Source organism: Ranitomeya imitator, chromosome 4, assembly GCF_032444005.1.
Source record: "Ranitomeya imitator isolate aRanImi1 chromosome 4, aRanImi1.pri, whole genome shotgun sequence".
In the NCBI taxonomy this organism is placed as follows: domain Eukaryota; kingdom Metazoa; phylum Chordata; class Amphibia; order Anura; family Dendrobatidae; genus Ranitomeya; species Ranitomeya imitator.
The window spans coordinates 31,809,544-31,953,722 of record NC_091285.1 but is presented as its reverse complement, the minus strand read 5'-3'; the positions used below and the strand labels follow the sequence as shown (position 1 = coordinate 31,953,722).

Genomic DNA, 144,179 nt, shown 5'->3' with positions numbered 1-144,179 from the left:
CAACAATAACACCACAACAAAACAAAAAACCAAACTAGTGTAGAAGTGAAAAATTAAAATTAGAATACCTGTGCTGTTATAGGCTGATTATAGACTGATTATAAGAGTAACAATATCTCGAATGAGACTGATATATATATATTCTGACATATATTGTGTGCTAGAGATGTACTCTGAGAGGGAAGAGAAAAAAAAAAAAAAAAAAAAACACCTCTCACAAAATATATATTTGTGATACTGAAAAAAATAATAACAATAGTACAGGGAGATACTAAATAGATACCTCCAAAAATAGTGGATACACAAGCAGGAGATCCCTGCTATGTAATAAGGCAGTATCACTCGAGTACCGGACACCACAAAAAGAGTCTCCCAACAGATGGCCACAAATAGATGGTCACAAATACTAGCCACTGAAGGTATAAATCTTAATGACGTATCTTCAACATTCCTTTAAGACATGATATATGATACAGAGTCTTTTATTGACTTAATTTAGTTATAATGAGCGTCACCATCAAGCAGAGCTCTGCGCATAGAGTGTTAGATATGCTCTAGTAGCTCATTGAGGAACGCACCTGATAGTGAATTGTCTCTTATCAACCTATGATCAATAGTGCTGTAATAAGAACAACCGTAGAGAATTATAGATGTAATTCTGATAACCTCATGACATAACTGCTAGAAAGATCAGGTTGATATTATTCTTATGTCTCTAAACATCAATAAGACACGTCTTAAAATACAATAACTCTCATCAACCTTAATTCAGTGGTGTCACGTATTTAGATGGATAAAGAGAGTAGATATGCCTGTACATATTCAGTGACCTAATGGTATCGCCGCCGAACAGGGCATAGGCATATGAGAAAATATAATAACCATACTCTCAAAGCTCATTTTAGAACGTCCTTTAGTAAGTAGTGACAATTATTAAATCAAGGCAAATCCCTGAGATAGACAGTTCCAGGTTACTTAATGACCACATAAGCATGTCACTACAAAGGAAGCCGTTCTTGTCAGAATACAAAATATAGCAAAGGAATAAAAAAACGCCAGAAATACATTAAGCGTTGTACTCATGTGCAATATAAGTAAACAGGAGTAAACACTCCATCAGCCTCGCAGCATACAGGTATTGATGAAAAATCACTTATCTCATAGAGACAGATGTCTCATCCCTACGCGTTTCGCCCCACATGTTTTGTTGTGGTGTTATTGTTGGTGGTGGCTTTTTCTTAGGGATTCCTTTTTTAGGGACTTCAGGGTCAGTCGTCGTTGAGTGGGGGCGCCATATCGTTTCCCAGGGTGCCAACCTCCGCTGTCAGGAAGGGAATTTTCCTAGGGATAGGCACATCTATCTTCCCTAGTCTCTTCCTGTGCATATATATATATATTTTTTCTGGCTATATAGACCAGAGACCCTGTTTTTCCATAGGATCCCCCTTTCTGGTCTATTTGATATTTTCTATATATTTTTAATTATTATATTAAAATTCGAGGAAAAAAGGTTTAAGCATAATAACAGACGTGGATTCTTTACTGTAAGAGCAGTGAGACTATGGAACTCTCTGCCGTATGATGTTGTAATGAGTGATTCATTACTTAAATTTAAGAGGGGACTGGATACCTTTCTGGAGAAGTATAATGTTACAGGGTATATACACTAGATTCCTTGATAGGGCGTTGATCCAGGGAACTAGTCTGATTGCCGTATGTGGAGTCGGGAAAGAATTTTTTTCCCCAATGTGGAGCTTACTCTTGCCACATGGGTTTTTTTTGCCTTCCTCTGGATCAACATGTTAGGGCATGTAGGTTAGGCTATGGGTTGAACTAGATGGACTTATAGTCTTCCTTCAACCTTAATAACTATGTAAGTTATTGTTATTATTGTTCTTTTACCCTGCCCACAATTTAACCATTGTACTGTTGCATTCCTTGTTTTACCCTTTATGAAACTGCGTGGAGTATCCTACTGTTGATGAAAAGCCAGATAATCCTTGCTCTGTTTCCTGCCTGTCACTGCATCCCGCAACCTGCTCACACAGGCAAGGTGCAGCCACCTGAGCCAGCCTTAAAAGGTCTAGGGTGACGACAGGAGAGAGATTTGACTGCTGAGGAAGGAAGGCGCATGGGCCACCCCTAGCTCCCCAGACAGGGGAGTGACATTAATCAATTTTGGTGCTGACAGGAAAGCATGGTCAAGGACCAAGTACGAAGGCAGGTAGTGACAGGCAAAGGGATGATCAGATGCGGAGTCAAGGGCTAGCGAGGGATAAGGATCACTATGAACTAATGATAGCAAGGTATCCGAGGAACAAGAGAGGCGCGTGCTCAGAGACGAACCCGGGATCACAAGAACCAGGCAGACAATGCGGAAGAGCAAATGCAAAGATGAGGAGGAGTAGTGATGAGCGAGTGTACTCGTTGTTGGGTTTTCCCGAGCAGGCTCGGGTGACCTCCTAGTATTTATGACTGTTCAGAGATTTAGTTTTCATCAAGGCAGTTGAATAATTTACAGCTGCTAGCCAGGCAAGTACATGTGGGGGTTGCCTGGTTGCTAGGGAATCCCCACATGTAATCAAGCTGGCTAGTAGCTGTAAATCATTCAGCTGAGGTGATGAAAACTAAATATCCGAGCAGTCATAAATACTTGTGTCTATAACAGATATAACAACGCTGAGTAACAAACGGTCAGGACTGAGTTGTAAATGCTGAAGAGGACTTGTCATTTGCCATAAATAGATCATTTTCTGATGTAAGTGCCGGGGTTCCCCTGAATCCGGTGTTTATCTTTTCTTTCTTCACCTCTCCTTTCTGGAAATATGGTCCTCTCTTCCCTGTTTATAAATCTTGACCTTTTTTTGGCAAATGGGTATGTCTTTGGAAGTCTTCTTTAGGATGACACCCAGTTAGATATTTTTGTTACTTGTCTAAATTTTTGTGTACTTTAGAGCATTTAAACACAGTTATGAAAAATGATGATTTTAGTGGCTTATTTCAATGAAAAAGTGTGAATTGGCTGCAAAGTCACAGACTTGCCAAGCGTTAATTTAATCCTTTCTTGAGGTTTTACACTTGGAAAGCATCTCTCCTCTATTATCTGAGGGCCCAAACAATTCCTAGGTTATAGCAGCAGTTCTTTCCTCCTCCAACAGCGATCAGTGATTGACATAAGAGCTGATATGTCCCCTATGAGCTATACAGCGCCTTCAGTACTGCATAATAGCTGCCACCAGGGATGTCTGGCATCTCCTTCAACCTTGGATCTCCGTTAATTAGCAGCAAGGGGATTGAGGGTAAACAGGGTTTGGTGTTATTGTGATTTGTGCCGCATATCCTGAGCCCTATAGCGAACAGTAGCATGGCATGAGCATTGGGATGTGTGTAATAACTGTTCGATATCTGGGTATGAAGGGGTGCTAAGGTTGCGGTTGCATCTAGATCCTTTAGGAGCCCAAATTCCTCTATGCTACATAAGAGGACATCAGTATTACTAATAGCACTCGGGATGTGCTTGATTCATAGTTTAATAGCACCTTATTACAAGGGTTATATGGTCTACAAAGGCAGTCAGTCTGTTAGGCTCAAAAGCTGAGGTGGATCCTCCAAGCTCAAGGTCTGGGTGAGCACATGGGCCATGGACATCGGTACAGCAAACAGGTGAGGCATGCAGAACACGGATAGTTGGGATACTGGACACCACAGAAGAGATGCTGGAAGCCATAGGCAGGAAATGTCCAGTAGACCATGGACAGGCAGCTGGGATGTTGGAAACCGCAGGCAGGCAGAAGAAGTCAAGAATACCATGGACAGGCAGCTAAGATGTGGAAAACCGCAGGCAGGCAGGAGATGTCCAGGATACCAAGACAGGCAGCTGGGTTGCTGGAAACCGCAGGCAGGAGAAATCCAGGATAGCACAGACAGGCAGCTGGGATGCAGGAAATCACAAGCAGGTGGGGACGTCCAGGAGACCACAGACAGGCAGCTGAGATGCTGCGGGAGATCGCAGGCAGGTGACAGACGTCCAGGAGACTGCAGATTAGGTCAAGTTGCTTAGATAAATGCAGAGTTTTAGAAGCACTGAATCTTAATACCAAGACATAGGTGTGTGTCTTGCTGAGCCTTATATAGATGGACAGTTGCTCACATGGGATCACACAGGCCATCTGCGAAGCCTGACATGGAGCACAACAGACTAGCGGACTGAGGTGAGGGAAGCAAAGTACGGATTCGGGAATAGGTACGTAATGCAGCCACTTTTATTGGGAGTGTAAAGTTGCCCATTCACAAAAAAAAGTGATTTGAACCCACTTATTTTGTCTGGACAAAATGGCTACCAAGTGTGGATGGGGTTGGTGCCGACTTTTCCCCAAAAGTGATTTTGGTGGCAAAGAAAAATTAAGTGTGTTAAATATCAAAGTCTGAACTTTTTCGTTCTCAGGGGAGAAGAGGCGCCATCAGAGGTGTCTGGCAGGAGCTTATACTCCTCTGCCTATTGGGGACACGTACATACTCAGCTATTGTGCATAACTTTTTGGCATGTTCCACTGCTTTGTTGCCATAGACAATAACAATTGATGTACAGTAATCTGCAAAAGTCTGAGCAGGTGTTGATAAAAAGCTGGAAAATAGTTTATTTTTATCAATTAACAAAATGCAAAGTGAATAAACACAGAGGGCTACATAGAAATCATGGGACCCCATAACAGAAGTCCCAATAGTGCCCCTTCCCCACAAAAATGAAGGAAAAAAATTACTGCAGGGGAGCATATCTCACAACTTTGCAGGCTTAACAAAGTCTATTTCCTCTAATTGAAGCCCCTTAGTGTTCCCACGCATTAAGATACCTCTTTCATTGCTCCTACTAAGTATGATGCCCACAAAAGTGCCCCTCGAACACAATATGATATCCCCATAGTGAACTTCTACTGTTGTGAATTCTGTAGTCAAGCTCCCTCCTGTGGTCATGAGTGGTACTGCGGCTGGTTCTGTCCATGAGCTTCCTTTGGTGGATGTGAGTGGGGCTGCGGCTTCTGAGTTTCCTTTCTCAGGTGACGAGGTTAAGTCGTTAGGTGCTGCTCTATTTAACTCCACCTAGTTCTTTGTTCCTGGCCTCCAGTCAATGTTCCAGTATTGGTCTTGCTCTCTCCTGGATCGTTCTTGTGGCCTGTCTGCCCTGCATAAGCTAAGTTTTGCTTGTGTTACTTTTGTTTGCTATTTTTTCTGTCCAGCTTGCTATATTGGTTTGTCTTGCTTGCTGGAAGCTCTGGGACGCAGAGGAAGCACCTCCGTACCGTTAGTCGGTGCGGAGGGTCTTTTTGCGCCCTCTGCGTGGTTGTTTGTAGGTTTTTGTGCTGACCGCAAAGCTATCTTTCCTATCCTCGGTCTATTCAGTAAGTCGGGCCTCACTTTGCTAAAATCTATTTCATCTCTGTGTTTGTATTTTCATCTTTACTCACAGTCATTATATGTGGGGGGCTGCCTTTTCCTTTGGGGAATTTCTCTGAGGCAAGGTAGGCTTATTTTTCTATCTTCAGGGCTAGCTAGTTTCTCAGGCTGTGCCCGAGGCGCCTAGGTCTGGTCAGGAGCGCTCCACGGCTACCTCTAGTGTGGTGTGATAGGATTAGGGATTGCGGTCAGCAGAGTTCCCACGTCTCAGAGCTCGTCCTATGTGATTAGCAACTATCAGGTCATTTCTGTGCTCGTATTCACCAGGTCCATTGTGGTTCTGAATCACCAGTTCATAACAGTACTGGAGGCCCAAAGTACTAATGCTTCTCAATAGAGAGAAAAGAGAAGTTCTGAGACCATTTTTTTTTCTTTGCACTGTGTTTTGTCTTTCTTTTCCCCTTTACATCAGGGTGGTTCAGAACACAGGTGTAGACATGGACATTCAGGGTCTGTCCTCTTTGATGGATAATCTCGCTATAAGTGTACAGAACATTCAAGATTTGGTGGTTCAGAATCCTATGTTAGAACCTAAAATTCCTATTCCTGAGTTATTTTCTGGAGATAGAGCTAAGTTTCTGAATTTCAAAAATAATTGTAAACTATTTCTGGCTTTGAAACCCCGCTCCTCTGGTGACCCAGTTCAACAAGTAAAGATCATTATTTCTTTATTACGTGGCGATCCTCAAGACTGGGCATTTTCCCTTGCGCCAGGAGATCCTGCATTATGTGATATTGATGCTTTTTTTCTGGCGCTCGGGTTGCTTTATGATGAACCTAATTCAGTGGAACAGGCAGAGAAGATCTTGCTGGCTCTGTGTCAGGGTCAGGATGAGGTAGAGATATATTGTCAGAAGTTTAGGAAGTGGTCTGTGCTCACTCAATGGAATGAATGTGCTCTGGCAACAATTTTCAGAAGGGGTCTCTCTGAAGCCCTTAAGGATGTCATGGTGGGATTTCCTATGCCTGCTGGTCTGAATGAGTCTATGTCTTTGGCCATTCAGATCGATCGACGCTTACATGAGCGTAAAACTGTGCACCATTTGGCGGTATTATCTGAGCATAAACCTGAGCCTATGCAATGTAATAGGACTTTGACCAGAGCTGAACGGCTAGAACACAGACGTCAGAATGGGCTATGTTTTTACTGTGGTGATTCCACTCATGCTATCTCCGATTGTCATAAGCGCACTAAGTGGTTCGCTAGGTCTGCCACCATTGGTACGGTACAGTCGAAATTTCTTTTGTCCGTTACTTTGATCTGCTCTTTGTCATCCTATTTTGTCATGGCATTTGTGGATTCAGGCGCTGCCCTGAATTTGATGGACTTGGAGTTTGCTAGGCGCTGTGGGTTTTTCTTGGAGCCCTTACAGCATCCTATTCCATTGAGAGGAATTGATTCTACGCCTTTGGCCAAGAATAAGCCTCATTATTGGACCCAACTGACCATGTGCAGGGCTCCTGCGCATCAGGAGGATATTCGCTTTTTGGTGTTGCAGAATCTGCATGATGTGGTCGTGTTGGGGTTGCCATGGCTACAAGTCCATAACCCAGTATTGAATTGGAAATCTATGTCTGTGTCCAGCTGGGGTTGTCAGGGGGTACATGGTGATGTTCCATTTCTGTCTATTTCATCATCCACCCCTTCTGAGGTCCCAGAGTTCTTGTCAGATTACCGGGATGTATTTGATGAGCCCAAGTCCAATGCCCTACCTCCGCATAGGGATTGTGATTGTGCTATCGATTTGATTCCTGGTAGTAAGTTTCCTAAAGGTCGACTGTTTAATTTGTCTGTACCTGAGCACGCCGCTATGCGGAGTTACGTAAAGGAATCCTTGGAGAAGGGTCATATTCGCCCGTCGTCGCCATTGGGGGCAAGGTTCTTTTTTGTGGCCAAGAAGGATGGTTCGTTGAGACCTTGTATTGATTACCGCCTTCTAAATAAAATCACAGTCAAATTTCAGTACCCCTTGCCGCTGCTGTCTGATTTGTTTGCTCGGATTAAGGGGGCTAGTTGGTTCACCAAGATAGATCTTCGTGGTGCGTATAATCTTGTGCGTATTAAACAGGGCGATGAATGGAAAACAGCATTTAATACGCCCGAGGGCCATTTTGAGTACCTGGTTATGCCATTCGGGCTTTCCAATGCTCCATCAGTATTTCAGTCCTTTATGCATGACATCTTCCGAGAGTACCTGGATAAATTCCTGATTGTATACTTGGATGATATTTTGGTCTTCTCGGATGATTGGGAGTCGCACGTGAAGCAGGTTAGAATGGTGTTCCAGGTCCTGCGTGCGAATTCTTTGTTTGTGAAGGGGTCAAAGTGTCTCTTTGGTGTTCAGAAGGTTTCATTTTTGGGTTTCATTTTTTCCCCTCTACTATCGAGATGGACCCTGTCAAGGTTCGGGCCATTTATGATTGGACTCAGCCGACATCTCTGAAGAGTCTGCAAAAGTTCCTGGGCTTTGCTAATTTTTATCGTCGCTTCATCAATAATTTTTCTAGTATTGCTAAACCGTTGACTGATTTAACCAAGAAGGGTGCTGATGTGGTCAATTGGTCTTCTGCTGCTGTGGAAGCTTTTCAGGAGTTGAAGCGTCGTTTTTCTTCTGCCCCTGTGTTGTGCCAGCCAGATGTTTCGCTCCCGTTCCAGGTCGAGGTGGATGCTTCTGAAATTGGAGCAGGGGCTGTTTTGTCGCAAAGAAGTTCTGATGGCTCGGTGATGAAACCATGTGCCTTTTCCAGGAAGTTTTCGCCTGCTGAGCGTAATTATGATGTTGGCAATCGAGAGTTGCTGGCCATGAAGTGGGCATTCGAGGAGTGGCATCATTGGCTTGAAGGAGCTAAGCATCGCGTGGTGGTCTTGACTGATCACAAGAACTTGACTTATCTCGAGTCTGCCAAACGGTTGAATCCTAGACAGGCTTGCTGGTCGCTGTTTTTCTCCCGTTTTGACTTTGTGATTTCGTACCTTCCGGGCTCTAAAAATGTGAAGGCGGATGCCCTGTCTAGGAGTTTTGTGCCCGACTCTCCGGGTTTGCCTGAGCCGGCGGGTATTCTCAAAGAGGGGGTAATTTTGTCTGCCATCTCCCCTGATTTGTGGCGGGTGCTGCAAAAATTTCAGGCTAATAGACCTGACCGTTGCCCAACGGAGAAACTGTTTGTCCCTGATAAATGGACGAGTAGAGTTATCTCTGAGGTTCATTGTTTGGTGTTGGCTGGTCATCCTGGAATCTTTGGTACCAGAGATTTGGTGGCTAGATCCTTTTGGTGGCCGTCTCTGTCGCGGGATGTGTGTTCGTTTGTGCAGTCCTGTGGGATTTGTGCTCGGGCTAAGCCCTGCTGTTCTCGTGCCAGTGGGTTGCTTTTGCCCTTGCCGGTCCCGAAGAGGCCCTGGACACATATCTCTATGGATTTTATTTCGGATCTCCCCATCTCTCAAAAGATGTTGGTCATTTGGGTGGTTTGTGATCGCTTCTCTAAGATGGTCCATTTGGTACCCTTGTCCTCCTCTGATTTGGTGCCATTGTTTTTCCAGCATGTGGTTCAATTACATGGCATTCCGGAGAACATCGTTTCTGACAGAGGTTCCCAGTTTGTTTCGAGGTTTTGGCGAGCCTTTTGTGCTAGGATGGGCATTGATTTGTCTTTTTCCTCGGCTTTCCATCCTCAGACAAATGGCCAAACTGAACGAACCAATCAGACTTTGGAAACATATCTGAGATGTTTTGTTTCTGCTGATCAGGATGATTGGGTGTCCTTTTTGCCTTTGGCTGAGTTCGCCCTTAATAATCGGGCCAGCTCGGCTACTTTGGTTTCGCCGTTTTTCTGCAATTCTGGTTTCCATCCTTGTTTCTCTTCAGGGCAGGTTGAGTCTTCGGACTGTCCTGGTGTGGATACTGTGGTGGACAGGTTGCAGCAGATTTGGACTCATGTAGTGGACAATTTGACATTGTCCCAGGAGAAGGCTCAACGTTTCGCTAACCGCAGGCGCTGTGTGGGTCCCCGACTTCGTGTTGGGGATTTGGTTTTGTTGTCATCTCGTTATATTCCTATGAAAGTTTCCTCTCCTAAGTTTAAGCCTCGTTTCGTTGGTCCGTATAGGATTTCTGAGGTTCTTAATCCTGTGTCTTTTCGTTTGACCCTTCCAGCTTCTTTTTCCATCCATAATGTATTCCATAGGTCATTGTTGCGGAGATACGTGGCACCTGTGGTTCCATCCGTTGATCCTCCTGCCCCGGTCTTGGTTGAGGGGGAGTTGGAGTATATAGTGGAGAAGATTTTGGATTCTCGTGTTTCGAGACGGAAACTCCAGTACCTGGTTAAGTGGAAGGGTTATGGTCAGGAAGATAATTCTTGGGTCTTTGCCTCTGATGTTCATGCTGCCGATCTGGTTCGTGCCTTTCATTTGGCTCATCCTGGTCGGCCTGGGGGCTCTGGTGAGGGTTCGGTGACCCCTCCTCAAGCGGGGGTACTGTTGTGAATTCTGTGGTCAAGCTCCCTCCTGTGGTCATGAGTGGTACTGCGGCTGGTTCTGTCCATGAGCTTCCTTTGGTGGATGTGAGTGGGGCTGCGGCTTCTGAGTTTTCTTCCTCAGGTGACGAGGTTAAGTCGTTTGGTGCTGCTCTATTTAACTCCACCTAGTTCTTTGTTCCTGGCCTCCAGTCAATGTTCCAGTATTGGTCTTGCTCTCTCCTGGATCGTTCTTGTGGCCTGTCTGCCCTGCATAAGCTAAGTTTTGCTTGTGTTACTTTTGTTTGCTATTTTTTCTGTCCAGCTTGCTATATTGGTTTGTCTTGCTTGCTGGAAGCTCTGGGACGCAGAGGAAGCACCTCCGTACCATTAGTCGGTGCGGAGGGTCTTTTTGTGCCCTCTGCGTGGTTGTTTGTAGGTTTTTGTGCTGACCACAAAGCTATCTTTCCTATCCTCGGTCTATTCAGTAAGTCGGGCCTCACTTTCCTAAAATCTATTTCATCTCTGTGTTTGTATTTTCATCTTTACTCACAGTCATTATATGTGGGGGGCTGCCTTTTCCTTTGGGGAATTTCTCTGAGGCAAGGTAGGCTTATTTTTCTATCTTCAGGGCTAGCTAGTTTCTCAGGCTGTGCCCGAGGCGCCCAGGTCTGGTCAGGAGCGCTCCACGGCTACTTCTAGTGTGGTGTGATAGGATTAGGGATTGCGGTCAGCAGAGTTCCCACGTCTCAGAGCTCGTCCTATGTGATTAGCAACTATCAGGTCATTTTCTGTGCTCGTATTCACCAGGTCCATTGTGGTTCTGAATCACCAGTTCATAACATTCTACACAGCATCCTCCAGACACAGTTTGATGACCCTACATTACCCCCACCCTGCAAATTATGATACCCCCGCAGTGACTCCAACACAGTATGATGACGCATTTCGATCCGAAGATCTTTGAGGAAGATCTTCAGATCGAAACGCGTCGCCATACGTCTCTCTTGCCTCAGGGGCATATACCGGAGGGAGCACAGTCATTTGCGTGTATTTTAACTTATTGGATTTCATTAAAATTGTTTCGTTTTAAGGAGCTGGAACTCAAACCTCTTTTTTTTTACCTTTGGAGTCTTCTCGTGTCACAGCAGCGGAGTTCCGAGCACCTGCGGTGGTTACTGGTGAGCTGGCTTATTACTTTTTTCTAATCCAAATAGTATAACAGATCTCACATAGCCCTCCAAAAAGTATAAAGGCCCCCACATAACTCTCCAAACAGTATAATGGTCCCCACATAGCCCTCCACATAGTATAATGGCCCCACATAGCTCTCCAAACAGTATAATGGCCCCCACATAGCCATCCACATAGGATAATGGCCCCACATAGCTCTCCAAACAGTATAATGGCCCCCACATAGCCCTCCACATAGTATAATAGCCCTCCAATTAGTATAAAGGCCCTTACACCCTTCCACACAGTCTGACAACCCCAACACAACCTTCCACATTGTATATTTGCTCGCACACAGTATAATCGACCCATTAGCCCTCCAAAGAGTATATTGGCCCCCACAAAGCCATCTCAACACTCTAATGGACTACACGTAGCCCTCCAAATAGTATAATAGATCCCACATATTCTTCCAAACATTATAAAGGCCTCTACATAGCCCTCCAAACAGTATAATGGCCCCCACTTAACCCTCAACATAGTATAATGGCCCCCACATAGCCCTCCAAATAGTATAATGGCCCACACCTGTTATGTTTGCTAATGACAGGTGTTATGAAGGCAATCCAGAAACACAGTGTGCTTAGCGATCAGAGCGCACACAGTGATCTGACAAATACCCAAAAATACAAGAACGAGCTCTGAGACGTGGAAACTCTGTAGACTGCAAACCTGATCCTATCCTAAACACAACTAAAAGCGGCTGTGGATTGCGCCTAACAACTACCTAGGCAACTCGGCACAGCCTAAGAAACTAGCTAGCCTGAAGATAGAAAAATAGGCCTGACTTGCCCCAGAGAAATTCCCCAAAGGAAAAGGCAGCCCCCCACATATAATGACTGTGAGTAAGATGAAAAGACAAAACGTAGGGATGAAATGGATTCAGCAAAGTGGGGCCCGATATTCTAGGACAGAGCGAGGACAGTAAAGCGAACTTTGCAGTCTACAAAAAACCCTAAAGCAAAACCACGCAAAGGGGGCAAAAAAAAACCACCGTGCCGAACTAACGGCACGGCGGTACACCCTTTGCGTCTCAGAGCTTCCAGCAAAACAAAAGACAAGCTGGACAGAAAAAAAGCAACAAAAAAGCAAAAAGCACTTAGCTATACAGAGCAGCAGGTCACAGGAACAATCAGGAGAAGCTCAGATCCAACACTGAAACATTGACAAGGAGCAAGGATAGCAGCATCAGGCGGAGTTAAGTAATGAAGCAGTTAACGAGCTTACCAGAACACCTGAGGGAGGAAGCTCAGAAGCCGCAGTACCACTTGTGACCACAGGAGTGAATTCAGCCACAGAATTCACAACAGTACCCCCCCCTTGAGGAGGGGTCACCGAACCCTCACCAGAGCCCCCAGGCCGACCAGGATGAGCCACATGAAAGGCACGAACAAGATCTGGAGCATGGACATCAGAGGCAAATACCCAGGAATTATCTTCCTGAGCATAACCCTTCCGTTTAACCAGATACTGGAGTTTCCGTCTAGAAACACGAGAATCCAAAATCTTCTCCACAATATACTCCAATTCCCCCTCCACCAAAACCGGGGCAGGAGGCTCAACAGATGGAACCATAGGTGCCACGTATCTCCGCAACAACGACCTATGGAATACATTATGTATGGAAAAGGAGTCTGGGAGGGTCAAACGAAAAGACACAGGATTGAGAACCTCAGAAATCCTATACGGACCAATAAAACGAGGTTTAAATTTAGGAGAGGAAACCTTCATAGGAATATGACGAGAAGATAACCAAACCAGATCCCCAACACGAAGTCGGGGACCCACACGGCGTCTGCGATTAGCGAAAAGTTGAGCTTTCTCCTGGGACAAGATCAAATTGTCCACTACCTGAGTCCAGATCTGCTGCAACCTATCCACCACAGAATCCACACCAGGACAGTCCGAAGACTCAACCTGTCCTGAAGAGAAACGAGGATGGAACCCAGAATTGCAAAAAAATGGAGAAACCAAGGTAGCCGAGCTGGCCCGATTATTAAGGGCGAACTCAGCCAACGGCAAAAAGGACACCCAATCATCCTGGTCTGCAGAAACAAAACATCTCAGATATGTTTCCAAGGTTTGATTGGTTCGTTCGGTCTGGCCATTAGTCTGAGGATGGAAAGCCGAGGAAAAGGATAGGTCAATGCCCATCCTACCACAAAAGGCTCGCCAAAACCTTGAAACAAACTGGGAACCTCTGTCAGAAACAATATTCTCAGGAATGCCATGCAACCGAACCACATGCTGAAAGAACAAAGGTACCAAATCAGAGGAGGAAGGCAATTTAGCCAAGGGCACCAGATGGACCATTTTAGAAAAGCGATCACAGACCACCCAAATGACTGACATCTTTTGAGAAACGGGAAGGTCAGAAATGAAATCCATCGAAATATGTGTCCAAGGCCTCTTTGGGACCGGCAAGGGCAAAAGCAACCCACTGGCACGAGAACAGCAGGGCTTAGCCCTAGCACAAATCCCACAGGACTGCACAAAAGTACGTACATCCCGTGACAGAGATGGCCACCAGAAGGATCTAGCCACTAACTCTCTGGTACCAAAGATTCCAGGATGACCAGCCAACACCGAACAATGAAGTTCAGAGATAAGTTTATTAGTCCACCTATCGGGGACGAACAGTTTCTCTGCTGGACAACGATCAGGTTTATTCGCCTGAAATTTTTGCAGCACCCGCCGCAAATCAGGGGAGATGGCAGACACAATGACTCCTTCCTTGAGGATACCCGCTGGCTCAGATAAACCCGGAGAGTCGGGCACAAAACTCCTAGACAGAGCATCCGCCTTCACATTTTTAGAGCCCAGAAGGTACGAAATCACAAAGTCGAAGCGGGCAAAAAATAACGACCAACGGGCCTGTCTAGGATTCAAGCGCTTGGCAGACTCGAGATAAGTCAAGTTCTTATGATCAGTCAATACCACCACGCGATGCTTAGCTCCTTCAAGCCAATGACGCCACTCCTCGAATGCCCACTTCATGGCCAGCAACTCTCGATTGCCCACATCATAATTACGCTCAGCGGGCGAAAACTTCCTGGAAAAGAAAGCACATGGTTTCATCACTGAGCAATCAGAACCTCTCTGTGACAAAACCGCCCCTGCTCCAATCTCAGAAGCATCAACCTCGACCTGGAACGGAAGAGAAACATCTGGCTGACACAACACAGGGGCAGAACAAAAACGACGCTTCAACTCCTGAAAAGCTTCCACAGCAGCAGAAGACCAATTAACCAAATCAGCACCCTTCTTGGTCAAATCGGTCAATGGTTTGGCAATGCTAGAAAAATTACAGATGAAGCGACGATAAAAATTAGCAAAGCCCAGGAACTTTTGCAGACTTTTCAGAGATGTCGGCTGAATCCAATCCTGGATGGCTTGGACCTTAACTGGATCCATCTCGATAGTAGAAGGGGTAAAGATGAACCCCAAAAATGAAACTTTCTGCACACCTAAGAGACACTTTGATCCCTTCACAAACAAAGAGTTAGCACGCAGGACCTGAAAAACCATTCTGACCTGCTTCACATGAGACTCCCAATCATCTGAGAAGATCAAAATGTCATCCAAGTAAACAATCAGGAATTTATCCAGATACTCACGGAAGATGTCATGCATAAAAGACTGAAACACAGATGGAGCATTGGCAAGTCCGAACGGCATCACTAGATACTCAAAATGACCCTCGGGCGTATTGAATGCAGTTTTCCATTCATCTCCTTGCCTGATTCTCACCAGATTATACGCACCACGAAGATCTATCTTAGTGAACCAACTAGCCCCCTTAATCCGAGCAAACAAGTCAGATAACAATGGCAAGGGATACTGAAATTTAACAGTGATCTTATTAAGAAGGCGGTAATCAATACACGGTCTCAGCGAACCATCCTTCTTGGCTACAAAGAAGAACCCTGCTCCCAGTGGTGATGACGATGGGCGAATATGTCCCTTCTCCAGGGATTCCTTCACATAACTGCGCATAGCGGCGTGTTCGGGCACGGATAAATTAAATAATCGACCTTTAGGGAATTTACTACCAGGAATCAAATTGATAACACAATCACAATCCCTATGTGGAGGTAGAGCATCGGACTTGGGCTCTTCAAATACATCCTGATAATCAGACAAGAACTCTGGGACCTCAGAAGGGGTGGATGACGAAATCGACAAAAATGGAACATCACCATGTACCCCCTGACAACCCCAGCTGGATACCGACATGGAATTCCAATCCAATACTGGATTATGGGTTTGTAGCCATGGCAACCCCAACACGACCACATCATGCAGATTATGCAACACCAGAAAGCGAATAATTTCCTGATGTGCAGGAGCCATGCACATGGTCAGCTGGGCCCAGTATTGAGGTTTATTCTTGGCCAAAGGTGTAGCATCAATTCCTCTCAATGGAATAGGACACCGCAAAGGCTCCAAGAAAAACCCACAACGTTTAGCATAATCCAAATCCATCAGATTCAGGGCAGCGCCCGAATCCACAAACGCCATGACAGAAAACGACGACAAAGAGCATATCAAGGTAATGGACAGAAGGAATTTGGACTGTACAGTACCAATGACGGCAGACCTAGCGGACCGCTTAGTGCGCTTAGGACAATCAGAAATAGCATGAGTGGAATCACCACAGTAGAAACACAGACCATTCAGACGTCTGTATTCCTGCCGTTCAACTCTAGTCATAGTCCTATCGCACTGCATAGGCTCAGGTTTAACCTCAGGCAGTACCACCAAATGGTGCACAGATTTACGCTCGCGCAGGCGTCGACCGATCTGAATGGCCAAAGACAAAGACTCATTCAAACCAGCAGGCATAGGAAATCCCACCATGACATCCTTAAGAGCCTCAGAGAGACCCTTTCTGAACAAAGCTGCCAGCGCAGATTCATTCCACTGAGTGAGTACTGACCATTTCCTAAATTTCTGACAATATACTTCTATATCATCCTGACCCTGGCACAAAGCCAGCAAATTTTTCTCAGCCTGATCCACTGAATTAGGCTCATCGTACAGCAATCCGAGCGCCAGGAAAAACGCATCGACACTACTCAATGCAGGGTCTTCTGGCGCAAGAGAAAATGCCCAGTCTTGAGGGTCGCCGCGCAAAAAAGAAATAATAATCAAAACCTGTTGAATAGGATTACCAGAAGAATGAGGTTTCAAGGCCAGAAATAGCTTACAATTATTTTTGAAACTTAGAAACTTAGTTCTATCTCCAAAAAACAAATCAGGAATAGGAATTCTTGGTTCTAACATAGATTTCTGATCAATAGTATCTTGAATTTTTTGTACATTTATAACAAGATTATCCATTGAAGAGCACAGACCCTGAATATCCATGTTCACACCTGTGTCCAGAATCACCCAAATGTCTAGGGGGAAAAAAAAGTGAACACAGAGCAGAAAAAAAAATGATGTCAGAACTTTTTCTTTCCCTCTATTGAGAATCATTAGTTTGGCTCCTTGTACTGTTATGTTTGCTAATGACAGGTGTTATGAAGGCAATCCAGAAACACAGTGTGCTTAGCGATCAGAGCGCACACAGTGATCTGACAAATACCCAAAAATACAAGAACGAGCTCTGAGACGTGGAAACTCTGTAGACTGCAACTAAAAGCGGCTGTGGATTGCGCCTAACAACTACCTAGGCAACTCGGCACAGCCTAAGAAACTAGCTAGCCTGAAGATAGAAAAATAGGCCTGACTTGCCCCAGAGAAATTCCCCAAAGGAAAAGGCAGCCCCCCACATATAATGACTGTGAGTAAGATGAAAAGACAAAACGTAGGGATGAAATAGATTCAGCAAAGTGGGGCCCGATATTCTAGGACAGAGCGAGGACAGTAAAGCGAACTTTGCAGTCTACAAAAAACCCTAAAGCAAAACCACGCAAAGGGGGCAAAAAAAACCCACCGTGCCGAACTAACGGCACGGCGGTACACCCTTTGCGTCTCAGAGCTTCCAGCAAAACAAAAGACAAGCTGGACAGAAAAAAAGCAACAAAAAAGCAAAAAGCACTTAGCTATACAGAGCAGTAGGTCACAGGAACAATCAGGAGAAGCTCAGATCCAACACTGAAACATTGACAAGGAGCAAGGATAGCAGCATCAGGCGGAGTTAAGTAATGAAGCAGTTAACGAGCTCACCAGAACACCTGAGGGAGGAAGCTCAGAAGCCGCAGTACCACTTGTGACCACAGGAGTGAATTCAGCCACAGAATTCACAACACACACCTAGCCCTGAAAACTGTAGAATGACCCCCACATATCCCCCCACTTAGTATAATGGCCCTCACATAGCCCTCCAAATAGTATAATGGCCCACACATAGCCCTGAAAACTGTAGAATGGCCCCCACATAGCCCTGGAAACTGTATAATGGCCCCACATGACCTTGCAAACTGTATAATTGTACCCACATAGCCATTCAAACTATATTTGCCCTGTAAACTGTATAATGGCCCCCACATAGACCTGAAACCCTATAATGGGCCCTACAAAGCCCTCCTAACGGTTTTAGGGTCCCCACATAACCCTGTAAACTGTATATTGGCCTCCACATGGCCCGACAAACTATAATGAGCCTTACGTAGCCATGCAAACTGTTTAAGGGCCCCCACACAGCCATGTAAATTGTATAATGGGCCCCACATAGCCCTGCAAACTGAGGTCCTCTACATAGCCCTCCAATTAGTATAATAGCCCACATGTAGCCTTGCAACCTGTATAATTTCTCCCACTTTGCCCTGCAAACCATATAAAGGCCCCCATATAGCCCTGCAAACTGTATAGTAGCCCCATATAACCCTGCCAACTGTATAATGGTCTCCATATAATCTTGTAAAGTGTATAATGGCTACCATGTAGCCCTGCAAATTGTATAATGGCCCGCATATACACATAGCCCTGCAAACTGTATGATAGCCCTATATAGCCCTGTAAACTGTATAAAGGCCTCCATACTGTATATCACTTCAAACTGTATAATGGCTACCATATAGCCCTGAAAACTATATAATGACCCCCCCATATAGCCCTGTAAACTGTATAATGGCCCCCATATAGCCTTGCAATTTCTTTCAGAGCCCCCACACAGCCCTGCAAACAGTATTTATGCCCACAATGATTTCCAAAAATAAATTAATAAAAATATCTCTCTTCCCTCTGCTGCTTCATTCTCCTCAATGTGTGGTCTACAGCTTTGTAACTGCTTGGCAGAGCGTGCATGGTGTAATAACATAATCGCGCTGAGATGTCAAAGCTGCCTCTTCCATCATTGCTTTCAACTTTATCGCCATGCAGGATGTTGATACAGGTTAGGCGGTGGTCCAGAGCCGGAGCTGGCATCGGGCTCCCTCGGCTCAAGGGCCCATAGGAGCTGCGTGATCTGACTGCCGCTATTAGTGGTACGCCACTTAATGAAGAAGAGAGATCCAAATCGAATCAGTATTTGGTGACCACCCTTTGACGTCATCAGGTCTTCTCGGTACTTGTCACTTGAACACAATTTTTGAAGGAACTCAGCAGGAGGTTGTTCCAAACATCTTGGAAAACTAACCACAGATCTTCAGTGTATGAGGCTTGTGCAGATCCTTCTGCCTCGTCATGTGATCCCAGACTAGAAGATGATGATCTCAGGGCTTTGTGAGGCTGGATCATCACAGATTATAACTTACAGGAATCAGTTCTCTTCTTTACACTGAAGATAGTTCTTAGTGACATTAGCCTAATGGCTGGTGTCTTTGTCCTGTTGAAGAATAAATTTGAAGCCAATCAGACTCCTTCCTGATGGTATTACATGATGGATATTATCTGCCTGGAGTTCTCAACATTGAAGACACCATTATTCCTGACCAAATCCCCAATTCCATTTGCCGAAATGCAGCCCCAACTTTGCAAGGTATCTCCACCACGCTTCATTGTTCCTACAGACATTCATTATTGTGCCGCTCTCCAGCCCTTGAACAAACAAACTGCCTCCTGTTACAGGAAAATACTTCATGTTATGACTCCTCTGTCTAGACCATCTGCCTGCTACATTTTTTTCTCCACCCCAGTTCTTATGTTTATGTATAGTCGAGTAAATTGGCCTTATTTCCATGCGTAAGGAATAGATCTGGCCAGAGTTCTCCAAACCAGTGGCTGTAGCTGGGTACTACTGGTTGATGCCAGTTCTGAACTGATGGTACTGCTGGATAGCTACTGATATTGAAGTGATGTAAGCATCTTTCGTCTGCTGCACTAAGTTTCCTTGGTTGACCACTGTGTCTACAGTTCTCAACATTGGTAATTTAAGGCAGATACTTATCCATCATGTAATACCATCAGAGAGGCGTCTGATTAGCTCCAAATTTATTCTGGAGCAGAACAATGACCACCCCCCCAATATACATTGTCATTAATAACTATTGGCGTTAAGAATAACCGGAAGTCCTGGAAGTGATGATCCGGCCACACAGATCCCTTGATCTCAACATCATTGAGTCTGTTTGGGATTACATGAAGATGTAAAGTGATCGAGAATGGCTGTCTCATTACACCCTGGCATTGACAGGAAAATCATGTCCTGGTCCCAATGTGCTGTCAAGTGTGGGGTGCATCACACTCACGTGTAGGCCGCAACCTCTGCTGCTTCCAGGACTCCATCTTTCGGAGTCACCGCACATAACTCAATGGGCACACAGTTCATATTAACCAACAAAAAGTTACTGGACAGTTCAAGTTCATCAGATTGTGACACGCAGTATTGGGCACAACACTTCTTAGAGTACGTTTCCTTAGCACAGTACGTTTCCAGCATTACTATACTTTCCTCCTAGACTATTCCTACGTTGGATATTCCTGAGAGCCCCAGGTATTTCCTGTCCAGTCCCACAGTGAACACGGGATCCATCACCTTGTCTTCTCAAGGTTCCGCATACATTGTTCCCTGTACGCCATAGCATAAAGCACTTCTAGTACCTATTCCGTGCCTTGAGCTACGGACGTTGCAGGAATGTCCGCAAGTGATTCTAGGATTCTACAGTTGTGGCCAAAAGTATTGACACTCCTGCAATTCTGTCAGATAATACTCAGTTTTTTCCTGAAAATGATTGCAAACACAAATTCTTTGTTATTATTATCTTCATTTAATTTGTCTTAAATGAAAAAACACAAAAAGAATTGTCCTAAAGCCAAATTGGATATAATTCCACACCAAACATAAAAAGGGGGTGGACAAAAGTATTGGCACTGTTCGAAAAATCCTGTGATGCTTCTGTAATTTGTGTAATTAACAGCACCTGTAACTTACCTGTGGCACCTAACAGGTGTTGGCAATAACTAAATCACACTTGAAGCCAGTTGACATGGATTAAAGTTGAATCAACCTCTCTCCTGTGTCCTTGTGTGCACCATATTGAGCATGGAGAAAAGAAAGAAGACCAAAGAACTGTCTGAGGACTTGAGAAACCAAATTGTGAGGAAGCATGAGCAATCTCAAGGCTACAAGTCCATCTCCAAAGACCTGAATGTTCCTGTGTCTGCCGTGCGCAGTGTCATCAAGAAGTGTAAAGCCCATGGCACTGTGGCTAACCTCCCTAGATGTGGACGGAAAAGAAAAATTGACAAGAGATTTCAACGCAAGATTGTGCGGATGTTGGATAAAGAACCTCGACTAACATCCAAACCAGTTCAAGCTGCCCTGCAGTCCGAGGGTACAACAGTGTCAACCCGTACTATCCGTCGACGTCTGAATGAAAAGGGACTGTATGGTAGGAGACCCAGGAAGACACCACTTCTTACCCCGAGACATAAAAAAGCCAGGCTGGAGTTTGCCAAAACTTACCTGAAAAAGCCTAAAACGTTTTGGAAGAATGTTCTCTGGTTAGATGAGACAAAAGTAGAGCTTTTTGGGCAAAGGCATCAACATAGAGTTTACAGGAGAAAAAAAGAGGCATTCAAAGAAAAGAACACGGTCCCTACAGTCAAACATGGCGGAGGTTCCCTGATGTTTTGGGGTTGCTTTGCTGCCTCTGGCACTGGACTGCTTGACCGTGTGCATGGCATTATGAAGTCTGAAGACTACCAACAAATTTTGTAGCATAATGTAGGGCCCAGTGTGAGAAAGCTGGGTCTCCCTCAGAGGTCATAGGTCTTCCAGCAGGACAATGACCCAAAACACACTTCAAAAAGCACTAGAAAATGGTTTGAGAAAAAGCGCTGGAGACTTCTAAGGTGGCCAGCAATGAGTCCAGACCTGAATCCCATAGAACACCTGTGGAGAGATCTAAAAATGGCAGTTTGGAGAAGGCGCCCTTCAAATATCAGGGACCTGGAGCAGTTTGCCAAAGAAGAATGGTCTAAAATTCCAGCAGAACATTGTAAGAAACTCATTGATGGTTACCGGAAGCGGTTGGTAACAGTTATTTTGGCTAAAGGTTGTGCAACCAAGTATTAGGCCGAGGGTGCCAATACTTTTGTCTGGCCCATTTTTGGAGTTTTGTGTGAAATGATCAATGTTTTGCTTCATTCTAACATAGTAACATAGTAACATAGTTAGTAAGGCCGAAAAAAGACATTTGTCCATCCAGTTCAGCCTATATTCCGTCATTATAAATCCCCAGATCTACGTCCTTTTACAGAACCTAATAATTGTATGATACAATATTGTTCTGCTCCAGGAAGACATCCAGGCCTCTCTTGAACCCCTCGACTGAGTTCGCCATCACCACCTCCTCAGGCAAGCAATTCCAGATTCTCACTGCCCTAACAGTAAAGAATCCTCTTCTATGTTGGTGGAAAAACCTTCTCTCCTCCAGACGCAAAGAATGCCCCCTTGTGCCCGTCACCTTCCTTGGTATAAACAGATCCTCAGCGAGATATTTGTATTGTCCCCTTATATACTTATACATGGTTATTAGATCGCCCCTCAGTCGTCTTTTTTCTAGACTAAATAATCCTAATTTCGCTAATCTATCTGGGTATTGTAGTTCTCCCATCCCCTTTATTAATTTTGTTGCCCTCCTTTGTACTCTCTCTAGTTCCATTATATCCTTCCTGAGCACCGGTGCCCAAAACTGGACACAGTACTCCATGTGCGGTCTAACTAGGGATTTGTACAGAGGCAGTATAATGCTCTCATCATGTGTATCCAGACCTCTTTTAATGCACCCCATGATCCTGTTTGCCTTGGCAGCTGCTGCCTGGCACTGGCTGCTCCAGGTAAGTTTATCATTAACTAGGATCCCCAAGTCCTTCTCCCTGTCAGATTTACCCAGTGGTTTCCCGTTCAGTGTGTAATGGTGATATTGATTCCTTCTTCCCATGTGTATAACCTTACATTTATCATTGTTAAACCTCATCTGCCACCTTTCAGCCCAAGTTTCCAACTTATCCAGATCCATCTGTAGCAGAATACTATCTTCTCTTGTATTAACTGCTTTACATAGTTTTGTATCATCTGCAAATATCGATATTTTACTGTGTAAACCTTCTACCAGATCATTAATGAATATGTTGAAGAGAACAGGTCCCAATACTGACCCCTGCGGTACCCCACTGGTCACAGCGACCCAGTTAGAGACTATACCATTTATAACCACCCTCTGCTTTCTATCACTAAGCCAGTTACTAACCCATTTACACACATTTTCCCCCAGACCAAGCATTCTCATTTTGTGTACCAACCTCTTGTGCGGCACGGTATCAAACGCTTTGGAAAAATCGAGATATACCACGTCCAATGACTCACCGTGGTCCAGTCTATAGCTTACCTCTTCATAAAAACTGATTAGATTGGTTTGACAGGAGCGATTTCTCATAAACCCATGCTGATATGGAGTTAAACCGTTATTGTCATTGAGATAATCCAGAATAACATCCCTCAGAAACCCTTCAAATATTTTACCAACAATAGAGGTTAGACTTACTGGCCTATAATTTCCAGGTTCACTTTTAGAGCCCTTTTTGAATATTGGCACCACATTTGCTATGCGCCAGTCCTGCGGAACAGACCCTGTCGCTATAGAGTCCCTAAAAATAAGAAATAATGGTTTATCTATTACATTACTTAGTTCCCTTAGTACTCGTGGGTGTATGCCATCCGGACCCGGAGATTTATCTATTTTAATCTTATTTAGCCGGTTTCGCACCTCTTCTTGGGTTAGATTGGTGACCCTTAATATAGGGTTTTCATTGTTTCTTGGGATTTCACCTAGCATTTCATTTTCCACCGTGAATACCGTGGAGAAGAAGGTGTTTAATATGTTAGCTTTTTCCTCGTCATCTACAACCATTCTTTCCTCACTATTTTTTAAGGGGCCTACATTTTCAGTTTTTATTCTTTTACTATTGATATAGTTGAAGAACAGTTTGGGATTAGTTTTACTCTCCTTAGCAATGTGCTTCTCTGTTTCCTTTTTGGCAGCTTTAATTAGTTTTTTAGATAAAGTATTTTTCTCCCTATAGTTTTTTAGAGCTTCAATGGTGCCATCCTGCTTTAGTAGTGCAAATGCTTTCTTTTTACTGTTAATTGCCCGTCTTACTTCTTTGTTTAGCCACATTGGGTTTTTCCTATTTCTAGTCCTTTTATTCCCACAAGGTATAAACCGCTTACACTGCCTATTTAGGATGTTCTTAAACATATCCCATTTATTATCTGTATTCTCATTTCTGAGGATATTGTCCCAGTCTACCAGATTAAGGGCATCTCTAAGCTGGTCAAACTTTGCCTTCCTAAAGTTCAGTGTTTTTGTGACTCCCTGACAAGTCCCCCTAGTGAAAGACAGGTGAAACTGTACAATATTGTGGTCGCTATTTCCTAGATGCCCAACCACCTGCAGATTTGTTATTCTGTCAGGTCTATTAGATAGTATTAGGTCTAAAAGTGCTGCTCCTCTGGTTGGATTCTCTTTTGTGTTTTTCATTTAAGACAAATTAAATGAAGAAAATAATACCAAAGAATTTGTGTTTGCAATCATTTTCAAGAAGAAAATGAGTATTATCTGACAGAATTGCAGGGGTGTCAATACTTTTGGCCACAACTGTAGTAAGGCCTCTCATTGGGATGAACAATATATCCTTGCTGTCACTAGCAGCCAACTGCACTTAAACTTGACCTTGTTTATTCAGGTAAATACCACCTTCCTGAAGAAGAGGTTACAAAAAACCTTGAAACGTGTAGAATAAACCACTGACAAACTTTAATAACTTTCTGGAATCTCATCATTTGGGCAGCGCTCACGAAATCCACATATTTCTTTGCAGATTTCAATACATTACACAATATATACAACAGGTGCCTAACAATATATACATGACACGATTGGTGACTTCAAGGGTAGGAACGCGATAGTACAGTCCACCACTCTTACGAAGAGACAGAGGGATTCGCTAAGTCTCATACTCAGTAGATCAGTGGTCAGTTCTCCAAAATGTTTGCAACAGCCTCCAGCAGGGCTGCTTAAAAACTGTGTACAATTAATTGATGCTTTTATGCTGCTTAACCCCTTTCCGACATTTGCTGTGTATACAGTATGCGTCATGGTTGGGAAGTACTGAGAAAGAGAACCGTCACCGTGCACACCACTATATAAGGTGCCAGGGTAGGCTCCAACACCTAGTACTTCCCGACCGATGAAGTATACAGTGAGGGAAATAAGTATTTGATCCCTTGATAATTTTGTAAGTTTGCCCACTGACAAAGACATGAACAGTCTATAATTTTAAGGGTAGGTTAATTTTAACATTGAGAGATAGAATATCAAAAACAAAAGAGCTGACACTCTACATGAGAGAGGACCCTGCCCATAAGAGCTGACACTCTACAGGAGAGAGGACACTGCACATAAGAGCTGACACTCTACAGGAGAGAGGACCCTGCACATAAGAGCTGACACTCTACAGGAGAGAGGACCCTGCACATAAGAGCTGACACTCTACAGGAGAGAGGACCCTGCACATAAGAGCTGACACTCTACAGGAGAGAGGACCCTGCCCATAAGAGCTGACACTACAGGAGAGAGGACCCTGCACATAAGGGCTGACACTCTACAGGAGAGAGGACTCTGCCCATAAGAGCTGACACTCTACAGGAGAGAGGACTCTGCCCATAAGAGCTGACACTCTACAGGAGAGAGGTCCCTGCACATAAGAGCTCACACTCCACAGGAGAGAGAACCCGGCACATAAGAGCTGACACTCTACAGGAGAGAGGACCCTGCACATAAGAGCTGACACTCTACAGGAGAGATGACCCTGCACATAAGAGCTGACACTCTACAGGAGAGAGGTCCCTGCAAGTAAGAGCTCACACTCTACAGGAGAGAGGACCCTGAACATAAGAGCTGACACTCTACAGGAGAGAGGACCCGGCACATAAGAGCTGACACTCTACTCGAGAGAGGACCCTGCACATAAGAGCTGACTCTCTACAGGAGAGAGGACCCTGAACATAAGAGCTGACACTCTACAGGAAAGAGGACCCTGCACATAAGAGCTGATACTCTACAGGAGAGAGGATCCTGCACATAAGAGCTGACACTCTACAGGAGAGAGGACCCTGCACATAAAAGCTGACACTCTACAGGAGAGAGGACCCATCACATAAGAGCTGACACTCTACAGGAGAGAGGACCCTGTACATAAGAGCTGACACTACAGGAGAGAGGACCCTGCACATAAGAGCTGACACTCTACAGGAGAGAGGACCCTGCACATAAGAGCTGACAGACTACAGGAGAGAGGACCCTGCACCTAAGAGCTGACACTCTACAGGAGAGAGGACCCTGCACATAAGAACTGACACTCTACAGGAGAGAGGATCCTGCACATAAGAGCTGACTCTACAGGAGAGAGGACCCTGCACATAAGAGCTGACACTCTACAGGAGAGAGGACCCTGCCCATAAGAGCTGACACTATACAGGAGAGAGGACCCTGCACATAAGAGCTGACTCTACAGGAGAGAGGACCCTGCACATAAGAGCTGACACTCTACAGGAGAGAGGACCCTGCCCATAAGAGCTGACACTCTACAGGAGAGAGGACCCTGCCCATAAGAGCTGACACTATACAGGAGAGAGGACCCTGCACATAAGAGCTGACTCTACAGGAGAGAGGACCCTGCACATAAGAGCTGACACTCTACAGGAGAGAGGACCCTGCACATAAGAGCTGACACTCTACAGGAGAGAGGACCCTGCCCATAAGAGCTGACACTCTACAGGAGAGAGGATCCTGCACATAAGAGCTGACTCTACAGGAGAGAGGACCCTGCACATAAGAGCTGACACTCTACAAGAGAGAGGACCCTGCACATAAGAGCTGACACTCTACAGGAGAGAGGACCCTGCACATAAGAGCTGACACTCTACATGAGAGAGGACCCTGCACATAAGAGCTGACACTCTACAGGAGAGAGGACCCTGCACATAAGAGCTGACACTCTACAGGAGAAAGGACCCTGCACATAAGAGCTGACATTCTACAGGAGAGATGACCCTGCTCATAAGAGCTGACACTCTACAGGAGAGAGGACCCTCTACAGGAGAGAGGACCCTGCACATAAGAGCTGACACTCTACAGGAGAAAGGACCCTGCACATAAGAGCTGACATTCTACAGGAGAGATGACCCTGCTCATAAGAGCTGACACTCTACAGGAGAGAGGACCCTCTACAGGAGAGAGGACCCTGCACATAAGAGCTGACTCTCTACCAGAGAAAGGATCCTGCACATAAGAGCTGACACTCTACAGGAGAAAGGACCCTGCACATAAGAGCTGACACTCTACAGGAGAGAGGACCCTGCACATAAGAGCTGACAATCTACAGGAGAGAGGACCCTGCACATAAGAGCTGACACTCTACAGGAGTGAGGACCCTGCACATAAGAGCTGACACTCTACAGGAGAGAGGACCCTGCACATAAGAGCTGACACTCCACAGGAGAGAGAACCCGGCACATAAGAGCTGACACTCTACAGGAGAGATGACCCTGCACATAAGAGCTGACACTCTACAGGAGAGAGGTCCCTGCAAATAAGAGCTGACACTCTACAGGAGAGAGGACCCGGCACATAAGAGCTGACACTCTACTCGAGAGAGGACCCTGCACATAAGAGCTGACTCTCTACAGGAGAGAGGACCCTGAACATAAGAGCTGACACTCTACAGGAAAGAGGACCCTGCACATAAGAGCTGATACTCTACAGGAGAGAGGATCCTGCACATAAGAGCTGACACTCTACAGGAGAGAGGACCCTGCACATAAAAGCTGACACTCTACAGGAGAGAGGACCCATCACATAAGAGCTGACACTCTACAGGAGAGAGGACCCTGTACATAAGAGCTGACACTACAGGAGAGAGGACCCTGCACATAAGAGCTGACACTCTACAGGAGAGAGGACCCTGCACATAAGAGCTGACAGTCTACAGGAGAGAGGACCCTGCACCTAAGAGCTTACACTCTACAGGAGAGAGGACCCTGCACATAAGAACTGACACTCTACAGGAGAGAGGATCCTGCACATAAGAGCTGACTCTACAGGAGAGAGGACCCTGCACATAAGAGCTGACACTCTACAGGAGAGAGGACCCTGCCCATAAGAGCTGACACTCTACAAGAGAGAGGACCCTGCACATAAGAGCTGACACTCTACAGGAGAGAGGACCCTGCACATAAGAGCTGACACTCTACATGAGAGAGGACCCTGCACATAAGAGCTGACACTCTACAGGAGGGAGGACCCTGCACATAAGAGCTGACACTCTACAGGAGAAAGGACCCTGCACATAAGAGCTGACATTCTACAGGAGAGATGACCCTGCTCATAAGAGCTGAGACTCTACAGGAGAGAGGACCCTGCACATAAGAGCTGACACTCTACAGGAGAGAGGACCCTGCACATAAGAGCTGACACTCTACAGGAGAGAGGACCCTGCACATAAGAGCTGACACTCTACAGGAGAGAGGACCCTGCCCATAAGAGCTGACACTACAGGAGAGAGGACCCTGCACATAAGGGCTGACACTCTACAGGAGAGAGGACTCTGCCCATAAGAGCTGACACTCTACAGGAGAGAGGACTCTGCCCATAAGAGCTGACACTTTACAGGAGAGAGGTCCCTGCACATAAGAGCTCACACTCCACAGGAGAGAGAACCCGGCACATAAGAGCTGACACTCTACAGGAGAGAGGACCCTGCACATAAGAGCTGACACTCTACAGGAGAGATGACCCTGCACATAAGAGCTGACACTCTACAGGAGAGAGGTCCCTGCAAATAAGAGCTGACACTCTACAGGAGAGAGGACCCTGCACATAAGAGCTGACACTCTACAGGAGAGAGGACCCTGAACATAAGAGCTGACACTCTACAGGAGAGAGGACCCCGCACATAAGAGCTGACACTCTACTCGAGAGAGGACCCTGCACATAAGAGCTGACTCTCTACAGGAGAGAGGACCCTGAACATAAGAGCTGACACTCTACAGGAAAGAGGACCCTGCACATAAGAGCTGATACTCTACAGGAGAGAGGATCCTGCACATAAGAGCTGACACTCTACAGGAGAGAGGACCCTGCACATAAAAGCTGACACTCTACAGGAGAGAGGACCCATCACATAAGAGCTGACACTCTACAGGAGAGAGGACCCTGTACATAAGAGCTGACACTACAGGAGAGAGGACCCTGCACATAAGAGCTGACACTCTACAGGAGAGAGGACCCTGCACATAAGAGCTGACAGTCTACAGGAGAGAGGACCCTGCACCTAAGAGCTGACACTCTACAGGAGAGAGGACCCTGCACATAAGAACTGACACTCTACAGGAGAGAGGATCCTGCACATAAGAGCTGACTCTACAGGAGAGAGGACCCTGCACATAAGAGCTGACACTCTACAGGAGAGAGGACCCTGCCCATAAGAGCTGACACTCTACAAGAGAGAGGACCCTGCACATAAGAGCTGACACTCTACAGGAGAGAGGACCCTGCACATAAGAGCTGACACTCTACATGAGAGAGGACCCTGCACATAAGAGCTGACACTCTACAGGAGAGAGGACCCTGCACATAAGAGCTGACACTCTACAGGAGAAAGGACCCTGCACATAAGAGCTGATATTCTACAGGAGAGATGACCCTGCTCATAAGAGCTGACACTCTACAGGAGAGAGGACCCTCTACAGGAGAGAGGACCCTGCACATAAGAGCTGACTCTCTACCGGAGAAAGGATCCTGCACATAAGAGCTGACACTCTACAGGAGAAAGGACCCTGCACATAAGAGCTGACACTCTACAGGAGAGAGGACCCTGCACATAAGAGCTGACAATCTACAGGAGAGAGGACCCTGCACATAAGAGCTGACTCTCTACCGGAGAAAGGATCCTGCACATAAGAGCTGACACTCTACAGGAGAAAGGACCCTGCACATAAGAGCTGATACTCTACAGGAGAGAGGATCCTGCACATAAGAGCTGACACTCTACAGGAGAGAGGACCCTGCACATAAAAGCTGACACTCTACAGGAGAGAGGACCCATCACATAAGAGCTGACACTCTACAGGAGAGAGGACCCTGTACATAAGAGCTGACACTACAGGAGAGAGGACCCTGCACATAAGAGCTGACACTCTACAGGAGAGAGGACCCTGCACATAAGAGCTGACAGACTACAGGAGAGAGGACCCTGCACCTAAGAGCTGACACTCTACAGGAGAGAGGACCCTGCACATAAGAACTGACACTCTACAGGAGAGAGGATCCTGCACATAAGAGCTGACTCTACAGGAGAGAGGACCCTGCACATAAGAGCTGACACTCTACAGGAGAGAGGACCCTGCCCATAAGAGCTGACACTATACAGGAGAGAGGACCCTGCACATAAGAGCTGACTCTACAGGAGAGAGGACCCTGCACATAAGAGCTGACACTCTACAGGAGAGAGGACCCTGCCCATAAGAGCTGACACTCTACAGGAGAGAGGACCCTGCCCATAAGAGCTGACACTATACAGGAGAGAGGACCCTGCACATAAGAGCTGACTCTACAGGAGAGAGGACCCTGCACATAAGAGCTGACACTCTACAGGAGAGAGGACCCTGCACATAAGAGCTGACACTCTACAGGAGAGAGGACCCTGCCCATAAGAGCTGACACTCTACAGGAGAGAGGATCCTGCACATAAGAGCTGACTCTACAGGAGAGAGGACCCTGCACATAAGAGCTGACACTCTACAAGAGAGAGGACCCTGCACATAAGAGCTGACACTCTACAGGAGAGAGGACCCTGCACATAAGAGCTGACACTCTACATGAGAGAGGACCCTGCACATAAGAGCTGACACTCTACAGGAGAGAGGACCCTGCACATAAGAGCTGACACTCTACAGGAGAAAGGACCCTGCACATAAGAGCTGACATTCTACAGGAGAGATGACCCTGCTCATAAGAGCTGACACTCTACAGGAGAGAGGACCCTCTACAGGAGAGAGGACCCTGCACATAAGAGCTGACACTCTACAGGAGAAAGGACCCTGCACATAAGAGCTGACATTCTACAGGAGAGATGACCCTGCTCATAAGAGCTGACACTCTACAGGAGAGAGGACCCTCTACAGGAGAGAGGACCCTGCACATAAGAGCTGACTCTCTACCAGAGAAAGGATCCTGCACATAAGAGCTGACACTCTACAGGAGAAAGGACCCTGCACATAAGAGCTGACACTCTACAGGAGAGAGGACCCTGCACATAAGAGCTGACAATCTACAGGAGAGAGGACCCTGCACATAAGAGCTGACACTCTACAGGAGTGAGGACCCTGCACATAAGAGCTGACACTCTACAGGAGAGAGGACCCTGCACATAAGAGCTGACACTCCACAGGAGAGAGAACCCGGCACATAAGAGCTGACACTCTACAGGAGAGATGACCCTGCACATAAGAGCTGACACTCTACAGGAGAGAGGTCCCTGCAAATAAGAGCTGACACTCTACAGGAGAGAGGACCCGGCACATAAGAGCTGACACTCTACTCGAGAGAGGACCCTGCACATAAGAGCTGACTCTCTACAGGAGAGAGGACCCTGAACATAAGAGCTGACACTCTACAGGAAAGAGGACCCTGCACATAAGAGCTGATACTCTACAGGAGAGAGGATCCTGCACATAAGAGCTGACACTCTACAGGAGAGAGGACCCTGCACATAAAAGCTGACACTCTACAGGAGAGAGGACCCATCACATAAGAGCTGACACTCTACAGGAGAGAGGACCCTGTACATAAGAGCTGACACTACAGGAGAGAGGACCCTGCACATAAGAGCTGACACTCTACAGGAGAGAGGACCCTGCACATAAGAGCTGACAGTCTACAGGAGAGAGGACCCTGCACCTAAGAGCTTACACTCTACAGGAGAGAGGACCCTGCACATAAGAACTGACACTCTACAGGAGAGAGGATCCTGCACATAAGAGCTGACTCTACAGGAGAGAGGACCCTGCACATAAGAGCTGACACTCTACAGGAGAGAGGACCCTGCCCATAAGAGCTGACACTCTACAAGAGAGAGGACCCTGCACATAAGAGCTGACACTCTACAGGAGAGAGGACCCTGCACATAAGAGCTGACACTCTACATGAGAGAGGACCCTGCACATAAGAGCTGACACTCTACAGGAGGGAGGACCCTGCACATAAGAGCTGACACTCTACAGGAGAAAGGACCCTGCACATAAGAGCTGACATTCTACAGGAGAGATGACCCTGCTCATAAGAGCTGAGACTCTACAGGAGAGAGGACCCTGCACATAAGAGCTGACACTCTACAGGAGAGAGGACCCTGCACATAAGAGCTGACACTCTACAGGAGAGAGGACCCTGCACATAAGAGCTGACACTCTACAGGAGAGAGGACCCTGCCCATAAGAGCTGACACTACAGGAGAGAGGACCCTGCACATAAGGGCTGACACTCTACAGGAGAGAGGACTCTGCCCATAAGAGCTGACACTCTACAGGAGAGAGGACTCTGCCCATAAGAGCTGACACTTTACAGGAGAGAGGTCCCTGCACATAAGAGCTCACACTCCACAGGAGAGAGAACCCGGCACATAAGAGCTGACACTCTACAGGAGAGAGGACCCTGCACATAAGAGCTGACACTCTACAGGAGAGATGACCCTGCACATAAGAGCTGACACTCTACAGGAGAGAGGTCCCTGCAAATAAGAGCTGACACTCTACAGGAGAGAGGACCCTGCACATAAGAGCTGACACTCTACAGGAGAGAGGACCCTGAACATAAGAGCTGACACTCTACAGGAGAGAGGACCCCGCACATAAGAGCTGACACTCTACTCGAGAGAGGACCCTGCACATAAGAGCTGACTCTCTACAGGAGAGAGGACCCTGAACATAAGAGCTGACACTCTACAGGAAAGAGGACCCTGCACATAAGAGCTGATACTCTACAGGAGAGAGGATCCTGCACATAAGAGCTGACACTCTACAGGAGAGAGGACCCTGCACATAAAAGCTGACACTCTACAGGAGAGAGGACCCATCACATAAGAGCTGACACTCTACAGGAGAGAGGACCCTGTACATAAGAGCTGACACTACAGGAGAGAGGACCCTGCACATAAGAGCTGACACTCTACAGGAGAGAGGACCCTGCACATAAGAGCTGACAGTCTACAGGAGAGAGGACCCTGCACCTAAGAGCTGACACTCTACAGGAGAGAGGACCCTGCACATAAGAACTGACACTCTACAGGAGAGAGGATCCTGCACATAAGAGCTGACTCTACAGGAGAGAGGACCCTGCACATAAGAGCTGACACTCTACAGGAGAGAGGACCCTGCCCATAAGAGCTGACACTCTACAAAAGAGAGGACCCTGCACATAAGAGCTGACACTCTACAGGAGAGAGGACCCTGCACATAAGAGCTGACACTCTACATGAGAGAGGACCCTGCACATAAGAGCTGACACTCTACAGGAGAGAGGACCCTGCACATAAGAGCTGACACTCTACAGGAGAAAGGACCCTGCACATAAGAGCTGATATTCTACAGGAGAGATGACCCTGCTCATAAGAGCTGACACTCTACAGGAGAGAGGACCCTCTACAGGAGAGAGGACCCTGCACATAAGAGCTGACTCTCTACCGGAGAAAGGATCCTGCACATAAGAGCTGACACTCTACAGGAGAAAGGACCCTGCACATAAGAGCTGACACTCTACAGGAGAGAGGACCCTGCACATAAGAGCTGACAATCTACAGGAGAGAGGACCCTGCACATAAGAGCTGACTCTCTTCCGGAGAAAGGATCCTGCACATAAGAGCTGACACTCTACAGGAGAAAGGACCCTGCACATAAGAGCTGATACTCTACAGGAGAGAGGATCCTGCACATAAGAGCTGACACTCTACAGGAGAGAGGACCCTGCACATAAAAGCTGACACTCTACAGGAGAGAGGACCCATCACATAAGAACTGACACTCTACAGGAGAGAGGACCCTGTACATAAGAGCTGACACTACAGGAGAGAGGACCCTGCACATAAGAGCTGACACTCTACAGGAGAGAGGACCCTGCACATAAGAGCTGACAGTCTACAGGAGAGAGGACCCTGCACCTAAGAGCTGACACTCTACAGGAGAGAGGACCCTGCACATAAGAACTGACACTCTACAGGAGAGAGGATCCTGCACATAAGAGCTGACTCTACAGGAGAGAGGACCCTGCACATAAGAGCTGACACTCTACAGGAGAGAGGACCCTGCCCATAAGAGCTGACACTCTACAAGAGAGAGGACCCTGCACATAAGAGCTGACACTCTACAGGAGAGAGGACCCTGCACAGAAGAGCTGACACTCTACATGAGAGAGGACCCTGCACATAAGAGCTGACACTCTACAGGAGAGAGGACCCTGCACATAAGAGCTGACACTCTACAGGAGAAAGGACCCTGCACATAAGAGCTGATATTCTACAGGAGAGATGACCCTGCTCATAAGAGCTGACACTCTACAGGAGAGAGGACCCTCTACAGGAGAGAGGACCCTGCACATAAGAGCTGACTCTCTACCGGAGAAAGGATCCTGCACATAAGAGCTGACACTCTACAGGAGAAAGGACCCTGCACATAAGAGCTGACACTCTACAGGAGAGAGGACCCTGCACATAAGAGCTGACAATCTACAGGAGAGAGGACCCTGCACATAAGAGCTGACTCTCTACCGGAGAAAGGATCCTGCACATAAGAGCTGACACTCTACAGGAGAAAGGACCCTGCACATAAGAGCTGATACTCTACAGGAGAGAGGATCCTGCACATAAGAGCTGACACTCTACAGGAGAGAGGACCCTGCACATAAAAGCTGACACTCTACAGGAGAGAGGACCCATCACATAAGAGCTGACACTCTACAGGAGAGAGGACCCTGTACATAAGAGCTGACACTACAGGAGAGAGGACCCTGCACATAAGAGCTGACACTCTACAGGAGAGAGGACCCTGCACATAAGAGCTGACAGTCTACAGGAGAGAGGACCCTGCACCTAAGAGCTGACACTCTACAGGAGAGAGGACCCTGCACATAAGAACTGACACTCTACAGGAGAGAGGATCCTGCACATAAGAGCTGACTCTACAGGAGAGAGGACCCTGCACATAAGAGCTGACACTCTACAGGAGAGAGGACCCTGCCCATAAGAGCTGACACTCTACAAGAGAGAGGACCCTGCACATAAGAGCTGACACTCTACAGGAGAGAGGACCCTGCACATAAGAGCTGACACTCTACATGAGAGAGGACCCTGCACATAAGAGCTGACACTCTACAGGAGAGAGGACCCTGCACATAAGAGCTGACACTCTACAGGAGAAAGGACCCTGCACATAAGAGCTGACATTCTACAGGAGAGATGACCCTGCTCATAAGAGCTGACACTCTACAGGAGAGAGGACCCTCTACAGGAGAGAGGACCCTGCACATAAGAGCTGACTCTCTACCGGAGAAAGGATCCTGCACATAAGAGCTGACACTCTACAGGAGAAAGGACCCTGCACATAAGAGCTGACACTCTACAGGAGAGAGGACCCTGCACATAAGAGCTGACAATCTACAGGAGAGAGGACCCTGCACATAAGAGCTGACACTCTACAGGAGTGAGGACCCTGCACATAAGAGCTGACACTCTACAGGAGAGAGGACCCTGCACATAAGAGCTGACACTCCACAGGAGAGAGAACCCGGCACATAAGAGCTGACACTCTACAGGAGAGATGACCCTGCACATAAGAGCTGACACTCTACAGGAGAGAGGTCCCTGCAAATTAGAGCTGACACTCTACAGGAGAGAGGACCCTGAACATAAGAGCTGACACTCTACAGGAGAGAGGACCCGGCACATAAGAGCTGACACTCTACTCGAGAGAGGACCCTGCACATAAGAGCTGACTCTCTACAGGAGAGAGGACCCTGAACATAAGAGCTGACACTCTACAGGAAAGAGGACCCTGCACATAAGAGCTGATACTCTACAGGAGAGAGGATCCTGCACATAAGAGCTGACACTCTACAGGAGAGAGGACCCTGCACATAAAAGCTGACACTCTACAGGAGAGAGGACCCATCACATAAGAGCTGACACTCTACAGGAGAGAGGACCCTGTACATAAGAGCTGACACTACAGGAGAGAGGACCCTGCACATAAGAGCTGACACTCTACAGGAGAGAGGACCCTGCACATAAGAGCTGACAGTCTACAGGAGAGAGGACCCTGCACCTAAGAGCTGACACTCTACAGGAGAGAGGACCCTGCACATAAGAACTGACACTCTACAGGAGAGAGGATCCTGCACATAAGAGCTGACTCTACAGGAGAGAGGACCCTGCACATAAGAGCTGACACTCTACAGGAGAGAGGACCCTGCCCATAAGAGCTGACACTATACAGGAGAGATGACCCTGCTCATAAGAGCTGACACTCTACAGGAGAGAGGACCCTGCACATAAGAGCTGACTCTCTACCGGAGAAAGGATCCTGCACATAAGAGCTGACACTCTACAGGAGAAAGGACCCTGCACATAAGAGCTGACACTCTACAGGAGAGAGGACCCTGCACATAAGAGCTGACACTCTACAGGAGAGAGGACCCTGCACACAGGGCCGTATTTAGAGTTTCTGCTGCCCTAAGCACTTTTAGTGCTGCCTTTCCCTTTGGTGAGTATGACACTATCGGCAGTGACTTTGCCATAAATCGCTGATGTGAAAGTCGCCTTTTGCATTAGATCCGGCAGTTTTTCTGCATCTGCTGCGTAACGGATCACTTACGGCAACACTGCGTTCGGCCTCATTCATTCCCTATGGGACTTGTGGACATGTGCGGCTCTTGCGGTTTTGCCGCGATCCGGCAAATGCTGTACTTGCAGCAATGGATGTGCCGCACATGTCTGCAAATAGACATCACTACCTGTCCCTGCACCTTGCTAACTCATCCCTCTCTGACCTAAAACTACACTATAAAGCTTTACAAAAACTATTTATTAACTGACATATTCTTATGATAATGAGGGCTCCAGGCTACGGCGTAGACAGGGACGGGCAGTCTCCGGGTCTCCATTCTCTCGCTGTGCACACCCTCAGTCCCTGCCTCACTGCCTGTGCACAGACCTCCCTCCACCGCTTGCAGTAGCATACCGGCAGAGGTGTATGTCGGTTTTCTTGCACCCGGGGCAAGAATTCATTTTGGCGCCCCCCCCAGCACACATACGATTTTCACACTTAGTCATGTGCCCACGAGCTCCTCTCCCTAACACTCTCAATGTTCAGTGAAAAACAGAGAGAAGCAGAAGAGAAGCTCGTTGTCACAGGACCTTAAGTGTGAAAGTCGCATGTGAGTGAAGTGTCCATGTGACGACTACTGGAACCTGCAGAGCTGAATCCTGACATCGCAGCTTCTGAATTCTCACAACGAATGCACTGCACACTTTTAGGATTCTCCCTTGCCGGTGGACAGTCATGTCAGCACAAGCATGTGATTTGTGTACTTCTGACCACATTCCGACTAGATGTTCCCGGCCTCGCTCAGTTCATTTTCATTGAGTGAGGCCACACGTCTAGTCAGCACATGACTGCATGTATGTAAATCGCCGGCACGAGAGAATCCTGACAGCGTGCAGTGCGCACTGTGAGAATTCAGATCTCTGCAGTCACAAAGAATGACTGCAGACTTATCACAAACCTGGACATCCCCTTTAATGCTCCTAATATAAATAAAAACATGAGAGTTAGTTAGTATCACAAATAACATTTACATCCAGGTACCTGATAGATGATGTCACCTCTGGAGCCGTTCTCCTTCTTTTCTTCATCTTGTCCAGACCCCATGATGAGTTTTCTCATCCACAGCCGTCTCTGCAGACTTCCATCGTCTCCGCTCTTTTGCAGAAAATCTCCACATGATGCCCTTAAAGATACAAGTGTCATTATAATGCTCCTGAATGAAAAATTGCCCCTCACTATATTGTCTGCACAAAACATGACCCCCACACTGTCCCTCTTATGGTACATGCTCTTTACACTGACCTCTCCTTTCCATATCGGCCCCCTCTCCACACTGTCCACTCACACTGTGTCCCCCCTATAGGGCCCAGTATTTATACTGTACTCTCTCATCACACTCCCCCTCCTTGGTATAATGTCCGCTCCTGGCTGTGCCCTTACACTGTCCCCCATGCTACGCCTCCACTACTCAGTTTATATTCTGTGCCCACTCACTTTTCTCCCCCCATACTGTCTCCTCTCACATCCCTCCTGTTCACCACTGTCTCCTCACATATTTACCCCCTTTGCTTTCTATTCTGCCTGTGCACCTGACTCCCCATACTGTGTCTGCACACCTCCCATCACCCTTACTCCCCGTACTCTGTCCACATACATTTTTCAAATCGCTACTCATACTGTGCCCGCATACATTCCCCCGTTCGCTCCCCATACTGTCTGCACCCATCCCCCGTACTGTTTCCTCATACATGCCCCCCATTGCCCATACATGCCCCCATTCCCCAGTACTGTTTCCTCATACATGCCCCCATTCCCCATACTGTTTCCTCATACATGCCACCCATTGCCTAGTACTGATTCCTCATACATGCCCCCCATTCCCCCATACTGTTTCCTCATACATGCCCCCAGTTGCCTAGTACTGTTTCCTCATACATGCCCCCCATTCCCCAGTACTGTTTCCTCATACATGCCCCCCATTCCCCCATACTGTTTCCCCATCTCCCCCTTTGCTCTTCATTTTGTGTCCTCAAATATCCCCCACACATTATATCCCCCATCCCCACTCCAATTCTCCCCACACATAATAAATCCCCCATCCCCACTCAAATTGTCCCCACACACAATAAATCCCTCCATCACCACTCCAATTGTCCCCACACATAATAAATCCCCTCATCCCCACTCAAATTGTTCCCCCCTCCCATCTTATATGAATGGCTCAGCTTCCCCCCTCCCATCTTGTATGAATGGCTCAGCTTCTCCCCCCCCTTGTATGAATGGCTCAGATCTCCCCCTTGTATGAATGGCTCAGCTTCCCCCCCCCCCTTGTATGAATGGCTCAGATCTCCCCCTTGTATGAATGGCTCAGCTTCCCCCTCTTGTATGAATGGCTCAGCTCTCCCCCTTGTATGAATGGCTCAGCTTTCCTCCCCCTTGTATGAATGGCTCAGCTTTCCTCCCCTTGTATGAATGGCTCAGCTTTCCTCCCCTTGTATGAATGGCTCAGCTTTCCTCCCCCTTGTATGAATGGCCCAGCTTCCCCCCCCCCCTTGTATGAATGGCTCAGATCTCCCCCTTGTATGAATGGCTCAGCTTCCCCCTCTTGTATGAATGGCTCAGCTCTCCCCCTTGTATGAATGGCTCAGCTTTCCTCCCCCTTGTATGAATGGCTCAGCTTTCCTCCCCTTGTATGAATGGCTCAGCTTTCCTCCCCCTTGTATGAATGACTCAGCTTTCCTCCCCCTTGTATGAATGGCTCAGCTTTCCTCCCCCTTGTATGAATGGCTCAGCTTTCCTCCCCCTTGTATGAATGGCTCAGCTTTCCTCCCCCTTGTATGAATGGCTTAGCTTTCCTCCCCCTTGTATGAATGGCCCAGCTTCCCCCCTTGTATGAATGGCTCTGCTTCCCCCCTTGTAGGAATGGCTCAGTTTCCTCCCCCTTGTATGAATGGCTCAGCTTTCCCCGGCTCCAGCGTACGCAGGGATGTACGCTGTTTGCAGATGCCTCCGCATGCGCCGTTTGAACACTGCGCCGACCGCAACAAAATGCAACATGTTGCGTTCAGCGCAGATTGGCGCAGCGTCCAATAGGTGCATGCGGAGGCATCCACATACAGCGTATGCCCCTGCGTAGCCAATGATAAAGATAGGTGCACAGGGCACCGCAGGACGCAAGGAGGCATAGGCAGAGCATAGGCGTGGTTTCATGGAGGAAGAAGGGAGGAAGTACGCTGCCATCCGCAGCACTCCCATATGCTAGTGTGAAACCAGGCTTACACTATAGTATAAACCAGCCTGAATTTCCGACCCACAAGTAGTACTTCAGGGCATCTATTGCCAATTGGTTGCCAAACACTCTTTCTCCACAAATGAGTAGTTCCTCTCACACATGGACAGCTTCTGGCTTTGGTACATCACGGGGTGATCCTATACGTTAATCGTCTGCAACAAGACCACACCCAGCCCGACATCCGATGCATCCGTCTGGACCACAAACTCCTTGGAGAAGTCTGGTGACACCAACAGAGGACCAGTTTCAGTTCCTGGCACTCTGCTTCAGTTTCCGGGGACCACTTAGCCATAGCTGACTTTGTACCTTTTAGGAGGTCCACCAGAGGGGCTGCTTTCAGGGCGAAGTTAGGGGCAAACCTTCAACAATAGCCCTTGATGCCCAGGAACGCTCTGACTTGCTTTTTTGAGACAGGTTTTGGCCAACTTTGCATTGTCTCTACCTTATTTATTCGGGGTTTGATCTCGCCCCTGCCTATAACATAGCTGATGTACGTGGCTTCCTCCAACCCGATGGCACATTTCTTCGAGTTAATGGTAAAGCCTGCCTTCCTTTCAATGAGCTCATCTACGTGTAGCATTGGATAGGTGTCAGACTTTGAAACTTTAAGGTACCGTCACACTGAACGATATCGCTAGCGATCCGTGATGTTGCAGCGTCCTGGCTAGCGATATCGTTCAGTTTGACAGGCAGCAGCGATCTGGATCCTGCTGTGCCATCATTGGTCGGAGCAGAAAGTCCAGCACTTTATTTCGTCGCTGGACCTCCCGCAGACATCGCTGAATCGGCGTGTGTGACGCCGATTCAGCGATGTCTTCACTGGTAACCAGGGTAAACATCGGGTTACCAAGCACAGGGCCGTGCTTAGTAACCCGATGTTTACCCTGGTTACCAGCGTAAACGTAAAAAAAACAAACACTACATACTTACATTCCGGTGTCTGTCCCCCGGCGCTGTGCTTTCCTGCACTGGCTGTGAGCGCCGGACAGCCGTAAAGCACAGCGGTGACGTCACCGCTCTGCTTTACGGCTGGCCGGCGCTGACAGTGCAGGAAAGCACAGCGCCGGAGGACAGACACCGGAATGTAAGTATGTAGTGTTTGTTTTTTTTACGTTTACGCTGGTAACCAGGGTAAACATCGGGTTACTAAGCGCGGCCCTGCGCTTAGTAACCCGATGTTTACCCTGGTTACCAGGGGACCGGTATCGTTGGTCGCTGGAGAGCTGTCTGTGTGACAGCTCTCCAGCGACCACACAGCGACGCTGCAGCGATCGGGATCGTTGCCTAGATCACTACAGCATCGCTTAATGTGACGGTACCTTTAGTCCAATTTCTGTAATCTTTACAAAACTGCCATTCTCCATCTGGCTTTGGTATCAACACTATGGGACTGCACCACCCACTCTTGGACTCTTCAATGACTCCCAGGTTTAGCACCCATTTCACGTCCTTCGAGGTCACCTCTTGCCAGCCTTCTGAGATCTGATAGGGCTTCAATTTGACTCGCACACGAGGGCCTGTGAGAATCTCATGTTCTATGACTTGAGTGAGACTTGGTAACTCCAAGAATGGGTCTCTGTTCTGGTGCAACAACTCCCAGCAATGTTGATTTTGGGAACGCGACAAAGATTCCACCACCTTAACGTCTTTCACTGTAACTTCAGACTTGACCATCAGACAAAAAGCTTCCACGCGTTCAGTGTCCTGACAAGGTTTAATCAGGTTGACATAGTAAACCTGGTAGGGCTTCCTTTTACCTGGTTGGTGAACTTTATTGTTGACCTCATCATCTTTTTCTACCACTTCATAGGACTCTTGCCACTTGGTCAGGAACTTGCAACCAACCATGGGCACGAGCACAAGTAAACGATCCCCAGGGTTGAGCTGTCTCATTCTGGCCAGATGATTATACACCCTTGACTGCACCACTTCTGCCTTGAGGAGGTGGCCCTTCACAATGTGCATCACATTGGAAATCCACTCTTGCATCTGGGCCACATGCTCTAACATGCTTCTGTAGAGTGTGGCCTTATTTTCCCAGGACTCTTTTGCCAGATCCAGGAATCCACAAGGATGTCAAAAGATGTAGCGCCGATGTCTCTGCATGCTGCCCCTCTTCCCCGGCAGAGACGCCAGCTTACTCACTTCCTCCTTGTCTGCTGATACCCGGGGTACTCCCATGGCATGTGCAGATCCCTGGGCACTGTGCTTAGGGCATGTGCACGCTCCCTCTTTCTTAAAGGGGCCACATTTGGCTTCCTAAAGTGTCCCGAGCTAATAGCTGGGGACACCGACTAATTAAAGCATCTCCTCCAGCATGGAGGTGCCTGACCAACGTATGTGGCACTGGCATCTTCACCATTAGGAGTTACCTGGGGAGGAGGGACAGCTAGGGCACCCCTAGCTTTAGGGATCGGGAAGAAGCCCCTAGCCTTGTGATATGAAACTACAGATACGTGGATCTCTCGGAAGTGGTTCAGACGCCTTTTTTGGGCCTTTGGATGCCCCACAGATTGGCCTCCCTTTGGGAAATCTAGTAAGTGACGTTTAACCCCCAGGACTTCCCAGGGAACTTTCAGCTGTCAGGTATTTCTCCATGAGGCTCACCAGGTCATCAGTATTCTGGGGATCTCCCTGGGCAACTCCGCATTGAACCAGCCTCGGCAGAGAATGTATGTATCAGTCCATCACCACACTTTCTACCATCCGCCTGTGGGAAGAATTCTCCATCTGCAGCCATTTTTGCACCAGGTGCAAGAGATCAAACATCCGTTTGTCCCTGTGATAGCCTCAATGATGCACCAGCTGTGCCCGGACTGCTAGGGTTACACCCAGACGAACCAAAATCTATACTTTCAGCTTGCCATAGTCCTTGGCATCCTGAAGGGTCGGGTCATAATATGCCTTCTGCGGTGCCTCAGTCCAATATGGCACCAGAGCCTTGACCCACTGTTTCGGAGGCAATTTCTCTCGGTCTGCCACCCTTCTCAAACAAAGTTAGGAATGCCTCAATGTCGTCATCTGGAGTCATCTTCTGCAACGCTCCTCTTACCTTCTTCCTCACCTGGGACTCGTCATTACAGTTTGAGGGAGGAGCGGTTTCCCTGGCCCGGACCGTCTTTGCCAAGAGTGTCATCTGCTGCTGCTGTTGCTGCAGATGGATCTGTTGCTGCTGCAGCTGGAACTGTTGCAGTTTTTTGGTGCCTGCTTCTCTGGGTCATACATCACCTCAGTGACAAGTACCTCCCTGACAGGATCTGTCAAGCTGCCACCGTACACTATCCAAAAACTCACAAGTTCAATGGATGCAAGAATTGTGAAGGTGATATCAAAGAAGGTTTCCTATGTTAACATGTACGGTAACTTAGCCTGTTAAAATTGCTGGCATGGGCCCCCAGAACCTGTTTAAAAGCTTGTAATGACTAGGCAGTGTATAGCTGAACTGTGTTTATTGCAGGCTGCTGATAAATCAGTGATGTAAAACTGCAAATGCCGCTTTGTTGATGCTTATGGCAAAGGTTTATCTTGCAGCCCTTATATAAGTGTGGATGCACTAGTGACTAATGAACAAATTATGTTCTTGTCATGAGCAGCTCTGCCTATTTTAATACATCCAATTATTTTATTGGCCTTGTCTGCAGCTTCCTGACATTGGTCACTAAAGTTGAGTTTCCCATCCATTAATACGTCTAAAACAGTTTTACCCAATGTTTTACCATCTAATACATACATTTATACATTTTATTTCCTCTGCCCAGGTACATACTGTAACTTTACATTTAAATACATTAAATGCCAACAGCCATTTCTCAGCCCAAGCCGCCAGCTTACATAAATCCTACTGTAATATTAAATTATCCTCATATGTGTTGATTACCGGACAGAATTTACCATTATCTGCAAAGGATTTTTCACCAAGTTTTTCATGTTGAACTGGACACATGATGTAATAGAGGCTGCAGAGCAATATAATATAATATAATATGGGTTTTTTTTTTGCCTCTCTCATCAAAGTATTGGGCACATAATGAGTTAACGTTTGTTAAGACAAAGTGGTGTTATTAGATACTCAGGGAAAAAAATACATTCCCCCCCCCCCCCCAGTGAAAAACATCTAAGAACTCCCACTTGGACTTAATTAAAGTTAACTGACTAGGTGCAAAGTACTTTGATTGCTAATACAATATTTCCTCAATGGAGTGGAGGAATTATGGGAAAACAAAAAAGTTATATTCCGCTCTGCGGCCACTATTATATTGTGTGTCTAGCTGAACAAAAAAAAATATGGTGAAAGGTGCACTTTAAAATTTTACTCTGCATGCCCTCTACAAAGTAATTAATAAATGTTACAAAGAAGAGGGCCCAATTCTGACCCCTGTGGTACCCCACTATTAATGCATACCCAATCAGTTTGTGTTCCATTAATAACCACCCTCTGTTTCCTATAATTGAGCCAGCTGTTACCCCAATGACATGTATTTCACCTAGCCTGATTGCTCTTATTTTGTATACCAGCCTTTTAATTGCAATGTGTCAAACAACTTAGTAAAGAGGACATTCTTGGTCTTGGAATGGTTAAGGCTGGAACTTACCTCCTCACCAAAGATGACCAGATTAATTGACAGGACCGATCCCACAGAAACCCATATTGATATTTTGTCGTGAGGCTATCCTTATTGAGATACTCCAGGATAGCATCTCTTACTAAACCCTCAAGGATTTTACCTACAGTAGAGGTTAAACTCACCAACCTATAATTTCCAGACTCAGTTAGTGACTCCCCTCTCTTGAAAGGAATATCCCACATATATATCTCAGTTAGTTCCCCTGATGATTCTCCCCTATGGGAGAGGAAACGCGTAGGGAAGGTTACATTATCTTGGTGGGTACAATATACTAGACTGACTTGGAGACTGCCCTTGTCAGGGCGGGAGCTACACAGGGGCACGACTGGGGTAGTATAGAATTTCTCCCCCCCTACCCCTAAGAATACTATTGGATGCTCCCGCAAAGAAAAGGACTATTTGGTGAGACAAAACCATTTTTTAATAGAGCACTGGTTATATGAGCACGTTTTTGCACTTTATCACAAGCTGCGCCATTATCCATTTGATATTTTAAACGTTGTCTTTTAAAAGTTACGTTTTAGGTTTATGTATATATATTAGTTGTTCTCCTAGCTTACTTGCCTACTGTTTTTTGAGGACCTCTAGGGGTATCATATCTGGATACACCCTATACGTGGCTTATACCAATTACCACCCACTAGCCTCATTCCCCTTAAGAAGCCAGAAATGGTGAAACATGTCAGGAAGGCAGCTGGTCATATATTTTAAAAGCAGCAGTTTGTAGAGGCAATTACAAGCATTAATAGTGGTCCTCGGCCACATCATGGAAAAAGATATATGAATGAATAATAAGCAAATAAATCCAGAGGACTTCATATTAGCTGTGGTGTTCTCTGGTGGAAACAATAGGCTTGAGCTATTTGTACCAAATCTGCTGTATCAGCATAACATTGCAGTGGACTGCTCTTAGCACAAAATACTTGGCAGTGCTCGATCCCACACAGCTAGTGGGTGGCAATTGGTACAATTGTCCTTAAATAAGAGAGATGTTTCCTGATAAAACTTTTTAATGGCTCCACAAAGGGACCACAAGATGGAATCCTACTATTAAGGTACCGTTACACTAAACGATTTACCAACGATCATGACCAGCGATACAACCTGGCCGTGATCGTTGGTAAGTCGTTGTGTGGTCGCTGGGGAGCTGTCACACAGACAGCTCTCTCCAGCGACCAACGATCAGGGGAACAACTTCGGCATCGTTGAAACTGTCTTCAACGATGCCGAAGTCCCCGGGTAACCATCGGGTTACTAAGTGCAGGGCCGCGCTTAGTAACCCGATATTTACCCTGGTTGCCATTGTAAAAGTAAAAAAAACAAAACACTACATACTCACATTCCGATGTCTGTCACGTCCCCCGGCGTTAGCTTCCCGCACTGACTGTCAGCGCCGGCCGTAAAGCAGAGCAGTGACGTTGGAGCGCCCCCAGACACAGGGCCACGAGTTCTCGATACCGGGCCCCTCAGTCTCTGTATTGGGGTCGTCACGGTGGCTAGACCCGGTCCATGATGCGTGGTGCGAGGCGCGATGAATAACAAGGACACAGGGTTGCAGTCTCTTTACCTCTTTACTGAAGGCTTTGGGATCCGTAATCCAGAGCACTGCTACAGGGCTGGCTGAGACCGGCCGGTCCGAAGGGACATCCAGAGTTTCCTTTGCAGGTGGAAATCAGTGCCTACCCACTAGCGCCTGTGTGTTGTAGTCCTTCCCTGCTGAGCACCACGGGATAGTCCTCACAACTGTTGTGTCTGTGTTCGTTGTTCTTTCTCTCTCTCTTCGTCCCCCAGATGATATGGTTAGGACGCACCCGTATGAAGGGGTAGGCCTGGAGTTATTCTAGGACCCTAGAGACGCCCCTCTCCCACAGTTGCCTCCCTTGTCTGCTTAGGTGATTTAGGTGAGACAGCCAACCTATAATTAACTGTCCTGCCGTGTTGAAGTAATGCGTAAAGTCTCTTACTTTCTCGGTGCTCCGGCCACCGCTATGCGCCTCAGTAGGATGTTGCCTCGGTCTCACGGCACGACTCCTTCTGGCTCTATCTCCTTTACACTGTGATCCCGCTTCTCACTTCTCCACAATCAACTTTGCTTTGTGTCCTTTCTTAGAATACCGCCGCAAGGTAGTGCAGGCGCGGCTCCGTAACGATCTGTTCTCTTTCTAGACCGCTGTCAGGATCCCACCCCTGACAGGTCCTCTCTTGAACTCTCCCGGGCTCTCTCTGTCTAACTTCCTGTCCAACCCCCAGTTTTACCAGAGTGTGAAGAGTGGCCTACTAGATAGAACCACCGCCCCTGGTGGCCGGAGTGTGAAGTGTCATGTGTGTGTTTGTGATACCTGGTCAGAACTCCTTTAGTGCCATCAAACGTACCATCACTCCCCTTAGCGGCAGAGTGTCATACTGCAATGACCAGATCTCTGGGGCGCTGCACTGTCACCGCTGTGCTCTGCTTTACGGCCCCCCCGGCGCTGACACAGTGCAGGGACGCCGGCGGGGGACGTGACAGACATATGAATGTGAGTATGCAATTTTTTTTTTTTACTTTTACAATAGTAACCAGGGTAAATATCGGGTTACTAAGCGCGGCCCTGCACTTAGTAACCCGATATTTACCCTGGTTACAGGTGAACACATCGCTAGATCGGCGTCACACACGCCGATCCAGCGATGACAGCGGGTGATCAGCGACCAAAAAAGGTCCTGATCATTCCCCAGCGACCAACGATCTCCCAGCAGGGGCCTGATCGTTGGTCGCTGTCACACATAAAGATATCGTTAGTGGGATTGTTGCTATGTCACAAAAAGCGTGACGTTGCAACGATATCCTTAATGATATCGTTATGTGTGAAGGTACCTTTAGTTTAGGACAATTGCTTAGACACTATGATTTTAAACAGCACTCTTTAATAAACAAATTGAAATAAAAATGTTATATTTTAGTTTCATAGAATCTTTAGGGTTTATTTCTTTCGGCAACTTGTAAATAATCCTATAATAATTCTTCTGAACAGTTGAGCAGTTACCATACAAGCCTTATTTGTGTACAATTTTAAGGCTGTGTGCACACGTTGCAGATTTTTCGTGTTTTTTCATGTTTTTTCGCTATAAAAACGCGAAAAACGCATACATTTTGCATCCCATCATTTAGAATGCATTCCGCAATTTTCATGCACATGATGCGTTTTTTTCCGCGAAAAAAAAACACATCGCGGTAAAAAACGCAGCATGTTCATTCATTTTGCGGATTTTTTTTGCAGATTTCCCACTATATTATTGCATTGGGACCCTCCGGAAAAATCCACCAAAAAAAACGCACTAAAAGCGCGAGAAAAACGCATGCGGATTTCTTGCAGAAAATGTCCGGTTTTCTGCTTCAATTCTGCATACCCTTGGCAGGAAAAACATATGCTGATTTAGGCGCGTTTTTACCACGTTTTTACCGCGTTTTCCATGAGTTTTTCAAGCGTTTTAGAAGCGGATTACAAGCAAATTTTTAATACATGTCTATGGGTGCGGAATTGCCGCGATTCCACAAAAATAATGAACATGCTGCGTTTTTTTACCGCAATGCGTTTCCACGGCGGAAAAAAAATGCAGCATGGGCACATCATTTGCAGAATGCATAAGAAATTAATGAGATGCTGTTTGTAAGCGTTTTTTAAGCATTTCTGAGTCGCCCCCAGGGCAGTGGGGTACTCGGTACCGGGTCCGGTCACAAGGGGGGGATGTCACGGTGGCTGCAACCCGGTCCGTGGCCCTGGACCTCAACGTTAAAGGGGAAAATGTTCAAAGTTTGTCATGACGCCATCTGTGGAGTTCGGTCAGTAGTTGGACCGACACTGCATTAAAGGTGTCCCCTGGGGAATGTTGCGGCAGCACAGATGTTCTACTTCCCACAGGTGAAGCTGGGTCCCCAGGGGTCCTATGGTGTGTGGTGAGGGTTCCCTTCTCCAGAAGAGGTCTGTGAGCCTTTCCAACTAGCGCCATTAAAGGTGAGATCCCTGCTGCCTGAAGCTTCCGACAGGGTCCTCTAGTTTCCCCCTGTCCTGGGACAGGTACCTGCACGATGGGCAGCTTGAGCCTTTTTACAGGGACTCTAACATGCCCCGGGCTCCTCAGGTGCTGCTGCATCTCAGGCCTGGTGTGGACAGGTAACGTGTAGTGTCGTACCCTCCGGTTCTGCTCTTGTCCTAGACTCCCACAAAAGCCTTGGGCTCCCGGTTCCCGGCTACTGCGCTTCAGCTCTAAGGGTGCCCTACCACAGTTCCCCTCTGAGCTCTGTTCCTCTCCTGTGCTCCTTCACTTCCGGCTACTCCACATTTAACAACCCTTCCGTCTCTCTCGCCTTCCAGAGGCTGCAGCTCCCTCGTGGCTGCCAGGCCTCTCTGTCTGCACTCAGTTCCAGACTTCCTTCTACTTCTGTGTCTTTCCCAGACTAAACTCGCTCCTCCTCCAGGTCAGGATACATAAAGCCTAGGGAAGCTCCCCTGAATCAGGTATTGAGCTCCCCCTCCTGGCCTGCATTCAGAATGTGTTGCATGTGTGTGCCTTACCTGGTGAAGAGAACTCCATTGCCTCCGAGCATGATATCACCCTCCCCAAAGGAAAAGCAACATCACTGCAGCAACCGGTCACCTGGGGTGCTGCATTTCCGCCACGGAAACTCGCGGCAAAAATACTTAAAAATGCAACGTGGGCACATAGCCTTATAATAAGCAATCACTTCTTCCATTATTGGGAGGTTGTGAGTGGTTGTCTCATCAGTATGTTGCACCTCTGTTGCCTTCACCTTTATCAAGGGAGGGTTTCTGTCTCCAGTTAGTGTATTAATTCATGTGACCTCGGAAGGAAACATTGCCCTTTCTATTGCAATGTTAATTTTTGACGTTTTTGTGGATTTTTAATTCCATTTTATGTGGCTTTATTTTGAATCTCGAGTCACACTTAAGCCAAATCACACTTAGAACAAACCACTCGCAGACTCAGAATTTAGGCAAAGCTCAGCCGCGCACAGAGATGTTTGCTGTGAGGTTCTGGATTCTTATTTTGAAAGCATGTCTGCACTGTAAGCTGTGCTGGAGTTTGCTTTAGACTGCAAAGAATATGTGATATGTTGCAGATCCGTGAGGGGCCAACCAGCAGGACCCCCACCAATCCCAACGAGGTCCTGAAATGACCCTCGGAATGAAGCACCACCACTCCATTTACTCTCTACGCCAGTGTTCCTCAACTCCGGTCCTCAAGAGCCACCAACAGGTCATGTTTTCAGGATTTCCTTAGTATTTCACAGGTGATAGAATTATTGCCCGTGAATGTGATGCAATTATCACCTGGGCAATACTAAGGAAATCCTGAAAACATGACCTGTTGGTGGTTCTTGAGGACCAGAGTTGGGAAACACTGCTCTACGTGATTGCCGGAGATAGCTGTTGGTCTCGTCCACCTCTGACAGTGAGCGATGGTGTGCATGATGGACCGTCGCTGCATTTCACTGCAGAACCCAGTCCTAAGGATTAGTTGGGGTCCTGGCAGTAAGACCTCCCCCAGGGATTAGCAAGTTATCACACACCAGAATGTTGTATCTATAACTGATCCTGGGAAAAACCAGTCCCCCGTATCATAATGTGATAAAGTCAAATGAAAAAAAAAAAAATAAATCCTGAATGCCAAAATATACCTGACCCTTGAAGGGTTAAGACTATTTTTAAATTGGGGGGTGGGGTGGAGGAAATGTTTATTTTTTATATATATTCCAACTGTGTTATTGCAAGACATGAGGGATGATGATGATGATGGGGACGGGTGGTCTGCACTGCAGCAGGGAAACACAGTCTGGTGTCGCGGATGCGCCGTCTCTTGCAGCCAGTGATGGGGAACTAACAGGCTGAGGTGGAAATGGCTCTGATCTACACAGACTTCGTGCAGCCGCAGTGATGAGATTACAGCGGCTCGGGCTCAAAAAATCATCCTTGATGCCACCCTTCTGCTGCCTCACACACCGGTACCCGAATATCCAAGAAAGGATCTGCTCTCCTGACAACAGGGGCGATTACAGCTAAAAATAGAACGATGCGGAGAATGGTCAGACCACCGAATCATAGCCCAATTATCTCCCTGTTATAATTACAAAAGCTCGCTCCCGGTGATTACATGATGGACGGCGGACGAGGCCTCGTTTACTCTCATTGTACGATAAAGGAATTCTTACATTGTAGAGCACAAACCACATCGAGTTGATTTGGGACCTCGAGGATGGGGTTAAAAAATTCTGGCTCCATCTCGTTAATTATAATATAAAGATGGGACTCAATCAGTTCATGTAGAAGAAGGCAATGGACGGTAGGGGCGTCCTGGAAAGGGTGACTCCGTGGCTGCATGCAAGACCAGCCTTACGTGGGTTTTTCGGCTCCTACGTTGTGTCGTACAATGCTCAAAATATAAAACAGCGTGCAAAAAAACACAAAAGAGGCAAAATGTAGGCTCAGGAATGTATGAGATCAACTGTTCCAGCTCTGTGTGCCGAATCACCAGTGATGTCCCCTTCAGTAGTAATAGGTTCAAAATTCTGTGCTAGTTAAAAAAAGGTTCTTGACCCCCCAAATTTTTTTCAAACAAACAAAGAAAATCGGTCTCTTTTTTTCACATCATTGCCTGGGTTCTCCTGCAATCCCAATCCCAAGCCACTCTTTGCTGTCTGGTTACATGTCTGGGCGGCCACCACCGGCCCATTCTGTGCATACTGTTCCCAGCACTGAATTCAGGATTCCCGATTGCTGGCAATGTGCTCATTTTATTGCAGTCGTTACAGTGCTAGGCAGAATTTCCACCAAGATTTTTATTCTCATCCGCAAAAAAAATAACAATTTTGATCAGTGTGCCCAATCTGATTTACATCTGGCTTCGGTCCGTGTGAGCATCTTTACTCCTATGAATAATAAACCTGATGGAGGCATCTCCTGGTTCTCCTACCAGTCAGACAAATCGGTCAACCCACGGATGTAACACGTCATGATGGTCATGATGTCTGGTTTTTTTTGTGTGGAAACAATCATGCAAATTGGACCAGACTCGGACGCATCTCCATTTCTTTATTGTGTTAACGTGAAAAAAGCCATAGACGACAGTTTTACAGTACCAGTCATAATGTGTAAGGAGGCACTGTGTGGTTATTATATGTAGCGGGCATCATAATTTACAGGGGACACACGGTTAGGGCATATATTGTGGGAACTATGCGGCAGGGGCACTGTACAAGGATCATAATGTGCGTGAGGGCATCTTTGTGACAAAAAAACATTTTGGATGTGCATCATATTGAGCATGGGCCTTAATTGGGGTGTAAAATTGTGTGGGTACACTAAAGGGCTTCACTAGACTGGACAAGGTGCAGCTTAGCTGGCTGCGTGCTCCCCAATTTGTGTCATTTAATGTTGTAAGGCAGTGTTCCCCAACTCCGGTCCTCAAGAGCCACCAACAGGTCATGTTTTGAGGATTTCCTTAGTATTGCACAGGTGATTGAATGCTTGCCTGTCCAGGTGATGCAATTATCACCTGTACAACACTAAGGAAATCCTCAAAACATGACCTGTTGGTGGCTCTTGAGGACCGGAGTTGGGGAACACTGTTGCAAGGTATGTCTCTGTTACTTGCTCCATATATGCATACAACGGGACCTTTGCTATAGATGTCTGATCCTGAGCCTCAAATTCTGATACCTGTCTGTTCCTGGGCTTCTTTAAGCTCTATTTTTCTCTGATAACTCTGGTGTCTGTCTGAACCTGAAATTTTGCTGCTAATACTTTGCACTGTGGCCAGTAGGCCATAACTCCTCTTCTCGTGGTTCCACTCTTACTGCTCTAATATCTGTGCTCTGTATTGACCTTCCCACACGCTCTCCGCACACATGATCTCTGTACACTCACACATGGTCTCCGCACACATGATCTCTGTACACTCACACATGGTCTTCGCACACATGATCTCTGTACACTCACACATGGTCTCCGCACACATGATCTCTGTACACTCACACATGGTCTCCGCACACATGATCTCTGTACACTCACACATGGTCTCCGCACACATGATCTCTGTACACTCACACATGGTCTTCACACACATGATCTCTGTACACTCACACATGGTCTCCGCACACATGATCTCTGTACACTCACACATGGTCTCCGCACACATGATCACTGTACACTCACACATGGTCTTCGCACACATGATCTCTGTACACTCACACATGGTCTCCGCACACATGATCTCTGTACACTCACACATGGTCTCCGCACACATGATCTCTGTACACTCACACATGGTCTCCGCACACATGATCTCTGTACACTCACACATGGTCTTCACACACATGATCTCTGTACACTCACACATGGTCTCCGCACACATGATCTCTGTACACTCACACATGGTCTCCGCACACATGATCTCTGTACACTCACACATGGTCTCCGCACACATGATCTCTATACACTCACACATGGTCTCCGCACACATGATCTCTGTACACTCACACATGGGCTCCGCACACATGATCTCTGTACACTCACACATGGTCTCCGCACACATGATCTCTGTACACTCACACATGGGCTCCGCACACATGATCTCTATACACTCACACATGGTCTCCACACACATGATCTCTGTACACTCACACATGGTCTCCGCACACATGATCTCTGTACACTCACACATGGTCTTCACGCACATGATCTCTGTACACTCACACATGGTCTCCGCACACATGATCTCTATACACTCACACATGGTCTCCGCACACATGATCTCTGTACACTCACACATGGGCTCCGCACACATGATCTCTGTACACTCACACATGGTCTCCGCACACATGATCTCTGTACACTCACACATGGGCTCCGCACACATGATCTCTATACACTCACACATGGTCTTCACACACATGATCTCTGTACACTCACACATGGTCTCCGAACACATGATCTCTGTACACTCACACATGGTCTCCACACACATGATCTCTGTACACTCACACATGGTCTCCGCACACATGATCTCTGTACACTCACACACGGTGTCCGCACACATGATCTCTGTACACTCACACACGGTCTCCGAACACATGATCTCTGTACACTCACACATGGTCTCCGCACACATGATCTCTGTACACTCACACATGGTCTCCACACACATGATCTCTGTACACTCACACATGGTCTCCGCACACATGATCTCTGTACACTCACACACGGTGTCCGCACACATGATCTCTGTACACTCACACACGGTGTCCGCACACATGATCTCTGTACACTCACACATGGTCTCCGCACACATGATCTCTGTACACTCACACATGGTCTCCGCACACATGATCTCTGTACACTCACACACGGTGTCCGCACACATGATCTCTGTACACTCACACATGGTCTCCGCACACACAAGTACATACAGGCACAATTCTGCACGCACTTCTGCCCTGGTCTTGGCTGGATGTTACAGCTGATTTTTATGCCGGCCACTAGCACGCCGTCTAACTGTCGCCCTACTCACCATGTGTTTCGCCCTGCTCCACCCTCCATTTCTTGCCTGAACTTCGGTTCTAGTAGCTCAGTCTCTAGCTTCTTGTATTGGCATATTCTTGTTTTGCCTCACCTGTTATCGACCCTGCCTGCCTTCTTGTATATCTTGATCTCTTCGCTCCTGATCTCAACTACGAATTCTGATCCTGGGCTTCCTGCCTCGACCTCGGACCTTCTGACTATGCTTTTGTCTCGCCCTCCTGTACCCCGTACCTGAATCTCTGATCCTCTGGTCAGATGCTGCAGTCACGGGGTCTGTCGTGGAGTGGTACATGGTGTCAATCGGCTGCCCATCCCATCCTCACCATCAAAGGCTCTAGTGTAAACACTTAGTCATATTCCATCATTGCCTGCGGCTTGTTAAATTTGACTCACAGCAATCAGCTGATCACTGGCTGCACTAATATGCCCAATATTTGGCGTCTCTACGTAAGAAGACAGTGCTGATAATAAGGATAGGTGATATTTTATTAAACATAAGTAACGGCCGATAGGGGACAGATTCTGAGCACGGATGGTTAGTTTAGACTTGTTCTAATTTTCTGGTTACTTTTACAACTCTGTAAACTGAACTATTTCTCGAAATTAACATTTGTTTGAAAAACAATTCTGCATGTTATACCCAGGTCCAAAAAGTTCCTCCATCAAGTTTTTCTTTCTGTGGCTCAAAGAAACTTCTGGACGTTGAGCAATCTTTTCGTTCTCGTTGCCGATCTCAATTTCTGGCAGTGAAAATTCTACTTGACTAAGAGCTGAGTCGCACTGAAGCTTTAAACTTTTGCAGTTTTGGGCCTTATATAAGCTAGGGATTGGCCCAATTGCCGGGAGGCCTTGGTGGAGGTTCTCTGTGGCGGCAGTGAATACGTAGCGTCTACTGATCATCGGGAGCAAAGGCCTCGTGTGGCTGGTCTCAACGCTCATCACCGTGCCAACTTTATCTTTGTTACGCAAATTTTCTGGATGGTTCTTCTCATAAGTTCTTGCGTCCCCCAGTCCCAAGTCTTCCTCCATTAACAGCTGGTTTAGCCATTCTGTTGAGTGTTCTCTGTCTTGCACTTTGGACTTGTGTCCATCTATGTCCACTAGAGCATTACTTTTCTCGTCCTGCAAAACGTCAAGTGTCGGGGCCTCTAAAATAAAAAATACAAAAATCTAGTGAAAGTAAGAGGCAAAAATGTCTGCTTCCCAATAAAATCCTAAAAATCATTTCATACAAACTCTGAAAGTGTAAAATGCCACTCACCCCGGTTCCTTTAATAGACACCTAATGGCAAGTGACTGCCTCCAGTCAAGCCCAAATGGGGCGATCCTTTGGACCTGTGGATCCATTATTGTATGAGAAATCAGGCCCAGCATACAGAGATTTCACAAAAATGGCTGCCCCTTTCAGCGGGCCTCTCTCCATTGTGAAAAAATGAGCAAAAACCCTGCTGTAACTAAGTAAAAAGCAAAAGGTGCATCTAAACAACACAGAGTTTTTAGTAATACTGTTTTTGATCAAAAATAGCACAAAAGCCGTCCCACCACGACAAGGTAACTCTGACCAGGACAGTCCTACACTGTCTAATATTAAAAACCTTACCATGTGTCAATGTTGACCTCAGCGTGAATAAGGGCAGACAAAAAGGACTGGGCCCAACCAGTGGACACCAGTCTGGGGGAGCCTTATCTACAATCTCCAGCTCAGAAAAAGGGAAGCCACACCCCGGCTTGCACAGAATGCAATAATAAAAAATAAAAAAACACAAAAATTGAGCTTGACTTAAGTTGGTACACATGCAGCACATAAACGCATGTTCACATTGGCCATAAAACATATAAAACCTACAAGAGAAAAAATGGGCAAAAACCCTGCTGTAACTAAGTAAATAAAAAGCAAGAGTGCATTTAAATAACACAGCGTTTTTAGAAATATTGTTTTTGATCAAAAATAATACAAAAGCCATCCCACCACGACAAGGTAATTCTAATTGGGACAGTTCTACACTGTTTATTATTTAAACCTTACCATGTGTCAATGTTGACCTCAGTGTGAATAAGGGCAGACAAAAAGGACTGGGCCCAACCAGTAGAACACCAGTCCATTTTGCCCTTATTCACACTGAGGTCAACATTGACACATGGTAAGGTTTTTAATATTAGACAGTGTAGGACTGTACCGATCAGAGTTACCTTGTCGTGGTGGGATGGCTTTTGTGCTATTTTTGATCAACTCTGTGTTATTTAGATACACGTTTTGCTTTTTACTTAGTTACAGCAGGGTTTTTGATAATTTTTTCTATTATAGGTTTTATATGTTTTATGGCCAATGTGAACATGTGCTTAGGTGCTGCATGTATACCAACTTAAGTCAAGCTCAATGTTTGAGTTTTCTCTCTCCATTGTGGCCTATGGTGGCTGGAGAAACCGCTGAGCCGGTTTGCTATTGCATTGATCTGCCATAAGTTTCTTTGTTTCTTTAAAAGGGAAAGTGTCAACAGAAAATTGCCTATTTTTTAAATCAGGTTTTTATGTTAAATGCACCTTTGTTAGTGTTGATTTTTTTTTTCTAGTTCTCATATCATAAAAACATGAAATAACTAAAAAAGTCAAATATTGCAATTTTCACACTGGCTGCTAGGCCTAATTCTGTCTATATAGCTTTCAACAGGCAGCAGGTGTTGAAACAGTCAGGTCTGGAACCTGTTCTGCTCCCAGAGTTAGGGACCGTCCTGACTGGGGTACACCTTGTCACGGTGGGATGGCATTTACACTCTTTTGATCCGAATACTGTCAACTAAGTACCATATGGTGAGCTGGGACATCATCTATAGTGAATAGAGGATCCTGTGTTATCTAGATGTATATAGAGGTGTTATCAGTCATCATACAGGAGGAGGAGGAGGAGGAGGTGAGCTGTGACATCACCCTACTGTGTGTGGTGGATCCTGTGTTATCTACTGTATATAGAGATGTTATCAGTCATTGTACAGGAGGATGAGGAGGTGAGCTGTGACATCGCCTATTGTGAATGATGGATCCAGTGTTATCTACTGTATATAGATGTGTTATCAGTCATTGTACAGAAGGAGGAGGTGAGCTGTAACATCACCTATTGTGAATGATGGATCCTGTGTTATCTACTGTATATAGATGTGTTATCAGTCATTGTACAGGAGGAGGACGTGAGCTGTGACATCAACTATTGTGTATGGTGGATCCTGTGTTATCTACTGTATATAGAGGTGTTATCAGTCATTGTACAGGAGGATGAGGAGGTGAGCTGTGACATCGCCTATTGTGAATGATGGATCCTGTGTTATCTACTGTATATAGATGTGTTATCAGTCATTGTACAGAAGGAGGAGGTGAGCTGTAACATCACCTATTGTGAATGGTGGATCCTGTGTTATCTACTGTATATAGAGATGTCATTGTACAGGAGGAGGAGGTGAGCTGTGATATCACCTATTGTGAATGGTAGATCCAGTGTTATCTACTGTATATAGAGGTGTTATCAGTCATTGTACAGGAGGAGAAGGTGAGCTGTGACAATCACCTATTGTGAATGATGGATCCTGTGTTATCTACTGTATATAGAGGTGTTATCAGTCATTGAACAGGAGGAGGAGGTGGTGAGCTGTGACAATCACCTACTGTGAATGGTGGATCCTGTGTTATCTACTGTATATAGATGTGATATCAGTCATTGTACAGGAGGAGGAGGTGAGCTGTAATATCACCTATTGTGAATGGTGGATCCTGTGTTATCTACTGTATATAGAGGTGTTATCAGTCATTGTACAGGAGGAGGAGGTGAGCTGTGACATCACCTATTGTCAATGGTGGATCCTCTGTTATCTACTGTATATAGAGGTGTTATCAGTCATTGTACAGGAGGAGGAGGTGAGCTGTGATATCACCTATTGTGAATGGTAGATCCAGTGTTATCTACTGTATATAGAGGTGTTATCAGTCATTGTACAGGAGGAGAAGGTGAGCTGTGACAATCACCTATTGTGAATGGTGGATGCTGTGTTATCTACTGTATATAGAGGTGTTATCAGTCATTGTACAGGAGGAGGAGGAGGTGAGCTGTGACAATCACCTATTGTGAATGGTTGATCCTGTATTATCTACTGTATATAGAGGTGTTATCAGTCATTGTACAGGAGGAGGAGGTGAGCTGTAATATCACCTATTGTGAATGGTGGATCCTGTGTTATCTACTGTATATAGAGGGGTTATCAGTCATTGTACAGGAGGAGGAGGTGAGCTGTGACATCACCTATTGTGAATGGTGGATCCTGTGTTATCTTCTGTATATAGAGGTGTTATCAGTCATTGCACAGGGGGAAGGAGGTGAGCTGTGACATCACCTATTGTGAATGGTGGATCCTGTGTTATCTACTGTATATAGAGGGGTTATCAGTCATTGTACAGGAGGAGGAGGTGAGCTGTGACGTCACCTATTGTGAATGGTGGATCCTGTGTTATCTACTGTATATAGATGTGATATCAGTCATTGTACAGGAGGAGGAGGTGAGCTGTGACATCACCTATTGTGAATGGTGGATGCTGTGTTATCTACTGTATATAGAGGTGTTATCAGTCATTGTACAGGAGGAGGAGGAGGTGAGCTGTGACAATCACCTATTGTGAATGGTTGATGCTGTGTTATCTACTGTATATAGATGTGATATCAGTCATTGTACAGGAGGAGGAGGTGAGCTGTAATATCACCTATTGTGAATGGTGGATCCTGTGTTATCTACTGTATATAGAGGGGTTATCAGTCATTGTACAGGAGGAGGAGGTGAGCTGTGACATCACCTATTGTGAATTGTGGATCCTGTGTTATCTACTGTATATAGAGGTGTTATCAGTCATTGTACAGGGGGAAGGAGGTGAGCTGTGACATCACCTACTGTGAATGGTGGATCCTGTGTTATCTACTGTATATAGAGGGGTTATCAGTCATTGTACAGGAGGAGGAGGTGAGCTGTGACGTCACCTATTGTGAATGGTGGATCCTGTGTTATCTACTGTATATAGATGTGATATCAGTCATTGTACAGGAGGAGGAGGTGAGCTGTGACATCACCTATTGTGAATGGTGGATGCTGTGTTATCTACTGTATATAGATGTGATATCAGTCATTGTACAGGAGGAGGAGGTGAGCTGTAATATCACCTATTGTGAATGGTGGATCCTGTGTTATCTACTGTATATAGAGGGGTTATCAGTCATTGTACAGGAGGAGGAGGTGAGCTGTAATATCACCTATTGTGAATGGTGGATCCTGTGTTATCTACTGTATATAGAGGTGTTATCAGTCATTGTACAGGAGGAGGAGGAGGTGAGCTGTGACAATCACCTATTGTGAATGGTGGATCCTGTGTTATCTACTGTATATAGAGGGGTTATCAGTCATTGTACAGGAGGAGGAGGTGAGCTGTGACGTCACCTATTGTGAATGGTGGATCCTGTGTTATCTACTGTATATAGATGTGATATCAGTCATTGTACAGGAGGAGGAGGTGAGCTGTGACATCACCTATTGTGAATGGTGGATGCTGTGTTATCTACTGTATATAGATGTGATATCAGTCATTGTACAGGAGGAGGAGGTGAGCTGTAATATCACCTATTGTGAATGGTGGATCCTGTGTTATCTACTGTATATAGAGGGGTTATCAGTCATTGTACAGGAGGAGGAGGTGAGCTGTGACATCACCTATTGTGAATTGTGGATCCTGTGTTATCTACTGTATATAGAGGTGTTATCAGTCATTGTACAGGGGGAAGGAGGTGAGCTGTGACATCACCTACTGTGAATGGTGGATCCTGTGTTATCTACTGTATATAGAGGGGTTATCAGTCATTGTACAGGAGGAGGAGGTGAGCTGTGACGTCACCTATTGTGAATGGTGGATCCTGTGTTATCTACTGTATATAGATGTGATATCAGTCATTGTACAGGAGGAGGAGGTGAGCTGTAATATCACCTATTGTGAATGGTGGATCCTGTGTTATCTACTGTATATAGAGGTGTTATCAGTCATTGTACAGGAGGAGGAGGAGGTGAGCTGTGACAATCACCTATTGTGAATGGTGGATCCTGTGTTATCTACTGTATATAGATGTGATATCAGTCATTGTACAGGAGGAGGAGGTGAGCTGTGACATCATCCATTGTGAATGGTGGATCCTGTGTTATCTACTGTATATAGAGGGGTTATCAGTCATTGTAATCTTGCCTATAATGAGACTATTGAAAAGCCTTGTGTGAATCCAGTTTTAGACCTGTTTAGCCCTGTGTGAAAATTGAAAAACATCTGATTTGTATTAAAAATATAAATAGTGTTATGAAAACATTTCTGACGACACATTTCCTTAAATTCTTCAGTCAGTATTGTCTTTTTGGCATCTTGTACAAAAACTCAGCAGGGAAGATCATATGAGGCAAAAGATATAAAGATTAAAAATGGTATTTATCAAAATCTTATTTTCAAAGTGCCTTTAAAAGGAATCTGTCACCAGGTTTTTGCCACTCAATCTAAGACCAACATAATGTAGAGATAGAGACCCTGATTCCAGTCATTTGTAACTTACCGGGCTACTTGTTGTAGTTTTGAAAAAAGCACAGTTTTATCATCAGGAGATTATCACTAGAGGACTAGTAAACCGCTGCCAAGTAGCCCTCCATAGTCACGAGCTATGTATAACCCTGCCCCTATCACTGATTGGCAGCTTTATGCCTATGCACAGTGCACACAAAAGCTGCCATACAATGGTGTGGGTGGGATTACACAGAGCTCAGCATTCAGAGAACTGCCGGATCTTCAGGAGATAAAAATGATTTTTATTAAAACTTCTGGAAGCAGCCCATTAAGTGACATATCACTGGAATCAGGGTCTCTGCCCCTACATTGTACAGCTCTCAGATGGTGAAAGATTCACTTAAAGATGTGGCCTTAAAAGGGTTTTCTAGGATTTACCATGCCATCAATGTGTGCTCGGTGCACTACCACAAGCAATTAGTGAAATGTCTGTATTACTAACTGAAATACTTTTCTCCTTTTCACAACCGTACCCAGCACAGCGCCATCCATGTGCTTCAGGATGTAATGAGTACTACTGCGCACAATCAACACATCACCCCAAAAAGTTACACAACCTCCTCATTATATTGTTTGGGTGCCAGGACTAAGACCCCCTTCAAAATCACATTGATGACCCAGACTAAGGCCGCGATTAGACCAGCCGATAACCCCCAGCGACGTTCGTTATTAGGTGGTTATTTAATAGCCCATTTACAGAGGCCGACCGCGCTCATGATGTGCACAGAACAATCAGTAATATATCAGAAATCAGTGGGGAAAATAAGTGTTTGATACACTGCAGATTTTGCAAGTTTTCCCACCTACAAAGAATGAAGAGGTCTGTAATTTTTATCGTAAGTACACTTCACCTGTGAGAGACAGAATCTAAAAATAAAACCAGAAAATCACATTGTAGGATTTTTACATAATTAATTTGCATTTTATTGCATGTAATAAGTATTTGATCACCGACCAACCAGCAGGAATTCTGACTCTCACAGACCTGTTAGTTTTTCTGTAAGAAGCCTCCTACTCTGCACTTATTACCTGTATAAAAGACACTTGTTCACACAATTACACTCCAACCTCTCCACCATGGCCAAGACCAAAGAGCTATCTAAGGACACCAGGGACAAAATTGTAGATCTGCACAATGGGCTACAGGACAATAGGCAAAAGCTTCGTGAGCAGGCAACAACTGTTGTCACAATTATTAGAAAATGGAAGAAACGCAAGATGACTGTCAATCTTCTTCGGTCTGGAGCTCCATGCAAGATCTCGCCTCGTGGGGTAAGGATGATTCTGAGAAAGGTTAGGAATCAGCCCCGAACTGCACAGAAGGACCTGGTCAATGACCTGAAGAGAGCACAGCCTCAAAAATTACTGTTAGTAACATACTATGCTTTCATAGATTAAACTCCTGCAGGGCACACAAGGTTCCCCAGCTCACACCAGCTCATGTCCAGGCCTGTTTGAAGTTCACCAATGACCATCTGGATGATCCAGAGGAGACATGAGAGAAGGTCATGTGGCGAGATGAGACGAAAATAGAACTTTTTGGTATCATCTTCACTCACCGTGTTTGGAGGAAGAAGGAGGATGAGTACAACCTCAATAACACAGTCCCAACTGTGAAGCATGGTGGGGAAATAACATACTTTGGGGGTGCTTTTCTGAAAAGGGGACAGACGACTCCACCACATTGAAGGGAGGATGGATGGGGTCATATATCGCAAGATTTTGGCTAACAGCCTCCTTTCCTCAGTAAGAGCATTAAAGATGGGTCGTGGCTGGGTCTTCCAGCATGACAATGACCACAATCAGCGCAACTTAGGAGGGTCTCCGTAAGAAGCATTCCAAGGTCCTGAATTGGCCTAGCAAGTCTCCAGACCTGAACCCAATACAAAATCTTTGGATGGAGAAGAAACTCAGTGTTACCCAGTGACAGCCCCGAAACCTGTAAGATCTGGAGAAGATCTGTATGAAGGAGGGGGCCAAAATCCCTGCTGCAGTGTGAACAACCCTGGTCAAGAACTGTTGGAAATGTCTGACCACAGAGGTCAGACGTTTCCTACAGTTCTGCAAACAAAGGTTTCTGTACCAATACTAAGTTCTGTTTTTCTATTTATTTATTTTTTTTATATATTTTTATTTTTTATTTTTTTTCTATTGTATCAAATACTTATTTCATGCAATAAAATGTAAACTAATTATGTAAAAATCATACAATGTGATTATCTTTTTTTTTTCTTTTTTTTCTTTTTAGATTCTGTCTCTCACAGGTGAAGTGTGCCTGGGATAAAAATGACAGACCTCTCCATTCTTTGTAGGTGGGAAAACATGAAAAATCCTCAGTGTATCAAATACTTATTTTCCCCACTGTAGATTGTTCTGTGCGCACGGGCTATCATTGTTCTCGGCAGCACAAACCCTAATTACCCAGGACGATGTGCTGCTGAGAGCGATGACTTTAGCAAACTTAAAAATCATTTCACAGGACGAGCTAGCGTTCTCCTCATTTCATCGACTGAGCAACAGCCTGTCTACACTGAAAGAATATTGGGAAAACAATCGGGAATTGTTAAATAACAATTTGGGATTTTTTTTCTTCGTGCTGTCCCTCAATTGTTCCTCCTGGAAATATACACAAAGTTAATTGCTAACTGGGTGTCACACTTTTTCTAGTCGATGGGACATTTCTTTCCACAGTCTGACATTATCGGTATTACGGCACAACCGGCAGTTCTAAGAAAAGATCCAGAACTGGTATTTCAGGTGGAACAAAGTATTCACTAAAACAGAGACGAGAACCTGGCGTTCCCCTGTAGGCGCCATTGATGGTCGGATCTGGAGAGGAGGAGGCCGGGCTTTCCTCTGACACTCACCTTCGCCGCCCATCTGAGAATTACTGTCTTCCTCTCTTGCGCTCTCGTTTCCTGACTCAGAGCTCTGCAACAATATTCACGTTTGATACGACATAAACAGAAAGGTCTGCGGCTAAGATGGAAAACCATATAATGTAGTTATCACCAGTGACATTAGCTTTTCACATTGCCCTAAAGACCCTCGATAATGTGAAACCTTTAAAGGGGTATTCTGGTCAAAAAAATATTCATGGCATAAATCGCAGCTCGGATTAGTGTCATGAAAGTGAATGGAGAGATCACACACAGCTACAGCCTCTGCACCAGGCGGGATGGATAGACTGTAGCTCCAGTCCGATGGCTATCTACATGGTTGACTTCATGGGAAATCCAAATAACGGTCCGTGTTCTTATCATATCCATTGTCAATGGCTGTAAGTTAAGTAATAAGATCCATAGAAGTCTGGAGACCCACGGGCCATCTATCACTGGAAGTAGAAGACCCGCAGGTCGCTACCTGGAAGTTATATTTTTTTTAAAGACAGTACAGGCTCTTTTGAGACATCATAGACCACCATTCCCCCAGGAAGATGACTTCCAGAGACTTGTGAATGCCGGAGAGACCAGACCCTTTGGATTTCATGTCCCAAATAAAAAGACTTTGTTGCTTTCTTTTTCTGTAGGACAGAAATGTAATTCAGAGTCAGAATTTAAGAGATCATTGAGCCAGATGTGAACGGCATAAATGATCACTGGGCGTCAAGTTGCTCCCAAAATGTCTCCGGGTTTTGAGTACCAGATTGGTGGCTAACAATTCCCTAGTCAGTGACAGAATAGTTTTTCTCATCAGGATTGGAAATTTTCTGGAAAAAAAGAGGTCAGAGCTTTCCCAAAGGCTTTTTTTTTGTGTGATTACAGCTCTGATTCCCACCGATGAAGCATTTTCAGGGTGAATTGACAGCAGGAATCAGAACCTGGGCTGAAGCAAATTCCTTCTTTAGTTATTTTGAAAGCCTCCAGGGCCTTAGTGGGTCATTCTGAGATTCTTTAGGATTGCTCCCGTTGTAAGTCAAGGGGAGAAGTGGTGGGTGAACTGTGAATAGTAAATTGCAAAATTCTAGAAAAGACCGGGTTTGCAATAAAACCACAGAAACAACGTAACACCAAAACACATCACAAGAATATGCCATATCTTTTATACCCCTCATTCCCTCGTTTCGTAAAATCAGGGAGCAGATTTGGGGTTCGAAAAATCAGGCTCAGATTCAGGGTTCACAAGGAAACACAGGGTTCAATTTCAATCTCTGTATACATAATTGGGTTTAGAGTGCAGCAAAGATCCAGAGACGGAGCTAATGCAGAGCAGCTAAAGTAATGGCAGAAAGTGAGCACCGTGTGGGGCTGAAACACGTACGGAGCACTACACCTTGGGGTGAGGATATCTCACTACAATAGGCAAAAGAAGAGGAATTTGTTCAGGTACTTTATTACACAGTGGTTGAGGAAACCACAGAAAGGCCACGTTTACAAGTTCAGTATTTGGTCAGTATTTTGCATCAGTATTTGTAAGCCAAAACCAGGAGTGGAACAATCAGAAGAGAGGTGTAATACAAACATATGCACCACTTCTGTATTTATCTCCCACTCCTGTTTTTTGCAGCACCCCAGAGTCCTGTTCATTGCAGTAATGTCATTCTTCCACCAGGGGGAGTGATGTTACGTCTGATGGCACCAAAGGAGTTCACCCTACCAGGTATCACAAAACACACTTCACACTCCAGTCCACCAGGGGGAGCAAAGGTTCTATCAGGCCACTCCTCACATAGGGTAAAACTGGTGGGTTGGATAGAAAGTTAGTCAGAGTCAGAAGGCAGAAGCTGAGAGAAGACAGAGTTGGAAGGAGAAGCTGAGTGGAGGGAGAAGGAGTAAGAAGGAGATACCTGTCAGGCAGACAGAGGGAAAAGTAGGAACATCAGAGGCTCAGCAAGAGAGAAGGACACGGAGCTGCGCCTGCCCCACGTGCGGCAGCATCCTAAGAAAGGACACAAAGAGAATTGTGTTGTAGGGAGTGAGACATGAAGTTACGGCAAAAGGAGAACAAAAACCAGAAGGAGTCCTGTCCTGGGAGAGGCTGCCTCTTTCTGGAGTGCGGACCGGTGGCCGGAACACCGAGGGAGCAATAGTCTCTACGCTTTACTTTAGAGACCGGCAGGACAGTCAATTCCAAGTTGGCTGCCCGACCTAAATACCTAAGAAGACATAGGTGGCAAATTGTGGGGGTCGGGGCATCTCCAGGGTCCCTGTAAACAAGCCTCAGGCCACCCGTCATATGGGTTTGTCCTATCCATACCAACTGGGGGACAGAGAGGAAGACTTAACATCTACAAGAGTTGTGAGGACCTTACTGAGTTGCTCAGCAGGGAGGTACTGCAACACACGGCGCTAGTAGGAAGGCTACTGATTTCCACCTGGATAAGGGGACTCTGGAAGTGTCATCAGACCGGCTGGACTCTGCCTACCCTGTAATCCTGTACTCTGGACTGCGGATGCTAAAGCCTTCAGTAAAGGTAAAGAGACTGCAACCTTTGTGTCCTCGTTATTAACTGCGCCTCACACCATCACCATCTACACCTCTGGGAAGCCCTGGGGATACACTTCACCTGTGGGAAGGTATACCATCTAGCTGCCATCACATCACCCCAGCGGACCCCTAAGCAGTGTCGGTCACCCTGACCGAATACCACAGGTGGCGTCACGAACCTTATTCCATACGAACTCTGCCTTTTAAATGGGCGCCCCTCATAGGGCCACGGTCCAGGTCGGGCCACTGTGACATTCTCGCTGAAGGAACTGGAGGACCCAGGAGCGAGTACCCCATTGCCCTTACGTGGGGGCGATCCATTTTGGCTTACAAATACTGATGTAAAATACTGACCAAATACTGCTAGTGTGAATGTGGCCAAGAAGTCGTCTACAAATTTCAGAAAACCAGCAGTATGAAAAGGTAAGGCCAGGTTCTTGTAACAGCCACCTTGTGGCCTGAATGTTGTCTTTCACTCATCATACTTTGCATATGATCAGACTGCAGGTTCCCCTTGGATTACATTTTGGGAGCAATCCTAGCCCTATAGAAACGATCAAACAGCTCAGATATTTATTCTTGACACTTTTAAGTCCACAGTAGTGAATACAGAGTCATAGACCTTGATTAATCAAACTTTTTAAAGCAGAGTTCTGGTGTACAAACCTTTGAAAAGTTGCAAACTTTTTGTACAACGTGAGGCTTTCACGTGAGGTTTCACACCATCTATGCCAAGCGTCAACGGGGCGTAATGAACCCACTTGTCAAATTCATGACGAGCGGAGGTGTTCCTTACATCCCTGACTTCGCGAACCACTTCATGCCGCGCGCCGTAAGGTAGGATACTATTGCAAGAGAGCTTGGCTGAGTAGATTACACAAGAAGGAAAACACACAGCAAGTCAGCAGGATCTAGGAGCAACATGGCAGATGTGACAACCTACATGGTGAGCTGCAGCATGTGCTACATGTTCACAGACCGACCAGAAGAAGAATCAAATTTCACCTGTCAGAAGTGTAGACTAGTGGCCCTTTTAGAAGAAAAGGTGCGGGGTCTGGAAGAAAGAATAGCAACTTTGAAACTCATCAAAGAGAATGAAGACTTTCTAGACAGAACAGAAGCATCTCTACTGGTCACAGAAGGTGAAAAAAGTGTCAGAGAACCTCCAAAAGCAGATGAGTGGAAGCATGTGACCAAAAGAAGCAAGAAGACCATGGAGAAATCACCAACCACACAACTGAAGAACCGATATCAAATCTTTGTAGAGGATGAAGATGGCACACCTAAGGATGAAGCAATACCAGCAAGCAAAAAAGAAAAGGGCACACAGCAACAAGTGACAGCAAAAAGTACAGCCAAGAAGCAACGAAGAGTGGTGGTGGTGGGAGACTCACTACTGAGAGGCACAGAAGCAGCCATCTGCAGACCGGACATAACTGCAAGAGAAGTATGCTGCCTTCCAGGTGCGATGATCAAGGATGTGACCGATAGGATACCAAAGCTCTTCAGCTCCAAGGACGTCCACCCATTTCTTCTGATACATGTTGGCACCAATGACACGGCAAGGAAGGACCTACCGACAATCTGCAAAGACTTTGAAGAGTTGGGGAAGAAAGTAAAGGAACTGGATGCACAGGTAGTTTTTTCTTCTATCCTTCCAGTAGACGGGCATGGCACCAGGAGATGGAACAGGATCCTTGATGCAAACAACTGGCTAAGACGATGGTGCAGACAACAAGGATTCGGATTCCTGGACCACGGTGTGAATTACTGGTACGATGGACTCCTCGCCAGAGATGGACTACACCTCAACAAACCTGGGAAACACACATTCGCCAGAAGACTCGCTACACTCATCAGGAGGGCGTTAAACTAGAAGAAGAGGGGACGGGAAGAAAAACATTAGACTTGAACAAAGAAGACCCAGGAAAACATACTCAGATGGGAGGTAAGAACATTTCTAAAACAATCCACAGCGAGGAGATTGGAACAAAACAAAATCCTCTAAACTGCATGCTCGCAAACGCCAGAAGCCTGACAAACAAGATGGAAGAACTAGAAGCAGAAATATCTACAGGTAACTTTGACATAGTGGGAATAACCGAGACATGGTTAGATGAAAGCTATGACTGGGCAGTTAACTTACAGGGTTACAGTCTGTTTAGAAAGGATCGTAAAAATCGGAGAGGAGGAGGGGTTTGTCTCTATGTAAAGTCTTGCCTAAAGTCCACTTTAAGGGAGGATATTAGCGAAGGAAATGAGGATGTCGAGTCCATATGGGTCGAAATTCATGGAGGGAAAAATGGTAACAAAATTCTCATTGGGGTCTGTTACAAACCCCCAAATATAACAGAAACCATGGAAAGTCTACTTCTAAAGCACATAGATGAAGCTGCAACCCATAATGAGGTCCTGGTTATGGGGGACTTTAACTACCCGGATATTAACTGGGAAACAGAAACCTGTGAAACCCATAAAGGCAACAGGTTTCTGCTAATAACCAAGAAAAATTATCTTTCACAATTGGTGCAGAATCCAACCAGAGGAGCAGCACTTTTAGACCTAATACTATCTAATAGACCTGACAGAATAACAAATCTGCAGGTGGTCGGGCATCTAGGAAATAGCGACCACAATATTGTACAGTTTCACCTGTCTTTCACTAGGGGGACTTGTCAGGGAGTCACAAAAACACTGAACTTTAGGAAGGCAAAGTTTGACCAGCTTAGAGATGCCCTTAATCTGGTAGACTGGGACAATATCCTCAGAAATAAGAATACAGATAATAAATGGGAAATGTTTAAGAACATCCTAAATAGGCAGTGTAAGCGGTTTATACCTTGTGGGAATAAAAGGACTAGAAATAGGAAAAACCCAATGTGGCTTAACAAAGAAGTAAGACAGGCAATTAACAGTAAAAAGAAAGCATTTGCACTACTAAAGCAGGATGGCACCATTGAAGCTCTAAAAAACTATAGGGAGAAAAATACTTTATCTAAAAAACTAATTAAAGCTGCCAAAAAGGAAACAGAGAAGCACATTGCTAAGGAGAGTAAAACTAATCCCAAACTGTTCTTCAACTATATCAATAGTAAAAGAATAAAAACTGAAAATGTAGGCCCCTTAAAAAATAGTGAGGAAAGAATGGTTGTAGATGACGAGGAAAAAGCTAACATATTAAACACCTTCTTCTCCACGGTATTCACGGTGGAAAATGAAATGCTAGGTGAAATCCCAAGAAACAATGAAAACCCTATATTAAGGGTCACCAATCTAACCCAAGAAGAGGTGCAAAATCGGCTAAATAAGATTAAAATAGATAAATCTCCGGGTCCGGATGGCATACACCCACGAGTACTAAGGGAACTAAGTAATGTAATAGATAAACCATTATTTCTTATTTTTAGGGACTCTATAGCGACAGGATCTGTCCCGCAGGACTGGCGCATAGCAAATGTGGTGCCAATATTCAAAAAGGGCTCTAAAAGTGAACCTGGAAATTATAGGCCAGTAAGTCTAACCTCTATTGTTGGTAAAATATTTGAAGGGTTTCTGAGGGATGTTATTCTGGATTATCTCAATGAGAATAACTGTTTAACTCCATATCAGCATGGGTTTATGAGAAATCGCTCCTGTCAAACCAATCTAATCAGTTTTTATGAAGAGGTAAGCTATAGGCTGGACCACGGTGAGTCATTGGACGTGGTATATCTCGATTTTTCCAAAGCGTTTGATACCGTGCCGCACAAGAGGTTGGTACACAAAATGAGAATGCTTGGTCTGGGGGAAAATGTGTGTAAATGGGTTAGTAACTGGCTTAGTGATAGAAAGCAGAGGGTGGTTATAAATGGTATAGTCTATAACTGGGTCGCTGTGACCAGTGGGGTACCGCAGGGGTCAGTATTGGGACCTGTTCTCTTCAACATATTCATTAATGATCTGGTAGAAGGTTTACACAGTAAAATATCGATATTTGCAGATGATACAAAACTATGTAAAGCAGTTAATACAAGAGAAGATAGTATTCTGCTACAGATGGATCTGGATAAGTTGGAAACTTGGGCTGAAAGGTGGCAGATGAGGTTTAACAATGATAAATGTAAGGTTATACACATGGGAAGAAGGAATCAATATCACCATTACACACTGAATGGGAAACCACTGGGTAAATCTGACAGGGAGAAGGACTTGGGGATCCTAGTTAATGATAAACTTACCTGGAGCAGCCAGTGCCAGGCAGCAGCTGCCAAGGCAAACAGGATCATGGGGTGCATTAAAAGAGGTCTGGATACACATGATGAGAGCATTATACTGCCTCTGTACAAATCCCTAGTTAGACCGCACATGGAGTACTGTGTCCAGTTTTGGGCACCGGTGCTCATGAAGGATATAATGGAACTAGAGAGAGTACAAAGGAGGGCAACAAAATTAATAAAGGGGATGGGAGAACTACAATACCCAGATAGATTAGCGAAATTAGGATTATTTAGTCTAGAAAAAAGATGACTGAGAGGCGATCTAATAACCATGTATAAGTATATAAGGGGACAATACAAATATCTCGCTGAGGATCTGTTTATACCAAGGAAGGTGACGGGCACAAGGGGGCATTCTTTGCGTCTGGAGGAGAGAAGGTTTTTCCACCAACATAGAAGAGGATTCTTTACTGTTAGGGCAGTGAGAATCTGGAATTGCTTGCCTGAGGAGGTGGTGATGGCGAACTCAGTCGAGGGGTTCAAGAGAGGCCTGGATGTCTTCCTGGAGCAGAACAATATTGTATCATACAATTATTAGGTTCTGTAGAAGGACGTAGATCTGGGGATTTATTATGATGGAATATAGGCTGAACTGGATGGACAAATGTCTTTTTTCGGCCTTACTAACTATGTTACTATGTTACTATGTTACTATGCCTTGCGCTTTTTAATACATCAGGCACCTCGCACTCCACTCTTCACCCTGATCAGGACCAGCATGAAAAAAGTCTTGGTGAATCGAGGCCTAACATTTATCCTCCAGATACTCCTCACTGGATAGAAGAAAGAAGGTAACAGACATGGGACACACACAACCACGAGAAGAAGCGCCAGACGAGAGGTTAATGACATGACGGTTATCCACAAATCTTTAGATGACGTAAAATTACATTTTCTCTTCATTACAAGCAACTACAGAAGTCAATGGATTGGTCACCAGGTGGCACCTCACCATTACTGGAGGATATGTACAATCGCTAGAGCAAAATTCCCAGTGAAATTAGATGCTCTTTGACCCTGACCTGGTTCTCATTTCTAAAAATGACTTGGCTTGGGCTAAACTTAAGTTATAGTCAACCCTGGGAGCCCCCGGTGTTCACCCTTCACCCACCTCCACTGTGAGATCTGTGAAGTATAGTCAGACAAGCTGAGGTCAGGGCAGGTGCAGTTCTAACAATATGGTTCACCATTACTGGAGGATATGTACAATCGCTAGAGCAAGATTCGCAGTGAAATGAGATGCTCTTTGACCCTGACCTGGTTCTCATTTCTAAAAATGACTTAGCTTGGGCTAAACTGAGGTTATAGTCAACCATGGGAGCCCCTGGTGTTCACCCTTCACCCACCACCACTGTGAGATCTCTGAAGTATAGTCAGACAAGCTGAGGTCAGGGCAGGAGCAGTTCTAACAATATGGTTTGTTCATGCAGAAGATCAAAGTTGGCGACGTTCACTCTAAGTTGGAGGAAAGGTTAGGGCAGGCGACAGACAAAAATCACGATTGGAAAATGGAAGTCAACACTGAATCTTTGCAGATCACAGAACTTTAAATGCTTGTTGCTCAGAAAACGAGCATTGCGGAGGGTCCCTCTAGTGTTCTGGGTGTATTTCTATTTCACAGTTAAAATCTAGAAAGATTTCCATAAAAGCTGAAACTAACATTTTCACTGATTGATTATGGAATTTCAAGGCATTTCAAGTGATTTTACGTGGGTGATTAGAAAAGAAATGTCCAAGGTCTGTGCAGCCTATGTGTATTGATGTTTCTCCAAAAACCAGCAAGCAGAGATTTTGAAAACGGTAAGAAATTAAGGGATATATATATTACATCTAATCTGCAGAATATTTCATTATAATGTTATGTTCTTGGTATGTTATTTACTTTGTCTTGGAGATCTGCGTATTCGTCATTTTCGTGGGAATCCGGTTGTTTTGGTGTAAATGCCTCGCTCTCAGTCTGCGTGCTCCTAGTGAAAGTAAACCCTGCAAAACCAAATGTTACCAGTCAGTGATTCTGTACAAAGTGCCAGCGGCAGTGCTCCAGAGCTGTACTCCAGAGCTGTACTGCAGAGCTGTGCTCCAGAGCTGTGCTCCAGTGCTCCAGAGCTGTACTCCAGTGCTCCAGAGCTCTACTCCAGAGCTGTACACCAGAGCTATGCTCCAGTGCTGTACTCCAGAGCTGTGCTCCAGTGCTGTACTCCAGAGCTGTGCTCCAGTGCTTCAGAGCTGTACTCCAGAGCTCTACTCCAGAGCTGTACTCCAGTGCTCCAGAGCTCTACTCCAGAGCTGTACTCCAGTGCTCCAGAGCTGTACTCCAGAGCTGTGCTCCAGTGCTGTACTCCAGAGCTGTGCTCCAGTGCTTCAGAGCTGTACTACAGTGCTGTACTCCAGAGCTGTACTCCAGAGCTCCAGAGCTGTACTCCAGAGCTGTACTCCAGTGCTCCAGTGCTGTACTCCAGAGCTGTACTCCAGTGCTGTACTCCAGAGCTGTACTCCAGTGCTCCAGAGCTGTACTCCAGAGCAGTGCTTCAGTGCTGTACTCCAGAACTGTACTCCAGAGCTGTACTCCAGAGCTGTGCTCCAGTGCTCCAGAGCTCTACTCCAGTGCTGTACTCCAGAGCTGTACTGCAGTGCTCCAGAGCTGTACTCCAGAGCTTTACTCCAGAGCTCCAGAGCTGTGCTCCAGTGCTCCAGAGCTGTATTCCAGTGCTCCAGAGTTGTACTCCAGAGCTGTGCTCCAGTGCGCTAAAGCTGTACTCCAGTGCTGTGTGTCGGAGCTGTACTTCCTCCTCTAAGAGAGAACAGTGCTGTAAGTTAGAAAGCAGAACCTTCTGGCCATGGTAGATCCGAGCATACAGAAACCATTCCTCATGTCTTTCTTGTGCTGCCCCTGTCACCTCATGAATGTTGGGGTATGTTTACACTATGAATTTTTTTACATGGATTTTGGAGCTGATTTTTCTCCAGAATCCACATCAAAAACAGCTTCCATTACTCTTTGAACAAGTTTCCTATTGATTTATAGGGCAAAGCCACATTGATGGTTAGTGTATCTCTGATGTAGTTTTAAAATCTGTGCCTTGCAAAAAAGAAGTGACAAGACAACTATTTGTAGTTGATAAAGAAGTCAAAAGGTTGCAAAAAAAACGCTTTAAAAAAATGTGAGAATTGAAAACCGCATTAAAAAAGTACATGGATTTCAGTTGAAGCCCATTATGGATTTTATCTCCTGAAGATCACGGATCGTAAATGGGGTCCGCCAACAATCGAATACGAATGGTATTTGGTCCTGATCCAACCGGCAAGGAAAGCCTTAGCTCCGATGATGCCCATTGCAATTCATTCAGTGGCACCACCCCATCAGGATCACTAGCGCCCCCTTTCTGTAGTGACACGCAATACACCCTGTGTGACCGCCCCGATGACTATCTAAGGTTGGAAATGTTGGATTCCTTTTCCAGGGCGACATGCCAGCCACATAAATGCAGAGGTGTTATGTATAAGTGAGCGGATCCGAGGGTCGATGGCATCACTCCATCTGTGTGATGATGTCTCTCCAATAGTTGGAGCAATCTCCATACTTTGTATATTGCTCCTATACTGTCTGTTTTATTGGGGGTGTGTAATAGTGCTGGCGCCCATGATTGTAAAGATGACAGCTGCCAGCCACCTCGGACCACCGCAGAGTCAGATCAACCTGTCGGATGCAGATCGGACCCTGTGACATCCCCCCATAAACTATCTGAGGCGCCTGGGGGTCCCTCTCATATACACGGAGTGCCTACAGGTCTGTAACACGGACCCATTGCCAGAAACAGTGCAAACAGGGCCTGAGCATTCATAACTCGCACCTACCTCCATGACCACCCAGGCCACCATACTTCCATATGTTTCTGGGCATTCGATGGGCATAGATGTTTTTTATGTGGAGCTCTCTCTCTTTCTCCTTAAAATAAAGGAAAATATTAATTAAAAGTTACCATATGTTTCATTATGATATATTCCTATATTATATGGTGGGATAATGGGACTTCATGCACTGACCTGGCAGTGAGCCGGAGGTGGGCTTCTGAGTGTACATATCACATCATGGGTGGATGGATGGATATTAATATTATTATACTATTATAAGGAGGCACAATGGGGGCATTATTTTAAGGAGGGACATTATTAAAGGAGGCACAATGGAGACATTATTATTAAAAGGAGGCATAATGGGAGCATTATTATAAGGAGGCACAGTGGGGGAATTATATGGAGGCACAATGGGGGCATTATTATATGGTGACACTATGGGGGGCATTATTATAAGGAGGCACAGTGAGAAGCATTATTATGTTTAGGCACAATGGGGGCATTATTATAAAGAGGCACAATGGGGCATTATTATAAGGCACAGTGAGGGCATTATTACAAGGAGGCACAATGGGGGTATTATTATAAAGAGGCACAATCGGGGCATTATCATATGGAGGCACAAAGGGGGCATTATTATAAGGAGGAACAATGGAGGCATTATTATAAGGAGGCACAATGGGACATTATATGGAAGCACAGTGGGGGCGTTATTATATGGAGGCACAATTATGGAAATTATTTTAAGGAGTCACAATGAGGGCCATTATAATAAGGAGGCAAAAAGGGGGGCATTATTATAAGGAGGCAGAATGGGGGGCATTATTATATGGAGGTACAATGAGGGGAATTATAATAAGAAGGTACAATGGGGGCATTATTATAAGGAGACTCAATGGGGGCATTATTACAAGGAGGCACAATGGAGGCATTATTATAAGGAGGCTCAATGAGGGGAATTATTTTAAGGAGGCAGAATGGGCATTATTATAAGGAGGCACAATGGGGGCATAATTATAAGGAGGTACAATGAGGGGTACTATTACAAGGAGGAAGAATGGGGGCATTATTATAAGAAGGCACAATGGGGCATTATTATAATAAGGCACAATGGGGGCATTATTATAAGGAGGCACAATGGAGGCATTTTTATAAGAAGGTACAATGAGGGGCACTATTATAAGAAGGCACAATGGGGGCATTATTATAAGAAGGCACAATGGGGCATTATTATAATAAGGCACAATGGGGGCAATATTATAAGGAGGCACAATGGAGGCATTATTATTAGAAGGTACAATAAGGGGCATTATTAGAAGGAGGCACAATAGGGGCATTGTAAAAAGGAGGCAGAATGGGGGGATTTTTATTATAAAGGTAGGTACAATAGGGGCTCTATTATAAGGAGGCACAATGAAGGGCATTATTATAAGGAGGCACAATGGGGGCATTATTATAAAGAGGCATTATTATAAGGAGGTACATAGAGGGGCATTATTATATGTAGGCACAATGGGGGCATTATTATTATGAGGCACAATGAGGAGGCACAGTTTGGGCATTATTATAAGGAGGCACAATGCGGATAATTATTATAAGGAGGCATTATTATAAGGAAGTACAAGGAAGGCAATTATATGGAGGCACAATAGGGGAATTATTATAAGGAGGCACAATAGGGGCATTATTATTTGTAGGAGGCACAATGTGGGGCATTATTATAAGGAGGCACAAGAGGGCATTACTATATGGAGTTACAATGGGGGCACTATTATAAGGAGGCACAATGAGGGGCATTATTACAAGTGATTCACACTAAATTAGAATATCATCAAAAAGTTAATTTATTTCAGCTCTTCAATACAAAAACACTGACTTTGGTGTTGATAAAACACAGTGGACCTACACCAGCAGATGGATACAGCACTCTGTGAGCAGCCAACTTCTTAAGCAATGACCTTTGAGGCTTACCCTCCTTGTGGAGTGTCTCAGTGACTGCCTTCTGGACATCTGTCAAGTCAGCAGTCTTCCCCATGATTGTAGAGCTACTGAAACAGACTAAGGGACCTTAACCCCTTTACCCCCAAGGGTGGTTTGCACGTTAATGACCAGGCCAATTTTTACAATTCTGGCCACTGTCCATTTATGAGGTTATAACTCTGGAACGCTTCAATGGATCCCGATGATTCTAACAATGTTTTCTCGTGACATATTGTACTTCATGATAGTGGTAACATTTCTTTGATATTACCTGCGTTTATTTGTGAAAAAAAAACAGAAATTTGGCGAAAATCTTGAAAATTTCCCAATTTTCCAACTTTGAATTTTTATGCAATTAAATCACAGAGATATGTCACACAAAATACTTAATAAGTAACATTACCCACATGTCTACTTTACATCAGCACAATTTTGGAACCAAAATTTTTTTTTGTTAGGGAGTTATAAGGGTTAAAAGTTGACAATTTCTCATTTTTACAACACCATTTTTTTTAGGGACCACATCTCATTTGAAGTCATTTTGAGGGGTCTATATGATAGAAAATACCCAAGTGTGACACCATTCTAAAAACTGCACCCCTCAAGATGCTCAAAACCACATTCAAGAAGTTTATTAACCCTTCAGGTGTTTCACAGGAATTTTTGGAATGTTTAAATAAAAATGAACATTTAACTTTTTTTCACAAAAAATTTACTTCAGCTCCAATTTGTTTTATTTTTGCAAGGGTATCAGGAGAAAATGGACCCCGAAAGTTGTTGTACAATTTGTCCTGAGTACGCCGATACCCCATATGTGGGGGTAAACCACTGTTTGGGCGCATGACAGAGCTCGGAAGCGAAGGAGCGCCATTTAACTTTTCAATGCAAAATTGGCTGGAATTGAGATGGGACGCCATGTTGCGTTTGGAGAGCCCCTGATGTGCCTAAACATTGAAACCCCCCACAAGTGACACCATTTTGGAAAGTAGACCCCCTAAGGAACTTAGCTAGATGTGTGGTGAGGACTTTGACCCACTAAGTGCTTCACATAAGTTTATAATCCAGAGCCGTAAAAATAAAAAATCATATTTTTTCACAAAAATTATTTTTCACCCCCAATCTTTTATTTTCCCAAGGGTAAGAGAAGAAATTGGACCCCAAAAGTTGTTGTACAATTTGTCCTGAGTACGCTGATACCCCATATGTGGGGGTAAACCACTGTTTGGGTGCATAGGAGAGCTCGGAAGGGAAGGAGCACCGTTTGACTTTTCAATGCAAAATTGACAGGAATTGAGATGGGACGCCATGTTGCGTTTGGAGAGCCCCTGATGTGCCTAAACATTGAAACCCCCCACAACTAACACCATTTTGGAAAGTAGACCCCCAAAGGAACTTATCTAGATGTGTGTTGAGCACTTTGACCCACTAAGTGCTTCACAGAAGCTTATAATGCAGAGCCGTAAAAATAAAAAATCATATTTTTTCACAAAAATTATCTTTTCGCCCCCAATCTTTTATTTTCCCAAGGGTAAGAGAAGAAATTGGACCCCAAAAGTTGTTGTCCAATTTTTCCTGACTATGCTGATACCCGATATGTGGGGGGGAACCACTGTTTGAGCACATGGCAGAGCTCGGAAGTGAAGGAGGTCATTTGGAATGCAGACTTAGATGGATTGGTCTGCAGGCCTCATATTGCGTTTGCAGACCCCCAATGAACCTAAACAGTAGAAACCCCCCACAAGTAACACCATATTGGGAACTAGACCCCCCAAGGAACTTATCTAGTTGTGTTGTGAGAACTTTGAACCCCAAGTGTTTCACTACAGTTTATAACGCAGAGCCGTGAAAATAAAAAAATCATTTTTTTCCCACAAAAAATATTTTTTAGCCCCCAGTTTTGTATTTTCCCAAGGGTAACAGGAGAAATTGGACCCCAAATGTTGTTGTCCAATTTGTCCCGAGTACGCTGATACCCTATATGTTGGGGTAAACCCCTGTTTGGGCGCACGGGAGAGCTCGGAAGGGAAGGAGCACTGTTTTACTTTTTCAACGCAGAATTGGCTGGAATTGAGATCGGACGCCATGTCGCGTTTGGAGAGCCCCTGATGTGCCTAAACAGTGGAAACCCCCCAATTATAACTGAAACCTTAATCCAAACACACCCCTAACCCTAATCCCAACGGTAACCCTAACCACAACTCTCACCCAGACACACCCCTAACCCCAACCCTAAATGTAATCCAAACCCTAACCATAACTTTAGCCCCAACCCTAACCCTAACTTTAGCCCCAACCCTAACTGTAGCCTTAACCCTAGCCCTAACCCTAATCCCAACCCTAAATGTAATCCAAACCCTATCCCTAACCCTAGCCCTAACCCTAACCCTAGCCCTAACCCTAACCCTAACCCTAGCCCTAGCCCTAACCCTAACGCTAATGGGAAAATGAAAATAAATACTTTTTTTTAATTTTTCCCTAACTAAGGGGGTGATGAAGGGGGGTTTGATTTACTTTTATAGCAGGTTTTTTAGCGTATTTTTATGATTGGCAGCCGTCACACACTGAACGACGCTTTTTATTGCAAAAAATATTTTTTTTGCGTTACCACATTTTGAGAGCTATAATTTTTCCATATTTGGGTCCACAGAGTCATGTGAGGTCTTGTTTTTTGAGGGATGAGTTGACGTTTTTATTGGTAACATTTTCGGGCACGTGACATTTTTTGATCGCTTTTTATTCCGATTTTTGTGAGGCAGAATGATCAAAAACCAGCTATTCATGAATTTCTTTTGGGGGAGGCATTTATACCGTTCCGCGTTTGGTAAAATTGATAAAGCAGTTTTATTTTTCGGGTCAGTACGATTACAGCGATACCTCATTTATATCATTTTTTTATGCTTTGGCGTTTTTATACGATAAAAACTATTTTATAGAAAAAATCATTATTTTTGCATCGCTTTATTCTGAGGACTGTAACTATTTTATATTTTCGCTGATGACACTGTTTGGCAGCTCGTTTTTTGCGGGTCAAGATGACATTTTCAGCAGTACCATGGTTATTTATATCCGTCTTTTTGTTCGCGTGTTATTCCACTTTTTGTTCAGCGGTATGATAATAAAGCGTGGTTTTTTGCCTCGTTTTTTTTTATGGTGTTCAGTGAAGGGGTTAACTAGTGGGACAGTTTTATCGGTTGGGTCGTTACGGATGCGGCGATACTAAATATGTGTACTTTTATTTATTTATTTTTTATTTAGATGAAGAAATGTATTTATGGGAACAATATTTTTGTTTTTCTTTATTTAGGATTTTTTTTTTTTTTTTTTTACACATCAAAATTTTTTTTTTTTTACTTTTTTACTTTGTCCCAGGGGGGACATCACTGTATAGTGACAGATCGCTGATCTGACACTTTGCAGAGCACTGTGTGAGATCAGCGATCTGGCGTGCCCTGCTGCTTGGTTACAGCAGTCCCTGCAGGACCCGGAAGTAGCCCCGCGGCCATTTTGGATCCGGGGCCTGCAGGGAGGAGACGCTCAGTACAAGTTGAGCACATCACCTTGTACCGATCGTCTCAGGGAAGCCCGCAGGGAGCCCCCTCCCTGCGCGATGCTTCCCTATACCGCCGGCACACTGCGATCATGTTTGATCGCGGTGTGCCGGGGGTTAATGTGCCGGGAGCGGTCCGTGACGCTCCTGGCACATAGTGCCGGATGTCAGCTGCGATAGTCAGCCTAGGAACAGGTTCAGAGAAGACAGGCAAAGGAACAGGTTCAGGTTCAGAGAGGACAGGTTCAGGAACAGGGACCTGACAACAGACTAGTAGATACAAGCACTAACTAGAAACTAAAGTTGCTCAGGCACCTTCCTACAGGTGAGAGTGCCTTAAGTGCTCGATGCCTCTCAGCCATAGGCTGAGGACATTGCCGGAGGGCTCTTGCTGCCCCTTTAAGAAGAAGGGAGCACATTGCAGGGAGACCTGTACAACATGTGCAGGACCTGGGAGCAGGAAACCGCAGCAGAGACCGGAGCAGAAGAAATAAAGAGTGGCTGTGGTGGTGAGAATGTCGGCGTCCTTGCCGGGAGGAGGAAGTGGGATCATACAGGGATGCTGGCGTTATATACAGCTGAATATAATGGTGGAGGAAAGAGCCGCAAGGTCCTTCCACCGCTGTTCAGTCTTCAGGTACAGTATATAAAGACTGAAGGTCTTTTGCGTAACGTGACTGTAACACCCCAGGTAACCATTTGCTACAGTGATGTTGCCTTCCTTTCGGGGAGGGTGATATCATGCTTGGAGGCAAGGAGGATTCCCTTTACCAAGTAAGCACCAACTTTCAACATATTCTAAATCCAGGCCAGAAGAGGGAGCTCTGAACCCGGATTCAAGGGAGCTTCCCCAGCTTTAAGTATTCTGGTCTGGAGGAGGAGTTAGATTAGTTGGTAGAAGGCACTGGAGGAGAAGGAAGTCTGGAACAGACTGTGAGAGCAGAGAGCGGAGCCATGCAGCCAGGAGGGTGCTGCAGCTCCAGGAACGGAAGATAACCTGAAGGGCTGGAATGTTAGTGAGCATCTGAGGAAAGGAGCAAAGGAGAAGGAAAGGGCTAAGAGGAGAACTGTGACTGGGCCCCCTCGGAGCCTAAGTGCAGGAACCCGAGGTTGTGTTGAACTCTAGGTTGCACAGCAGAACCGGAGGGCAAAGGACTTTACGTAGTTTGCCCGCACCCACACCCGAAGGTGAAGCAGTACACGATGAGCCCGGGTAGTGATAGAAACCCTGTAAAAAGGCTCGCACTGCCCACCATACGAGTTACTATCCCAGGACAGGAGAGAGAGGATTTTGTCAGAGAGCCACAGGCAGCAAAAACCTTGCATACGAGCGTGAGCAGGAAGGCTTACGGACCTCACCTGGGAGAGGGATCCACCATTGCCTCCAGGCCGGCCGGACCAAATTACCACCTGTTGTTGGTACCCTGGACTGTGGCCTGATTCCACCAGTAAACCAGGTAAAGACATTGCAGAGCCCTGGGGACCCCGCTTTACCTATTGTAAGTAACACCATTTTTGCTGCAGCACCATCGCCCCAGAGGACCACTTTAAGCAGCGTCGGTCACCACTGACCGATAACCACAGGTGGCGTCACAAACATAAACTTTATTCCTTTTAAAGACCTTTCCCCTTTTACATGGGCGCCCAGGGCCACAGACCGGGTCGCCACCGTGACAGCCCCCTGTGATGGCAGGACCCGATACCGAGTACCCCACGGCCCATGGCCCTTCCCACAAAAGAAGAGGAATTTGTTCAGGTACTTTATTACACAGTGGCTGAGGAAATCACAGAAAGGCCACTTTTACAAGTTCAATATTTGGTCAGTATTTTGCATCAGTAAACTATCCCCTTTACTTGGGTGCCCTGGGCCACGGACTGGGTCGCTGCCACTGTAACCACCCGTTTAATTGCGACCAGTACTAAGTACCCCTAGGCCCTGGCGAGCGTTCCATGACAATATCAGGTCACATGACCAGGTATCGGAGAAGAGGGAAGAGGAGCAGGGCAGAGGCAACTGTGTGATGTGGGTTGTGTGAGGGGGCATCCTACTAAGTGATGGGGGTTGTGTGAGAGCGCATCCTACTCTGTGATGGGGGTTGTGTGAGGGGGCATCCTACTCTGTCATGGGGGTTGTGTGAGGGGGCATCCTACTCTGTGATGGGGGTTGTGTGAGGGGGCATCCTACTCTGTGATGGGGTTGTGTGAGGGGGCATCCTACTGTGTGATGGGGCTTGTGTGAGGGGGCATCCTACTGTGTGATGGGGGTTGTGTGAGGGGGCATCCTACTCTGTGATGGGGGTTGTGTGAGAGGGCATCCTACTCTGTGATGGGAGATGTGTGAGGGGGCATCCTACTGTGTGGTGGGGGTTGTGTGAGGGGGCATCCCACTCTGTGATGGGGGTTGTGTGAGGGGGCATCCTACTCTGTGATGGGGGTTGTGTGAGGGGGCATCCTACTGTGTGATGGGGGTTGTGTGAGGGGGCATCCTACTGTGTGATGGGGGTTGTGTGAGGGGGCATCCTACTGTGTGATGGGGGTTGTGTGAGGGGGCATCCTACTGTGTGATGGGGGTTGTGTGAGGGGGCATCCTACTGTGTGATGGGGGTTGTGTGAGGGGGCATCCTACTGTGTGATGGGGGTTGTGTGAGGGGGCATCCTACTGTGTGATGGGGGTTGTGTGAGGGGGCATCCTACTCTGTGATGGGGGTTGTGTGAGGGGGCATCCTACTCTGTGAAGGGGGTTGTGTGAGGGGGCATCCTACTCTGTGATGGGGTTGTGTGAGGGGGCATCCTACTCTGTGATGGGGGTTGTGTGAGGCGCCATCCTACTCTGTGATGGGGGATGTGTTAGGGGGCATTGTACTGTGTGATAAGAGGTTCTGTTGGGGCATCAAACAGTCTGGTGGGCACTGTGATGGCATTATACTATGTGCGGTGGCATATTACTGTATAGAGAGCATTGTGGGGGCCATGAGAGGGGTACTATACTGTGTGGGAACTCTGTTGGTCGTTCCTAGAAGCAATGTTTCTGTGTGGGCACATATAAAGGAGAGGATGAGGTTAACGTGCTCTCTGAGTGTAAATGTATGTGTCCCTCTTTCTTATTTTTAAAAGTTGGTGGGTCTGGAATAGACAATCATGTCTGGAGCAATGGTCACATAACCTCTCTGGCTCCGTTCACACAGAGGACTTTGGCACCCCCATTCTCAATATCAGTGGGGGTCTCAGTTGTCGGAACACCAGTGAACATACATTTATCTGTCCTGAGGGTAGGTGATATATGGTCTTCATGGGATAACCCATTCTACCTTTTTGTACAGTAAATATTATAAGTTTTTTGCTCATTTTGAGAAAAAAAAATGAAGTTTGGGAGTGATTCTCATTCACAGCAAGGCACAGAGGGGCATAATGTGACCACATTTTAGGGTCTGTGTTGTCACGCCCAACGCTGTACTTTATGAGGTCTGGAGTGAGACCACCAGCCCCCTATGTCACCTTCATCTTCTGCTGCAGTAGTAGAATTTGCTCCTGCAGTTTCCTCGCCATGTCCTGAGCCTCGAACCCCTTCTTACTTTCTAGAACCAGCTGCCGGTCGTAGAGGCGCGTTGTGAGGTGGAGTTGTTTCTCCAGGACCTGTAAGCAGCGGAGGAATAAATGAATAGAGCTGTGGAGATTCTATTCATGTACACAATCACTGTCACTATCTCTGGGAAAAACAGAACAGTAACCCAAAGCTATGTTGTGACACAAGGTTTCAGACCACTTTAGACTGCCATCAGATGAGGACTCGCAGTCTTTTACCACTGATGTATGGCTAATATATATACAGTATATACAATATATACACAATATATGAAGTACAGACCTAAAGTTTGGACACACCTTCTCATTTAAAGATGTTTCTGTATTTTCATGACTATGAAAATTGTAAATTCACACTGAAGGCATCAAAACTATAAATTGACACATGTGGAATTATATACTTAACAAAAAAGTGTGAAACAACTGAAAATATGTCTTATATTCTAGGTTCTTCAAAGTAGCCACCTTTTGCTTTGATGACTGCTTTGCACATGCCGCACCCCCACGTAAGGGCAATGGGGTACTCGGTACCGGGTCCTTCAGTTCCTTCTGCAAGGATGTCACGGTGGCCCTACCCGGACCGTGGCCCTATGAGGGGCACCCAAATAAAAGGCTGAGTTTGTAGATAATGGTAGTGTTCGTGATGCCACCTGTGGTATTCGGTCAGGATGACTGACGCTGCTTAGGGGTCCACTGGGGTGATGTTATGGCAGCTAGATGGTATACCTTCCCACAGGTGAAGTGTTTCCCCAGGGTTTCCCAGTAGTGTAGATGTTCATGGTGGATGGTGCAAGGCGCGGTGAATAACGAGGACACAGTGGGTGCAGTCTCTTTACCTTTACTGAAGGCTTCAGCATCCACAGTCCAGAGTGCCAGGTTACAGGGTAGGCAGAGTCCGGCCGGTCTGATGGCAATTCCAGAGTCCCCTTATCCAGGTGGAAATCAGTAGCCTTCCCTTTGCGCACAGTAACGTAGTAGGTCCCTACTTGCATTAGCTCACATAGGGTCCTCACTCTTGTTACTTCTTTCTCTCTGTCCCCCAGATGGATAGGACAAAACCCGTATGACGGTGGTGGCCTGAGGCTATTTTATAGGGACCCTAGTGTCGCCCTTCCTCCGCGTTGCCACCTTGCCTGCTTAGGTGTTTAGGTCGGACAGCCAACTTGGAACTGGCTGCCCTGCCGGTCTCTGAAGTAAAGCGTAGAGTCTATTACTCCCTCGGTGCTCCGGCTACCGGATCTACACTTCAGATGAGATGGAGGCAGCCTGCTTCTAGCTGGTCTCCCACTGATGTTTCACTCCTGTTGCTACGACTTCTGTGCTCACTCACTACGACACACTTCCCTTCGTGTCCTTCCTTAGGATGCTGCCGCATGGGTTGCAGGCGCAGCTCTGTGTCCTTTCTCCTCCTCAGACCGTAGTCTGGATCTGACTGGGGATCGCCCCAGCCAGCTCGACCTGGAGACCTTTCTCTCTCAGTCTCCAGCCAGGAACTCCTCTCTCCTCCTTCTCCTTTTCTCCTTCCCCTCGTTCTGCCTAACTTCCTATCCAACTCCCAGTTTTACCCTAATGTGAGGAGTGGCCTAATAGATAGAACCTTTTGTTCCCCCTGGTGGCTGGAGTGTGAAATGTGTGTGTGGCTGTGATACCTGGCAGGGTGAACTCCTTTGGTGCCATCAGATGTAACATCACTCCCCCTGGTGGAAAAGAGACATTACTGACACGACCAGGACTCTGGGGCGCTGCACACACTCTTGGCATTCTCTTGATGAGCTTCAAGAGGTAGTCACCGGGAATGGTCTTCCAACAATCTTGAAGGAGTTCCCAGAGATGCTTAGCACTTGTTAGCCCTTTTGCCTTCACTTGTTAGCCCTTTTGTCCAGCTCACCCCAAACCATCTCGGTTGGGTTCAGGTCTGGTGACTGTGGAGGCCAGGTCATTTGGAGTAGCACCCCCATCACTCTCCTTCTTGGTCAAATAGCCCTTACACAGTCTGGAGGTGTGTTTGGGGTCATTGTCCTGTTGAAAAATAAATGATGGTCCAACTAAACGCAAACCGGATGGAATAGCATGCCGCTGCAAGATGCTGTGGTAGCCATGCTGGTTCAGTATGCCTGTGACAGTGTCACCAGCAAAGCACCCCCACACCATCACACCTCCTCCTCCATGCTTCAAGGTGGGAACCAGGCATGTAGAGTCCATCCGTTCACCTTTTCTGCGTCGCACAAAGACATGGTGGTTGGAACCAAAGATCTCAAATTTGGACTCATCAGACCAAAGCACAGATTTCCACTGGCTTAATGTCCATTCCTTGTGTTCTTTAGCCCAAACAAGTCTCTTCTGCTTGTTGCCTGTCCTTAGCAGTGGTTTCCTAGCAGCTATTTTACCATGAAGGCCTGCTGGACAAAGTCTCCTCTTAACAGTTGTTGTAGAGATGTGTCTGCTGCTAGAACTCTGTGTGGCATTGACCTGGTCTCTAATCTGAGCTGCTGTTAACCTGCGATTTCTGAGGCTGGTGACTCAGATAAACTTATCCTCAGAAGCAGAGGTGACTCTTGGTCTTCCTTTCCTGGGGCGGTCCTCATGTGAGCCAGTTTCTTTGTAGCGCTTGATGGTTTTTGCAACTGCACTTGGGGACACTTTCAAAGTTTTCCCAATTTTTCGGACTGACTGACCTTCATTTCTTAAAGTGATGATGGCCACTTGTTTTTCTTTACTTAGCTGCTTTTTTCTTGCCATAATACAAATTCTAACAGTCTATTCAGTAGGACTATCAGCTGTGTATCCACCAGACTTCTGCTCAACACAACTGATGGTCCCAACCCCATTTATAAGGCAAGGAATCCCACTTATTAAACCTGATAGGGCACACCTGTGAAGTGAAAACAATTTCCGGTGACTACCTCTTGAAGCTCATCAAGAGAATGCCAAGAGTGTGCAAAGCAGTCATCAAAGCAAAAGGTGGCTACTTTGAAGAACAGAATATAGAATATAAGACATATTTTCAGTTGTTTCACACTTTTTTGTTAAGTATGTAATTCCACATGTGTTAATTCATAGTTTTGATGCCTTCCGTGTGAATTTACAATTTTCATAGTCATGAAAATACAGAAAAATCTTTAAATGAGGTGTGCCCAAACTTATGGTCTGTACTGTATATATACATATATATATACACATACAGTATATACAGTTGAAACCAGAATAGTTGGTCGGAATTTGGGCCCATTCCTCCTGATTAAACTGGTGTAACTGATCCATGTTTTTAGGTCGCCTTGCTCGCACTGGCCTTTTTAGCTTTGCCCATAAATTTTCATCAGGATTGAGATCAGGGCTTTGTGATGGCCCCTCAAAAACATTGACTTTGTTATCCTTATGCCACTATGCATCTAGTCATTGTCCATTTGGAAGATCCATTTCCGCCCAAGCTTTAACTTGCTGGCTGATGTCTTGAGATGTTGCTTCAGTATTGCCACATAACCTTCTTTTCTTATGATGCCATCTATTTTGTGAAGTGCATCAGTCCCTCCTGCAGAAAAACAACCCCACATCATGATGCTGCTGCCACCACCATGTCTCACAGTTGGGATGGTGTTCTTACGCTTCCAAGCTTCTCCCTTTTGCCTCCAAATGTAACAATAGTCATTATGCCTAAAAAGTTCAATTTTAGTTTAACAAGGCCACAGGACATGTCTCCAAAAATTAATGTACCGTATTTGCTCCTGTGTGCATTTGCAAACATTAATCTGTTTTTTTTATGTTTCTTTTGGAGTAATGGCTTCTTCCTGGCAGAGTGGCCTTTCAGCCCATGTTGATACAGTAATCATTTCACTGTGGATATTGACACAATCTTACCAGCTTCCGCCATCATCTTTACAAGGTCTTTTGCTTTTGTTCTTGGCGCATGGCGGACCAAAGCACGTTCATCTCTGGGACACAGGACCCGTCTCCTTCCTGAGCAGTGTGACGACTGGACATTCCCATCTTGTTTGTACTTGCATATAATCGTTTGTACAGATGAACGAGGCACCTTCAAGTATCTTGAAATTGTACCCAAGGATGAGCCAGATTTGTGCAAGTCCACAATTCTCTTCCTAATATTTTGGCTGATTTCTTGAGACTTTCCCATGATGCTACACAAAGAAGCAGTGTGTTTCAGGTGTGCATTAAAATACATCCACAGGTGTGTCTCTAATTAACTCAGATTTTGCAAAAAAAAACTATCAGCAGCTTCCAAACACATGACATCATCACATGGGCAGTCCAGAATGGTTTAAAGGCATAGTAATCTTAGTGTTTGCAAACGTTTAACTTTGTAGTAAGTAATCAAAATCCCTTACAACCTTCTCTTTCTCATTATTCTGGCATTTGGCAAATACTAATAATTATGGGTTATCCTAATTGTCCTAAAACGGGAACGGTTTATTCTGATTCCATGTCAGATATTGAAAAAAAATATGCATATGTGTCTTTTTATATAGCGTATGGAAACTTCTGGTTTCAACTGTATGTGTGCGTGTGTATGTATGTATATATATATATATATATATATATATATATATATATATATACTGTATATATATATATATATATATATATATATTTAAATCCCTAAGATTTTTTTACAGTTTTTAATGAAAGCCCCAAATGTAAGATTTACTTTAATAAAAAATGTAGCCTTAGTGTCATGTTGAACGCATGACTACATGAGACTCCCACAAGTCCAGCCCCTCTACGCACACAAGACTACATGAACCTGTAGGTGGTCTTCTTCTATGGATCTCATGGAAGAAAACCAGAGGAGAAAATATTTTACGTATCGAGAGGAGGGACCCAATTCGCCTTATTGGGAGGGCACGAGTCAGAGGTATGAGGTTGGCACTTACATGGGGCACAATGTTGGTACTTATTATGGGGGGGAGTGTCAGGCAGTTAAGCGAGACTTGTGGCAGGCTCTTCCTGGATGTGGCTGCCACTTTGCATTGTGGGCACGTGACTGCCCATTTGTTCGGTGGCTGAGACAGCATGTGCTGCACTGTATATAGGGGTCATGGGGCAGGCACTTATAAGAAGCATCTGGCTGCCACTTTGTATGGTTGGTGTCACAGACATTTTCTGCATTATACCGCATATAGGGGGCACATGTCAGGAACTTTTGGGGAGTGTAATAATAATAATTTTATTTATATAGCGCCATCATATTCCGCAGCGCTTTACAAATTATAGAGGGGATTTGTACAGACAATAGACATTACAGCGTAACAAAAACACAGTTAAAAATAGATACCAAGAGGTGTGAGGGCTCTGCTGCTCGCAAGCTTACAGACTATGAGGAAAAGGGAGACACGAGAGGTGGATGGTAACAATTGCTTTAGTTATTCGGACCGGCCATAGTGTAAGGCTCGGGTGTTCATGTAAAGCTGCATGAACCGGTTATCAGCCTAACTATGTAGCAGTACAGACACAGAGGGCTATTAACTGCATAAAGTGTATGAGAACATGACGTGAAGAATCTGACTATGTTTTTTTTTTTTTCTGAACGGTCCACACAGGGATAGTTAGGTTAATGCGTTGAGATGGTAGGCCAGTCTGAAAAAATTCGTTTTTAGGGCACGCTTAAAACTGTGGGGATTGGGGATTAATTGTATTAACCTAGGTAGTGCATTCCAAAGAATCGGCGCAGCACGTGTAAAGTCTTGGAGACGGGAGTGGGAGGTTCTGATTATTGAGAATGCTAACCTGAGGTCATTAGCGGAGCGGAGGGCATGGGTAGGGTGGTAGACTGATACCAGGGAGGAGATGTAGGGTGGTGCTGAGCCATGGAGTGCTTTGTGGATGAGGGTAGTAGTTTTGTACTGGATTCTGGAGTGGATGGGTAGCCAGTGTAATGACTGGCACAAGGTAGAGGCATTGGTGTAACGGTTGGTGAGGAATATGATCCTGGCTGCAGCATTCAGGACAGATTGGAGCGGGGAGAGTTTGGTAAGAGGGAGGCCGATTAACCCTCCGTCACATACAACTGATCTGACAGGCGCTTCTCTTTTACTTTCATTTCTCCTTCCTCACCAGATTGTGAGGAAACCCCCTCCCTCCAGGTAGTCTCCTGTCTCTTGAAGGTCTGTGAAACCTGATATCACAGTTGGATTTCAGAGCTTCAGGGGAGAGGATATAGCTGCACAGATCTCTCAGGCTCATTGTATGTGAATACGTCACATTCAGTAAGGTTGGTATTTTATGTTTTTATTCATCACAATAGTTTATTTAGCTTGTTTTATGAATGTATAGCACAAAATGTGAGGATATTTCATAGAAATAAGGGAGATTTTATAAAAGAAAGTGTGCTGCTCAGGCATATACAGTAGTTCCCTAACATATTCCTTCTCTTGCTTCAGATTATCTGCTGAAATGGAGAGGAAAATGTACAATTTATCCAAACAACTTGATGTTGAGGAAGTAACAAACATGCTGTTAGATGATAGAGACCTCACACTGAATGAGGATTTAGGAGAGGAAAGTGAGATTGATTCTCATGATGAGGTGGAAGAATGTGTCCTGGATTCTGAAACAGAGCAAGATGGTGACAGTGGTGAGGATGAAGAAGTTGGATCATATTATATTGGAAAAGATAAAAATACTAAATGGAACAAGAAGCCATTCCAGAAAAAACGTAGGGAACCTTTAAACATTATTACTCACCTTCCTGCAGTAATAGGAACTGCACGTAATGCACAAACTGCAGTTGAATGCTGGAACAGTATATTTACAGATGACATTCTGGACTCTATTGTCACATATACCAACCAATATATAGACATTATAAAGGACAAGTACATCTGCAACAGAATCATCAAGCCCACAGATGAAATAGAACTGCGTGCTTTTTTGGATTACTGTACCTTGCAGGAGCTTATAGGGCAAATAGACAAAGTTTGGAGGAACTTTGGGGTAAAGATGGGGATGGAGTTGAAAAATTTAGCCTTGTTATGTCCATAAACAGATTCAAGATTCTAATTCGTTGCCTTCGGTTTGACGACAGAACTACCCGAACCGAACGCAAAACACATGACCGACTTGCTCCAATTCGTGATATATTTCAAAGATTTGTTGTAAACAAAGTTATTACCCTGGAGAGAATCTCACTATTGACGAAATGCTCCCTGGTTTTCGTGGTAGATGTGCCTTTCGTCAATATATTCCATCAAAGCCAAACAAATATGGAATAAAAATTTATGCCCTTGTTGATGCCAGTAAGACCTACACTTACAACCTGGAAGTTTATGCAGGAAAACAACCAGAAGGTCTGTTAGCCGGAGTATTACCACAGCAGCGCGTGTTACTTCATATAAGCAGCAGAATCCAACGTAAGGCAAACTGTGTTTAATATATGCAGCTTGAACTGGAACAAAATAAGAAAGCTTTGACAGTAACTACCGATATAATCTAGTCCATGTAACACATGTCTCTCTGTGAAGGAAACAGCAGCAGAATGATGCAATCAGTGAGAGTCCTCTGACCTTTTTGTACAAACTTTAACAATCACAGCATAGCTGACAAATGAACACTCATAGACATTCAATGCAGACTACAACAGGAATGGAGTTGTTGCATTTAAACTTATTCCAACACCCCCACTCAACAACTGCTTATCCTGTTAGTCCCATTGCAGTTCTGAATTCTTCAAACTTGGCTCTTGACAATGGCTTTGTCAAAACATCTGCTAACATCTTGTCAGATTCACAGTAAACAAACTTTAGAACTTCACGCTCTACTAAGTCACGCAAGTGATGATGTTTAACATCAATGTGCTTTGTTCTTGCACTTATCCTTTCACTGCTGGCGAGCTTGATACATCCTTGGTTGTCCTCATAGATAACAGTTGGTTCAGCTAGTGGTTTGCCGAATTCTTCCAAAAGTTGCTTCAACCAAATTAACTCTTGACTTGCATGAGCAGCTGATGTATATTCTGCTTCTGTAGAAGACAATGCAACTGACACTTGTTTTCTACTGGACCATGAGATTGAAGTGTGTCCTAACTTGAACAAGTAACCACTTGTTGATCTTCGATCACTTGAGTCTCCAGCCCAATCTGCATCTACATATCCTCTGAGAATTAGATCTCCTGATGCAGAAATCTTTAGACTTAACTCTTGGGTTGCCTTAAGATACTGAAGAAGTCTCTTAATTGCATTCCAATCTCTTTGGCGTGGCTTGCTTACACGTCGGCAGAGAATTCCCACTGTGGCTGAGATATCTGGACGGGTTGTGGTTGCTATGTATAGAAGTGCCCCCACTGCTTGTCTGTAACTGTCATTTGTGGGTAGCAGATCTTCTTCTCCTTCCAATTTTAGGTAAGATGGATCCATTGGAGTTGATATGCCTTTGGCTTCTGACATTCCAAACTGGTTTAGAACTGTGGAGATTTTAGAATTTTGATTAAGAAGAAAACTTCCATCTTCCTCTCTCTGGATTTGGATTCCCAAATAGTATGTCACATCTCCAAGGTCCTTGGTCTCGAAATGCTTGTTCAGAATTTGACCTAGTTTTTAAATTTCTCTCTCTTCTTGATGCGCTATTATTACATCATCCACATATAGAATAACATACATCCAATCTTGTGATACACCTTTTGTATACAAACATGGATCCGCTTGAGACCTTTTAAATCCTTCGTCGATTAACACTTTGTTCATCTTAGTGTTCCATGCTCTTGCTGATTGCTTAAGGCCGTAGAGAGATTTTTGCATTCTGCAAACAAGGTTCTCTTTACCCCTTTTAACATAGCCTTCTGGTTGAGTCATGTACAGCTCTTCTTCAATGTCTCCATGTAGAAAGGCTGTTTTGATGTCAAAATGTCTTACTTTCATCTGCTGAACAGCAGCTATGGATAATAAAGTTCTGAATGTAGTTTGCTTGGCAACTGGAGCAAAAGTAGCATCATAATCTTCACCATATTTTTGTGAATATCCTTTTGCGACCAATCTTGCTTTAAAACGGTGAACATTACCTTCGGAGTCATATTTGTTCTTAAAGACCCACTTACATCCAATTGCTTTCTTGCCTTGAGGTAGCTCTGTGAGCTCCCATGTTTTGAGCTTATGAAGGGATTCCATTTCTTCATCAGCAGCTTTTATCCATTTTTGCTTCTTATGAATAGGCAGTTTTTGCATTTCCTGCCATGACTGTGGCTCTTCTTCTGGAATTGATCTGACCATATAAGAAAGGCGTTTAGCTGGAATTCCTTTATTTGATCTTTCTGATCTTCTGATCTCCTGAGGTTGGCTTGGTTCTTCTGTTTCTTTTTCAGTACTTTCAGAGCATATCCAGACTTCAGTATTTTCTTTGAGATTCTCTTCAATGTCTGGAATCACTGACTGAAATTCTTGTTCCTTAGGTTGAATTATTTGCGTAACCTCATGAAATTTGAGCGATACTGAGTTTTCATCAATCACTACATCTCTGCTGATTGTTACTGTGTTGGTCTGTGGGTGCAGGATTCTGTATCCTTTCTGAGTTTCACTGTACCCCACAAGAACTCCTTCCTTTGCATGAGATTCCCACTTAGAACGTTTTTCTTTGGGAACATGCACAAAAGTTTTGCTTCCGAATATCCTGAGATGCTTCAGGTTGGGCTTCTCACAGTTCCATAGCTCATATGGAGTTTTACTTGTAGCTTTACTTGGCAGTCGATTTTGAAGATAGGTAGCAGTCATGATGGCTTCTCCCCAATATGTTGTAGGTAGGTTTCCATCAAATAGCATACTTCTTCCACTTTCACAAAGAGTTCGGTTCTTTCTCTCTGCTGTGCCATTCTGCTCTGGGTTGTATGGAACGGTTGTCTGGAACACGATTCCATTCTTTTTCAGGATGGTTTGCACTTTACCACTTGTATATTCAGTTCCATTATCTGCTCGCAGTACCTTTGGTATTCTTCCAAATTTGTTAAGAACTGCAGCAAGATATTCTTCAAGTTTCTGTGGAACTTCATCTTTACTTTGAAGTAGGTAAGTAACAGTATATCTGGAATAATCATCAATGAATGTGAGAAAATATCTCTTCTTGCTGGGAGTAAGAACACTCATTGGACCACACACATCTGTATGTATCAAATCCAGTATCTGTGCAGATTTAGTAGTGCTTACTTTAGGAAACGATTTTCTGGACATTTTCCCTTTTAGGCAACTTGTGCACTTCATTGTTTGATTACACTGGTTGATTGCAATACCATTTGCAAGTTGAGCTAGTTTCTTTACTGCTTCTGGATCTCTGTGGCCTAGGCGTCTGTGCCACACATGAATACAGTCCTTATGAAAATCTTGTCTAGCACTGTAAACAGTTTCATTGCATTTCAGCTGATAAAGTTCATCTTTGATTTTTCCTTCGGCAAGGGTATGACCCTTCTTTGAAATGATGCATCTGTCATCCTTAAATGTAACTATATTTCCCTGTTGTGCAAGCTTCTTTACAGATAAAAGGTTACTTTCAAGTTTGGGAACATACAGCACGTCTTTAACTGGGATTTTTCTGACTTGTGCTGAGGATTGAACTTGACAATGGAGATAACCATCTCCTATTCCTTCTGATGTCATATAGTGACCATTAGCTAAAATTACCTTTTCAGACTTGCTTTCATCTAGATTAATGAAGAAATCTTTATCACGTGTCATGTGAGCAGTCGCTCCAGAGTCAATACACCAAACATGGTTTGCATATGGGCTTGTGCTGACCCCAAATGCAGTCGCAATACATGCATCTTCCTTCTTTACAGCTGTTTTAACCTTTTGATGACTGTCCTGCTTTTTAAACTGATTCATTCTTGCTTTCCACACTCTGCAGTCTGCTTTAAGGTGACCAGGCTTTTTACAGACAAAACATTCACGAGTTTCCTTTAAATGACTCTGAGCTTTAGAAAAGTACTGTGTCTTTAATGCTGCTTCTGCTTTGCATATATTATTGCTAATAGTCTCTGACTTTCTCTTGTATTCATCTGCAAGTTTCCCTTTCACATATTCTAGTGTGAGTTCATCATCTGGTCTGGCATCTAATGCAGTCACAAGCGTGTCATAACTTTCTGGAAGACCACTTAATAGTAATGCAGCAACATGAAAATCTTTAATTTCTTCACCAATACCCCTTAGGCGCTCCACAATCTCTAGGGTGTTTCTGATATAGTCCTGCATATGCTGGCCATCACTTAATTTAGACTGATACAGCTTTCTCATAAGATATAGCTTATTGCTGAGATTTGACCTTTCATGCACTTTCTGTAATTCTTCCCACATTTTCTTTGCAGTATCACATTTGCATACATGTACAATCTGGTTATCATCTATGCTGAGGGAAATAGTGCTTTGTGCTTTCTGATCAGTCTCTAGCCAATCACCCGGTACTGGGTCAGGCACAGGCTGTTCAATACATTTCCATGTACCCTCTCTTATAAGTAACATCTTTACCTTGAATTTCCAGGAGCTGTAATTGTGATTTGTGAGACTTGGCACTGTGTACTTCACTGCATTCCTTTCTGTAGACATTCTTGTCTCTTGTACCTTTTTTTTTTTTTTTTTGTTTGTTACTGGCCCTTTAAGCTGCGCTGTCCGGTGCTCTGTACACTGCGGTACCTTTGCGTTCCGGTGTCCTTGTATTCCGGGGGTTCCTCTGTGCTGTCTGCGCTTGGCTCGCTGCTTATTCCGGTGACTGGGCTTTTTACCATTTACTTTCCGGTGGCTGGGCCCATAACCTGTTAGCCGGAGTATTACCACAGCAGCGCGTGTTACTTCATATAAGCAGCAGAATCCAACGTAAGGCAAACTGTGTTTAATATATGCAGCTTGAACTGGAACAAAATAAGAAAGCTTTGACAGTAACTACCGATATAATCTAGTCCATGTAACACATGTCTCTCTGTGAAGGAAACAGCAGCAGAATGATGCAATCAGTGAGAGTCCTCTGACCTTTTTGTACAAACTTTAACAATCACAGCATAGCTGACAAATGAACACTCATAGACATTCAATGCAGACTACAACAGGAATGGAGTTGTTGCATTTAAACTTATTCCAACAAGGTCCTTACTGTGTGAGCAACAAACCCATTGATGTTGTAAAAAGACTGGCTGAACCCTTATTTGGATCGGGTCGCAATATTAAAGCTGACAATTGGTTTACAAGTTGTGATCTGATTGATTATCTGAAAATTCAGAAGCTGTCATATGTGGGAACTGTAAGAAAAAACAAAAGGGAATTGCCGCCACAGTTTGTAAGTGTGAAAGAGAGACAACAGTACAGCAGTATGTTTGCATTCCATAATGGAAAGGCTTTAGTTTCCTATGTACCACATGCCAAAAAAATCGTACTTCTTCTATCAACACTTCATGATGATGCTGCCATCGATCCTGGGACTGGGGCAGAAAAAAACCCGGAGATAATTACATTTTACAATGCCACCAAAGGGGGTGTGGATACAGCAGATCAGATGTGCTCCACTTTCAACGTCAGCAGAAACATCAAACGCTGGCCAATGGTCATATTTTTTGCTATGTTGAATTTGGGTGGTATAAATTCACAAGTAATTTATCTTGAAAACAAGCTTGAACCACTCCGTAGACGATTGTATCTGAAGAAATTGGTCCATGAACTAGTACTTGGAGAGCTACGCAGGAGAAGCGTGAAAACAATCGGTATCCCCTCTCGCCTTCAAGTTCAGCTCAAAAGGTTCCGCCCAGAAGATGATGGTGAAAAGTCACCATCTGCACCACCTCACAAAAGAAGGAGATGCACCTCCTGCCAAACGGAAAGCGGAACCAGAAGGCTTTCAAATTATGAATGTCTCAAATGTCATAAAGCAATTTGCCTGACACATGCAAAAATGGTGTGTAATTCTTGCTATTTGCTCTGCAAGTGTGACTTTTCTGGGGAAACCTCAGCATCTACTTCTGATTGAATATGTTATTAATAGTACTTAAGGTACCTTAAAATTAAGTTTGTGTTTTCTTTGTACATTTTTTTGAGAGAGTCGAACTGGGGACTATTTGGCGGGAGTTTTGAAAAGTTTGTATTTCATAGTTATTAGTTTTATGTTAAGTAAATGTTTTTTTTTGCAACTGATTATGTGTAGTCTCTTTTATTACATCCCTATGAAGGTCACTGATCACTTTTAGAGCAATGAAATTGCAAACATTAGATATTATAGGTATTTTTCCAGCAGGCGCCTGACAGGCACATTGTATGTGAACTCGTTAGTCCGAATATTGTATGTGACGGAGGGTTAAGAGAGAGTTACAATAGTCCAGACGAGAATGAATAAGTGAAACAGTAAGAGTTTTTGCAATGTCGTAAGTAAGAAAAGGGCGAATTCTAGAAATGTTTTTGAGATGCAGATAAGAAGAGCGAGCCAGTGATCGGATGTGGGGGGTGAATGAAAGCTCGAAATCAAGGATGACCCCAAGGCAGCGGGCATGTTCCTTGGGAGTAATGGTGGAACCGCACATGGAGATGGCAATGTCAGGCAAAGGTAGGTTAGTAGAGGGAGAGAACAAGAGGAGTTCAGTTTTAGACAGGTTCATGTTTAAGATAGAGGGAGGACATGATGTTATAGACAGAGGTAAGACAATCACTGGTGTTTTCTAAAAAGGCAGGTGTGATAACAGGAGAAGAAGTGTATAATTGGGTGTCATCAGCATAGAGATGGTATTGGAAACCAAATCTACTGATTGTTTGTCCAATAGGGGCAGTATACAAAGAGAAGAGGAGGGGGCCTAGGACTGATCCTTGAGGAACCCCAACAGTAAGGGGAAGGTGAGAGGAGGAGGAACCAGCAAAACATACAGGGAAGGATCGGTCAGAGAGATAGGAGGAGAACCAGGAGAGAACGGTGTCCTTGAGGCTGATGGAGTGTATGGCTGATGTCACCTTGGGGGGGGGGGCATTGTGTATATCACTGTGTATGGGGGCACGTGATTATCACTGTCTGAGGTGCTGTAGCTGCACTTTACTTACCCCTCCAACAGGAATGACTAAAAAATTCACAAATATGCTAATATATATGAACACTTTCCATGGGGGTCTATCCCGGGGACAGGTTCACTTTCTGGATAGGGGTTTACCTTAACTTTGGTGCTATCAATTTCCTTCTTAATCAGAAGACTGGATAGCTTCTGGTTGAGCTCTTCTCTCTCGGCGAGGTTCTTGTCTTCGGAGAGTTTCTGTAACCTCAGTAAATTATCCTTCATTTTGAGCAGTTCACTCTCCGCCATTCTCAGCTTTACGGATAGACCTCGCTCGCTCTGCTGCGTGGACCTCAGGTTCTCTCTCAGCATCTTCACTTCATTACCGAGCTGGGAGATAAGAAGGTGTATACCACCCTCAGAGCTTTCGTACTTGTCCAGTGCCTTCATGTGCCGGTACTGGAGACTGGTCAGTAGCTTGTTCTCTCGGCTTACTTCCTCCAAGGTGCGCTGGACATCACACAATTGGTCATTCAGTTCTTTAATTTTGCGAACTTTTGCTGATAGGACGCGCCTTGTGATATCACCTTCATTCTTATGGATGAGGAGTGGTGGGTGTTGTGGTTTCATTGATGACCGCTTCCGTGGCAGTGGCTTCCTCCAGGAAAATACTTTGTCTGCAAATCACAAAATTAGGGTTTAATTAGATGAATAAAGGAGCAGTAAAAAAAATGAATATGCGGTGTTAAGCAGGGGCGGGGCATGACACAGGAAGTTATTCTGTTTTGTTCTTCATGTCATGCTCCAACCCCGCAGGTCTGATTACAAGAAGACTCCGCTTCGGATCCCTTATTTCAGTGGGAATTTTAGAGGAAAATTCTAATTTCAGGAGCCCAATCTGGAGGAATTAAATTTATTTCATAAGCCTTTAACTGGATGTTAGAGGCTCTAGATAAAGGGGCTACTTCGGTGTATGGACATTAAACAGGTGGCCCCCTGCTCTGAAGTCCCCAGAATAATACCAGTGCCAAAACAGAGAGGAGTTCTGAATGAGTTGAACCATCCTTGTATACAAGGATGGCCATTCACCTAGGGAACCCCTGCGTGGCTGGCCGTGTCTCCTATGATGGTGCCAGGAGTGGGACTCTGATCGCTTTTTCTGAAAGGTTCTCACTGATGAGTGAACTGTGTACATCTGGATGCCATCAGGAGCTGATAATATCCAAGCAGATCACGTGGTGGGTGTCAGATCCTCATTAACCTGATACTGATGAGTTATCCTAAGAATAGGCAATCAATAGCAAAGCTCTGCACATCAAGCCTTTATGTTTCATTTTGCTACAAATACATAAAAAAGCAATTCAGCCACAATTGTATATCTATGGATCTATATCAATTACGGTATATACATTTATTGTACTGGTTGTTACAATTTTACCAATTTTGTTTTGATTTTGAACGTATATTAAGTTAGGTTTATTTATTGCAAAAAATGTGCAGAAGGGGGAGATACAATTTTTGCATCAATGGATGGAACACGTTATAAAGAATGTTGACTTACCAACTTTAGAAAATGTTTGACATGTCTTGTTGTTTGTTATTGCTGCCGTTTTTATTTGCGCTTTATGTGCCTCATTTACACTTTCTGATCTCTTGGAGTTTTTGCTGGGGGATCGGTCGTTGCGGTTTGTCTTGCTCCTGGGTGATCGGTCGCTGGTGCTCATCTTGCTCCTGGGTGATCGGTCGCTGGTGCTCATCTTGCTCCTGGGTGATCGGTCGCTGGTGCTCATCTTGCTCCTGGGTGATTGGTCGCTGCTGTTCGTCTTGCTCCTGGGTGATCGGTCGCTGGTGCTCATCTTGCTCCTGGGTGATCGGTCGCTGGTGCTCATCTTGCTCCTGGGTGATTGGTCGCTGCTGCTCGTCTTGCTCCTGGGTGATTGGTTGCTGCTGCTCATCTTGCTCCTGGGTGATCGGTCGCTGCTGCTCATCTTGCTCCTGGGTGATCGGTCACTGGTGCTCATCTTGCTCCTGGGTGATCGGTCGCTGCTGCTCGTCTTGCTCCTGGGTGATCGGTCGCTGATGCTCGTCTTGCTCCTGGGTGATCGGTCGCTGCTGCTTGTCTTGCTCCTTGGGGATCGGTCACTTGGGCTTGTGTTGCTGCCATCACTGCTGGGATTGTGGTTTGGGTCATTACTTTTGCAGAAGGACCTCTGCTCAGGGTCTGTCAAAGGTTCCTGCCTCCATTCTCTGTGTCCACCTGGAACTTTAAAACTCATTCTGATAGGACTAAGTGTTGAAAAAAATCAGACTTTTCTTTTTTTTCTAGAAACGATCCGGTTCGGAAATATTGGATCACAACTGTCAAGGTCCTGAAAAAAAAGGATTGTACAGATCAACGTTGGCGTTACAAAAAAGTTGCATATTATGGAACCTGGACACATTTGCGGAACACTTTGTGACTTTTTTGCCCATTTGCACCTTTTTGCAACTTTTTAAAGATGGCAGTGTTTAGTGGAAGGGCGTATAGACTTACTATAGCTGATACTCATAGCTGGCAAATATTTCATTTTCTGGCACACAAGTCTCTATTGTGGAAGCTTCCATTGAAGGGGTTGATTCCACCTTGTATATTTGTGGTATATCCATATGATACACTATAACTGTATACTAGATGCGGATCAGCAATCTCCCATGCACAGAAGTGGAGAAAGCTGCGCATGTGCGGCCACTTCTACACTGACAGCAGTGCGTGATGGAGCGTCCCAGTGGCGGGATGAAAATAAGGATGTGGATTATCTGCGCTGCATCAGTTTTTACCATTGGTGTTTCATCAATTTTTTTCGGTAGGCAAAAAAATCTGTTGAAGATTTCTCAAGCTCTTCCTAGCAAACAGCCAGCAGAGCAAACAGCACTAACGTGTGACTAGGATGCCATCAATTTGCTGTTCAGAGTTTTCACGAAACAATGGATTTTTAATTGTGAGTCAAAATTGGACATGTTTCCATTTTTTTCTGTTTTTTTTTTTTTTTTACGATATTCGACCACCGAAAAAAACCACAGACACTATAATGGATTTGTGTTCTAACTGTGAAAAAGTACGGGTAGACCACATATGTACAAATATCAGAGACCGGCCGTAGGGATACTAGCATAGAGAGGGTTGCATAAAGATTTCCACAGAATGGCAGGGGGTAAGGGTAAATTATCTTAAGGATGGTGGGTAGAAGTCTGTAGAAAAGGAAGAAAGCACATGAAGAGGAAATTAGTGCAGGATAGACGTTGTTCTGATACACGAACTAATAAAAACAGCAGCACGATGGCTATGCGCAAAGGTCAAATTCAGCATATATTACTGGGAGAGGCACACATACCTCACATCCAGCCAATATTACTGTAAGAGACACGCGGAGCTCGCATCCAGCCTATATTACTGGGAGAGACTCACAGAGCTCACATCCAGCCTATATTACTGGGAGAGACTCACAGAGCTCACATCCAGCCTTTATTACTGGGAGGCACACAGAGCTCACATCCAGCCTATATTACTGGGAGAGACACACAGAGCTCACATCCAGCCTTTATTACTGGGAGGCACACAGAGCTCACATCCAGCCTATATTACTGGGAGGCACACAGAGCTCACATCCAGCCTATATTACTGGGAGAGACACACAGAGCTCGAAACCAGCCTATATTACTGGGAGAGACACACAGAGCTCACATCCAGCCTATATTACAGGGAGAGACACACAGACATCACATCCAGCCTATATTACTAGGAGAGACACACAGACCTCACATCCAGCCTATATTACAGGGAAAGACACACAGAGCTCACATCCAGCCTATATTACTGGGAGAGATTTGCCGCTCATATCCAGTCTATATTACTGGGAGGCAAACAGAGGTCACATCCAGCTTATATTACTGGGGAAGACACACAGACCTCACATCCAGCCTATATTACTGGGAAAGACACACAGAGCTCACATCCAGCCTATATTACTGGGAGAGACACACAGAGCTCACATCCGGCCTATATTACTGGGAGAGACACACAGAGCTCACATCCAGCCTATATTACTGGGAGAGACTCACAGAGCTCACATCCAGCCTATATTACTGGGAAAGACACACAGACATCACATCCAGCCTATATTACTAGGAGAGACACACAGACCTCACATCCAGCCTATATTACAGGGAAAGACACACAGAGCTCACATCCAGCCTATATTACTGGGAGAGATTTGCCGCTCATTTCCAGTCTATATTACTGGGAGGCAAACAGAGGTCACATCCAGCTTATATTACTGGGGAAGACACACAGACCTCACATCCAGCCTATATTACTGGGAAAGACACACAGAGCTCACATCCAGCCTATATTACTGGGAGAGACACACAGAGCTCACATCCGGCCTATATTACTGGGAGAGACACACAGAGCTCACATCCAGCCTATATTACTGGGAGAGACTCACAGAGCTCACATCCAGCCTATATTACAGGGAGAGACACACAGACATCACATCCAGCCTATATTACTAGGAGAGACACACAGACCTCACATCCAGCCTATATTACTGGGAAAGACACACAGAGCTCACATCCAGCCTATATTACTGGGAGAGACACACAGAGCTCACATCCAGCCTATATTACTGGGAGAGACACACAGAGCTCGAAAACAGCCTATATTACTGGGAGAGACACACAGAGCTCACATCCAGCCTATATTACAGGGAGAGACACACAGACATCACATCCAGCCTATATTACTAGGAGAGACACACAGACCTCACATCCAGCCTATATTACTGGGAAAGACACACAGAGCTCACATCCAGCCTATATTACTGGGAGAGATTTGCCGCTCATTTCCAGTCTATATTACTGGGAGGCAAACAGAGGTCACATCCAGCTTATATTACTGGGGAAGACACACAGACCTCACATCCAGCCTATATTACTGGGAAAGACACACAGAGCTCACATCCAGCCTATATTACTGGGAGAGACACACAGAGCTCACATCCAGCCTATATTACTGGGAGAGATTTGCAGCTCATATCCAGTCTATATTACTGGGAGGCAAACAGAGGTCACATCCAGCTTATATTACTGGGGAAGACACAGACCTCACATCCAGCCTATTTTACTGGGAAAGACACACAGAGCTCACATCCAGGCTATATTACTGGGAAAGACACACAGACACTTCACATCCAGCCTATATTACTGGGAGGCACACAGACCTCACATCCAGTCTATATTACTGGGAGAGACACACTGAGCTCACATACAGCCTATATTACTGGGAGAGACACACAAAGCTCACACCCAGCCTATCTTACTGGGAGAGACACACAAAGCTCACACCTAGCCTGTATTACTAGGAGAAATACACAGACTCACATCCAGCCTGTATTACTGTGAGGCACACAGAGCTCACATCCAGCCAATATTATTGGGAGAGACACACAAAGCTCCCATCCAGCGTATATTACTGGGAGGCACACAGAGGTCACATCCAGCCTATATTACAGGGATAGACACACAGAGCTCAAGTCCAGCCTATATTACTGGGAGAGACACACAGAGCTCACATCCAGCCTATGTTGCTGGGAAAGACACACAGAGCTCACATCCAGCCTTTATTATGATTATGTAATTACTGTATAATATTAGTAATATAGGCTGGATGTAAGCTCTGTGTGTCTCTCCCAGTAATATAGGCTGGATGTGAGCTCTGTGTGTCTTTCCCAGTATTATAGGCTGGAAGTGAGGTCTCTGTGTGTCTTCCAGCCATATAGGCTATATGTCAGCTCACTGCATCTGTCGAAATAATATAGGCTGGATTGAAGTGTCTGTCTCTCCTAGTTATATAGGCTTCTTCAGGTCATTAACATTCTGATTGGCAGCAAAGAACATCTCAGTAGCAAAGGAACAGGGATGTGACAGGACACATAGGCAAGTGGGATGCTTGTGGGAGCTCCTGTGTGCTTGGACAGCATAATATTATGTGGGGGTGACTGTGGGGATATTTATACTATGTGTGTGGGGTTGGTGGGAGAATTATTGTGTGTATGGGAGCTGTGGAGGTTCCCATACTGTGTAGGGGGCATAGTACTGTGTATGCGGGAAACTATCCAGCCTCTATTACTGGGAAAGACAAACAGAACTCATATCTAGCCTATATTACAAACAGAGACACGCAGATCTCGATTCAGCCTATATTACAAACAGAGACACACAAATCTCACAACTATATTACTGAGGGAGACACAAATACCTCACATCCAGCCTATATTACTGAAGGAGTAACTCCCACAAGAAAACATCTAAAACTTGGATACGATTACAAACTGCATGTCAGGTCGTCTGAAAATGATTGGAGGAATGAAGATCACCGCCTGAAACTTAGAGTAATTTTATAAACTAAAGGTAACCACTAACATATGGAAAAAAAAATTTCCATGCCAAAGATGTCCATAGCCTTTAGGCCGGGATCACACATGCGAGAAACACGTCTGTGTCTCACATGTTAAATCCAAGCTCTGGCGCCGGCACTGTGGAGCGAAGCGTGCGGCCGCACAGCAATACATGGAGCTGCACGCTCCGCTCTGGAGTGCCGGCGCCAGAGCTTGGATTTCACATGCGAGACACGGACGTGTTTCTCGCATGTGTGATCCCGGCTTGAGCCTGCATTCAGGGCCCCAGCTATGAGCAGCAGCAGGGCCCAATGAGTGAGGGGCCCGCTGACTTCAGCACATACCTCAGCTGAATGTGAGTCTTCGGATGCACATTCAGCTGAAGTGTAATGCAGTGCACAGACTCATCAGGTCCGTACACCGCAATACACGCTGCCAGACAATCAGAGGCCAGCAGCTGAGGTCAGCATGCACATGACCGGGGGCGAATGGAAGAGATGTCATTCGCCCCTGTCACTTGCACGCTGAAGTCACCTGCTGACTTCAGAAGTGGACACCGTACAGTGGGGGAGCGGAGGGAAGGTGTACTACCGTACATGTATGACTATGGGCTGTGCATTATGCTACATGGATGACTATGGTCTGTGCAATATACTAAATGGATGACTATGAGCTGTGTATTATACTACAAGGATGACTATGGGCTGTGCATTATACTACATGGATGACTATGGGCTGTGCATTATACTACATGCATGACTATGGGCTGTGCATTATACTACATGGATGACTATGGGCTGTGCATTATACTACATGGATGACTATGAGCTGTGCATTATAATACATGGATGACTATGGGCTGTGCATTATACTACATGGATGACTATGGGCTGTGCATTATACTACATGGATGACTATGGGCTGTGCATTATACTACATGGATGACTATGGGCTGTGCATTATACTACATGGATGACTATGGGCTGTGCATTATACTACAGGGATGACTATGGGCTGTGCATTATACTACATGGATGACTATGGGCTGTGCATTATACTACATGGATGGCTATGAGCTGTGCATTATAATACATGGATGACTATGGGCTGTGCATTATACTACATGGATGACTATGGGCTGTGCATTATACTACATGGATGACTATGAGCTGTGCATTATAATACATGGATGACTATGGGCTGTGCATTATACTACATGTATGACTATGGGCTGTGCATTATACTACATGGATGACTATGAGCTGTGCATTATAATACATGGATGACTATGGGCTGTGCTTTATAATACATGGATGACTATGGGCTGTGCATTATACTACATGGATGACTATGGGCTGTGCATTATACTACATGGATGACTATGGGCTGTGCATTATACTACATGGATGACTATGGGCTGTGCATTATACTACATGGATGACTATGGGCTGTGCATTATACTACATGGATGACTATGGGCTGTGCATTTTACTAGATGGATGACTATGGGCTGTGCATTATACTACAAGGATGACTATGGGCTGTGCATTATACTGCATGGATGACTATGGGCTGTGCATTATACTTTATGGATGACTATGGGCTGTGCATTATACTACATGGATGACTATGGGCTGTGCATTATACTACATGGATGACTATGGGCTGTGCATTATACTACAAGGATGACGATGGGCTGTGCATTATACTACATGGATGACTATGGGCTGTGCATTACACTACATGGATGACTATGGGCTGTGCATTACACTACATGGATGACTATGGGCCGTGCATTATACTACATGGATGACTATGGGCTGTGCATTATACTACAAGGATGACGATGGGCTGTGCATTATACTACATGGATGACTATGGGCTGTGCATTATACTACATGGATGACTATGGGCTGTGCATTATACTACATGGATGACTATGGGCTGTGCATTATACTACAAGGATGACTATGGGCTGTGCTTTATAATACATGGATGACTATGAGCTGTGCATTATACTACATGGATGACTATGGGCTGTGCATTATACTACATGGATGACTATGGGCTGTGCATTATACTACATGGATGACTATGAGCTGTGCATTATACTACATGGATGACTATGGGCTGTGCATTATACTACAAGGATGACTATGGGCTGTGCTTTATAATACATGGATGACTATGGGCTGTGCATTATACTACAAGGATGACTATGGGCTGTGCTTTATAATACATGGATGACTATGGGCTGTGCATTATACTACAAGGATGACTATGGGCTGTGCTTTATAATACAAGGATGACTATGGGCTGTGCTTTATAATACATGGATGACTATGGGCTGTGCATTATACTACATGGATGACTATGGGCTGTGCATTATACTACATGGATGACGATGGGCTGTGCATTATACTACATGGATGACTATGGGCTGTGCATTATACTACAAGGATGACTATGGGCTGTGCTTTATAATACATGGATGACTATGGGCTGTGCATTATACTACAAGGATGACTATGGGCTGTGCATTATACTGCATGGATGACTATGAGCTGTGTATTATACTACAGTTGTGCTCAAAAGTTTACATACCCCGGCAGAATTTTTGCTTTCTTGGCCTTTTTTTCAGAGAATATGAATGATAACACTAAAACTTTTTCCCCACTCATGGTTAGTGGTTGGGTGAAGCCATTTATTGTCAAACTTCCGTATTTTCTCTTTTTAAATCATGATGACAGTTTTTCTTTTTTAATAAATTTACAAAAATTTCTACATTTCTATTTTTTTTTCAGTCAAGATGGTGTGCAGAGTGTACATTAATGAGAACAAAAATGAACTTTGTTGAATTTACTAACTAGCTGCAATGAAACAAAGAGTGAAAAATGTAAAGGGGTCTGATACTTTCCGTACCCACTGTATATAGTGGCGTCTCTAGTTACACCAGTAAGCAGCGGCTCCCAGTCTGATCATACCATCTGAATAACCGTTATATAATACTACACAAAAGAAGCTCTGCTACATGAGGTGAAGCTAAATTCATCATTTAAAATTTTCAGGAAGTCGCCGAGTTTGGATAGTAGGAGGATTAGTTATGGTATACCATGAATTAGATTCTGCTGAGCTTAGCTCTGCTACATCAATATGGACTGAATGTCATACTCGGCTCTGCTACATCAATATGGACTGAATGTCATACTCAGCTCTGCTACATCAATATGGACTGAATGTCATACTCGGCTCTGCTACATCAATATGGACTGAATGTCATACTCAGCTCTGCTACATCAATATGGACTGAATGTCATATTCGGCTCTGCTACATCAATATGGACTGAATTTCATACTCAGCTCTGCTACATCAATATGGACTGAATGTCATACTCGGCTCTGCTACATCAATATGGACTGAATGTCATACTCAGCTCTGCTACATCAATATGGACTGAATGTCATACTCGGCTCTGCTACATCAATATGGACTGAATTTCATACTCAGCTCTGCGACATCAATATGGACTGAATTTCATACTCAGCTCTGCTACATCAATATGGACTGAATGTCATACTCGGCTCTGGTACATCAATATGGACTGAATGTCATACTCAGCTCTGCTACATCAATATGGACTGAATGTCATACTCGGCTCTGCTACATCAATATGGACTGAATGTCATACTCGGCTCTGCTACATCAATATGGACTGAATGTCATACTCGGCTCTGCTACATCAATATGGACTGAATGTCATACTCGGCTCTGCTACATCAATATGGACTGAATGTCATACTCAGCTCTGCTACATCAATATGGACTGAATGTCATACTTGGCTCTGCTACATCAATATGGACTGAATGTCATACTTGGCTCTACTACATCAATATGGACTGAATGTCATACTCAGCTCTGCTACATCAATATGGACTGAATGTCATGCTTGGCTCTGCCACATCACTCTGGACTGAATGTCATGCTTGGCTCTGCCACATCAGTATGGACTGAATTTCATACTCGGCTCTGCTACATCAATATGGACTGAATGTCATACTCAGCTCTGCTACATCAATATGGACTGAATGTCATGCTTGGCTCTGCCACATCAATATGGACTGAATGTCATACTCGGCTCTGCCACATCAATATGGACTGAATGTCATACTCGGCTCTGCTACATCAATATGGACTGAATGTCATACTCAGCTCTGCTACATCAATATGGACTGAATGTCATACTCGGCTCTGCTACATCAATATGGACTGAATGTCATACTCGGCTCTGCTACATCAATATGGACTGAATGTCATACTCGGCTCTGCTACATCAATATGGACTGAATGTCATACTCGGCTCTGCTACATCAATATAGACTGAATGTCATACCCAGCTCTGCTACATCAATATGGACTGAATGTCATACTCGGCTCTGCTACATCAATATGGACTGAATGTCATACTCGGCTCTGCCACATCACTCTGGACTGAATGTCATACTCGGCTCTGCTACATCAATATGGACTGAATGTCATACTCGGCTCTGCTACATCAATATGGACTGAATGTCATACTCAGCTCTGCTACATCAATATGGACTGAATGTCATGCTTGGCTCTGCCACATCACTCTGGACTGAATGTCATACTCGGCTCTGCTACATCAATATGGACTGAATGTCATACTCAGCTCTGCTACATCAATATGGACTGAATGTCATACTCGGCTCTGCTACATCAATATGGACTGAATGTCATACTCGGCTCTGCTACATCAGTATGGACTGAATTTCATACTCGGCTCTGCTACATCAGTATGGACTGAATTTCATACTCGGCTCTGCTACATCAGTATGGACTGAATGTCATACTCGGCTCTGCTACATCAATATGGACTGAATGTCATACTCGGCTCTGCTACATCAATATGGACTGAATGTCATACTCGGCTCTGCTACATCAGTATGGACTGAATGTCATACTCGGCTCTGCTACATCAGTATGGACTGAATGTCATACTCGGCTCTGCTACATCAATATGGACTGAATGTCATACTCGGCTCTGCTACATCAATATGGACTGAATGTCATACTCGGCTCTGCTACATCAATATGGACTGAATGTCATACTCGGCTCTGCTACATCAGTATGGACTGAATGTCATGCTTGGCTCTGCTACATCAGTATGGACTGAATGTCATACTCGGCTCTGCTACATCAGTATGGACTGAATGTCATACTCGGCTCTGCTACATCAATATGGACTGAATGTCATACTCGGCTCTGCTACATCAATATGGACTGAATGTCATACTCGGCTCTGCTACATCAGTATGGACTGAATGTCATACTCGGCTCTGCTACATCAGTATGGACTGAATGTCATGCTTGGCTCTGCTACATCAATATGGACTGAATGTCATACTCGGCTCTGCTACATCAGTATGGACTGAATGTCATGCTTGGCTCTGCTACATCAATATGGACTGAATGTCATACTCGGCTCTGCTACATCAATATGGACTGAATGTCATGCTTGGCTCTGCTACATCAGTATGGACTGAATGTCATACTCGGCTCTGCTACATCAGTATGGACTGAATGTCATACTCGGCTCTGCTACATCAATATGGACTGAATGTCATACTCGGCTCTGCTACATCAATATGGACTGAATGTCATGCTTGGCTCTGCTACATCAATATGGACTGAATGTCATACTCGGCTCTGCTACATCAATATGGACTGAATGTCATACTCGGCTCTGCTACATCAATATGGACTGAATGTCATACTCGGCTCTGCTACATCAATATGGACTGAATGTCATACTCGGCTCTGCTACATCAATATGGACTGAATGTCATACTCGGCTCTGCTACATCAATATGGACTGAATGTCATACTCGGCTCTGCTACATCAATATGGACTGAATGTCATGCTTGGCTCTGCTACATCAGTGAGGACTAAATGTCAAACTCTGTTTTAATACTTATTATAACCGATGTCTCCATCCGCTATTTTGCCATAAGAAACTCATTGCATTTCATAGTTCAGGACCCCAAACTGTCCTGACCCCGGCTGACCCCGGCTGACCCCGGCTGACCCCAGGTAGTGCACCTCTTGCCTTCCTAGGTGATAGGCGCGTACTAACGAGACACTACAACCCCCATCCTCTGTTACCTGCGCTCCGTGCGCTTCCTACCAACAGTTTCCAACAGATGTTTCACTGGGAAAAAAAAAAAAATCCTGTATCCTGTTGCCATGGAGACAGGAAACCTAAGCATCTGCAGTGCAGTGCATGCTGGGAGATGTAGTTCCTAGAGGCAGGACTCCATCTTGTGGCCAGATAAGATGCCGGTATATAGCACCGCACTGCGAGTCGCCTTGTACCCCGCTTTGGTATATGGCGACGCCGAGAAATTCATATCGAATTTTCTATTAAATATTAAAATAAATAATCACTATCCACAAGTGACAAACGTGCGAATGTGCGGATTTCTCCCTGATCGGATCGACCACCGCTGACGGGAGCATTTTTTTTTTAACCCTTTCACTTTTTCATTTTTAGACCTTCAGTCTTTCCTCTTCTTTTTCCCAGAGCCATGACCTTTTTTTATTTTTCTGTAAACATAGGCGGACTTGGTATTCTGCAGCACTGGTTGTAGTTTTGAATGACGCCGTCCATTTTGCCGCATCTGAATAACAAGGGAAAACATTTCTTTTTTTTTTTTTTTTTTTGGGGGGGGGGGGGGGGTACATATGATGTATTCATCACCTTATATCAACTGAAAAATGGCAATTCTGGTACTTTCAATTTTATTTTCCCATGGCATTCACTATAGGGGTTATTTAATTGGATATTTTCATAGATTGCAACGATGATAAGTATGGATATTTTTGGAAAAAAAATTTTTTAACTGGGAAGAGAGAACCAGGATTCAAACTTTAATATTTTTAAACATTTTTTTAATTATTTTTTCCTTTCCTTTACTTTTAGGGGACGTATACAGTATGCAGTAGATGACATCCTTTGAAGCCCAGTAAGTGGTTTCATAGGTGCATCAAGATGGCGGCAAACCAGCAGCAGATAGGCACCAGGATCTTTCCATTTACAGGTGCTTCTCACTAAATTAGAATATCATCAAAAAGTTCATTTATTTTAGTTCTTCCATACAAAATGTAAAACTCATATATTATATAGAGTCATTACACACAGAGTGATCTATTTCATGTGTTTATTTCTGTTAATGTCGATGATTATGGCTTACAGCCAATGAAAACTCAAAAGTCGTTATCTCAGTAAATCAGAATAATTAACAAAAAACACCTGCAAATGCTCCTAAGTGTTTACAAAGGTCCCTTAGTCTGTTTCAGTAGCTCCACAATCATGGGGAAGACTGCTGACCTGACAGATGTCCAGAAGGCAGTCATCGATACACTCCAGAAGGAGGGTAAACCACAAAAGGTCATTGCTAAAGAAGCCGGCTGTTCAGAGTGCTGTATCCAAGCATATTAATGGAAAGTTGAGTGGAAGGAAAAAGTGTGGTAGAAAAAGGTGCACAAGCAACCGGGATAACAGCAGCCTTGAAAGGATTGTTAAGAAAAGGTCATTCAAAAATTTGGAGGAGATTCACAAGGAGCGGACTGCTGCGTATACTGCGTATTCAAGAGCCACCACACACAGACGTCTCCAGGACATGGGTTACATGTGTCACATTCCTTGTGTCAGCCACTCATGACCAATAGATAACGCCAGGACCTGGGCCGAGGAGAAAAAGAACTGGACTGTTGTCAGTGGTCTAACGTGTTGTTTTCAGATGAAAGTAAATTTTTCATTTCATTTAGAAATCAAGGTCCCAGAGTCTGGAGGAAGAGTGGAGAGACCACAATCCAAGCTGCTGGAGCTCTAGTGTGAAGTCTCCACAATCAGTGATGGTTTGGGAGCCATGTCATCTGCTGGTGTAGGTCCACTGTGCTTTATCAAGACCAAAGTCAGCGCAGCCGTCAACCAGGAAACTTTAGAGCACTTCATGCCAACAAGCTTTTTGGTGATGGAAATGTCATTCTCCAGCAGGACTTGGCACCTGAAGACACTGCCAAAAGTACCAATACCTGGTTTACAAACAACAGTATCACTGGGATTGATTGGCAGCAAACTCTCCTGACCTTAACCCCATATAGAATCTATGATAGAGAATCCATGGGGTATTGTCAAGAGGAAGATGAGACACCAGACCCAACAATGCAGACGAGCTGAAGGCTGCTATCTTCATGAAAATGACTCAGGAAATACGTCTCAGGCATTGTGGTCACCTGAAATCCCGTGTGCATCAAGCAGCAAATGCATTGCCCATTGAATTCAGCCCAGGCAATGGGTCTCTCACAGAAAATATACTCAGTATTCTCTCTTCCACCCTCTGAGGCTTGAAACTCCAAGGTATGCTCCATGACTGTGGGGAGCATTAGTTTAACAGGCGCCCCCATTTCCTCCTTTCTTGACTCGGACAGTCTCTTGAAATATGCCCCCATCCACGTCAGGTTAAACACTCTCACTTGCTTTCCACTGATGGGCTACATACACGGTGAGAAGGGGTTTGCAAGTAGCAACTTTCCCGCTCTGACCTCCTCTCACGTGAGGAGGGTTGGCAGCGGGGGTCCCCTTGATGCTGCACACCTCACCTCACATGTCCCAAATCTCTTGAAGTATATCCCGCACCCAGCTCAGTACAGGTTGACACAGGGGTGAACACTTCATAACTCTGGACCATGGCGGAAAGAACAGGGGTCTCTCTCTCTAAGATTCTAACTTCGGCTCCAACCTCAAGGAAGCTCAGACTGGGATTCAGGTGTAGGCGCTACTGTAAGATCTGCTTCAGAGAGGGATCCTTCAGTCCAGCAATGAGTTGATCCCGCAACACTTTGTCCAAGAGACTAAGTCCTTGGTGCCCATCTTGGGTCTACTTGGTGATATGGGCCTTCACTTTCTGCAATGTATAAACATACTGATCTATGGTCTCACTTTCCCTTTGGACCCGATGGAACAACCGTATGCGAAGGTGCCCTAGGTTTGTGGTGTCACCAGGCATATCCTCCAAGATTTTTATCACCTTAACCACAGTGTCACAATCCCTAGGTGGGCAGTACATAACCATCTGTTGGGCCTCTCCATCAAGGGTTAGGAGAACTAACTCGGCCTGAACAGAAGGGGTAAGTGGATACATGAGCAGCATGCTTTTCAGCCTCTCTACCTTGTCCCACAGCAACACGCTGCTCTCTGTGAACTTGGGAAGGTTGCTAAGCATATCCCCCAAGGGTATATTTGCCTTCCCGGGCTCTGTCCAAGACTGGTCATCCATCTCTGTGTCTGAATCTTGCATCCTGCCGACTATGCCAAATTTAATGCAGGTGTCTGGATGCAATGAGCAGAGATTACGAGTTGGAAACAGTCAGGGTCTGATATTATTTTTTTTATGTACAACAGTAACTTTAAACAATTAGTATTAATAACTATGCAATTTACCAGTAGAAGGAATAACAAGTTTAGAATAACCAAGAAAGTCTTTCACCATTTAACGTTAGTGTCCTTTTCACAAAGATGGTGTGCCCAGTCTTGGGTGACACTACGTGAGCTCCCACTCGAAGCTCTGGCCTCAGCGGGGGGTCACTGGGTTTTCTCGCAAGGAGGCAAGTCTCTTCCTGACGTAGTCTATTAAAGCCCATTGAGCCTCCCCTGCACCAACCAACCTCCTCCCAACCTGTACTCCTAATCCCATCCAACCCTGGTACTGTAGATGATAGCTGGAAATGTCGTCCCTGCTCACTCGCACTGTCCCTCCACAGAGGTGTGCTTCTCCTGTCCCAGTCTCTGCACGGCTCTTCTTGGCTTGACCGTCGGCGGAAGTCTGTCAGGTGCAGGGACTAGAGGTCTGGGCCTCAACTCTTGACAGGCATAGTCGGGCCTCGGAGATTTGACCAGCGCAGGGCTCAGATTCCGGCTCTGACCAATGTAAGCTGTACTTGGGAAAGGCTTCTGGGGATCCGGACCTTGACAGGCGGTGAACAGACATGGGTGGCACAGACTCCCCGCTGAGGCCTGTCATGTTGGTCTTAGCAGTGTCTCTGGAGCACGTCTGCCCCCATCCGTTCCTTGGCGCCAAATCTCCTTGTGGTTGGGCATGCAGAGCTTTTATATGTTGCTCCCCCTGCAAATCGTACAGCACACTTTGGTTCCACTTGATTTTGGCTGGGCGCTACTGAGACAAGGGGATCGGCCCGGTGGTGCAGCTATCTACCATGCCAATATGCTGTTATCTTATGCAAGCTAAGTAACCCTTTGTTATCTGGATGTACTCCTGATGAACCCCTTTTCATTAGAAGGGGAGAAACGCGTTGAGTAGAAAAGGGATATGCATATTAACTTCTGTATGAAATAGAAGGTGGTTTATGGATCTGGTCAGCACGTGTGTCACAACAAACAAGTATGGGGGGACGGCGTGTGGCTACTCTGCATTGATTATCTATTGAGAGCTGCAGTTTGATCCCTTTTATGGCTGTATGGGATATGCTTGACATTACAGCAAATACATCTTCCCTATTGTCATCACAGCATCTGGTGACCGTAATACATACAGTGGGGCAAAAAAGTATTTAGTCAGTCAGCAATAGTGCAAGTTCCACCACTTAAAAAGATGAGAGGCGTCTGTAATTTACATCATAGGTAGACCTCAACTATGGGAGACAAACTGAGAAAAAAAAATCCAGAAAATCACATTGTCTGTTTTTTTTAACATTTTATTTGCATATTATGGTGGAAAATAAGTATTTGGTCAGAAACAAAATTTCATCTCAATACTTTGTAATATATCCTTTGTTGGCAATGACAGAGGTCAAACGTTTTCTGTAAGTCTTCACAAGGTTGCCACACACTGTTGTTGGTATGTTGGCCCATTCCTCCATGCAGATCTCCTCTAGAGCAGTGATGTTTTTGGCTTTTCGCTTGGCAACACGGACTTTCAACTCCCTCCAAAGGTTTTCTATAGGGTTGAGATCTGGAGACTGGCTAGGCCACTCCAGGACCTTGAAATGCTTCTTACGAAGCCACTCCTTCGTTGCCCTGGCGGTGTGCTTTGGATCATTGTCATGTTGAAAGACCCAGCCACGTTTCATCTTCAATGCCCTTGCTGATGGAAGGAGGTTTGCACTCAAAATCTCACGATACATGGCCCCATTCATTCTTTCATGTACCCGGATCAGTCGTCCTGGCCCCTTTGCAAAGAAACAGCCCCAAAGCATGATGTTTCCACCACCATGCTTTACAGTAGGTATGGTGTTTGATGGATGCAACTCAGTATTCTTTTTCCTCCAAACACAACAATTTGTGTTTCTACCAAACAGTTCCAGTTTGGTTTCATCACACCATAGGACATTCTCCCAAAACTCCTCTGGATCATCCAAATGCTCTCTAGCAAACTTCAGACGGGCCCAGACATGTACTGGCTTAAGCAGTGGGACACGTCTGGCTCTGCAGGATCTGAGTCCATGGTGGCGTAGTGTGTTACTTATGGTAGGCCTTGTTACATTGGTCCCAGCTCTCTGCAGTTCATTCACTAGGTCCCCCCGCGTGGTTCTGGGATTTTTGCTCACCGTTCTTGTGATCATTCTGACCCCACGGGGTGGGATTTTGTGTGGAGCCCCAGATCGAGGGAGATTATCAGTGGTCTTGTATGTCTTCCATTTTCTAATTATTGCTCCCACTGTTGATTTCTTCACTCCAAGCTGGTTGGCTATTGCAGATTCAGTCTTCCCAGCCTGGTGCAGGGCTACAATTTTGTTTCTGGTGTCCTTTGACAGCTCTTTGGTCTTCACCATAGTGGAGTTTGGAGTCAGACTGTTTGAGGGTGTGCACAGGTGTCTTTTTATACTGATAACAAGTTTAAACAGGTGCCATTACTACAGGTAATGAGTGGAGGAAAGAGGAGACTCTTAAAGAAGAAGTTACAGGTCTGTGAGAGCCAGAAATCTTGATTGCTTGTTTCTGACCAAATACTTATTTTCCACCATAATATGCAAAAAAAATGATAAAAAAAAACAGACAATGTGATTTTCTGGTTTTTTTTTTCTCAGTTTGTCTCCCATAGTTGAGGTCTACCTATGATGTAAATTACAGACGCCTCTCATCTTTTTAAGTGGTGGAACTTGCACTATTGCTGACTGACTAAATACTTTTTTGCCCCACTGTATATAGCTAGAACTAGATCACATATGTATTTTTAGTCTCTTTGTGACATCCCTACCTGTTGTTTATATCGTCTTGCCTAAATAATAATCTTTATGTATATATATAAGAAGTAAGGGACACAGACTACCAAGTCAGGTGAGACCCTTAGATTTAGTTAGATATTTTACTGACATATTCATGTCCTTCCAAGCTATCCATATTTAATTATTGTTTGAGTGAGATTTTCTCTCCTGACCCTATTCAGGGCATAAAAGGGATAGCAGGGCTAGCCGACGAGGAGCGGGGGCGCCACGGCGCAGGATAATAGGGTGCCAACCTCCGCTGGCAGGTAGGGAGTATTGAGAAAGCGTAGGGTTTGGCACCACCCGGCCTTTCCTATAGTACGCTTGCATCTATTTGGTGATGGTGTTGTCAAGTGCACATTTACGGTTTTAATATATATTAATAAAGGATAAATTTTAGGATATTTTTCTTTTTTGGGGGGGATTTTTTTCTGTGAGTCTAGTTTGATTTACCCCAAGTGTATACTTTTTGACTGTGAGATATTGATTTTGGCTGGCCAGCAGATGGCAGCCTCTCTTCATCAATGGCACATCCTGTAAGAGTTTTCATGAGATGTCATGGCTTCTTGTTACAGTTGAACCACTTCAGTCGCTCCTGTTAGAGGAAGGTGACGGCTGTGTAAGGGTATGTGTCCACCTTCAGGATGTCCGGCGGTTTAGTCGGAGCGGCAAACCCGCTCTGCTCCCTTCTGGGACACGATGATGCCGGATGTGTTCATAGCACACATCCGGGATCATCGCACCCCACACATAGGGCCCTGTGTTATTGCAGCACCCCAGAGTACTGGTCGTTGCAGTAATGTCGCTCTGCCACTAAGGGGAGTGATGTTATGTCTGATTGCACTAAAGGAGTTCACCTGACCAGGTATCACAGTCACACATTACACTTCACACTCCGGCCACCAGGGGGAGCAAAAGACACTATGTATTAGGCCACTCCTCACACTTTGGTAAAACTGGGGGTTGGACAGCAAGTTAGGGAGAACGCAGCCTGGGAGAGCTCCAGGGAGGACCTGTCAGGGGTGGGTTCCTGGCAGGTGCCTAGCAGAAAGGACAGAACGTACGGAGCCGCGCCTGCACTACTAAGGAAGGACACGAAGCAAAGGATATTGTGGTGAAGTGAGAAACGAAATCGCAGCACAAGGAGATATTCAGTAGGAGTCGTGCCCTGTGATCGGCAACATCCTACTGAGGCGCGTAGCCGGTGGTCGGAACGCCGAGGAAGTAACAGATTTCAAGCATTACTTCAAACAGCGGCAGGACAGTTGATTTTAGGTTGGCTGTCTACCATACATCACTTAAGCAGACATAGGGGGCAAAGTTGGAGAGGGGCGTCTCTAGGGTCCCAGAATAGCTCAGAGCCTTCCCGTCAAACGGGTGCGTCCTATCCAGATAATAAACTTGGGGGACGGAGAGAAAGAGAAAGAACAAATAAGAAAGTTGTGAGGACTATCCCGAATGCTCAGCAGGGAAGGACTACAACACACACAATTAACAGTAAAAAGAAAGCATTTGCACTACTAAAGCAGGATGGCACCATTGAAGCTCTAAAAAACTATAGGGAGAAAAATACTTTATCTAAAAAACTAATTAAAGCTGCCAAAAAGGAAACAGAGAAGCACATTGCTAAGGAGAGTAAAACTAATCCCAAACTGTTCTTCAACTATATCAATAGTAAAAGAATAAAAACTGAAAATGTAGGCCCCTTAAAAAATAGTGAGGAAAGAATGGTTGTAGATGACGAGGAAAAAGCTAACATATTAAACACCTTCTTCTCCACGGTATTCACGGTGGAAAATGAAATGCTAGGTGAAATCCCAAGAAACAATGAAAACCCTATATTAAGGGTCACCAATCTAACCCAAGAAGAGGTGCGAAACCGGCTAAATAAGATTAAAATAGATAAATCTCCGGGTCCGGATGGCATACACCCACGAGTACTAAGAGAACTAAGTAATGTAATAGATAAACCATTATTTCTTATTTTTAGGGACTCTATAGCGACAGGGTCTGTTCCGCAGGACTGGCGCATAGCAAATGTGGTGCCAATATTCAAAAAGGGCTCTAAAAGTGAACCTGGAAATTATAGGCCAGTAAGTCTAACCTCTATTGTTGGTAAAATATTTGAAGGGTTTCTGAGGGATGTTATTCTGGATTATCTCAATGAGAATAACTGTTTAACTCCATATCAGCATGGGTTTATGAGAAATCGCTCCGGTCAAACCAATCTAATCAGTTTTTATGAAGAGGTAAGCTATAGGCTGGACCACGGTGAGTCATTGGACGTGGTATATCTCGATTTTTCCAAAGAGTTTGATACCGTGCCGCACAAGAGGTTGGTACACAAAATGAGAATGCTTGGTCTGGGGGAAAATGTGTTTAAATGGGTTAGTAACTGGCTTAGTGATAGAAAGCAGAGGGTGGTTATAAATGGTTTAGTCTCTAACTGGGTCGCTGTGACCAGTGGGGTACCGCAGGGGTCAGTATTGGGACCTGTTCTCTTCAACATATTCATTAATGATCTGGTAGAAGGTTTACACAGTAAAATATCGATATTTGCAGATGATACAAAACTATGTAAAGCAGTTAATACAAGAGAAGATAGTATTCTGCTACAGATGGATCTGGATAAGTTGGAAACTTGGGCTGAAAGGTGGCAGATGAGGTTTAACAATGATAAATGTAAGGTTATACACATGGGAAGAAGGAATCAATATCACCATTACACACTGAACGGGAAACCACTGGGTAAATCTGACAGGGAGAAGGACTTGGGGATCCTAGTTAATGATAAACTTACCTGGAGCAGCCAGTGCCAGGCAGCAGCTGCCAAGGCAAACAGGATCATGGGGTGCATTAAAAGAGGTCTGGATACACATGATGAGAGCATTATACTGCCTCTGTACAAATCCCTAGTTAGACCGCACATGGAGTACTGTGTCCAGTTTTGGGCACCGGTGCTCAGGAAGGATATAATGGAACTAGGAAGGTGAGATGGCTCCCCAGCCATCTCACCTTCCCCTCAGAACTGTTCCTCCACATACAATCCTTTTTATCCAGACACACACGGCCACATCATGTCCTATCCTGCTCCCACCTTCTAATGATCTGTCTGTTACTCCTCATTGCTGGTGACATATCCCCAAATCCCGGCCCTCCCCAATTCATCCCCACACTCGTTTCTAACCCCCTGCCACGATCCTCTGCACGTTTTCCCAACCACGACAACCTCATACCCATTCATCCAGCCCCCACTCCCCAGCTCCCCCTACCTGGAGCACTATGGAACGCACGCTCCATCTGCAACAAACTGACATTTATCCATGACCTCTTCATCACCAACAAACTCTCCTTCCTCGGCCTCACTGAAACCTGGCTCACCCCCTCTGACTCGGCCTCTCCAGCTGCGCTCTCCTATGGCGGATTCCACCTCTCTCACACCCCTCGCCCCAGCAACAAACGCGGTGGAGGAGTTGGCTTGCTCCTGTCCGACACCTGCTCCTTTACTCCAATCCCGCTACCACCCTCCGCTACTCTTCCCTCGTTTGAGGTGCACTCTGTCCGCATCTATTCCCCCTCCAACCTCCAGCTGGCTGTCATCTACCGCCCCCCAGAACTAGCCATCTCCACCTTTCTCGACCACTTCACCACCTGGCTACTTCATTTCCTCTCTGTTGACATCCCCACTATCATCATGGGTGATTTCAATGTCCCCATTGACACTTTCACCTCAGCTACCTCTAAACTTTTATCACTGACTGCCTCCTTTGGCCTCACTCAATGGTCCTCTGAGGCCACTCACAAAGATGGCCACACGCTGGACCTCATCTTCACCCGCCTCTGCTCCCTTACTAACCTCACTAACACACCCCTCCCCCTGTCTGACCACAACCTACTGACATTCTCGTCCCTCTCCTCTCCTAGTGTGCAACCCCCACTCCACAAACTCACTCACCCTCGCAGAAATCTCAAACATCTCAACTTACAATCACTCTCTGAGTCCCTTCTCCCTCTCACAGACATAGCCTCCCTTCTTGACACAGATGCTGCTGCCACTTTTTATAACACCACAATAACAACAACACTCGATTCGGCCGCCCCACTCATGCATAGTAAAACTCGTACAATTAACAGGCAGCCCTGGCTGACCAGCCTGACCAAAGAATTGAGACGGGCTTCCAGGATTGCTGAGCGGAGATGGAAGCGATCCCACTCTGCCGACCACTTCACTGCATACAAGCAGTCCCTCGCCAGCTTCAAGTCTGCGCTCACTGCCGCAAAACAAACTTACTTCTCATCCCTCATATCCTCCCTGTCCCACAACCCTAAACAGCTTTTCAACACTTTCAATTCTCTACTCCGTCCCCCCGCACCTCCTCCCTCCCCCCTCATTTCTGCTGATGACTTCGCCTCTTTCTTTAAACAGAAGATCGATACGATCAGAGAAAGCTTTGGCCCACAGCGCCCACTGCCCCTCTTAGCTGCTCAACCCTGCTCCTCCAAAACCAGCTTCTCCACCATGACAGAAGATCAGCTCTCCACCCTCCTGTCAAGATCACACCTCACCACCTGCACGCTTGACCCGCTCCCATCCCACCTCATCCCTAACCTTTCCACGGTCTTCATCCCAACCCTAACACACCTCTTCAACCTCTCACTCACAACAGGTGTCTTTCCCTCATCCTTCAAGCATGCCAAGATCACACCCATCCTCAAAAAGCCCTCCCTCGACCCATCCTCTGTGTCTAGCTATCGCCCGATATCTCTTCTCCCTTATGCCTCCAAATTGCTGGAGCAACACGTCCATCTTGAACTGTCCTCCCACTTCTCCTCCTGCTCCCTCTTTGATCGGTTACAATCAGGCTTCCGTTCCCATCACTCAACTGAAACTGCCCTAACTAAAGTCACCAATGACCTACTAACTGCCAGGAGCAAGCGACACTACTCTGTCCTCCTTCTCCTGGACTTGTCTTCTGCCTTTGACACTGTAGACCACTCCCTTTTGCTACAAATCCTCTCATCCCTTGGCATCACAGACTTGGCCCTTTCCTGGATCTCGTCATATCTGACAGACCGAACATTCAGTGTCTCCCTCCCCCACACCACCTCCTCACTTCGCCCCTTGTCAGTCGGTGTTCCTCAAGGCTCTGTTCTAGGACCCCTACTCTTCTCCATCTACACTTTCGGCCTGGGACAGCTCATAGAATCCCACGGTATGCAGTACCATCTCTACGCTGACGACACGCAGATCTACCTCTCCGGACCTGACCTCTCCTCCTTGCTTACCAAAATCCCGCACTGTCTGTCTGCCATTTCAGCCTTCTTTTCTGCTCGCTTTCTACAACTGAACATGGACAAAACAGAATTCATCATCTTTCCCCCATCTCACTCTACCCCTCCACCAGACCTATCCATCATTGTCAATGGCTGCTCACTATCCCCAGTCCCACACGCCCGGTGCCTCGGGGTGATCCTCGACTCTGCCCTCTCTTTCAAGCCACATATCCAAGCCCTTGCCTCCTCCTGTCGTCTCAAACTCAAAAATATTTCCCGGATCCGTGCTTTCCTTGACCGCAACACTGCAAAAACGCTAGTGCATGCCCTTATCATGTCCCGCCTCGACTACTGCAACCTCCTACTCTCTGGACTCCCCTCTAGCACTCTGGCACCACTCCAATCCATCCTACACTCTGCTGCCCGACTAATCCACCTGTCCCCCCGCTATTCCCCAGCCTCTCCCCTGTGTCAAGCCCTTCACTGGCTTCCTATCGCCCAGAGACTCCAGTTCAAAACCCTCACACTGACATACAAAGCCATCCACAACCTGTCTCCTCCATACATCTGTGACATGGTCTCCCGGTACCTACCTACACGCGACCTCCGATCCTCCCAAGACCTCCTTCTCTACTCCCCTCTCATCTCTTCTTCCCATAACCGCATCCAAGACTTCTCCCGTGCTTCCCCCATACTCTGGAACTCTCTACCCCAACACATCAGACTTGCGCCTACCATAGAAACCTTCAAAAAGAACCTGAAGACTCATCTCTTCCGACAAGCCTACAGCCTGCAGTGATCCTCAACCTACTGAACAGCCGCACAGCCAGCTCTTCCCTCTCCTAGTGTATCCTCACCCACCCCCTGCAGACTGTGAGCCCTCGCGGGCAGGGTCCTCCCTCCTTATGTACTCGTGTGCCTTGTTATCTGCTCATGTTTAATGTATTTGTCTATATTTGCCCCGTATTCACATGTAAAGCGCCATGGAATAAATGGCGCTATAAAAATGTATAATAATAATAATAAAATAAAATAATAATAACTAGAGAGAGTACAAAGGAGGGCAACAAAATTAATAAAGGGGATGGGAGAACTACAATACCCAGATAGATTAGCGAAATTAGGATTATTTAGTCTAGAAAAAAGACGACTGAGGGGCGATCTAATAACCATGTATAAGTATATAAGGGAACAATACAAATATCTCGCTGAGGATCTGTTTATACCAAGGAAGGTGACGGGCACAAGGGGGCATTTTTTGCGTCTGGAGGAGAGAAGGTTTTTCCACCAACATAGAAGAGGATTCTTTACTGTTAGGGCATTGAGAATCTGCAATTGCTTGCCTGAGGAGGTGGTGATGGCGAACTCAGTCGAGGGGTTCAAGAGAGGCCTGGATGTCTTCCTGGAGCAGAACAATATTGTATCATACAATTATTAGGTTCTGTAGATCTGGGGATTTATTATGATGGAATATAGGCTGAACTGGATGGACAAATGTCTTTTTTCGGCCTTACTAACTATGTTACACAGGCGCTAGTTGGTAGGCACTGATTTCCACCTGCAAAGGGAACTCTGGATGTGCCTTCGGACCGGCCGGACTCAGCCAGCCCAGTTAGCAGTGCTCTGGATTGCGGATCCCGAAGTCTTCAGTAAAAAGGTAAAGAGACTGCAACCCTGTGTCCTCGTTATTAACTGCGCCTCACATCATCGCCACCTACACTACTGGGAAGTCCTGGGGATATACTTCACCTGTAGGAAGGTATACCATCTAGCTGCCATTCCATCACCCCAGCGGACCCCTAAGCAGTGTCGGTCACCCTGACCAAATACCACAGGTGGCGTCACGAACCCTTGACAAACTACCATCACCCCTTTTATTGGACTCCCCTTAGCAGGGTCACGGACCGGGTCCAGCCACCGTGACAACCCCAGTACCGAGACAGAGAGGACCGGTACCGAGTAACCCACGGCCCTGTGTCTGGGGGCGCTTCATTATACCGCCGCAAGGTATACGGACATGCTGCGATCTTAAAAGACGCGCAGCATGTCCGGAGTCGCAGGGCCGCCGCGTGCGTGTTACCACGCATAGTGGAGACGGGATTTCATTCAATCCCCTCCACTATGCTGTAACATCTGGACGCTGCGTGTTTGATGCTGCGTCTCTATGCAGCGTTAAACACGCAGTGTTTACTGCACGTGGAAACATACCCTAAGAGGGAGAACAAGATCGGGTATACTTTTCTCACGCCGGTTCCGGAACTACCGGGACTGTCACCAATGTTGAAGGGGGAAAATTTTCAGACAAGGACCGACCTTTGCATGTGACTGCGGTAGGCGGGATCGTGTTAAAAAGCGCTGTGCGCGGGAAAAGAGACAGAGTCCAGGTGGGAAAGCTAAGCGGACAGTTGGGTGCAGTGTCGGCTGTGAAGACAGAGCATCCCTTTAACGCAGGCCGACTTGACGGAACCCCTGCGTACCGGTCCACTGCAGGTGGACGATTGACTGCCAGTTCCCCGCTATCCTCCGTGCCAGGAGGTGACTCAGACTTGAAACCAGAGACTGTAACGTGCTCAGCACAGTGGGAAGTAGGTGACTAGGCCAGAGCCTCTTAGCCGGGTACCTGTATACACTGCCGAGCAAAGCCTTGTTCCGGTGGTTCTTTGTACTGGACTGAGCACAGTGTTTGGCATCCATGAGTGCAGGAACTCCCCGCACCCTTCAAAGACTCTTCACCCGCTCCGTGGATTGGATCCCTGTCCTCTACAGACACCTCCGAGACGTCACGTGCCGCTGTTGTCAGTGCCACCATTGGAGAACCGAGACGCTGCAATCAAGAAGACTACAGACTGATAAGTTTTATTGCCTTTGTTTCTTCCTATTGAACTATCGTTCGATCCTGCCCTGCCCAATTCCAGCTCCCAGTTCTGCCCTACTTCCTAATACATCCCCGCGTCCTACCACTCCCTGAGTATACGTATTGTTAATAAACCTGTTAACTCATGATCTGCCTCCTGTCCGTGACGACATCTCACGTTCCTGCGATTTCTACAGCTATATAGCACAGCCATCATCTGCCATGTTTACAGCGGCTCAGCTCCAGAACTTACCAACACTCCCTATGTCAGGAAGGGGCTATGCTCACTCTAAAAGGACCTGAGGCGCTGGATTATCAGACATTCTAGATTACTAGATGTTCGTAGAAATGTACATCCTCATACCTTCCCCCGGCTATTTTGAGGCATAGTTGCATAAGTTTTGCCTCCTTTCAGGTGCCTTTCGAGGGACAGTCCTGTAAAGAACAGGACTGTTGTGACGTACCTCAGATTATACTGTACATATGTGTAAATTTTGACCACGGCCCTTTCTTTCTACCCTGGCACGAGGAGTTGTCAGAGGGGCGGTGGCAGCAAGGGACATTTAGCAGACTGCAGGGCATAGACCCAAATCCGGGACTGTCCGTTGCATCCGGGACAGTTGGGACTAGAGATGAGCGGATTGTTTCACGGGAGGCCATGAATCTCTAACCTTCCGGTGTCCCCGGGCGCGGCTTTTGATCACCCAGGACTGGCGGGACGTCATAGGTGCATCCTGCTCATCTCTAGTTCGGATCTGTGGATTTATTTTTTTACTAATTAATTCACAGTCGGAGCCACCAGAACTTTCTCATCTTTATGTACAGTTGCTTCACTATAGAACATTTGGCTTTAAGTGTTTTTTATATTGCTCCAAATTTAATTGATGCAGTATTTTTACATGTGTTTTTTTTAGGCTCCACATAGAAGCCCCTACAGAAAAAAAGCAGCAAAACTGCACAGTTCAGCAGCGTCTTTAGATGCACAGAAGATGCAGTTTTTATTAAATCACATCCACTTTGCTTGGACAGTTAAACACAGCAGAAATTTTGTAGAAAAAAGCATCAGAAAATATGCAGCATTTATACTACATATGAAACATGGCCTAAATGTCCAAGCAAATTGGATGTGATTTCATGAAAACTCCGTCCTCGATGTGTCTAAAGATACTGCTGCACTCTGCGGTATTATGGGCCCCACATAGTCCTCCATACAGTATAATGGACCCCATATTGTCCTCCTTAGAGTATTATGGGCCTCATGTAATCCTCCATGAAGTATTATGGGCCCTACATAGTCCTCCATACAGTATTATGGGCTCCATATAGTCCTCCATACAGTATAATGGGTCCCACATAGTCCTCCATACAGTCTTACGGATCCTGCATAGTCCTCCATACAGTATTATCCGCTCCACATAGTCCTCCATACAGTAAAAAGGGCCCCATATAGTCCTCCATAGAGTGTTATGGGTCCCACATAGTCTTCCATAAAGTATTTGGACCCCACATAGTCCTCCATACAGTATAATGGACCCTATATAGTTCTCCTTACAGTGTTATTGTCCCCACATAGTCCTCCATACTGTATTATGGGCCCCAAATTGTCCTCCATACAGTATTATGGACCACACATAGTCCTCTACACAGTATAATGGGCCCCATATAGTCCTCCTTACAGTATTATGGGCCCCACATAATTCCCTATAAAGTATTTTGGGGTCCACATAGTCCTTTGTACAGTATTATGACCTCATATAGTCCTCCTTACAGTATAATGTGCACCATATAATCCTCCATACAGTTTTATGGATCCCATATAGTCCTCCATACAGTATTGTGGAGCCCACATAGTCCTCCATAAAATATTATCACCCCCTGACGTTGGCAGACGCTGAAACGTGCATTAGGATGGATGCATCCACAGCACAGCTTATGACAGTTTTCATCTTACAGTAGGTATTACTCTATTGTATTATGTGCAGCAGTAGTACAAATCTCTAGACTATTATTGCCTTTTTTTCCTCACTTGAGTAAGTACACTCTGGCCGCTCCAGCACATGTACTATCACTATGTGCACTGACACTTTAATTATCCTATTAATTCTGCTTTCACTAGATATACCTGCTGTTGTCTCTCACATTGCATATCACTTGATCTATATTTGCATTTAACAATGAGTATTTTTGTTTATATCAAATATGCACACATGCACTTTCCAATTGCCATTTTGTATATACGTTTCTCCCGTGATTTATTGTTACATCTTAACTTCAGCTGTATCTTCCGTGTTTAGCTTCCTTTTTACTGGTGTTTTGATCCCACTTGCACCTTATTTCAATGTTATTCTATAATTAATAAAATTATAATTTTTTCACTCATTTTGGGCCCTTTCTATTCGGAGCTCTCCTTTTGCTGTCATTATTATGGCCCCATATAGTCCTCCTTACAGTATTATGGGCCCCATATTGTCCTCCATATAGTATAATCCGTCCTTTCCTCAACCCCCAATCTACTAAAATGCTTGTGCATGCCCTCATCATCTCCCGCCTTGACTACTGCAACATCCTTTTCTGTGGCCTCCCTGCTAACACCCTTGCACCTCTCCAGTCCATCCTTAACTCTGCTGCCCAACCAATTCATCTCCTCACTACTCCTCCACTTCCCCCTCAGCAAATCTCTTCACTGGCTCCCATTCCCTCAGCGTATTCAGTTCAAATTACTAATACTGACCTACAAAGCCATCCATAACCTGTCTCCTCCATATATCTCTGAACTAATCTCCCGATATCTTCCCTCACGTGATCTCCGGTCCTTCCAAGACCTCCTTCTCTCCTCCACACTTATTCGCTCCTCATCCAACCGCCTCCAAGACTTCTCCCGAATAGCCCCCATCCTCTGGAACTCTCTGCCCCAACACGTCCGACTATCAACCACAGTCGGATCCTTCAGACGGAACCTGAAAACTCATCTCTTCAGGAAAGCTTACAGCCTGCACTGACACCGCTGCTGCCTCATCACTATCGAAGCTACCGCCTCACCAACACCGGAGCTACCGCCTCACCAACACCGGAGCTACCGCCTCACCAACAACGGAGCTACCGCCTCACCAACACCGGAGCTACCGCCTCACCAACACCGGAGCTACCGCCTCACCAACACCGGAGCTACTGCTTCACCAACAACGGAGCTACCGCCTCACCAACACCGGAGCTACCGTCTCACCAACACCGGAGCTACCGCCTCACCAACACCGGAGCTACCGCCTCACCAACACCGGCGGAGCTCCTGCAACCCTCAACCTACTGTCTCCTTCCCCATAATCCTGTAGAATGTAAGCCCACAAGGGCAGGGTCCTCGCCCCTCTGTATCAGTCCGTCATTGTTAGTTTGTTTACTGTAAGTGATATCTGTAATTTGTATGTAACCCGTTCTCATGTACAGCACCATGGAATCAATGGTGCTATATAAATAAATAATAATAATAATAATATAATGGGCCCCACATTAAAAATAAATAAATGCTAACCTCTCCCCGTTCCCCTTCTGCTGCCATCTCTCCAGGATACCTATTCATTTGAAAATACAATGTCAGATGAGGTGCCCAGTGCAGATTCCCCCCTGGCTCACAGGCCCCATAGCGGCTGCGTGGCTTGCTGCCATTGGTGGTACCCCAGTACTGTGGGGTCATTACCTGCAAGGTATCATCAAGTATAGAAAATTCTCTCATGCTTGTCAATGGAGGCTGTGGCTCATAGCATTAGCTGATGCCTATAATGATGCAAGTTGTAAGTTTGATTCCACAGAGTGTAATCCAGGACAGTTTGGAGCTTTGTTATGATCCTTGTACAGTGATATCATTGTGTTTATTACCTCTGTTCTGTGACATCACTGTTATCAAATTATGTATATGCAGCGCCCCAGAGACCTGGTCATTGCAGTATGGCCCCAAGGCGAGTAGCGGTACGTCCGATGGCACTAAAGAGTTCTCCTGACCAGGTATCACCAGAACACATTACACTTCACACTCCGGCCACTAGGGGGAGCAAAAGGCTTTATTTATTGGGCCACTCCTCACACTGGTAAAACTAGGGGCTGGGGAGGAAGTTAGTCAGAAGCTGACTGGGTTGGAACCAGGCAACATCCTGTGGCAGGGGGTGTTGCGGGGAGAAGACACAGGGGGGTCCCTGTCAGGCGTGGGAACCTGGCAGGTGCCTAGCGACAGAACAGAACGTTACGGAACCGCGCCTGCACACCCTGCGGCGGTATCCTAAGAAAGAGATAAGAAGGGAAGGATATTGTGGAACAGTGTAAATGAGATCAAAAACAAAGGAGAGCCAGTAAGAGTTGTGCCGAGAGAGGAAGGCAACATCTTACTGAGGCGCATAGTCGGTGGCCGGATCACCGTAGGAGTAACTGACTTCAGGCCTTACTTCAAATTCCGCTGGACAGTTGATTTTAGGTTGGCTGTCTACCTTTTACACCTATGAAGATATAGGGGGCAACATTGGGAGAGGGGCGTCTCTAGGGTCCCGGAAGACCTCCAAGCCTTCCCGTCAAACGGGTGGCGTCCTAGCCATACTTTATCTGGGGGACGTTAGAAACTAGCAACATCTGGAACCAAAGAACGAGAGAGCGAGAGAAAGCTGTAGAGAACGAACGAAAGAGAACAGCAGTTGTGAGGACTATTCCGAATGCTCAGCAGGGTAGGACTACAACACACAGGCGCTATTGGTAGGCAACGATTTCCATCTGCGAGGGAAACTCTGGATGTGCCCATCGGACCGGCCGGTCTCTGATAGCCCGGTTGAACGTGCTCTGGATTGAGTATATTGAAGCCTTCAGTAAAGAGGTAAAGAGACTGCAACCCTGTGTTCTCGTTATTGTCTGCACCTCACACCATCACCATCCACCTTACTGAGAAGCCCTGGGGATATACTTCACCTGTGGGAAGGTATACCATCCAGCTGCCATTCCATCACCCCAGCGGATCCCACAGCAGCGTCGGTCACCCTGACCGAACACCACAGGTGGCGTCACGAACCCCTGACAGACTGTACTACCATTTCCATTGGACGCCCCTTAGCAGGGTCGCGGACCGGGTCTAGCCACCGTGACAATTGCAGAACTGAAGGAGAAGGGACCGGTACCGAGTGACTTGTGGGCCTGTGTCTGGGGGCGCTCCATATATTGTCTCTGTACTGTGATATCACTGTGTTTATATTTGTAACTTGATATCACTGTGTGTATTATCCCTGTACTGTGACATCACTGTGTGTACTATCTCTGTACTGTGACATCACTGTGTGTATTATCCCTGTACTGTGACATCACTGTGTGTACTATCTCTGTACTGTGACATCACTGTGTGTACTATCTCTGTACTGTGACATCACTGTGTGTACTATCTCTGTACTGTGAATTCACTCTTTTAATTTCCCCTTGCTGTATTGTGACATCACTGTGTTTATTTTCCCTGTACTGGGATCTAAATGGTAATGTTTCTCCCTGTGGAGAGTGACATGCCTGGCATGCCAGTATAAGGAGGCTTATAAGCCATGCCATGCTCCTCTGGGAAATTAAATATGCAAATTGCCACTTCAAAAAGGAAAGTATTTGAACTCTAATGCCACCTATTTGAAGTAGCAATTCGACCCTTTAACGAGTCTTGCCATATGACTAAAGGTACCATCACATTTAGCGACGCTGCAGCGATCTAGACAACAATGCCGATCGCTGCAGCGTCACTGTGTGGTCGCTGGAGAGCTGCCACACAGACAGCTCTCCAGTGACCAACGATGCCGAAGTCCCCGGGTAACCAGGGTAAACATCGGGTTACTAAGCGCAGGGCCGCGCTTAGTAACCCGATGTTTACCCTGGTTACCAGTGTAAATGTAAAAAAAACCAAACACTACATACTTACATTCCGGTGTCTGTCCTCCGGCGTTCTGCTTCCCTGCACTGTGTAAGCGCCAGCCGTAAAGCAGAGCGGTGACGTCACCGCTGTGCTTTACGGCCGGCGCTCAGTCAGTGCAGGGAAGCTGACGCCGAGGGACGCGACAGACACCGGAATGTAAGTATGTAGTGTTTTTTTTTTTTTACATTTACACTGGTAACCAGGGTAAACATCGGGTTACTAAGCGCGGCCCTGCGCTTAGTAACCCGATGTTTACCCTGGTTACCAGTGAAGACATCGCTGAATCGGCGTCACACACGCCGATCCAGCGATGTCAGCGGGTGATCAGCGACGAAATAAAGTTCTGGACTTTCTGCTCCGACCAACGATGTCACAGCAGGATCCAGATCGCTGCTGCGTGTCAAACACAACGATATCGCTAGCCAGGACGCTGCAACGTCACGGATCGCTAGCGATATCATTGTTAAGTTGTTCAGTGTGAAGGTACCTTTAGGATAAAAGCCAAGCCAGAATCTCAATTTGCAGACACAAAGGGCAATAGCCTAAAACATTGTTCTGCAAATTGAGATTCTGGTTAGGCTTCTATCCTAAGTCATTTGGAAAGGCTTGTTGAAGGGTCGATATTAACTTTAAGGATTGCTACTTCTCTAAAGAGGCAATTTGCATATTTTCCCTGTACTGTGACATCACTGTTTTTATTATCTCTGTACTGTGACATCACTGTGTGTATTATATCTATACTGTGACATCACTGTTTATTATTGCTGTACTGTGACATCACTGTTTATTATCTCTGTACTGTGACATCACTGTTTATTATTGCTGTACTGTGACATCACTGTGTGTATTATCCCTGTACTGTGACATCACTGTGTATATTTTCCCTGTACTATGACATCACTGTGTGTATTATCCCTGTACTGTGACATGACTGTTTATTATCCCTGTACTGTGACATCACTGTTTATTATCCCTGTACTGTGACATCACTGTGTGTATTATCCCTGTACTGTGACATCACTGTGTGTATTATCTCTGTACTGTGACATCGCTGTGTGTATTATCTCTGTACTGTGACATCACTGTGTTTATTATCTCTGTACTGTGACATCACTGTGTATATTTTCCCTGTACTGTGACATCACTGTGTGTATTATCCCTGTACTGTGACATCACTGTTTATTATCCCTGTACTGTCACATCACTGTGTTTATTATCCCTGTACTGTGACATCACTGTGTGTATTATCCCTGTACTGTGACATCACTGTGTATTATCCCTGTACTGTGACATCACTATGTTTATTATCTCTATACTGTGACATCACTGTGTGTATTATCCCTGTACTGTGACATCACTGTTTATTATCCCTGTACTGTCACATCACTGTGTACATTATCCCTGTACTGTGACATCACTGTGTACATTATCCCTGTACTGTCACATCACTGTGTACATTATCCCTGTACTGTCACATCACTGTGTACATTATCTCTATACTGTGACATCACTGTGTTTATTATCCCTGTACTGTGACATCACTGTGTTTATTATCCCTGTACTGTAACATCACTGTGTATATTATCTCGGTACTGTGACATCACTGTGTGTATTATCTCTGTACTGTGACATTACTGTGTACATTATCCCTGTAGTGTGACATCACTGTGTTTATTATCTCTGTACTGTGACATCACTGTGTTTATTATCCCTGTACTGTGACATCACTGTGTACATTATCCCTGTACTGTGACATCACTGTATTATCTCTGTACTGTGACATCACTGTGTTTATTATCTCTGTACTGTGACATCACTTTGTTTATTATTCCTGGAGCAGAACAATATTGTATCATACAATTATTAGGTTCTGTAGAAGGACGTAGATCTGGGTATTTATTATGATGGAATATAGGCTGAACTGGATGGACAAATGTCTTTTTTCGGCCTTACTAACTATGTTACTATGTTACTATTATCCCTGTACTGTGACATCACTGTGTACATTATCCCTGTACTGTGACATCACTGTATTATCTCGGTACTGTGACATCACTGTGTGTATTATCTCTGTACTGTGACATCACTGTGTTTATTATCTCTGTCCTGTGACATCACTGTGTTTACTATCCCTGTACTGTGACATCACTGTGTTTATTATCTCTGTCCTGTGACATCACTGTGTGTATTATTTCTGTACTGTGACATCACTGTGTGCATTATCCCTGTATTGTGACATCACTGTGTGCATTATCTCTGTACTGTGACATCACTGTGTATTATCTCCGTACTGTGACATCACTGTATGTATTATCCCTGTACTGTGACATCACTGTGTTTATTATCTCTGTCCTGTGACATCACCTTATCTATTATCTCTGTCCTGTGACATCACTGTGTGTATTATCTCTGTACTGTGACATCACTGTGTGTATTATCCCTGTATTGTGACATCACTGTGTGCATTATCTCTGTACTGTGACATCACTGTGTGTATTATCCCTGTATTGTGACATCACTGTGTGCATTATCTCTGTACTGTGACATCACTGTGTGTATTATTTCTGTACTGTGACATCACTGTGTGTATTATCCCTGTATTGTGACATCACTGTGTGCATTATCTCTGTACTGTGACATCACTGTGTGTATTATCTCTGTACTGTGACATCACTGTGTGTATTATCCCTGTATTGTGACATCACTGTGTGCATTATCTCTGTACTGTGACATCACTGTGTATTATCTCTGTACTGTGACATCACTGTATGTATTATCCCTGTACTGTGACATCACTGTGTTTATTAGCTCTGTCCTGTGACATCACCTTATCTATTATCTCTGTCCTGTGACATCACTGTGTGTATTATCCCTGTACTGTGACATCACTGTGTGTATTATCCAGGGCCGCCATCAGGGCATTACAGCCCTTACTGTTGTATGGGGCCCGGAGATCAGGAGGACAGAGGAGGGCCCGGCAATGCTGGCTGCTCGGGCCCCGCCCCCTTTTGCTTCAGCTGAGCAGCTCACCGAGAACCAGAGGCAAGGGGGCCAGTCACCGTCACCCATCACTTATTAACAGTAAGGCTTCTTTACTTTTCACAACTGTGTGCACGGTGCAGCATCTCCCATCTCCTGTCTTCTTCCTCCTGCTCCTCCTCCCGGCTCGTCCTGTCTGCCACCTGCTATTGCCTTCTTCTCCCTGCACTGCACACACACTTCCAGCCTGTGCAGGACAAACAGCGTCTGCACACTGGTGGCTGGAGGGAAGCTGTGTGCAGGACCTCAATCACCCCCTGAACAGGAGGTAAAGAATGGTCTGAATGTGTCCGATTGTTTAGGAGAGTAAAGAGGGGAGGCAGGGGCTGCAGTCAGAGACTAGAAGCAGTGATTTACTGACTGTGACCCCGGAGCTTTGTGCTATCTGGTTGGTGTAGGATTCTCATCCACACACAGCACCGACCAGAGAGCTCAGAGCTGGGGAACACTGGCACTAATCACTAGCTGTATTCTCTGACAGGCTGCCTCATGTCATTGATCCTGAGCCCAGTGAACACTTTATTCACATAAACTGTACCTGTTGCATTTAACACACAGGTAAAATGCATAGACACATAATACATACATGTATAGCATATCACCAGGGCATTACTGACATGAGAGAGCATCGCCGCAGGAGCACGGCCAGGTAAGAGGAAAGATTTTTTTATTTTTATTGAAAGCGGCAAGCCCGGGGCAGAATGGGAGACACGGGGGGAACAATGGAGACACAGGGGGAAGTATGGAGACACGGGGGAAGTATGGAGACACGGGGGAAATATGGAGACACAGGGGGAAGTATGGAGACACAGGGGGAAGTATGGAGACACAGGGGGAAGTATGGAGACACAGGGGGAAGTATGGAGACACAGGGGGAAGTATGGAGACACAGGGGGAAGTATGGAGACACAGGGGGAAGTATGGAGACACAGGGGGAAGTATGGAGATATGGGGAAGTATGGAGACACAGGGGGAAGTATGGAGACACGGGGAAATATGGAGACACAGGGGGAAGTATGGAGACACAGGGGGAAGTATGGAGACACAGGGGGAAGTATGGAGACACAGGGGGAAGTATGGAGACACAGGGGGAAGTATGGAGACACAGGGGGAAGTATGGAGACACGGGGAAGTATGGAGACACAGGGGGAAGTATGGAGACACAGGGGGAAGTATGGAGACACAGGGGGAAGTATGGAGACACAGGGGGAAGTATGGAGACACAGGGGGAAGTATGGAGACACAGGGGGAAGTATGGAGACACGGGGAAATATGGAGACACAGGGGGAAGTATGGAGACACAGGGGGAAGTATGGAGACACAGGGGGAAGTATGGAGACACAGGGGGAAGTATGGAGATATGGGGAAGTATGGAGACACAGGGGGAAGTATGGAGACACAGGAGGAAGAATGGAGACACGGGGAAGTATGGAGACACAGGGGGAAGTATGGAGACACAGGGGGAAGAATGGAGACACGGGGAAGTATGGAGACACGGGGGGGAACAACGGAGACACACGGGGAAGTATGGAGACACAGGGGGAAGTATGGAGATATGGGGAAGTATGGAGACACAGGGGGAAGTATGGAGACACAGGAGGAAGAATGGAGACACGGGGAAGTATGGAGACACGGGGAAGTATGGAGACATGGGGAAGTATGGAGACACAGGGGGAAGTATGGAGACACAGGGGGAAGTATGGAGACACAGGAGGAAGAATGGAGACACGGGGAAGTATGGAGACACGGGGAAGTATGGAGACACAGGGGGAAGTATGGAGACACAGGGGGAAGTATGGAGATATGGGGAAGTATGGAGACACAGGGGGAAGTATGGAGACACAGGAGGAAGAATGGAGACACGGGGAAGTATGGAGACACGGGGAAGTATGGAGACACGGGGGAAGTATGGAGACACGGGGGGAAGTATGGAGACACGGGGGGAAGTATGGAGACACGGGGAAGTATGGAGACACAGGGGGAAGTATGGAGACACGGGGGGGAAGTATGGAGACACGGGGGGAAGTATGGAGACACGGGGAAGTATGGAGACACAGGGGGAAGTATGGAGACACGGGGGGAAGTATGGAGACACAGGAGGAAGAATGGAAACACGGGGAAGTATGGAGACACAGGGGGAAGTATGGAGACACGGGGGGAAGTATGGAGACACGGGGAAGTATGGAGACAGGGGGAAGTATGGAGACACGGGGGGGAAGTATGGAGACACGGGGGGAAGTATGGAGACACGGGGAAGTATGGAGACACGGGGAAGTATGGAGACACGGGGGGAAGTATGGAGACACGGGGGGAAGTATGGAGACACGGGGGGAAGTATGGAGAAACGGGGGAAGTATGGAGACACAGGGGGAAGTATGGAGACACAGGGGGAAGTATGGAGACACAGGGGAAGTATGGAGACACAGGGGGAAGTATGGAGATATGGGGAAGTATGGAGACACAGGGGGAAGTATGGAGACACAGGAGGAAGAATGGAGACACGGGGAAGTATGGAGACACGGGGAAGTATGGAGACACGGGGGAAGTATGGAGACACGGGGGGAAGTATGGAGACACGGGGGGAAGTATGGAGACACGGGGAAGTATGGAGACACAGGGGGAAGTATGGAGACACAGGGGGAAGAATGGAGACACGGGGAAGTATGGAGACACGGGGGGGAACAACGGAGACACACGGGGAAGTATGGAGACACAGGGGGAAGTATGGAGATATGGGGAAGTATGGAGACACAGGGGGAAGTATGGAGACACAGGAGGAAGAATGGAGACACGGGGAAGTATGGAGACACGGGGAAGTATGGAGACATGGGGAAGTATGGAGACACAGGGGGAAGTATGGAGACACAGGGGGAAGTATGGAGACACAGGAGGAAGAATGGAGACACGGGGAAGTATGGAGACACGGGGAAGTATGGAGACACAGGGGGAAGTATGGAGACACAGGGGGAAGTATGGAGATATGGGGAAGTATGGAGACACAGGGGGAAGTATGGAGACACAGGAGGAAGAATGGAGACACGGGGAAGTATGGAGACACGGGGAAGTATGGAGACACGGGGGAAGTATGGAGACACGGGGGGAAGTATGGAGACACGGGGGGAAGTATGGAGACACGGGGAAGTATGGAGACACAGGGGGAAGTATGGAGACACGGGGGGGAAGTATGGAGACACGGGGGGAAGTATGGAGACACGGGGAAGTATGGAGACACAGGGGGAAGTATGGAGACACGGGGGGAAGTATGGAGACACAGGAGGAAGAATGGAAACACGGGGAAGTATGGAGACACAGGGGGAAGTATGGAGACACGGGGGGAAGTATGGAGACACGGGGGGGAAGTATGGAGACACGGGGGGAAGTATGGAGACACGGGGAAGTATGGAGACACAGGGGGAAGTATGGAGACACGGGGGGAAGTATGGAGACACAGGAGGAAGAATGGAAACACGGGGAAGTATGGAGACACGGGGAAGTATGGAGACACAGGGGGAAGTATGGAGACACGGGGGGGAAGTATGGAGACACGGGGGGAAGTATGGAGACACGGGGAAGTATGGAGACACGGGGAAGTATGGAGACACGGGGGGAAGTATGGAGACACGGGGGGAAGTATGGAGACACGGGGGGAAGTATGGAGAAACGGGGGAAGTATGGAGACACAGGGGGAAGTATGGAGACACAGGGGGAAGTATGGAGACACAGGGGAAGTATGGAGACACAGGGGGAAGTATGGAGATATGGGGAAGTATGGAGACACAGGGGGAAGTATGGAGACACAGGAGGAAGAATGGAGACACGGGGAAGTATGGAGACACGGGGAAGTATGGAGACACGGGGGAAGTATGGAGACACGGGGGGAAGTATGGAGACACGGGGGGAAGTATGGAGACACGGGGAAGTATGGAGACACAGGGGGAAGTATGGAGACACGGGGGGGAAGTATGGAGACACGGGGGGAAGTATGGAGACACGGGGAAGTATGGAGACACAGGGGGAAGTATGGAGACACGGGGGGAAGTATGGAGACACAGGAGGAAGAATGGAAACACGGGGAAGTATGGAGACACAGGGGGAAGTATGGAGACACGGGGGGAAGTATGGAGACACGGGGAAGTATGGAGACACAGGGGGAAGTATGGAGACACGGGGGGGAAGTATGGAGACACGGGGGGAAGTATGGAGACACGGGGAAGTATGGAGACACGGGGAAGTATGGAGACACGGGGGGAAGTATGGAGACACGGGGGGAAGTATGGAGAAACGGGGGAAGTATGGAGACACAGGGGGAAGTATGGAGACACGGGGAAGTATGGAGACACAGGGGGAAGTATGGAGACACGGGGGGAAGTATGGAGACACGGGGAAGTATGGAGACACGGGGAAGTATGGAGACACGGGGGGAAGTATGGAGACACGGGGGGAAGTATGGAGAAACGGGGGAAGTATGGAGACACGGGGGGAAGTATGGAGACACGGGGAAGTATGGAGACACAGGGGGAAGTATGGAGACACGGGGGGGAAGTATGGAGACACGGGGGGAAGTATGGAGACACGGGGAAGTATGGAGACACGGGGAAGTATGGAGACACGGGGGGAAGTATGGAGACACGGGGGGAAGTATGGAGAAACGGGGGAAGTATGGAGACACAGGGGGAAGTATGGAGACACAGGGGGAAGTATGGAGACACAGGGGAAGTATGGAAACACGGGGGAAGTATGGAGACACGGGGCAGAATGGAGAATGAAGAATGGAAACACGGGGAAGTATGGAGACACAGGGGGCAGAATGGAGATATGGGGAAGTATGGAGACACGGGGAAGTATGGAGACACGGGGAAGTATGGAGACACGGGGGGAAGTATGGAGACACGGGGGGAAGTATGGAGACACGGGGGGAAGTATGGAGAAACGGGGGAAGTATGGAGACACAGGGGGAAGTATGGAGACACAGGGGGAAGTATGGAGACACAGGGGAAGTATGGAGACACAGGGGGAAGTATGGAGATATGGGGAAGTATGGAGACACAGGGGGAAGTATGGAGACACAGGAGGAAGAATGGAGACACGGGGAAGTATGGAGACACGGGGAAGTATGGAGACACGGGGGAAGTATGGAGACACGGGGGGAAGTATGGAGACACGGGGGGAAGTATGGAGACACGGGGAAGTATGGAGACACAGGGGGAAGTATGGAGACACGGGGGGGAAGTATGGAGACACGGGGGGAAGTATGGAGACACGGGGAAGTATGGAGACACAGGGGGAAGTATGGAGACACGGGGGGAAGTATGGAGACACAGGAGGAAGAATGGAAACACGGGGAAGTATGGAGACACAGGGGGAAGTATGGAGACACGGGGGGAAGTATGGAGACACGGGGAAGTATGGAGACACAGGGGGAAGTATGGAGACACGGGGGGGAAGTATGGAGACACGGGGGGAAGTATGGAGACACGGGGAAGTATGGAGACACGGGGAAGTATGGAGACACGGGGGGAAGTATGGAGACACGGGGGGAAGTATGGAGAAACGGGGGAAGTATGGAGACACAGGGGGAAGTATGGAGACACGGGGAAGTATGGAGACACAGGGGGAAGTATGGAGACACGGGGGGAAGTATGGAGACACGGGGAAGTATGGAGACACGGGGAAGTATGGAGACACGGGGGGAAGTATGGAGACACGGGGGGAAGTATGGAGAAACGGGGGAAGTATGGAGACACGGGGGGAAGTATGGAGACACGGGGAAGTATGGAGACACAGGGGGAAGTATGGAGACACGGGGGGGAAGTATGGAGACACGGGGGGAAGTATGGAGACACGGGGAAGTATGGAGACACGGGGAAGTATGGAGACACGGGGGGAAGTATGGAGACACGGGGGGAAGTATGGAGAAACGGGGGAAGTATGGAGACACAGGGGGAAGTATGGAGACACAGGGGGAAGTATGGAGACACAGGGGAAGTATGGAAACACGGGGGAAGTATGGAGACACGGGGCAGAATGGAGAATGAAGAATGGAAACACGGGGAAGTATGGAGACACAGGGGGCAGAATGGAGATATGGGGAAGTATGGAGACACGGGGAAGTATGGAGATATGGGGAAATATGGAGACACGGGGGAAGTATGGAGACACGGGGGGAAGTATGGAGACACGGGGGGAAGTATGGAGACACGGGGAAGTATGGAGACACAGGGGGAAGTATGGAGACACGGGGGGGAAGTATGGAGACACGGGGGGAAGTATGGAGACACGGGGAAGTATGGAGACACAGGGGGAAGTATGGAGACACGGGGGGAAGTATGGAGACACAGGAGGAAGAATGGAAACACGGGGAAGTATGGAGACACAGGGGGAAGTATGGAGACACGGGGGGAAGTATGGAGACACGGGGAAGTATGGAGACACAGGGGGAAGTATGGAGACACGGGGGGGAAGTATGGAGACACGGGGGGAAGTATGGAGACACGGGGAAGTATGGAGACACGGGGAAGTATGGAGACACGGGGGGAAGTATGGAGACACGGGGGGAAGTATGGAGAAACGGGGGAAGTATGGAGACACAGGGGGAAGTATGGAGACACGGGGAAGTATGGAGACACAGGGGGAAGTATGGAGACACGGGGGGAAGTATGGAGACACGGGGAAGTATGGAGACACGGGGAAGTATGGAGACACGGGGGGAAGTATGGAGACACGGGGGGAAGTATGGAGAAACGGGGGAAGTATGGAGACACGGGGGGAAGTATGGAGACACGGGGAAGTATGGAGACACAGGGGGAAGTATGGAGACACGGGGGGGAAGTATGGAGACACGGGGGGAAGTATGGAGACACGGGGAAGTATGGAGACACGGGGAAGTATGGAGACACGGGGGGAAGTATGGAGACACGGGGGGAAGTATGGAGAAACGGGGGAAGTATGGAGACACAGGGGGAAGTATGGAGACACAGGGGGAAGTATGGAGACACAGGGGAAGTATGGAAACACGGGGGAAGTATGGAGACACGGGGCAGAATGGAGAATGAAGAATGGAAACACGGGGAAGTATGGAGACACAGGGGGCAGAATGGAGATATGGGGAAGTATGGAGACACGGGGAAGTATGGAGATATGGGGAAATATGGAGACACGGGGAAGTATGGAGACACGGGGCAGAATGGAGACACGGGAAAGTATGGAGACACAGGAGGAAGTATGGAGACACAGGGGGAAGTATGGAGACACGGGGGAAGTATGGAAACACGGGGGAAGTATGGAAACACGGGGCAGAATGAAGAATGGAAACACGGGGAAGTATGGAGACACAGGGGGCAGAATGGAGATATGGGGAAGTATGGAGACACGGGGAAGTATGGAGATATGGGGAAATATGGAGACACGGGGAAGTATGGAGACACGGGGCAGAATGGAGACACGGGAAAGTATGGAGACACGGGGAAGTATGGAGACACAGGGGGAAGTATGGAGACACAGGGGGAAGTATGGAGACACAGGGAAGTATGGAGACGCGGGGAAGTATGGAGACGCGGGGAAATATGGAGACACGGGGAAGTATGGAGACGCGGGGAAGTATGGAGACACAGGGGGAAGTATGGAGACACAGGGGGAAGTATGGAGACACGGGGGAAATATGGAGACATGGGGAAGTATGGAGACACGGGGGAAGAATGGAGAATGAAGAATGGAAACACGGGGAATATGAAGACACAGGGGGCAGAATGGAGATGCAGGGGGAAGTATGGAGACCAAAAAAAAAAAAAAAGGGAAGAAGCCAGCACTGCTTATGGTCAGAACGCAATAACTGAAGTGCAATTGCACATAAATTCTAACTGTATTTCAAATATGAGACATTTAGCAAACAATTGATCAATTCTTTGAGCTACCCCGCCACTTCACGGCAATCTCATAATGGGGCAGTCCTAATCTTCGTATTTTATTTACGTTGTGCCATTATGGCTTCCTGAATGTATATGGCTTCCTGGCACCAAGGGAGTGATTCTGAAAATGCTCCAGGTACAGTTCGCATTTAATGTGGTCCTTTTTTTTTTTTTTTATACATTCAGGAAGCCATAATGGCACAACGTAAATAAAATACGAAGATTAGGACTGCCCCATTATGAGATTGCCGTGAAGTGGCGGGGTAGCTCAAAGAATTGATCAATTGTTTGCTAAATGTCTCATATTTGAAATACAGTTAGAATTTATGTGCAATTGCACTTCAGTTATTGCGTTCTGACCATAAGCAGTGCTGGCTTCTTCCCTTTTTTTTTGGAAGTATGGAGACACAAGGAAGTATGGAGACACGGGGAAGTATGGAGACACGGGGAAGTATAGAGACACGGGGAAGTATGGAGACACGGGGAAGTATGGAGACAGAAGAATGGAAACGGGGAAGTATGGAGACACAGGGGGAAGTATGGAGACACGGGGAAGAATGGAAACAGGGAGAATGGAAACACGGAAGTATGGAGACACGGGGCAGAATGGAGATGCAGGGGGAAGTATGGAGACACAAGGAAGTATGGAGACACAAGGAAGTATGGAGACACAAGGAAGTATGGAGACACAAGGAAGGAAGTATGGAGATGCAGGGGGAAGTATGGAGATGCAGGGGAAGTATGGAGACACAGGGAAGTATGGAGACACAGAAGAATGGAACGGGGAAGTATGGAGACACGGGGAAGTATGGAGACACGGGGAAGTATGGAGACACGGGGAAGTATGGAGACACGGGGAAGAATGGAAACAGGGAGAATTGAAACACAGAAGTATGGAGACACAGGGAAGTATGGAGGCACAGGGGGCAGAATGGAGACACAGAAGTATGGAGACACAGGGAAGTATGGAGACACGGGGGAAGAATGGAGACAGGGAAGTATGCAGACACAGGGAAGTATGGAGACATGGGAAGTATGGAGACACAGGAGGAAGTATGGAGACACGGGGCAGGATGCAAGACATGGTAGGATGGGAGACACGGGGGCAGGATGGGAAACACGGGGCAGGATGGGAGACACGGGGGCAGGATGGGAGACATGGGGCAGGTTGGGGGGTAGGATGGGAGACACGGGGCAGGTTGGAGACATGGGGCAGGATGGAGACAGATGTGGCAGGATCATGGGGCAGGATAGAGACAAATGGGGCAGGATCATGGGGCATGATCATGAGGCAGGATGGGGCAGGTCCAAGGAGCAGGATGGAGACAGATGGGGCAGGATGGAGAAACATGGTGCAGGATCATGGGGCAGGATGGAGACACATGGGGCAGGATCATGGGGCAGGATGGAGACACATGGTGCAGGATCATGGGCAGGATGGATATAATAAAGACAGATGGGGCAGGATCACGGGACAGATGGGGCAGGATCATGGGACAGATGGGGCAGGATCACGGGACAGATGGGGCAGGATCACGGGACAGATGGGGTAGGATCGAACATCATATGGGGGCAGAATGGATACTCATGAGGGCAGGATTGGAGAACATATGGCTGGAGCCAGGAATGAGATACATGGGGGTCACAATGGGGGATATTATTACCATAAGGGCGAATTAAGGGATATTATTATTGCAATGATGTATTTATTTTTTAAGGATACTGCTTTAAATGCGGGAGGCGGTACTGTTTCTGTGCAGAGCGACACTATATCGCCTTTTTTCTTCATCTGGTGTAGTTTAGAAGTTGAGAAAAAATTAAGTAATGTGTTCTACAAGTGGTGCTCTAGCTAACTGTGTTATTTCCTGCAGAGACAAGCCCTGGCTGGAAGTGATGGCGGTCTGTGCTGGATGAAGATGAAAAGAAAAGATGAAGGACTTCACCTAGTGACGTCACTGGTGAGTCAGTGTTTTACCTGTAGACTGGCACTGTACACTGAATACTATATACAGCAGTCCTGAGTACAATTTCACCAGTGATCACTGTATTACCTTTACACTGATACTATATATAGAGCTCCTGTGTATAATGTCATTGATCACAGTATAACCTGTACAATATATACAGTTCTCGTGTGTATAATGTCACTGTTGATCACTGTATTACCTGTACACTAATACTGTATACAGACCTCCTGTGTATAATGTAATCTGGATCACTGTATTACCCGTACACTATACATTGTATACAGCGCTGCTCTGTATAATGTCACCGGTGAACACTGCTGTATTACCTGTACACTGACCCTATATACAGAGCTCCTGTGTATAATGTCACCGATAATCACTGTATTACCTCTACACAGACGCTGCATACTAAGTACAGATCTACTGTGTATAATAACACGTATGGTGAGATTAGTATTGTGTTTTTTTTATTAATGATCAGTATTGTAGTCCTCAGTCACTATGTGGTGGTAATATGTTGTCCGGCCATGGTGCGGCGGCATTTGTTTCTTGCTTGTGCTATTTGGTCACTATGTGGTGGTAATATGTGATCTGGACATGGCGTGTCGGTATTTTTTTTCTTGTATGTAGTATTATAGGTCTCTATGTGGTGGTAATATGGTGTCTGATCATGGTGAGGTAGTATTTGTCCCTTGTGTGTGATATTATTGGTCATTTTAAGAATTGAAAAACAAATAAAAATATACCTAGATTGTATTGCTTATTTTAACAAATGATTAATAGGTTGTAATAGAGTAGGGCCCGACCAAAAGAGTCTACCTTGTCGTGGTGGCGGTTTAAAAAATTGTTTGGCAAAACAAAAGCTGACGGCTATATGTGTGATCTGGTGATGGGAACTGTTAATGTGTGATTGGTAAGAAGTGGAGTTTTTCCAAAAGAGGTGGGGCTGTGGCCAATTTGAGGGGTGGAGGCGGGGCTGGGGTGGAGCCTGGGCGAAGTCTCGGGGGGGGGCCCTGAAAATTTTGCCAGTATGGGGCCTCAAAATTCCTAGTGGCAGCCCTGGTATTATCCCTGGACTGTGACATCACTGTGTGTATTATCCCTGTAGTGTGACATCACTGTGTGTATTATCCCTGTACTGTGACATCACTGTGTTTATTATCTCTGTCCTGTGACATCACCTTATCTATTATCTCTGTACTGTGACATCACTGTGTGTATTATCCCTGTACTGTGACATCACTGTGTGTATTATCCCTGTACTGTAACATCACTGTGTTTATTATCTCTGTCCTGTGACATCACCTTATCTATTATCTCTGTC

At 45.9% G+C, this 144,179-nt stretch overlaps 1 protein-coding gene across 3 annotated transcripts; it reads right to left on the bottom strand.

Annotated features, from left to right (window-relative positions):
- Positions 1-54,420: 54,420 nt before the first annotated feature.
- Positions 54,421-124,027, bottom strand: LOC138675358 (lebercilin-like protein). 3 transcript variants are annotated; one of them, XM_069763483.1, is made up of 8 exons: positions 123,798-124,027; positions 98,724-99,531; positions 97,322-97,839; positions 83,137-83,274; positions 74,115-74,205; positions 72,142-72,242; positions 63,444-63,507; positions 54,421-55,103 (listed from the first exon to the last, which is right to left on the bottom strand). In XM_069763483.1, exons 2-8 carry the CDS (start codon positions 99,436-99,438, stop codon positions 54,559-54,561), a joined length of 2,172 nt encoding a protein of 723 aa, XP_069619584.1. In that variant the 5' UTR covers positions 99,439-99,531; positions 123,798-124,027; the 3' UTR covers positions 54,421-54,558. The 3 variants fall into 3 exon arrangements, with proteins under 3 accessions (XP_069619584.1, XP_069619585.1, XP_069619586.1); XM_069763484.1 differs by lacking the exon at positions 123,798-124,027 and adding an exon at positions 123,491-123,761; XM_069763485.1 differs by lacking the exons at positions 72,142-72,242; positions 74,115-74,205.
- Between the last annotated feature and the right edge of the window lie 20,152 nt (positions 124,028-144,179).

Coding starts and splice junctions, on each gene's coding strand:
- LOC138675358 (XM_069763483.1), bottom strand. CDS start 99,438: ATGAGTTTTAAAGTTCCAGGTGGACACAGAGAATGGAGGCAGGAACCT. Junction 97,840..98,723: donor TCAAACATTTTCTAAAGTTG/GTAAGTCAACAT, acceptor TGTGATTTGCAG/ACAAAGTATTTTCCTGGAGG. Junction 63,508..72,141: donor ACGCAGATCTCCAAGACAAA/GTAAATAACATA, acceptor ATATTGTTGCAG/AGCTCTGAGTCAGGAAACGA.